This window comes from Brachyistius frenatus, unplaced genomic scaffold, assembly GCF_029030835.1.
Source record: "Brachyistius frenatus isolate BFR_SWC_R1_liver_20210118 unplaced genomic scaffold, ASM2903083v1 Contig_129, whole genome shotgun sequence".
Taxonomy (NCBI): domain Eukaryota; kingdom Metazoa; phylum Chordata; class Actinopteri; family Embiotocidae; genus Brachyistius; species Brachyistius frenatus.
The window spans coordinates 920309-1059177 of NW_027210728.1; the positions used below are offsets into that span (position 1 = coordinate 920309).

Genomic DNA, 138869 nt, shown 5'->3' on the forward strand with positions numbered 1-138869 from the left:
CAGACACTCATCTCTGATTCAGAAGGAGCTGCCACTCTTACTAACACACATGTGTGTGTGTGTGTGTGTGTGTGTGTGTGTGTGTGTGTGTGTGTGTGTGTGTGTGTGTGTGTGTGTGTGCGCGTGCTCGTGTGTGTGTGTGTGTGTGTTTGTTCTTGTATTACTCATGAAGTGAGGCCAGAAGTCTGTTCACACGTGAACACTGTGGGGACTTTACTTCCTCTCGGTGATAAAAACACATCCCCATGAGGTAAATGATGACATTTTAAGACTTATTAAGGTTATAGGAGGTTTCAGGTTGAGGTCAGATTAACTTTAGACAGCCTATTAGATTGACGGTGAGGTGAGATTAAGGTTAGTGTCAGGTTATGTTTTAGATTACAGTACTGCTCTGTTAAGGCAGGGCTAAAATCCTGTTGAGATGAAGTGTAGGTTGGTTTTAGATGTACGATAAATTTAAGGTTGGAGAGATGGTTAAAGTTGTGTTAAATTTATGTTATGGTTAGTTTTAGGTTCAATTTATGTTCAGGATTAGGTTTAAATGAATTTTAAAGTTGGGGTAAGGATTGAAGTTAGGTTAGTTTAAGTTCAAATGAGGTTAAGATTATACTACGGCTAAGGTTAGGTTTAAGTAAGTGCTAGTTTAAGGTTAGGTTTAGGATTCGGATCAAGTTAGTTTTAAGATTAAAGTAAACCTTGAATGTAGGTTAGATTAGCCTTAGTTTTGTGTTAAGGTTAGTTTAAGTTAAAATGGGGTTAAGGATAGGTTAAGGTTATACTAAGGTTAGGTTTAAATAGGTGCTAGTTTAAAGTTAGGTTTAGGGTTAGGATCAAATTTAATTTAAGATTAAAGTAAACCTTGAATGTAGGTTAGATTAGCATTAGTTTTGTGTTTTAGGTTAGTTTTATGTTCAGGTTAGGTTTGATATGTTCCTGTATGTTGGAGTTCTGGTGATATTAGTTTTGGGTTCTGGATAGAATAAAATTACTGGAAGGTTTGAGGTCAAAACTGGTTATGGTTATAGTTTGTCTCCAGCAAAGGAAAGTAAGTCAATGCGACTCTTTGTGAAGTAAAGGTTACACAACTGCGTGTGTGTGTGTGTGTGTGTGTGTGTGTGTGTGTGTGTGCGCGCGCGAGTGTGTGTTTGTCCTCAGGTGTCAGTGTGTGTTGTTCTTCGTGGGGCTGACAGGTGATGACACTCCGCCTCTCTGCTGCTGCTGCACTCACCCCCCCCCCCCAACCCCTCATCCCCCCTCCCCCCCCTCCTACCATCAGCACTGCTGTTTATATTTCTATCCCGCACATTAGTGGCACAATAGGAGGAGAGGGCTCTTAAAAATTCATGAGGACACATCGCATTAAGTTTTCATGAGTTCCTTTCACCGGCTCCCGCAAGACGGTTTTCCTGCCTGCCTGTCCTGCCGCAATAAAGCCGGGAAGTCCGGATGACACGTGGGCGTGAGGGAAGAGGAGCTCCCTGTTTACGGAGGAATGATCCTCGCTGGCGGCAAGATGGAGCCTGCTGCTGTGCAGACGTGGTCCTCCGGTTCGGCACGGCAGGGTGGGGCAACTCAGCATGCCACGCCTGATATGGGGAAAGAGGGATTTTATCTGGTGTTCATTTTTACTTCCGCCTCTCATTGTATACCATGACATGCAAAGGACACCGATAGGCTGTGTTTTTCTGCAGTCTGGGAGGTTTGAACATGTGTGCTGGTGTAATATCTCACGACACTATAAAATATTATTAAATAAAAAAAAAAAATAATGGTAAAATGTGATTTAAAAATAAATAAATTCTAAGGCTTTTATAGTTCATAAATAATTCAGCAGCTGCATCTAATTATTATGATTAAAAAGAAGTTACAGCAGACTGTCGCTTTTTCTATTTTCCTAATGTTTCCTTCACTTTTCCTGACTCTGTTGAGCAGTTATAACAAAGTAATTCCCCTTCAGACATTAATAGTTGTCTGAATCTGATTTTCACAGGGTTTCATTCCTTCTTTCATGTCTATTTTCTCTCTTCAGCTCATCACGCTCCAACATACAGTTTGACCTCTGACCTTTCTACAGAATCTGCTGCATTAAAAATGCTCCTTCACGTTAATAATAAACCAGAATCATAAAATATAGTGAAGAAGCATCGGCGGAGGCCGTCAGGCTCGTGAAATGGGTACTTTTACCTTTTCAAAATCATTTTTTTAATTGCAGCACTTGCAATGTGGCATCATCTTAATGCTTCTTCCAACACTGCATATTAATATATAATGTGCAACTGAGACAGGCAGGATATATATTTCTGTCACTTTGTTTTCACTTAATTCTGACAGCTTCCTGCAAGTGTGACTCAAATGGACACTAGAAGTGTAGAAGGTGTGTTTTAAAGACCTGTTTGGCTGCGCCATTGCAAAAAGCCACAAGTAAATGTCACATCACTTTAGGAACCAAATCCTCCTTAGTTATATTTACACAACAGTTATTTACCTTGGAAAGTACAGATACACATCAGCTGAGCCAAGCACACATGCTCTTTTGCAGCAACGCCCTGTAAGCATTTGCACTAAAGAATATATTAAATAATGTAAGAATAGCAAGCAATAGCAGCGCAGGATACAAAGCAATGGTTTTATAAAGCTACGATAAAACAGCGTGCAGTAAACTGATGCTCATGAGGGGAAGATGGGGGAAGTAAGCTATATCACAAAAGGTCAGGTTAGCAAGTTCACATGGAGCTCAATTTAATGACCAGAGCTGCACAAAAATAATATACTTTTTTAGAAAGGGGATTCATAAAATTTAAAAAACTATTTGCAAATAAATAAAGTTTTATATACAGGTATTGTATAAAATCTACTCGTGTTATCTGTAAAAAAAAAAAAAAGTCTATAGTGGTGTGATTATTGCTTTGGTACAATTTAAATAAACCTTGAGTGAAGGCTGTGATCACACCATACTAGACTGACTGCTGGTCACCTTCAGTCAGTCAGTCAGTCAGTGGACAGGGTAAATATCTCAAGGCTTGTTTACTGGCAAAATAAAAGGCAGGAGCAATGACGTGCAGTCTATTGATCGGTATTCACCGGATCTTATTTCATCACTAACAGTCATCCTAAGTGGCAAAAAATATTGCTCATTAGGAGTTGGAGAACACAAAGCTGTTGAGACACATTCAATACAAAAAAACGAGGAAATCTTAAGATACTTTACTTCAAAGTAAAATTAGAAAGTGAAAATAGAAATATTTTTTATAAAATTAAAAAAGTATACAATAGTAAAAACACTCAGTTACAAGTAAAAGTCCTGCTGTGAAAATGGTACTTTTCAATATAAATATGACAGTTATGTAAGTTATATGTTACATCATTATGTTGATTTTGCTGGTGCATAAATGTGTCAGCAGCATTTTACTGTTGTAGTTGGTTCAAGTGAAACCAAATATAATAACACTCTTGAAAGAAAAAGATTGAATAAAGTATACTGTAGCAGAATTTATTGAATAATAATGCAATTAGAAGTAAATAATAAAAGGAAATACGTGCAATAAAAGACACAAGGAAAAAAAAATTAATAAACAAAAATGAAAAATTAATTGAGCAATAAAGGCAAACCATAAACTTGTCAGAAAATTGTAAAAATGAATATTATAAGACATCGGTCTAAAATATGAACTTTTACACACAAAAAAACAACCAAATACAGACATTTGTCAGAATTGTATAACATTAAAACTCCGGGATATTTTCTGTTTGTGCCGCAACATAAAGCGCTATCCTGATTGGTTGCAGTACGGACCAATGAGAGAGAAGAGCGCGAGGGGGGAAAACATGGAGGAGAGGCTGAACCAAAACATTGAGGCTGCCGGTTGAAAACGTAAAAATGGGCAATTAAAGCAGCATTTAGCCCAATTAACTGTGTAAAAACGTTGCCAACTTTCTCTTAAGGTGCCTTTTAAGTGTTCAGCCGAAGTAAAATGACACTGAATGCGTCGTGTGAGTCGGTCTCTCAGAAACGGACTCTGTCGAGCCTCCTCGGTGAGTTGACACATTTGAAGCATGTAAATAGTCAGAAATTAAAATATGCACTGAAAATGCAGCCAGATTAACCGTTAAATCACAGTCCCTTTTGTAATTGTGAGCGTTTGCCCTGGTATTGACTGACGTTTGTGACGTTTCAGATCAACTATAGTTGTTGGGATGTGTATGTTAAATTACCAGCTTTTTAAGTGGACTCTGGCGTGGCCCTTTACATTTCTTTACAACAACAAAAAATAAGCAGTATATGTAGATTTCTAATCATGGTTTCAGCTTAAGTCCCAGCTAATGACCTTCACAACATTTCCAAAACGAGCGCAGTTTTTGCTCTGATTTAAGTAGAGCAAAGTGGAGACTTTTTTGGCAGACTGTGTTGTTCAATTAATTGTGTTCACAGCTGGTCGTGTGTTGAAGAGGCCGAAGCAGGAGGATGGTCACAAGCTGCAGGAGGCAGCGATCCAGCTGTTGGAGCAGCAGCAGAACCTCTGCAGTCTGTTCAGGGAGGTCGGGGTGAGTTCGAGGAGAGAAAACTACCTGGCTGACTAATCTGTGAACCGGAGGAGTCACGTAACAACAGACCGTGTCACGACTGTCAGCGGTTAAAAAATATATATTATATTGTTGGACTTTTATAGGATGATTCTCTTCTACTGGCTCTTTCACTGAATTTACCAAATGTACCACTTTATTAGCTTCTGTGGAAAGTGTTCTGCGTTGCATTTTAGGTTACCAACAAACCCTAAAAGACTATTTATTGGAATATGTTCTTTCTGGGTGATACACTAGATTTCATATCCCTAATTTCACTAATATGCTGTTAAATGTTTTTCACACTTTTTGTAGAATCCAGATCCGTGCAACATTCTCCGCTCTCAGAATGGAGACCGCAAACAAGCAGCGCGTGAAGGCGTCTCATCGGCCGCTGTGGGGTCGCTGCTGGGTGAGTGTTTGAGTCGTGCCCTCAAAGATGTCCTTTTAAACTGTCCATCACTTGGGCCAAAGTGGCCAAAGGTGAAATGACAGGTCACGTGTCAAAATCTGGCCCAAAGTATATAAAATAAATACAAAATAAATAACATTCACCGTATAGTCATCATCATTATCATCGTCAATCTTCTCAAAGCTTTTGAAGATTTTATTACTTTGTTTGCAGTATGAAGTAAAGTTGCAAATCATCCTAAATAATTGTTTTGCAAAAAACAAAGAGAATGTTTTTGCGTGAGGCCATTTCACTTACAAAACAAGCAGCTGTAAAACTTTACAGAAATGTTCAGGGTTTGTTGTCTGTTCGGTCTCTGATATTTGCTGTTGAATGGCAGAAGAGAAAAACATTCTCTTCACCTTTTCATGACGTCCATCTTTGTCCATTATTTGTCTTCTGGGAAAATATCAGTGTTCAAATGTTGTAATCTCACGTAAGTGCAGCGCCACCTTAGATTAAAGTAAACATTTTGTGTTGCATCATCGTCGGACAGCGTGTGAGCTGAAGCGTCAGGCTGCCCAGCTGGATGTCTCGGTGACGGTGCTGGCGGTGAAGATGGTGCTGGAGAGACTGATGGAGATCACAGAGGGAAGTGATGAAAGGAAGGAGGAAGAGGACAAGAAGAGAGAAATGCTCACTTCCTCTCAGAGAGTGAGTATGTAACAGAAGAAGACGTTGGTATCGAAATTTGGTACTAAATGCCAAAATGTTTTTTGATGTTAGACGTATCAAAACCAATCGGTGCTGCAAAAGTATCGGAAGTTTGTTACCCAGCCCTACAAATAACTGATTGGTGACAAGTTTTTGAATTTACAGGAGCCGTTTGCACACACTGTTCACATCAACGTGTGATAGATTTCTCTACCACAGGCACACTTATTTACTATTTTTGATTGAATGCAGACTACCAACTGAAAAAAACCCAACCTTGAAACCATATTCTTCTTTTGCTTTCAGCGTCTTCAGTTTACAGTTCTGGCTTTCAAAACTCATATCGGTTTTACATTAGGTTCTAAAAAGTTTTGTTTATAAAAGTCTTTGACTGAAGGTGGCGTAGTGTCGCTCATCTCCTCTTTAATTTAAGACCGCTGTTCACCAGACCACAGCTGAATCCCAAATGTAAATTAAACTAATTACACGCAGGGTTTGACTGCAGAGTTTAAACTATAATCAGTCGATTTTTGAGTTTTCTGTTAGTACTAGTACTGAATGTGTGTGTGTCACGGTGACTTAGCGTTTTCTGGTCAACTTCCCCAACGCCACCGCAGTTCAGCATATCGAAAACATCTGCTGCGTCGCATCTGTTGGCAGATCTGTTACTGCCGTGGTTCGGCTACGGCTGCAGACACACCGAGTTCACACGATGACGGCGGGATAGTTATTCAGAGCACATGTCAGATATGAAGTCCCTGCACTACAAGTCCTGTTCTTGTTCCGCTGCAGGTCCAGCTGTGTGTCCTGCTGGAGTCCAGCAGGGAGCTGCTGTCACAGGGAGCCCTCTGCCCCAAACTGCTGTGGCAGGAGTACAGGAGAGATCAGGTGTGCGCCCGTGTCAGAGCTCAGACACTGGATGTAGAGTCTGTGAGTTCAAATCAAAACACATCTGAAGAAGGATGTTTTCCTCATCATTAGCAGCCATGTGTAAAAATAAAAGAAGAATGAACATTTAAAGTGAAGACAAAAAGAGAAAAGTGTCTTCTCTGACACGTATTGATCATATATTTTCACAGGCTTAAAAAAACCCAAAGAAAATCTGTAAACTTGGGGCCTTTTTCTTACACGTAAATCTTTTTATTCTATTCTATTTTAAATTGGATATACTAACACGGTGTCTGTGAACATACATGATATTCAGGGTAACAGAATTAATTTCAGAAGATATTAAATTGAATTTCTTTTTGAAATATTTTCTCTTGCTTTAGTTTTCTCAGTTCAAAACTCAAATATGTGCCATTTACTATTATATTTAGCCAAAACTTCACATTTTCTCACTAACACTGTGAAATATTTAACATATATGGTGTTTTTACAGAGGCTACCCAAACTGGAGGTGGTGTACCATCTTCACTTTTACAACATCATCACTCTGAAGTACATTGTAGAGAAGTAAGAAAGATTGTTTGTTTTTTGTTTTTAGAAAATTCTGTCGGTCAGCTCCTGTTCAGTGTTTGTGGGAATAAAATTCTCTATAGAAGCAAAGAAAGTCTTCAAAAATTTTAATCTTATGAGCAACACGATTGTGAAATTGAATAACTAAAAACTTCAATTTGCCATTTCTATGCTATTAAATTTATAGCACTGATTTGGTGAACCTCATTTTTATGTCCCTCAATTGCGTCATCACCTTTTTACTCCTCTCGTTGTCAGACGACTCCACCTCAGTTTCAATAAACACTCTCAGCCAACTCTGACCTCACGTGACCTCCTCGTTCGTATAGTAATGATCAAACGACACGCGGCTGCCTGAGGAACATTTAGTGGCCAAGTGCCCGACTACTTTTGAAGTAATGCTCGTGTTAAAGACCTTTCAATACTGATGTAAACCCGCTCAAATTAAAGTTGAAACTTTAATGTAACATCTGTTGTTGTGTTTCAAACTGAAGGAGCCTGAAGAACAAAAATCAGTGTGCAACCTGCTGTATGATGCGGACTGCACTTCAGACAAGGGAACTTTATTCTCTCTTGTTCCTTTCCAGCGATGACGGGTTGAGGTCGTGGTTGGTGTCTCGGTTGAAGGCTCTGTGTGGTTGGACGCCTCCGCAGGAAGAAAACGAGACCGAACGACTTCAACAGAAAGTTTTGTCAAGTAGGGACACGGTTTTCTCTGACTCATCTAGTCGTTGTTATCGGCTCTTTAAAGTACTTGAAGCTGCTTTAGTATCTGGAGATTTAATCCTGATCAGTTCATCAGGACACAGTGAGTTTAGTTTAGTTAGACTGAATCATTTTATTGATGCTGTGGAAATGTTTGCTCTTTATAATGCATCTACTCTTCTTATTCCTCTCCTTAAAAAAAAACAACAACAACAAAAAAAAAACAACCATCACCATTCATTTCAGTTCAGGTCTTTGCTGACCCACAAAACACAATTTTTTTTGAAGCATGGCACCTAAAAAACACAAACAACAGAAATATTTTGGGGGGGGGCAGCTGGGATGCCAACTCACAAACATTTTCATTATTGCTCATGACTGACCTCTGGTGGTGGCTGGTGCGCACTACAAGACATCACATCAATAGAGCGTCGCTGCGCCTGTTTAACAGAAAGACAAGAATGTTTTTGGCAGCATTAAACATCAAAACTCAAAAAAGGAAGGATTTAAAAAAATCATGAATTTACTCAAGGATTACTTTTACTTAACTGCTGTAGCTATTTACAATCATGTGAAAAAAAGTAGGTACATCGAATGGAAATAGTTGAATTTTTTTGACAATGTTGACAAGCAAACATTTGATACTTGAACAACAGTAGGAGGAAAATCAATCATCCATCGAACAAAAATATCAACAGATGTCAAATTCTCCTGCGGAAAAAGTAAATACACCCTCGACCTTGGAAGCAAATATTGCCCCCTCTAACGCAAATAATTTTGCAAATACTCCCACGACTTTTCAACGGGATTCAAATCTCTGCTTCGACTCGCCCATTAAATAACATTTAATTTCCTCCGTTCCTTTGTTGATGTGTTTGAGTGCTTAGGATCATTATGCTATGCTATTTTATCAATAAACCTGATCAAATGTTAGGTTCCTTCTTGTAAGGTCATTATCACTGCTAAGGACAATGCTAAGAAGCGGTCTCCTGTATTTCAGCTGTGGTTGGCGTCCTGCTGGGATCCGGTTTTGAGCTGAGTTACGATCCAGCAGCTGCAGACAAGAGGATCTCCCTGCTCTGCTGCTCGGCGCTGGACGACATGCTCTTCTGTGAGTCCACGCGTCCCCGTCCCACTTACCCGGTCCTGTGTGGATGAAATATTTACCAAAGCACTTTGATTCACACCTCAGGATCCCAAAAGCTGTTTTTCTACTTTTTAACTGCCAGGAAGTCCCAGTATAAATACAGTACTTTCTTTTTTTGTCGCGCTTTTTAACATTTTATTGTGTTTCCGTCTTTCAGGGATTTTGGACACTATGGACGAGAGTCTTACGCTGCAGTCTGCTGGAGCTGAGCTATGGTACTTAGATATTCTTTGTTTTTCATTGTTTTATTCACCTTTATATCGTCAGATAGCCTTGGTGAGATTGAGGTCTCTATCTGAAGGGAGAGACCTGAATATATATGTCACTCCAAGATGATATAAATACCAGACTTTTAGGCTTTACAGTGTATTTCTGTGACATGCAGGAATAGTATGCTGGAGAGTAGGTGTGAATATTTACATGAACCTGCAAAGACAAATGCAGTTACTATATATTTAGTTTGACTTCAGTTGTGTTAGAACCTATCTGACTTTTTGACATCTGTATAGAGAAAATATATCACCATAGAAATGTGTAATTTGAGAGAAAACAGCTTTTTCTTTTTTTTTAATGACAAAATGGTGCTAACTACAGCTAAAGTCATGGAAAGCGCTAACTACACAGCTAAACTTATTCAAAGAGTTGACTAAATGACTGAAGTTATAGAAAGACAGTGAATTTTTCCCCATAATTAAATAGCAGATAATTCAGTTGACGATGCAGAAGAAGAACAAACACCTGATAAAGGTAGCGGGCTCAACAGACCACAGTAGCTGCCCTTTAATTTTTTGACTCAAGTGAATTTCATCTGATTTGGTGGTTAAAGCTATTTTTAAATTAAAAATTTTAAAGTACTAAATTGAAACTTGTTAATTCTATAAGATGTGTACTACAAATGGCGTTAATGTGAATTTTCTTGAAGTGAGTTCAAATGGATCAGAGAGAACAAAATCTGTTGGTCGATAGTAACCGCAGAAGATGATCCGGTTTTTAAATATTGTGTCGATTTTTGCAGCTATTAGAAGATAACATTCGTCTCTGCACTGGTAAAAGTTCGTGGCCTTTCTGGTGGCTTCGCCACGTTTCTTTCTGAACATTTTATTCCAGCAGGACTGCAGCTGACTGAATGATTTTTCCGCTCAGCGCTGTTCTCAGTAAACTCCGACGCTGCAGTGTGAAATTTGCCTGACGCTTGTCCGGTCCTGAAGACGCAGCACCTGGCACCTGCGATCACGCTGCTTTCGCTTAAAATCAGTGCAACAGTCTGCGTGCTTCACACACACCGAGTCACAGCTCCCGGGAGCAGCGCCGAGCTGTGCATTTAAACGTCCAAATAACAGCCGTGTGCCCGTCACTTCTCGCGCACGGGGACATTCATGTGAATTAATTAGATCGATATTTTATTAATCCCTCAAAGGGACATTTTTGTATGTTACAGCAGCATATACAGGGCAAAGCAATAAAAAGGACAAGCAAAACTAAAGGTAGTAAAACAATATTAAATATAAAAAAAATTTAAATGCACATTTAACACAAATAAAAATAGAATAATATTAAACTAAACTTAAAACAAACAAACAAACAGCAGTGCGACAGTGTTATTGTTTAAACTCTACGGTCCGTAGCCTGAAATTTAACTCGGCTGTATTTTTAATCGAGATTTCTCGCGTAACTAAATGTTTCTGGTTTTGTTTTGTGACCCGTTCTCTCAGAACTGACTTTGAGTATATTAGATGTCTTTGTTTCTTCCTCCTCTGCCCTGTGTTTCCTGCAGGATTCAGATATTTGATGCTTCTCTGTGTGGAGTTTCAGCATCAGCAGAATCTCTTCGGCGTTTCTTCACACACTCGCTCACTCAGACTCTCACCTACAAGCCTCGATTGACAGGTAAACACCAGTTCATTTCAGCGCCTACATTTATCTGTGTGTTTTCAAATGGAGTCAGAAGGTTGAGGGTTTCAGGAAGACTTTCCTGATGTACAGTACATGTTGTCAATTTCTAAACACCTGACATGAAACTAGGATATCTGCAGGTCCTAAGCCTCAGATGAGACATTAGAAGGTATTAAAAAGTTAAAAATGTAATGTCCAAAGGTCTTGAATGTTTTTGTGTGGTCCTTTTTGTGTATGATTACAGATGTTGTATATCTATAAACTAAAAGACCTGCAGTATAGGCTGCTACTGCCAGTTTCAGTCATCAGGAGTCTTGTTAAATCATAATGAAAAAGTGACGATTGTTGCAAAAACTTGAATTACATAAAAAAAAAGGTGAATACTGCAGAAAATCTGGAACTAACCAAGTCATGTGTCCTCAGTGTCCGACGCCGTCACCCTGCAGAACGAGTGGACCTTTGTGAAAGCCAGCCGCTTGTTGACCTCTCTCTTCCGTAAGGTAAATATTTCATCCACTCGGTTTGTATCTTCAGATTCAGTTTAAGTTTTCCAGGATTGAAATTACTTTGTACATGCACGAGGGTGTTTTTATATTATACTGAAATCCTGTGATCTGAGTCTGTCACTTTAGATTTCACATCCATCTGCGGGGTTTGTGACTAACAGATGACTGATATCTGTGTTATCTTATGCATTTATTTATTTTTACAAAACGATGATAAAATGAAGCGGCATCATTTCGACAGCAACAAGCTTCACCGTTCATGTCACTCCTTCAAGTCCATGAAGGCCTTTTCTGCAGTTTTTATTGCTCAATAACTCGTCACGTAAACACCACAGAACCGAGAAGACACTTGTAACATTAATGTATAAGCATAAATTATATATTTTTTTTTATCTATTTCAAAATAAAGGCTATGAAATACATTTTTGATTTAAAAAAAAAAATGTATTGGCATATATTTTGTCTGACAGTAAATTAATGTTTGTTGGTTAAAGAAAATGATCCTTTAAATGGTCTTTTACAGTTCACATGATGAATTTGTTTGTAATTGCAATAGATGGGGGTTTGGAAGACACTAATATTATTTACACAATGTCACTTAGAAATGTCTAATTTCAAATATTTGGAGCTCATAAATTGCTAATAATGTTCAGTCCTGTGTATATTATCGGCTATGGTCCTTAATTTTGGTTTATAAGCAACTTGTTTCACGTGTAAACAAATTGTGGCCACTGGTGTCCAAACGTCCGGGTATTGATTTATCAGTTATGATGTGTTTAGCAGCGACTTTGTCAGCCTGTCGGTCAACTCCTGTGTCCCAAACTCGCTTTCTTCAGTTTAACGCTTCAGTATTCGCTTTCTCAGAGCTAAAAAGAACCAAATTTCACAAATCTGCGGTTGTCCGAGATCACCGTGTGACCGTCTCTGTGTTTCTGTGAAAGCTGGCTGTGACCTTCAGCGTGGAGCAGCTGCTGTCTCACCTGCAGCAGGTTCTGGAAACCCACGAGGTCAACTGGAAACACGTCCTGTGTTTCCTCTCCACTCTGCTGGTTTACAACCAGAGTGCACAGCCCAGCCTCAGAGGTAAACATGAGGGTTGTACTGGTTCATGCATTAGTGGGGTTTAAGCTGACAGGTGCCAGTAATACGTTTGACCGCTTTGATGGAAGACGAGTCATTTAAATGAATCATCTACTTGATGTTTTGTTGTTTTGCTTAGTTTTTAATTTTAAAACCAGCAAAACAATATGAGAATGACCCACGTTTCTGTTGTAGTAAACTTGCATATTAGACTTGTATATGCATTTACATCCGTTCTGTTTGTGTGTCTGTGCCAGAGCTGCTGTCCAGACTGCTCAGCTCAGCATTCGAGGGCTATGACCTGGAGAACATGATAACCGCCTTCTTGTTGGCTCGGCAGGGTTCACTGGAGGGACCGGCCATCTTCCCCTCCTACAGCGACTGGTTCAAGGTGTCACATCGACTTTTCAGCTCCAGTTGATTGTTTAATGTTACATTTGGATTAGTGTGGGACCTTTACATTTTCTCTGTGCCGTAATCAGCCGATATTTTTACGGTAATCCATATACACCACTGGTTCCCAGCATTTTATTATTATTTTTTTCAGAAGATTTTCAGTTAGTAAAACAGATAATATTACAATATTCTTTTTTTTTTGTCAATGTTTGGGTTCAAATTTGTTTTGCTAGTGGCAGAAGCTTTATTGTTTTAACCATTAATCCTTTATTTAACACAGTAACTAACTATTTCTGCTGTTTATCTGTTATTCTTAGCAGTTTGTTGAAGTATTTTTTGATTACTTTTAATCCATTACATTTTTTTTTTTAAACTTTTACTACCTACCTTTATTTTTTATTTTCTCTGAATAGCACAACCTTTTTCTGCCTTTTCAGATGTCTTTCGGCGGTGGCAGTGGCTTCCACGCTGGCAGTAAGAAGTCTATGGTGTTCCTGCTGAAGTTCCTGTCTGACCTCGTGCCCTTTGAACCCCCACAGTACCTGAAGGTGACATCCTGTCACATACATACTGACCTTGTGACTATATGAACAGGATGCAGAAGGAAATGTAGTAAAATATAGATGAAGGGAAAATCATAACAGTTTATACTCTATATTGTAGTTTGAGTGTTTCGATAAACATGTTTTAGCTTTAGTGAAATTTTACTTCATTTATTTGAGTTATTTCCAGTGTGAGCTGTAAGAAAACACCAGAAGCACAGAGGAATGACTGAGCTCTGATTTCTAACACCTGACTGTGATTTTCACCTCCAGGTTCACATCCTTCACCCTCCGTATGTTCCCGTCAAACACCGCAGCCTCCTCATGGAGTACGTCTCTCTGGCTAAGACCAGACTGTCTGACCTCAAGGTAGGAAGACAAATTAAAGGATGAATGTATACATCTTTTAATTCATTATTACTGTGTTATTTTGAAGTTTCTTATGTTGAAACAGCATAATAATATCACAACATAGTGGCTAGATTGTTAGGGTTTCATGGTGAAGTCTATTTTTTTTAGAAAAAAGTGTGTGTGTGTGTGTGTGTGTGTGTGTGTGTGTGTGTGTGTGTGTGTGTGTGTGTGTGTGTGTGTGTGTGTGTGTGTGTGTGTGTGTGTACTTGCAGGAGTCAGTGGAGGACATGGGTCTATATGAGGATGTTTCCGGTGCTGGTGCTTCAGTGCAGGTAACAGTGACACACAGTGGTATTATGTTATATTACATTACATTTTATTTAATTACATTGATTTATATTATATTAAAAGCAAATAGGTAAAGATAAATGTTTAAAAAAATTAGCACCACAAATTTCTTTTCAAGGAGGTTTTCCAGTGGGATATTCCCAAAGATCCAAAACTATTCCCTCTCCGTACACATCCTGAGGGGTTTGAGGAAAGGATTCATATTTATTTGCGTCAAATCCTGTTAGGTTACATGTAGTTGGGTTCTTGAAAGTTGACCCCCCCAACATACAACATTTGGACCCAAGAAGTATGTAAACTGTGACGAGAAAGAGTAAATAACTTTGACATTAAGGCTCCAAAAAGCCGTATTAGTCATATTTTATTCATTCCTTTAATGTATTGTAATACATATAGATGTACTTACTTCAAAGTACACTGATTAACCATTAAACATTAAAATCACCTTCCTAATATTGTGTAAGCCCCGTGTGCTGCTAAATTAGCTCCGAGCTGTCGAGGCTCAACGAGACCTCTGATGATCTTAAATAAATCGATATTTGCTTCCTGTGGTGTTGCGAGCTAATAACAATATCACACTGTATTTTATCTATATTTTCTATCTCTCAATGGTTGGTGAACACTGGTTTAATAGCGGTGTGATGTTTGTGTGCGTGCAGCCTCAGTGTCAGGCTGTCCAGGACGTGGAGAAGGCCGTTTCTCTGTTCGAGAGCACCGGCAGAATCTCCGCCACCGTCATGGAGGCCAGGTAAACCTTCAGGGTTTTCGGCTCGCTTGCAGCACAGTCACAGAAGGATTACTGGTCATGTCGACCGGGCTCAGGCCCACAGGGTCAAGGGGAACCGGTCCAGAGCCTCTGTTTGAAATGACTGTTCAGATGTTCTCTTAAAACGACCTCAAGTAGACAAAAAGAATCACAGAACAACCATAAAGACAACAAATTGACATTTATGTTTCTTTTAATCTGTGAGTGTTGTTTCAGTGTTGGATGGGTGAGCGGTCTTTTCCATGTCTGTACCCAGGAGCTCCTTGTCTCTTAATCTGTCTGTGGGCTTATTTAATAATTACACCACCACAATGATTCTTAATCAAAATCAGTGTTTCGTGTAGATGTAAAGTTTAATTAGAGTCACACACTTCTCGTCTTCTCGCAGTATTTTCCGGAGGCCGTATTTCTTGACACGATTCCTTCCCGCTCTGCTGACGCCGAGAGTGGTGAGCAGCTTCCTGTTATTCTTTGCTTGGTCTGCACATTCTCAGGTGTGAAGCTGTTTTCTTTCACATCACATGCATAAATTCAAGTTCACCCGTCTTTGAACTGCAGCTCCCTGTGAAGGCCGACACTCGGATGAGTTTCATAGAAGCTCTGAGAAAGTGAGTTATTATCAGAAGCATGTAACTGTCATCACATCTCTGAATTTGAAGTGTATGTTCAACAGTAATCATCAGGTTATTCATGTTTATCTGTAATAATTTTCTGGGATTATTTTGTGTATTTCAATGTATTGTGACTTTTGTTTTTGTATTTAGAGCAGATAAGATCCCTGCAGCACCGTATTCATCATATGTGGAGGCCTGTCAGAAACAGAGGCAGCAGAGCAGTCAGTATTACTAATTCATTTATAACTCATTTATGATATCCTGAAAAAAATAACCATTATTTCTCTCATTCTTTTTTTTTTTTCTTTTTCTTTCGTTGTTGTTGCACTTTCGTGGTTGAAATGAGACTCGTAATGTTGTACGACCATCGCATGTGGTTGATACAGACGACGATGGTGTTGTGTTTTCAGAGAGCGCAGCGTGTTCGGAGACTAACGACGACCCGCTGGAGGTCCTGAAGGTTCAGCTGCAGGAGTTCAGAGAGCTGGTCGTTGATGGAAATGACGGAGGTAGGCAGATATAGATGCAATCACTTTGTGTGACGATTGAAAATGTGTCTTATTTCTAAAAAATTTAAAAACAGGGTTTGCTGTGTGCTCTCCTCCTTCTTCAACCAGTTTTTCATGCGTGTTCTTAAAAGCTGGAGCTCAAGATCAGTGTGCAGGTCTTTTAATGCAAGAAAATAACAAATCTGTAAAATGTGTTGGACGTTGAGTTTCTCTTTGTCTCTTTGTGTTTCCATCCGTCTCACTCTGGTCATGTGTCCTCAGAGATGTCGGCCCAGCTGTCGAGGATCTCTCACACCCTGAGTGTCGTCTTCCCCGGCCGTCCTGATGAGCTGATCGGACAAACGGTCATCAGAGTTGACGTTGACACTCCTCTGTCCTCTGAGCTCCATGTCAAAGTATGCACTGATAACAAAAAAAAAAAAAAGGCTTCCTCCCCCCCTCCATCATCACTTCTGCTGTATCCAGTAGCTGTTTGTATTCTTTAATAATCGTCTCCGTCGTGTTCTCAGGTCGTCAATATGATCCTGAGAAACTTCTGCCAGATCGTGTTAGACGCTTCCCAAGCAAACCCTCCTAATAAGTAAGTAGGAGAATGATTTTTATTGAAAGGCTTACAAACACAATAAAAAATGGAATTTGATTATCGCTACCTGAAAATAAATCACACAAAGATGTGGAGTGACATTTAGCAGCCATTCACATCCATCTATCAAGATACAACATGTGAGCTGAAACAGCCACCAAAGCTTTGATTCAAACTTTGGTGCGTGTTTCAGATTATTTGTTGTATCTCTGTTGGGTTTTTGCCACATTTTTGCTTTTTATTTCAGGAAATAAACAGATTCATGTGATTTATTTTTTTAAAGGGATGGAATTCAATTTCATGATAACTTTCATCATTGGTTAGTCTGCCAATAGGGAAGAATGACTCACATGTTCTGTTTTGTTCAACCAACAATCCAAAACCCCCAAAAATATTAATTAGAATTTCATATATGCCAAAGAAAAGCATCAAATCCTCACAAGAAGCTGAAAGCAGAATTTCTTCCTGAGCCGATGAAAATAGCTGGTGATGAATTTTCTGTCAATTGTTGCCTCTCTAATTGTTAATCTCCACAGACAAAGCCTGTGGGCCTCCAGGTTTGTCAGTGCTCTGCTTGGTAACACACAGCTCCTCTCCAGCCTTCTACACAGACTCTGGGATCTACTTCACAACCAGGTGAATAAATTAAACACACCTCTCTCTCTCTCTGTCTTTGCGTCTGTTGCCTGCTTTGTTTTGATTATTTCACGGTTAAAATCCCTCCACCTCTTCATTCCTCCACGGCTCTCAGATCAGCACGTTCACGCGTCACTTTCACAAACCTCTTCTGTCCGAAGGGGTCGTCGCTGAATGCCGCCCATGTTCTCGGTCTGGCGGCATTCGTGGTCCACCTTCACGCCTCCATGTCCCACCGTCCTCTGGTTCAGCTGCTGCCGTCCATTCGACCACGGCCAGTAGCTGTCGGAGAGGTTCTTGGCTCGGCGCTGGTCTGCAGCACAAACACTAACATGCTCTTCTCTGCCAGGTGAGTTCACTAATGTCTGGACATTTTTAAAGTATCCTATTTATTTTACTACTACCACAATAATTGCAATCAAGCTATGACCTGTTGAATATTTCTCTAATGTTACAAATATTAGTTTGATAAAAAAAGAGAGGATGTCGGCACACTGACATTTGTAAGGTCCCACATAATTTTGCAACGCTTTGATCTGCAAGTTCTTCATCAGGTAAACACACACATGTACAAATATCTAGTAAAAGACAGACAACCCCACCTAGGACACGGCAGAATACAAAATAACACCCCTATCTGTTTATGTGCAGTGAAACATTAACAATATTGCGAATAAAAGACATGTACTGTAGTATATTTTTAAACACTTTTGTTGTTAAAAAGAAAAGTAGATTGTGCAGAATATACATGTGTGGAAACCCCTCTATATTAGGATGTTACTTTGTATTATTTGATCTCCTAATTATACTATCTATATCTCTCTCTATATATAAGATATATATATATATATATAGATATATATCTCTATATATATCTTCCTGAGAGATATATATCTCTATATATATCTATATCTATATATATATATATATATATACTGACAAAGACTAAATATCAGTGAAGTTTCAAATTTCAGTTTGTAGACATTTTTGATGATTTTTTTTTTTTTTTCCCACATCTGTACCCAGCAAGGGTTGGATGAGCACATTATCGCCACGTTATTATATATTCATTGATCGGTATTGTTATCTTGGCATCTGACCTGCTGGAACAGCGACTCACAGCCGTCTCGTCGCTGTCCAGGTTGTGTGTGGCGGCTGTGTGTTATGGGCTCTGCAGAGGCGACTCACTGCCTCAACAACAACAGCAGGACTTGATCCCCAGCAGCCTCTATAAGAAGGTATCAGTCTGTTACTTACAGTGACGGCAGGAGGTTGGTTTATAGTGTCACAATAAGATTCTTCTGACATGTCACTGTTGACTATGTATCGGTAATTTTTCAATTCCTATCGCTTACAATAATACCTGAAAATAGTCATCACAGTCTCAATTAAAGAGCCAATGGATTGTATTACTTGAAACTAAGCCTCATTGTGTGTCCGTGTTTAGCTTCTCTACCTCGTCCCAAGACTGCTGCCTGAAGCCCGAAGGTTTCCTGCTGATGGTGGAACGAGTGAGCAGCAGGAGGAGAAGCTGCCGGTCCTGTGGAGCAGCGTCACCGACACCAACAACACCTGGAGGACGACCGCCTGGCATCTGTGGAGGCACGCTGCCTTCCAGCAGCTGGAGGAGACGCCGCAGTATCAGGTGAGGCGTCTCCTCCGGGTCACATGCTTTTCTTTTGTGGATTAAAGGACAACAGCAGTGATTCTGCACATTTAAGACAAAAGAACTACTGTTAGGAACCGAGTGGTCAAAAGTTGTTTTGACTTTGTGTTTTGTCATTTGGATTTTATTTATGTACGGCGTTTTGGGTTGCATTTGTTTAGTGAACTGTGCAATACAAAAAAAAGTTTAAGCACAGAATTTCCAGATAAAATTGCTGGAATTAAAAATTTTAAGCGACTGTTAAATATTTAGACAGAAAAACCTTCAATTTTGTTGTATTTTTTACTTAAAAATGTTGCACAGATTTTTTTTTTTGTATTAATGACTAAATTAATCATCAATCTTTTTTTTTTATGTTTGTTAAGTTATTGCTTACAGACTGGCTGGATAATGAGCTCAGAGTACAGAGAAGTGAAGACGTCCTGTCGGACGCCGAACGGTGAGGCAGGAAACACTCTGATGCCATTCGACACACAGACTGTATTTTCAACCTTTCACATGTGGCAGATGTGTGTGTCTCCAGATGTTCCACCGCATGTGTGAACAACTGAGAACATTAACCACCCTATAAAACAAGAAAAGAGAAAAAAAAAAGAAAAATGGAAAGATGAAATTAAATAAAACACACAAATCTAAATATATCAACAATAGAAAAAAAAAAACAAGAAAAGTTTTTTTAAGACACATTTGTCTGCCTTGGTCTTCGTCCAGTTGTTTTTCTGCCTTCATCATCAGTATATCGTTGTCTTTGTTAAGTGACTTTGTGTCCTGAGAAAGTGACTGAAGAAAATCTTTTTGGTTCAAATGCTGCACAGCAGTTTCTTAATAAAACACTGCAGGAGTTTGAGGACTTTGCCTTTATCTGCAGAAAAGCTTTCATATGTGTTTTAATTGTTCTTTTATTTTCTGTGTGTAGTCAGGAGTACCAGCAGTGGGCCTGCATGGAGCTCTACCTGCCTCGTCCAGAGGAGGAGGGAGGCTGTGGAGGAGACATGAAGAACCTCTGCTCCCATCTGCTCAATGCCATCATGGACCAGCAGCTAAGGTGCTAATAACACACGTTAACTCACAAAAGACTTCAAAATGTAATCGATTTCTGCCTGACAGCTGCGAGTTGGTTTAACGATGCTACACAGCAGAACATTTTCAAAAGCTGAGGTGTGCTTAAAGGAGAGTGCTGTCAGAGGGAGAGACAACGAGACAAAGTGTTTATGCTGGACTCTGTATGAAAAGCCAGAGGGCTTTTAATTTGAAATGAGGGTTTTTTATATTTGAAATGAGGGCTTTTAATTTGAAATTGGGGCTTTTAACTTGAAATGAGGGCTTTTAACTCTGCTGTGTTGGATGTCAACAGTGATCAGAGTCTGGAAAATCAAAGAGTGTCAGAAAGGGGAACCTGTTTGCCCGACATCCTGTCCAGACTACAGGTGTGTAAACTCCCTATCGTTTCTGTGCTGCGTACAGTCGGGTCTAAAAGTTTTGAGACCACATAGAAAACCTTTTGTGTGTGTGTGTGTGTGTGTGTGTGTGTGTGTGTGTGTGTGTGTGTGTGTGTGTGTGTGTGTGTGTGTGTGTGTGTGTGTGTGTGTGTGTGTGTAGGAGCTTGTCTATGAGATGGAAATGACCGAGCTCTCTGGCAGCCATGGCAGCGGAGCTGATGTGTGTGACTTCCTGTTCGAGGTGGTGTCTCAGAGATGCTCCCCACCAGTGACCTCAGCACCACCGAGCGTCGTCAGCGCCGAGCTCAGCCTGCAGCGCACACTGCACGCATGGAACAGGTGCACAAATATATCACCAAGTATTGTAATGTGATGTGTAATAACTGTTTATTGTCTTTTTAAAATGAAATGAAATGACAAGTTAGTTTGGACTCGAGCCAGTTGGGGTGCAGCTGTTTGGCCGATCAGCGAGTGGAGCCACGCGTACGATGGTTTCACTGCAGTATCTTTTTGCCAGGGCCTATGGGAAATTTTGAAACGAGTTTTTTCCCCCCTCACCTGTGCTGTGCTGTCAGACCGCGAGCAGGACGATAACAGATGATAAGATTAATTAAACCTCCTTTTCGGTCTCAACGGTTCACTACCTGTAAACCTGAAACCCTCCTGCGTGTCTCTCAGAGTGCTGCTGGCTCTCCCGGCCGTGTTGTTCATTAAAGTGAAGGCTGAAGGAGGCAGGACGACTCTGGACTGCAGCAAGCTGATAGAACATGTCAACCAGCATCAGGTGAGCTGCTGAATTCCTCTCTCTTCCACATCGGATCAGTTTTGCGCGACAAATGTACTCAAACTCTTTCTTCGTCTGCATTCATCTCCTTCTGCTGATGCATCAGAGGAACGTGTGCTGTCCAGCCGGCTTACTGCCCTGCCATCTAACCACACACTTCCTGAGAGTGAGAGTCATTTTACAGACATTTTAACATCTTACACTGGATGAAATTGTTGATGTATTTCACAGAGAACATTAAAAGAATAAGTGTGTTCTCTGTGCTTCCTGTTCAGGGTCTGTTGAGTGCCGGTGGACGTTGTGGACGTCCAGAGGAAGAAGTTAACAAAGCCTGGTCTCACATCAGCGTCCGCTGTCCCCTGCTGTTGCTCTCCACAGTGGTACTGTCTATTTTCCATATAGATAAAAGGGATCTTTACATATTGACTCGTACGGACTTCAGACAGATACGGAGTTTTGCAGCTTGAATTTGAAAAAAAACCATCGTAAAATTAGATAATGAAAAGGTGACCAGAGGAGAAAATAAATTGTGAATACATGCCAAGACACACTGTATTTCCACAAAATGTAAAGGCTGAAATGTTCTTAGCCCGTCACATGGGTCTAAAATCGTGTCCGGTACATATCAAACATAATTAGGTGCCACTTTCTCCGATGCTACTGCAACAATCTGCCCTGTGTGTGTGTGTGTGTGTGTGTGTGTGTGTGTGTGCGTGCGTGCGTGTGTGTGCGCGCGCGCAGCGCTGGTGGCAGCGCGCGTCTCCTGCTCTGACGTCACTGTGGCGGCGTCTGCGTGACGGAGAGTTTCTGCCCGAGCAGCTGCAGCTCCTCTCTGACTGTCAGCGCTGGGCCTGCAGGTAATAAACCACCGACTGTTGACTTGAGTCACACCTGGATCCAGGAGGCTTATCCGTACACGGGAAAATACATGCAAAGTCAAATACATTCATTTACTGAGAGAGCATATTTTAAGACAGCACACGTTGACCAAAGTGCTTTACAGAGATGTCAAAAATGATGGGGACTTTTTAAATGATGATTACAATCAAATACTCCGGATACACATTGGCAATCAAAACTTTGGAAACCTACTGATTCAAGTGTTTTTATTTTATTTTCACTATTTTTCTACCTTATAAAACAAATGAAGTTTTTCTTATTTCATCCCTACTTGTTCCTCTTTGTACTTTTCATGCAGAATAGGTATTCCATTATATTCTTTGTGGTATTAAAAGTACTTCAAAAGTCTTAAATGTAACTTTGGTGGACCCCGCAGAAACCCCGTGTTTAAGTGCTTTTTAATTCGGTCTTTTCTGTAGTTTGGTGAAAGGCCAGATGTTGCAGATGCCTCCAGCTGCAGCGCTGCTGTTGGCGGGCAGCCTGCATCGAGCCCGGCGAGGCCGTGAGGGAAACAACCAAAGCTACAGTGCAGCTCTGCGTTCACTGCGACCAGAGAGAGACACGAAATGCAGACAGGTGAGAGTGCAGAAGGATCCGCTGTGTTTGTCTTTTAGAAAACGGATTCTTTTACAGCTGAATGCGAAACTAGAAAATAAAATGTTGATTTTTGAGTTGATAATTTGTTCAACTACTTGATTAATCAAATAATTCATTTCAGTCATTGTTGTGCCTCCACAAACGGAAAATTCAAACGTAGATAATCCAAAGATTTGACACATTAACCTGTTTCTGTCTCACTTCTGCTTCCAGGTGCTTGTTTTTCTGCTCTTCCTGTGTGTGAACGACTACCTGTCAGCTCTCCTGAATGCTCAGGTAACTGACCTTTGACCGTTTGATCTGTCCTGCCTCACTCACAAAGTTCATTAAGAAAAGTAATTGATAAGTGAAACACCCCTTCACTTGCACCACTCACTTGTTCGACCGAGCACCAGACTGTTTTTAATACTTGAAAAATCAGGAAGTCCTTTAAGCTCCAGACAAAGCACGGAAACAATGCGATCAATTCAAAAGAGCAGAGTAGGAGAAAAGATGATCAAATGTGTGGTGTTTATTTATTTATTTTTTTTGCTTTTGTTTTACGGTTTTCCTGGTTGTTCTGTGTGGATGAAGAACGATGAAGAGGAAAGGAATTCGTGCGCAGAGCTCCTGACCGTGTTGGTGGACTCGGCCGACTGGCTGCTCATCTTTAAGTCGAGCGGTACAGCGTTCATCTTCTCTCGCTCACGTAGTCATTATTCTAGCAGACTAAATCGAATGCGATTTGTTGTCAAACTGATGTGCTGTATCTTTTCGTCCAGAGCAAGGTGTTTATCAGTCGGTTGCCATGGTGACGTCAGATGAGTTTACTCGTCTAATGCCCTGGGCTTTCTGCAGGTGAGAGGAACAAACAGGAAAGCAAACTGTGTTTATTATGTCAAACATTTAACTGTCAAACTCGTAGATCTTTTTTTTTTTTAAATTTTTTTTTACATATATTACATATGATAGCACAAACAGCTTGACGAGCACCAGGCAGTTTATAACCAGGATGCACATGATGCATCCAGAATGTATGTATTGATAATACGTGAAAACACATTTTTCCGTCTGACTTCTCGACATATTACTTCTCGTTATTCCTATAGTTGTACTCTTTATGGTGTGTGTGTGTGTGTGTGTGTGTGTGTGTGTATGTATGTGTGTGTGTGTGCGTGTGTGTGTGCGTGTGCGTGTGCGTTTAGCCTGCTGCTCCAGCAGAGCGCCGAGCTGCACCAGAGAGCTGTGCGCTGTCCGGGCTTCCTCCATACCGCCATCGTCTGCTACATGAGTGCGCTGCAGCTCTTCCTGGACGGACACAGACCCACGTCGGCCTCCGAACCCCCCGAGAAGCAGGTGATGACGCGTTAACCTGTTTCTGCATCCGCTCACATCAGACTCGCGCAAACACCGACGCCCCCTATGAACTGTGCCATCAGGTGGAGCCCTCTCAGATCCTGAGTCGCACCCAGAGGTTTCTTCTCGGGGCCTTCTCGCGTACGTCTCCGACAGCGCTCGCCTCCAACCGGCTCAGACAGGTAACCGGGCAACATCATCATCCTTCGCATCCCTCTCGCACTCCTCTGACTTCATCGCTCCCTTCCCGTCCGGTCTCTCGACCCCAGCTGGAGTCCCGGTGTGCAGACCTGGACCCGGAAGTGGCGGCCGCTCTCTCGCTGCACCTCGACCCTCCCGGCCTCAGCCCGGAGATGGACTTCCTCTGAGCAGCTGAGTCTCTTTCACAGTGTCGCTAACAGACTATTAATGGAGGTATTTATTCTAAGAAACGTGTTCGTTCTCAAACAACACTTCACTGTTCAGATTTAAAAAAAACAAAAACAACAGTTGATGTTCAGCAGTTTGTAAAAAAAAAAAAACGTCTACATTTTATTTACATGTCTTTTTGTACATAATACACAGTTTATTACACACATGTACATCTGAAGCCCTTTCACTGCTACAATATGGAGATAAACTCTTAAGAGTACTTAGCATTGTAATAACTTAATAAAAACAGTGACCTAATAAAACTAGACCGCATCTTATTGGAAATCATTCTGCACAACAATATGCTTTACATTTATTAGGCAATAAAAAGTATTGCATCATCGGACTTGCACCGGCATGTTTATAGGTTTACACAGTCTTTAATATGTAGCTGTAACAGGTGTACATCAGCTAGCAAATAGAAATATTTGTAGGATAACAGTGCGGTGGACCTGAGAGCTCGACGCGCTGCCGCAGACATGCAAACAGATGAAACACAAACAAAGGAAACGACTTCAATCACAGATGAGCTTGATTCATTTTTACGTCTTTAACACGTCAGAAAACTATAACATGTCGGTAACAGTCTCCGTAGCACAACGTCAAATCATTAAATATCTTGTTTTGTCTAAAACCTAAAAAATAATAATATTTGATTTACCTTGATGTTTTTTTGTTTGTTTAAAAGACGACTTGCATGATTAACTGATTGCAACATTTTTTTTTTAGATATTGATATAGTTTTTGCTCGACTATTACACTTCTCGGCTAATCACTGTAGCTCTGAAACCCGGTACAGAAACACTGCAGCTGATATGAGGAAACAGATTTTGTTAAATAACAAAATAACCCACATTTCCATCAAGCACCTACAGATGGCCGACTTCTATAATTTAACAACAAGCATGTTCTAGACGTGTTCATCCCTTTCTAGTGTCCCACGGAAACATTTTAATCTGCTGTTATTTGGCAGCTTTATTGGTTGTATTTGGTTTTGTTTTCTGTATTTTTTTTCTTTATCCTGCAAAGAAAACTTGGTGAAGGTGTTTTCTCGGTCTTTGCTTGACTTTTGTCTGTTGGCATGTGTTTTTTGAAACTACCGTGGGGAGCTCTCAGTCGACAGGCAGTTGTAAACTCATCTTCACATCGGCTCTGTAACAGAAGCACCACGAGTGGTTATCATCATTTCAAGTTATAATCCTTAAGATTTTCATGGACTCAAACCAGTTTTCTTTATTGTGATATGTATTGTCACCACTTTTTCAGCAATAGCCAATTGTCGTATTTATATTCTGTAATTATCTTTCTCTACATCCAGCATTACTGTACAAATTTTGCTTCGTTTCGGCTCCGTAAGTTTACATAAACCTAATATTTCCTACTGTTGCTGTTTCACATTAAAACGCATGAGGATTCTTTTATTGTGAAGCAGTCACAGGAAACTCAATGTATTTGTTGGCGCTCAAAAATACATCTACAAAACTAGACAATGGCCATTTTAAGGATTGTTTTAAACAGCTGATCAGCTTTAAAAAAAAATGCAGAGAGAAGTGGAAGAAACTTTTCTCAAAGTCACACTGCACAGAATTAAAGTCAATTGTAGTTATTTTGAATTTTGAATACGCGCATATAGCCCTAATTAGTTTTGTATTTAGTTTATAAAGAGACAAAATACTGATTGAAATCATGATTGGTAAAGGAAAAACTTTCTGGACACATCTCTGAGCCCTAATTGCTCATCTGCGATATTTCTGACTGCTCAGCGAGTTGCTGCTGTGGTGTCACCAGTTAAACTAAAATCTTAAAGGTTACAACTTTCGAACCCAGGAAAACATTTCTTTCTCTTCCGCTGCAAGCTAGAAGAAAGTATCTTACTGTGAAAACAGTATAACAGTGGTTCTTCTTATGGAGGCCATTATTAGTACGCCCCACCTGCTGCTTGTCAGTGAGGGGAAAGTCTCATGAAACCAAAACTTGTGGTCAGAAAATATCTTGACGATTAGATTCATTCTGGAATGAAGATCAGTTCCTGAAGACTTTAAAGAGCTGCTAATATAACGGATGGTAAATATCAGCTGATTGGTCACGTGTCCATTAAATCGAAACATCGTGGTCGGTTGGTGTTTTCTGTGAGCCAGTGGAGCCACAAATCCTCCTCCACCCGTCCCACAGTTTATGTACCTGTGCAGCAGAGCTGGACCGCCTGCCGTCATCTGTCCTGGTCTTGCTGAACCACCTCCCCGGTCAGTGTGATGGTGTGCAGGTTGGAGTACGGCGGCTGCGGCGGCGGCGGCTGCTGTTGATGTTGATGTTGATGTTGCTGCTGCGGCTGCGGCTGCTCGCTGCTGCCTTTCTGAACCTCGGTCTGAGTCAGCGGGTGCACCATGGACATGTGGACGTTCAGGTTGTGGGCCTTCTCGAAACGCTTCCTGCAAATCAGGCACTCGAAGTCCAGGTCGGCCTCGGCCTTGTGTTTGGTCATGTGGTACTTTAGAGACGCTCGCTGGCGACACTGGAAGCCGCACACCTCACATCTGAAGCGGAAGAAGAGACGCATCAGGTACAACTTTAGGACGGTTTTATTCCCAGCTCCGTTAGGGGAGTGCCTCCAGGCTCGGCCCTCGGCCCACTACTATTCTCCATTTATTTGTTGTTGTTTATTTCAGTTTCCATTTTCATGCAATTAACTCCCAGATTTATCCCTCGTTTGACTCCAACACCACAATTCGGCAAAACAAATCTGTTCTTTAAGGTTTGTCAAATCTGGTGGAAACCACAGAACGTTTTTTTATGTAGCAGGTTATCGAGCGTTAAAGTCTGCGTCATCGGGACTTACTGCAGTGGTTTGGCCCCTGAATGCCTCATCTGGTGAACTGACAGGTGTTTCCTCTGTTTGAAGGTTTGACCGCACTGGTCGCAGATGTAGTTCCTCTCCTCTGGAAACACAAAAAAACCAAACACGAGCCAAAATAAACACAAACACACCGACGGCTGCTTTCTTCGACACGACACATCCGTCCAAATTCAGGAGCAAGTTAAGGCTCAGATGACTCAAACTCATCCAACCACTTCAAAACAAGTACAGCAGGTGTTTGCACTTCATTTACAAACAAAAAGTCAAAAAAAAAAAAATTGAAACTCACTTTGAGGGAACATTCAAATATACGCCTAGGCGACAGCCACATTGTCACTTTCAGATAAATAATCGAATGGGTTAAACAATATGCGGTTAGAAAGGTAAGAAGCCACGCTCAACTTTTACACCCTTAAAGCCTAAGAATGCCAGTTGCTAACCAAGGGATGCTAGTGGATGCTGGCTGCAGGCCTAGGGATGCTCTAGACGGGCCTAGAAATGGCAGTTCTTACCCTATAACCAGCTGTTATAAGGCTCGCTTGCAGAAAGATTTTTAAGGAACTTTTAAATATTCACTGTTTGTAACATGTTATATTGTAACTGACCTCAGGACGCTGAACTCCCCTGCAGGAGTCTGTTGTTATTCTTCCTACAGTTTACGTTGTGGTTCAGTAAACACTTGGGAGATTTTTTTTTTTTTTTTTTTACATTTTTAGGCAATGGATTAAAACAGATGCATTTCCCCCTACAAATATAAAATACACCGTCACTCTCAGTAATGTTTTCTAGCAGCGGCCCGTCAGACACCGGAGAGATCAGCGGGTCAGTCAGCTGATGACCATCTCGGTGGATCACTGAGGTCTGTGAAGTAACCCAGGAAAAGGCCGGTGAGGCTGAGCCGCCGACTCTTTCTGCGGACCTCACCTGTGTGGATGAGCTTGACGTGTCTCTGCAGGTAGCGGTCGATCATGAAGACCTTGTTGCAGCCGGGATGAGGGCAGGGTCGCTCCCTCACCTCCTCGTGATGCTCCTTGATGTGTTTCTAAAAAAAACCCACCAAAAATGAAAAAGAAAAAAAAAAAAATGATACACAAACTTTCTTTTGGTCCAACGGTGAGACTGCTTGTCGTGAGTTTCACAGAAAAGTGAGCGGGGTGTTTTGATTCAGACGTGAGATCGAGACGTTAAACTCATTTAACAGGAACGAGCGAACGGCTGAAAGCGGCGAAGTGAAATTGTGACTTCTGACCTTCAAACCATCGGGAGCTCTGTAGACGGCCGTGCAGCCCTGATAGGGACACTTGTAGATGTTCGGCAGCTCCTCTCTTTAAGAAAAAAAAACAAAAAACGTTTTTATTATTACATTATAGCACATCACGTCTTCTGCTGATGGAGGTCGTGTATTTGTGTCAAAACGGCCGTCAGTACGCACGCTTTAGGTTTGAACTTGTTCTTCCAGCCCGGTTTGGGTCCGGGTTTCTTTTTGATCTTGGGCTCTCCGGGGGCCTTCGGGCTTCGTCTTCTCTTGTTGGGGACGTTCACTCTGCGAGCTCTGGGAGGAAGAGAGGCGGCCGTTTTCAAGGGCACTTTTGTTGTTTTTAGCAGGGGGCTGTCGCGCGGGCTAAATTTACATAAACACTGTCAACTCCCTCAGCATTTACGCAGACTTTATCCCTGATAAAAATGCTAAAACGCTCATTCTGTGTTCCCTTGTGTCCAAATGTTGGCATTAGTGTCTCCTGTTAAAAATGTAAAACACCTTCGTGCTGAAGCCAGCAGGACTGTAAACACTGCAGGAGCTGCTTTCTCTCAAGTAATAGTTTAAAGTAAGTAGGTCGTTACGATCCCCGAAGTAACACTGATTTATTTTACATCCCTGTTCAGAAGGAACGACCTTTTCCACCCACCTCTTGTCTGAGTACGGCTCAAACAGCTCCTCGTCCGACACGCCTCCTTTTCTACTCTCCTCAAACTCCTCCTCGGACACGACCCTGGACACAAACACAGAGTTACTGTGGATGCGGTGCACTTTATCAGTCTCACTTTAAACACTGAGAAGACTGGCAGGCACCAAAAAAAACTTGTTGTCGACGTGAGGTAATGTTTGGTGTTTCTACATCAAGAGAAATGACAGAATCGAATGAAACACGTGCAGTCGTGAAAAACAAATAATGCGAAAGTGTCACTTCAAAGTCACTTTCTGACTTTTTACAAACCAAACAGTCGATTAATTAAGAAAATGACCAGCAAATGAATCCTTTAGTTACATTACTTTTGCAAAAAGTAGTTAAAAATGCTGCAATTTCAATCGAGTAATACAACTAATTTATAACAATTGACATTAGTATTCTCAGGGGACACGTTTCTGCACGGATTACATTCTCCTCATGACACTTACATATTTGAATGAATGAATTACTTTTACTTAGATTAAATATTTTCACAGTTGTATTTAAGTGAAGTATCTGAGTTCTTCCTCCACCACTGAACTGACTAACCTGTCAGACAGATCGCTGTCAGCAGTTCTGTCCTCCAGCTGAGCCGGAGCAGGAGACAACGGCTCCTCGTGACCTTCAAACTCTTGAGGAGAAACAAGGAGAGACCACAATTATGTTAAGATACTGCACAGTGGTGAGTTCTGAACATCTGTGTCTGTATCTAAAGTTTGGTAACGCTTTAATTTTACGCTTTACTTTATTTCCCAGAAAAATGCTTCTCATCATTTCCTAAAAACAAATTAGCTGTAAATTCCCCAAAAATGTTCACGTCCCGCTGCACAACGTAAACTCGGATCCATTCATGCAGAAATGGACCCGTGTCAAACGCTGGTTCGACGGGAGGATCAAGCCGAAGCAGTCGGACCCCCGCAGACACTGTGTTGGTTTGAATGTGATCTCATGAACCGTAAACAGTCTCACCTTCAGCGCAGCCGGTCCAGTCCTCCAGCGCCGAGCTCTGCGTCTGAGCCGTGACCGCGGGTCCACCGCGCTGAGCCAGAGTCCTCAGACTTCCTGCTGCGGTCCTTCTGTTCCCTCCGGGCCGCACTTCTTCACCGTCCTCCTGCTCCTCCTCCTCCTCCTCCTCCGACATCGCCACGTCACCATTCCCGCTTCCAAACGCTCCGCTGCTGGAGTTCACCGCGTGGCCCGGATTGGCAGCAGCGGCGCACCGAGTGTCCATGATGTAGCTGTGACCGTCGACGCAGCCCCACACGGCCTTAACGGAGCCCCAGCACTGACCCTGCAGCACCTCCTTCAGGTCGGGGCAGGAGCGGCAGGCCTCTCCGTGGCGGTGAGCCCAGGACACCAGGCTGTGGAGGCACTTCGGGTCTGAGGTAAAGGATGGAGGTGCTGGAAGGAAACAGAAGAATACGTCAGCATGGTCAGTTATCTTTATCTAACTTCTATAAGCAAAGAGGACATGACTTACCTGCTGAACTATGGTTTACTGAGGACTCTTCACACTTTGTTTTCTTCCTAATAAAAAACACACACAAAAAATTGGTAATATTTATATATTTCTGCTAGAGAGACATTCTTTCACACCTTGGGTAGATTTTTTTCCCTTGGACTCACTGGCTTTTGAGGTTCCCCTTCCCAACAGGCGGGAGGTTGACTGTCTGCAGAAACCTGATCAGGATGCTGTGGCACTTGTAGAACTTGGCGTGGCATTTCTTGCAGATAAACTCTGACAGCCGGGGGTCCCGGTCCAGCTGGACGCCGACCAGTCGCTGGAAGTCCGTGTGGAACAAAAGGGGCGAATGGGCCGCGGCGTCCGACTCGTCGTCAACGAAATCGAGGGAATCCCGAGGCCACTTGTTGAAGGCGTTGCGCAGGCTGCGTGGGGAGAACTTCCCATGGCAGAGCCGACACACGGCGGTGGACAGTCGACCTGTTGGCAGAGACGACGGACCTGGAGTTTACGTAGGTTACCTTTACTTTACCCTCCGAGTGTCTCTGCAGTCCTGAAATACTCTGAACTCAAGCGGGAGGGAGACGAGTGTCTGGCAACCGCTTCGAATAAACAGCCACTTTTTTTGTTTTGTTTTTGTTTTTAACTGAGTTTTGTGAACCTCTCACCTGAAGATCTGGACTTGCTCTCCGGCTGTTTCTGCGCGTCGTCAGCCGGCGTCACGCCGCAGTCGGAGTTGGCCGTCTGGTCTGTCGCTACGTCGTCGCGGTAGAAACTGTCGGCGGTTACAGGAGCAGTCTTACGAGGTCTTCCTCTGTTTCCGGGCGGCCTCTTCTCCTCGACGACGTTCGCCGCCGCCGCCGCCGTCGTCGTCCCGCTGGTCTGCCGCGACGCCTCGGATGACCGTGGACGTCTGCTTTTCTTCTTCATGGTTTACGGTGTGGTTGGGACGGCCAGCAGCTGAAGAGGTCAGCAACGTAAGACAGCGAGTTTATTTTGTTTTTATATTTCAGTGTACTGTTACTTCTCTTTGCACAGACTGCGTTTGGAGATCGACACTGCGAGACTTTTTTTTTTTTTTAAATTCTTGTTGTGGACAATCTGAACGCAGCAACTGACAACCGCCTTCCAGAAGTGTAGGAGAGACCTTATATCTGGTAGTTTAAACTTCTAATATGAAAAACAAAATGCTTATTCACAAGAGCTGGTTATGGACTGAGAGAATGAGATGATCGTTTTTTAGATTTTTAAAGAAATCAATTCAAAATTGAATTATTGATTTCTTTAAGTCAAAAGTGTTGCTAAAGTCGTTAAATGTAGAAGAAATTCAAGTTTCCAGACTAAATCCTGAGAAGCATTTTCGTGTAACACCGGTATTAATTTGATGCATCTGAAAGGAAACTAATATATTCTGGACTTTTTTAATCGAAAATAGAGAAATCGGTGCGAATGTTTGATTCATTTTAATTCCAATTTAATTTCATTCTAAATTATTTTACAGGTCCTCATTTCTTTGACATGTTTTCCAGTCTTCCCGTGTGCTAATATTTACTTTATGATTATTTATTTAATTTAATTTAATTTGTTGGAACAAAAAAAAAAACAGAGAAACCTAACCTGAATAAATAGTTGCCTTTACATTCAAAAGCCTGGTTAAATTGTATGATAAACAAAACCTGGTAATGACGTCACCCTTAATTTACAATTCTATAAACAAACATAAAAGAAAATCCGGGATATTTTATTATTGTTTTCTACCGTTAAATTCAACCAGCTAACGTTAGCTGGTTAGCTCGAGCAGCTACCGAGTCACAATACAGCCGGAGTTTACAATTCAATTAGTTCAGCCTGCAAGCGGAGCCTACCGTGAGGGTATTTAAATCCTAGAACCGGGACAACATGTTGGTTTCAACAGAAAAGATGGGTTTCGCGAGCCAGAAGAACAAGCTCCGGGACTTCAGCGCTGCTGCCAGTTGTAAACATTAGAACCCGGAAGCGCTACCGGACGAAACACAGAGGGGAAATATTACAGCGCGCCCCCTGCCGGCCGCCGAGACGTGCCCCCGAGAATAGACTGCGTTCAAAAAGTGGCGTCCCCAAACAAAATATTTAGACCCTATGGTGAGACCATATTCCCCACAGCATTTTCCAAAAATATAACCATCTATTTACCCATTTTTTTTTCATCCTCAAGTTTGTTTCTCAAACAATAAAAATCCATACTTTTTAGAGTTTCTTCTGCCTCTGCTGTTCAACTTGACTTTAAACCATTTTGCAACAACAACATATCACCTTAGAAATCCATTAATTTACCCATTAATTCATCATTTTATTTACGGGGAAAATTAATGGATAGAATCAGTGATTAAAAAAAAAAATTGTCTTTTAAATTGCCTTTTTTTTTTTTGTTCAAAGGGGCAAAAAAAAATAATCATACATTTTTACCTTACATTTTGTTTAATGTAATTTAATTAATGTCCATTGGTCAATTGAAGGTGTCACTTTTAATCAAAAGACTTTCAACTTTTACAGAAACATTAAAGCCCACAAAAAGTAAAGTGAAAAATGTCATTATAAGATAAAAACTGGTAGAATGTGACATTATGAAATGAAAGGTCACATTTTAAAGTAAAACAAGTAACATTATGAAATAAATCACATAAAATGTAAAAAAAAAACAAATATTTGGAAAAATGCCATAATATTAAACTTAACAATAGAATAAAAATGAAGACCTATCATTTTAAATACATTATTTTTTACTTATCTTCCACCATTTATTAATGTGTGTATTTATTCAATATTTCTGTCTACATACATGCTTCATATCGTGTACCCATACTGGGAAAAAAATAAAAAATAAATACATAAATAAATCGAAAAACATGATTAGATGTTTTTAGATTTTTTTTTTTGTTGTTGTTCCTGTTTTGAGGCCGCAAGACACATTTCCGTGTTGCTTTGGCAGCTCATCTACCAATAGATGCAAGTCAAGAACAGATGACAATCAAAAGGAAATTCATGGTTTCTGAGATGCATGATGGAAGAGATTTAAATAGGCCACCGATTGGGGTTTGTGTTTTCATCTGGAAACAGCTGTGATAAGATCTTGTGAACATTACGCTGCTTCTATCACTTCAGTCTGCAATACACAAATTTGAATTAAACAGGGGAACTGACTAATGACGATCGAGTGATGTAGTTTACCCCGGAGGAGGCAGAGTGGGTGGTTTTTGGGTGTGTATTTATAATCCAACCACCATGAATTGTTCTTTCTTAGAAGAACCGATATATTTTTACACATTTTTGTTCCCCTTTCAGGGCTAGTTTCCTGTATGGTTGTGTGCACACCATACAAGGCAGATAACCTGCAACTTACAGCAAAAATACAAAGACAAATTATCTCTATTATCAGCAACTAGATTGACTGGAAAGGTATTTATTAAAAAGTGAGGAATGACACTTGGACAGCCACGCATCCATAAACATATTGATTATGGTCATGTTGTCCTGTAGGCCTGCAGAAACACCTCTTTATAACCTTTTAAAAAACCTTAGAAACACAAGCAAAGATTGGATTGTCATGAATTTTATCTCTGGTATTTTAGATTTTATATATTTTATATCATATGTATTATCATGTTTGTATGTGTGAGTATATATAGGTCTGTACTTGTTACTTTTTTTTTTTTATCCTATTTGTATTGTATTTATTGTTATTCATCTTTTATGCCTGTACTTTCTATCCTTAAGATGCTGTGATGACAAATTTTCCCCCACTGTGGGGAAAAAAATACTTGTCCTGACCTGACCTGTCCTGACCTGTCCTGACCTGTCCTGACCTTCCCTTTTACTGCAACTTCCCTTCATCTGACTGCTGATGAGTTAACTTAATTTTGGATGAAAAAACTGAAATCACAAACGTTTCGGTTCCCCAAAGGACAGTATTTATATTACATTATTACATTTCATTTATCTGACGCTTTTATCCAAAGCGACTTACAATAAGTGCATTTCAACCACGAGGGTACAAAACCCAGAACAACAAGAATCAAGAAAATACAATTTCTTCAAGAAAGCCAAACTACAAAGTGCTATCAGTAAGTGCCATTTTAAGTGCTACTAAAGTGCTACTATTCAAGGTAAAGTCTGAAGAGGTGTGTTTTTAGTTTGCGGCGGAAGATGTTCAGACTTTCTGCTGTCCTGATGTCGGTGGGGAGCTCATTCCACCATTTAGGAGCCAGGACAGCAAACAGTCGTGATTTTGTTGAGAGTTTAGCTCAGTGAGGAGCAACAAGCCGATTGGTGGAAGCAGAGCGGAGGGAGCGGGCTGGGATATAAGGTTGGACCATGTCCTGGATGTAGACTGGACCCGATCTGTTCGCAGCACGGTACGCAAGTACCAATGTTTGGAAACGGATGCGGGCAGCTACTGGTAACCAGTGAAGGGAGGAGGAGGAGGAGGAGGAGCGGAGTAGTGGGAGTGTATTTAGGAGGTTAAAGACCAGTCGAGCTGCTGCATTCTGGATGAGCTGCAGAGGTCGGATGGCACTAACAGGTAGGTAGGTAGGTAGGTAGGTACTTACTTTATTAATCCCCAAGGGGAATTTTTTTTCGCTACAGCAGCATTTATAGATTCAGGACAGCAATAAAATAACAGTAAAAAATATTAAATATAAAAATGCACAGTATATACAGTACATATAGTACAGTATATATATATATATATTATATTTAAACAAACAAGAAACACAGACATGTTATTGTTGTGTGATGGATTTTGCCAGAGGTGAGTTATTGTACAGTCTTATTGCAGTGGGCAGGAATGATCTCCTGTATCTGGAATGATCTCCTGTATCTGGAATGATCTCCTGTATCTGGAATGATCTCCTGTATCTGGAATGATCTCCTGTATCTGGAATGATCTCCTGTATCAGGAATGATCTCCTGTATCTGGAATGATCTCCTGTATCAGGAATGATCTCCTGTATCAGGAATGATCTCCTGTATCTGGAATGATCTCCTGTATCAGGAATGATCTCCTGTATCTGGAATGATCTCCTGTATCTGTCCTTGTGACAGCAGCTGGAGGAGTCTTTTGGAGAACGTCCTCCTCTGTCCCTGCAGCAGGTGGTGGAGAGGGTGGTCAGGATTATCCAATATGGATAATAGTTTGTTCAGCGTCCTCCTCTCCACCACCTTTTCCAGGCTGTCCAGTTTGCAGCCAACGATGGAGCCGACCTTCTGAACCAGTTTGCCAAGTCTGTTGGTGTTGCCGGCTCCAATGCTGCCAATGTAGACCTGCCAGGAGGGAGTTACAGTAGTCCAGACGTGAGATGACCAGAACCTGGACCAGAACCTGGACCAGAACCTGCGCCGCCTTCTGAGTGAGAAGGGGACGTATTCTCCTGACGTTGTGCAGCATGTATCTACAGGAACGTGTTGTTGCAGTGATGTTGGCAGAAAGAGAGTTGACTGTCGAGTGTCACGCCGAGGTTCCTAGCAGTCAGGGTCGGCGATAACAGAGTTGTCCAAGGTAGTAGTCAGGTCGAGGGTGGGAGAGTCTCCCTGGAAGGAAGAGCAGTTCGGTTTTGTCGAGGTTGATTTTCAGGTGGTGTGACGACATCCACTGAGAGATGTCAGTCAGACAGGCAGAGATTCGTGCTGCTACCTGTGTTTCAGATCGGGGAAAAGAGAGGATCAGTTGGGTGTCATCTGCATAGCTGTGGTAGGAAAAGCCATGCGAGTGAATGACAGAGCCGAGAGAGTCGGTGTACAGAGAGAAGAGGAGGGGACCCAGGACGGAGCCTTGAGGGACACCAGTAGTGAGAGGACAAGGTTCAGACACAGATCCTCTCCAAGTTCCCCGGTAGGTGAGGTCGTTGAGGTAGGATGAGAACAGGGAGAGAGCAGAACCTGAGACACCGAGGTCCTGAAGGGAGGAAAGAAGGATCTGGTGGCTCACTGTCAAATGCAGCAGAAGGTCTCGAAGGATCAGGACAGAGGACAGAGAGGCTGCTCTAGCAGTGTGAAGCTGCTCAGAGACAGCAAGGAGGGACGTCTCTGTTGAGTGGTCTGTTGGAACCAGACTGGTGGTCAAGAAGGTTATTATGGTGGAGATAAGAGGAGAGTTGATTGGAGATAGCTCGTTCGAGAGTTTTGGAAAGAAAGGAGAGACGGGTCTGTAGTTGTTTACATCAGACGGGTTGAGGGGGGTTTCTTCAGGAGAGGGTTCAGTCTCGCCTCCTTCAGAGAGTTCAGGAAAGCAGCCAGTTGACAGAAGTGTTGACGAGATGGGTGAGAAAAGGAAGAAGGTCTGGAGCAATAGACTGGAGAATGTGAGATGGGATGGGGTGAAGGGGGCAGGTGGTGGTGGTGGTGGTGGTGGTGGTGGGGGGGGGTTACCAAGGTGAGAACTTGATTGGGAGACGGGGGGGGGGGGGGTTGAAGAGGAAAGCGAAGGGGATGAAGATGAAGATGATGGACATGTAGTTATAGAAGCTGGGTTTGAAAATGAGGAGCATATGTCATCAATCTTTTTAGAGATGAATTGTCCTGACCCGACCCGACCTGACCCGACCCGACTTTTACTGCAACTTCCCTTCATCTGACTGCTGACGAGTTAACTTAATTTTGGATGAAAAAACTGGAATCACAAAGTTTCGGTTCCCCAATGGACAGTATTTATATTGGATGCAGGGTTGAGGTACTGTCACAGCGAGGCAAGAAGAAGAAGAAGATCATCACCTTCACCACCTTTTCACAAACAGCATCATGAAGACTCTCTGCTTCTCTCTGGGGCTGCTGCTGCTCACAGTCTGCTGCTGTAACGCCGAGTGTGAGTGTTCGATCCTCCTCGTATTTTTTCAAAGGATTCTCTCTGACATGTTTTTTTGACTGACTTTTTCCTTCTGCCTTCCCTCACAGCCAAATTTCGGGGGAGCGTAGGCGGTCCTGGAGACTGCTGCTTCTCCTTTATGACACGCCCTTTACCTTTAAAGCGCATATCTGGCATCTCAATCACCCACAGCTCCTGTCCGCGGCCGGCCTTCATGTGAGTTTGGGCTTCATTCTTTCTATTTTTCTTCATGTGACTGGTGATGAAATGATGAACAGAGAGACGGATCATTTTCAATGAATTATACTTCCATGAAAACTCAAAGAAAACAGGGTGAATAAAGTGATTTTCTTAATTTTTTTTTTTGTCTTCAGAGTCAAGACTGTCACAGGAAAAGAGATCTGCTACAGTCAGACTTTCCAGTGGGCTGAAAACGTCTTTCGACTCCACATCATTGAACTCAGCGAGCAGCAGCAGCGAACATCTACTATTGTCTAAAACTGTGATAAATCCTTGTCTGGTTCAACAGGCTCAGATGTGAAGACTTGTTTTTTTGATTTAAATAAAACACGATTGATTTAAAGAGAGTCCTTGGTCGTTATTAGTATTTTTTATGTGTTTTTATTGAGCTCAGAGAATGAATATTTGTAAGAGTTATCAGACAACAGTTGGTCAGTGGTTGACCTCAACAAACGAAATACGATCTGGATATCACTGGGAGGTTCATATCTGTTTCCATTTCGGCTTTGTTGTCGTGGACTCACCTTTAAAAACTGTTAAACCACTTTCTGAGGCTGCTGTCAGATTTTTTTTTTCCAGGTTTATATGTAAATATGACAGATATGATGTGGTTGAATGAAACTGAGTACATTTACTTAAGAACAAATTTGAGGTGTTTGTACTTTACTAGATTATTTCCATTTCATGCAACTTCACTTCTACTCCAATAAATCCCAAGCAAATATTTAACTTTTTACACCACTACATTTGTCTGACACCTTTTGTTACTTTTAAGTGATGGAGAAAAATCCATCTCTTCTCTGTATTTACCATTTTCTATGTGTGAAAAGACGCTTTCAACAAAGGAACTCTGTCTACTGACAACAATCTCTCTTCTTCACCACCTGGCTGTGCTAATCTACTAGGCATAATAATCCCAGAATGTCCCAAGGTGTCTCTCGCCCTTCTGAAGGTTTTTAGGTCCACATGAAGATTAGCAGAGATGCAGTTCTCCCCCAAGGGCGGGGGGAGAGGAGAAGTCATAAAAGGAAACTTAGACGAGAGGTTGTTGTTCACTACTCTGCAGAGCTTACTGAAGTGATGCTTGTGGACCCAAATGCATTTGTTCAAATAAACAGTTGCCTTTGTTGTACCTGAGACTCCGGCTTTGTGTCACAATAATTTACCTGACATACTTTGGGGCTCATCTGGGATCCCAACAACTCATCCAGGAATCTGAGTTACAGAAGTCCGGGCTGCTGAAAACGTGCACGAATGAGTCCAGGACTCCTAAACAAAGTCCTCTGCCCTGAAAATCTGTGGTTTCACTTTGGACAATTGAGAGGCCAGCAGCTTGTGACTGGAAACCTGGAGGAGTGACTGGGATCCCATAAAAGGGAAAAAGAACAACCGGACTTAGGTCAGTAAACGCAACCCAAAATACCAGGAGTATTTTATAAGTCTGGGACATATTTTTTGAAGTATCAGGGATACTCATCAGTTTACAATATATCCAAAAGAAAACGATTCTGTCGACATGGGTAACTGTAAAAGCACAAAGAATGAAGGAGCAGGGGAGAATAAAATATGCACACAAATGAAGGATAAATATGGGCCAGATGTTGCAATAGTTCTGCCCAAATGGCATAAATTGTTCAAATTTCCAAAGGAAGGAAGCAGAAATCAAAGAAGCCCTGGAGGACCTGGAACACCCCTCTCAGACCGGTTTAGAGGGGCTGAGATCGTGGAAGGCCTGACCAGAGTGGTGCAAAATTATAGGCCAACCGATCATGAAATCCAGAGGCTGATATCTGCAAAATTAAAGATGGACTAGCTGGATGTCCAGGGCGACTGGGACCCCAGACAGAATAACGAAGACATGATGCACCAAGAGGGCGCCGCCAGTGAGTACCAGGTCCCCCTGACGGCTCTACTTGATCGCATACGGGACCACTATCGGCAGACAATGGATTGGAAAAAGATACAGGACTGTCTTCAAGGGCCGGGTGAGTCGTCCTCCACGTATTTAAAGAGACTGAAGAAAGTTTTCGACGCTAACTCTGGCATACAAGTGACCGGTACTAACCGGACCAAAAGGACCGACCGGGACCGGGTCGGGAGGAGCAGGCATGACTGACCTCGGACCCACGAGAGACCGCTGACTCAACACCAGCTGATGTAGATGCAACACACACAGAAAAAGGAGACATAGAAACACTGTTGTTGCAAAACCTGGCTGCTATAACATCCCCTGCAGTAATCCCCTGAATATAATCGTAAATGGAAAAGAATACGATATGTTAGTGGATTCAGGGCCATCGAGGAGTGTAATAAGATGTACAGAACATGAAATACGGTCTGGAGAAGATACGGGAGAAGAAAATAATAGGTCAAGGTGCAAATGGTATGCCTAATGTGTTAAGTGCCATGAAATAACCTCTGTTGTGATTTGGCGCTATATAAATAAAATTGAATTGAATTGAATTGAATTGAATTGAATTGAATTGAATTGAATTGAATTGAATTGAATTGAATTGAATTGAATTGAATTAATATTGAACCAATAACAGATGATGTGGAAGTCATAGATCCGGAAACCAACATATGTGTAAAGCATAAAGGGTTGTTATCTAAAGTCTGCCCTGTACATCTCATGGGAAGGAATTTGATGTGTAAATTGGGTATTAGTGTAATTTGTACACCAAAGGGGGTAGAACTAACTCGCCCAAGTGTTTATTTGAAAAAATAAATACTGTTAAGTATATTAAACTTAACAACAATAGAATAAAAATGAAGACCTATCATTTTAAATACATTATTTTTACTTACCTTCCACCATTTATTAATGTGTGTATTTAGTCAATATTTCTGTCTCCATACATGCTTCATGTCGTGTACCCATACTGAGAATATTAAATCATGTTTTTAGAATTTTTGTTTTGTTTTTGTTGTTGTTCCTGTTTTGAGGCCGCAAGACACATTTCCGTGTTGCTTTGGCAGCTCATCTACCAATAGATGCAAGTCAAGAACAGATGACAATCAAAAGGAAATTCATGGTTTCTGAGATGCATGATGGAAGAGATTTAAATAGGCCACCGATTGGGGTTTGTGTTTTCATCTGGAAACAGCTGTGATAAGATCTTGTGAACGTTACGCTGCTTCTATCACTTCAGTCTGCAATTCACAAATTTGCATTAAACAGGGGAACTGATTAATGATGATTGAGTGATGTAGTTTACCCTGGAAGAGGCAGAGTGGGTGGTTTTTGGGTGTGTATTTATAATCCAAACACCGTGAATTGTTCTTTCTTAGAAGAACCGACATATTTTTACACATTTTTGTTCCCTTTTCAGGGCTAGTTTCCTGTATGGTTGTGTGCACACCGTACAAGGCAGATAACCTGCAACTTACAGCAAAAATACACAGACAAATTATCTCCGGTCCGGTCCTGTCCTGTCCTGTCCTGTCCTGTCGTCTTTCATATGTTAGACAAAAGTATCAAGACGAACATACTTTACTGTAGCTGTAAGAGTAAGTTATGGGAGGAATAGATGGACATTTTGGGAAATATTCAGCTTTGTTTCAGTTGGATGAGAAAATCAACACCTCTCTGATGTTTGTGTGGTAAATAAAGCTGCCAGGTTACCTTAGATTTCCCTATTGACTAGAAGCAGGCGTAAACAGCGAAGGTACGACTCCAAACCTGTAAAACTATTTCTTAAAAAAAAAAAAAAAAAATCAGTTTTGTTTGCTTCGTATCCATTTATCAACGTGAAATCATGTTGTTTTCTGCTTCTGTTAAATTTACAAAATGTAATTTTTTTTTTTTAAAAGGAAGACGAGTTCTGTGAGAACCTTTAGAACAAAATATTAATTTAATTTGAATTTTATGAATAAAAAAAACTTGATGACTGGATACAATATGTTTCTGCTGTTTGTGTATGACACGTCAGTAATGACCTTTCCATGTACTCAGATATAGATGAGATAAATGCTGAGAATAATCTTTTGTTTTCTGCGGTAAAGATCATTTTAATCTCTACAACAAATCTGTGGCCTTTCACTTCACTGCAACTTCCCTCTGAGAAATGCTACCGGTGGTCGGAAAGTTTCGGGGGAAATTTTGTTTTGCGGTAGGTTTAATTTTGGATGGACAGTATTTATATTGGATGCAGGGTTGAGGTACTGTCACAGCGAGGCAAGAAGAAGAAGAAGAGCATCACCTTCACCACCTTTTCACAAACAGCATCATGAAGACTCTCTGCTTCTCTCTGGGGCTGCTGCTGCTCACAGTCTGCTGCTGTAACGCCGGGTGTGAGTGTTCGATCCTCCTCGTATTTTTTCAAAGGATTCTCTCTGACGTGTTTTTTTTTTACTGACTTTTTCCTTCTGCCTTCCCTCACAGCCAAAGCGGTGGAGTACAACGCTCCTGGAAGCTGCTGCTTCTCCTTTATGACACGCCCTTTACCTTTAAAGCGCATATCTGGCATCTCAATCACCCACAGCTCCTGTCCGCGGCCGGCCTTCATGTGAGTTTGAGCTTCATTCTTTCTATTTTTCTTCAAGTGACTGGTGATGAAATGATGAACAGAGAGATGGATCATTTTTAATGAATTATACTTCCATGAAAACTCAAAGAAAACAGGGTGAATAAAGTGATTTTCTTAATTTTTTTTGTCTTCAGAATCAAGACTGTCATAGGAAAAGAGTTCTGCTACAGTCAGACTTTCCAGTGGGCTCGAGATGTCTATCGACTCCACAGCACTGAAGGCAGCGGTCAGCAGCAGCGAACATCTACTATTGTCTAAAACTGTGATAAATCCTTGTCTGGTTCAACAGACTCAGATGTGAAGACTTATTTTTGTATTTAATAAAACACGATTGATTTAAAGAGAGTCCTTGGTCGTTATTAGTATTTTTTATGTGTTTTTATTGAGCTCAGAGAACGAATATTTGTAAGAGTTATCAGACAACAGTTGGTCAGTGGTTGACCTCAACAAGCGAAATACGATCTGGATATCACTGGGAGGTTCATATCTGTTTCCATTTCGGCTTTGTTGTCGTGGACTCACCTTTAAAAACTGTTAAACCACTTTCTGAGGCTGCTGTCAGAGCTTATCGGGTTTTCAGATTTTTTTTCCAGGTTTATATGTAAATATGACAGATATGATGTGGTTGAATGAAACTAAGTACATTTACTTAAGAACAAATTTGAGGTGTTTGTACTTTACTAGATTATTTCCATTTCATACAACTTCACTTCTACTCCAATAAATCCCAAGCAAATATTTAACTTTTTACACCACTACATTTGTCTGACACCTTTAGGTACTTTTAATATGACAGTTTTTCATTCCCATTCTGTCCAGTGAAAACCATCTATCCCCAAATCAGGTCATTTTAAATTGAATTTTTTCTAATAAACTAAAAGATTAAATGTTCTTTTAAGGGTTAAAAAAAAAAAGAAAGTATCCTGCTTTTTAAGCTAAATCAACTGTTTTAAAACCTCCTTTGATTAGCTGAAAAAAAATGCATCGTTTTTCTGAGCTTGTTGGCATTTTAAAGCTTCGTGGTTCTTACAGGACAGAAACAATCACGTGATTATCAGGTGGAACAGGATGGATGACTGCACATTAAACCAAACAACAGAACACAAAAGTTGAAATAAGCACATACAGCACTAAAGGGAGAGGGGGAATTTACTGTTGTAAGTACTTACACACTTTTACTTAAGTATGCTTTGAATGCAGGACTTTTACATGTACAGTAATCGAATATTTTCACAATGTCTTATTAATTCTTTCACTTAAGGACCCAAATTCTTTTTCCTCCACTGCAGATTATTAATGTGGTATCAGACTGTATGTTAAATGTGCATGTATCGGTTTTTGACCCTCGAGGGGCAGCGAACAACAAACATAGTCACCACATGTGGCTTATAAAGAAAGAAAAATCGTATTTACAGGTAGAGAGAGAATTAAGAAGATTAAGCCTGATTAATGTAAGTACAATAATAATTCTCTTTCTAGCTTTTTGTTCTCAACCAACTCAAACAGCTGATTGGAAAGTTCAATGACTCACTAGATGACGTCTTCACTATATCTAGCTGCTTTCTAAACTGAAGAAATTATAGCAGAAATGCATGACTTCCTCTCAGAGCACATAACATGTCAAGCCATTGTAGCTTGGTTCTGTTTTCAGTCATAAATAATGTAAAACAAGCAAGACTCATTTAAAAAAAAAAAAATCTTAAAACTGCAAAGAATATACAACATGAAGCCACGGCTTACAGTTTCAATGCTGCAAAGAAAGATTGAGTTGATGGGAAAGTTGGAGGCTGCACACAATGAAACCTGAAGAAGCGTAAACACTGTGATCTGTGATATTAATCTGTGTGAAACCACCAGCTCTGCAAATGCTCAATGCAATACACAGAGCTTGCAGCAGATCCATATCCGTACATTTCCTTATCTAGCTCGACCTGCAGCTATTTTGTCTGAGCGTCCCTGCACCACAAGCTGCTTTCTTGCTCCGATGTCACCCGTGTGATTTTAACGTGACCTTCAAAGTTGTTGCAGAACAGAAATGCTCAAATGTTGTTGATCCCCCACAGTTTTTTCTGTCTGCCTCAACAAAAAGCAACATTAGATGTGGCGACATTGACCTGCAATGCAAAGTGCAACTTTACTGTGATTTAAAATTTTTTTTTTTTTTATCTGAACATTATGATATTTGATTTCATGATAACTTTAGTGATTGTTTCTTTCATTCTTGTTGTTCAGACTTGTTGTTTGGCCCTTGCAGACCTCTGTAGTGCTCCTATGTCACTTATATCATTTCCCGCCGCCTCCCAAAATCCAAGCAGCCCTTAACACCTGGTGAATGATTCGTCGATGAATCAGTTAGTTACACAAAGTTTGATGATGTTTTTTTTGTTGTTTTTTTAAAGCAGAAATGCTAAATCTGCTCCTCAAACGTGAGCATTTGCTATTTTCCTCAGTTTTCTGTGATAGTAAACTCAACATCTCTGAGCTTTTCACTGTTTTCACATGGAACCGGTATTTAGTTCAGGATGAATCCGGTTTCATTTATAAATCTGTTCCTGAAATTGTCGCACATGAATTCAGCCTCCCACGCTCTGATGCAGCAGGGGGCGGTGTGTGCTTTAGTTGGCGGCCCGCGAAGAAGAAGAAGAAGAAGAAGAAAAAAAACAAAAACAAAGAAGGAGGATACGAAGAAGAAGAAGAAGAAGAAGAAGAAGAGTAGTTCCGGACTCACCATGGCTGCGGCTGACAGCGGCGTGAAGCCCCTTCAAAATGCCATGAAAATGGCCAAACTGGCCATACAGCTGGACGGAGGGGACAAACACAAGGTTAGTGAGCTGCACGGCCTCCGGACTGCTGCGATAACCGCCCGGTTTTTAACCCGACAGGAAACGCCGTGTGCAGATGTAAACAAGACGGAGGGGGCGGAGGCTGTCATAGATAACGTTCACCTGTCAGTCAACACACCTGCTGCTGGTTGTTTATATATGGTTTTTTTATTTTTTATTGTCATTTAATTTAATGCGACACACCTTTTACTACAATATGTTTTGTGGTTAATGTTACTAAAAAAAACAAAAAACGTTTAAATACTCTACAAATATATCGAAATAATGAACAATAAACTGTATTTTAGGCTATAAGTGTATATAACTATGAACTAATAGGCTGCGTTTGTTTAAAAAGTTAAATATGACACGACAACCTTTTTTATAACAGTAATGGTCAGAGGCGTCACTGCCCTTTAACTCGAGGGGGGGCAGGTGCCCTTCATATTTTATTTTTTTTTCAGATGAAATGCATGTAGGAATTGTTAAATTCTGTTTTGACAGTACGTGTTTTGAATTAAAGTAATTAAATTCAGGACTCTTTGTGGGGATTTTTTTTTTTTTTTTTTTTTTTTTTCTGTGCTTGCGTGTTTTTTTTTTTTCTTCCTCCCACCGTCCAAAAACATGCAAAGGTTAGGTTAGGGGGTGAGTCTTAATTGGCTGTAGGTGTAAAATGTGTAAATGTAAGCGTGGGTGGTTATCTGTGTCTGTGTTGGCCCCTGTCTTCACCCAAAGTCAGCTGGGGTAGGCTCCAGCAATTCATAACACTCTCTGTGTGTAGGCTGCATTGTTTACTATTTATCTTGATCATAATAGGATCTGACCTGGTTGTGGCCTCTCTGCAGGAAGCCTACTGTGAATACCTCCGGACCATCAACTACATCTCACATGTGCTTTTGGAGGAAGCTGGGCCGCAAAGTAAGATCTGAGTAGTGGCTTGTCTAGTGTACTGTTCATGATATCTTACCTTCTGCTTATTTTCTCTGCTACTTCTTTGTTATGTGTACTTGTTTTTATCTACCGTACGGAGTTATCAAATAGGGTATAACAGTAGCGTGTTAAAAAGTAGGTCATATGTTCAAACTAGCACATTGTTTAACTTAAGTTATGATTGGCAGACACTGCTGCATGACAAGGCACTTCATAATAATATTGATTTTATTTGTATAGCACAACAAAGTTTTATATATGATACAATATAATGTTATAATTATAATATGACATATTATAACTGCAAATCATTTCCCCAAAGGAAAACTTTGTCATCTGTTTTATCCAATAAAATAATATTTTCAGAAATTTCAGAATATTTTTCTCAAAAGTCCTTTTTAGTTTCAACAAAATGGGACTGTCAAGCAGACAGACTGACGAACACTGACTGAAAAACCTGTCATAAATGTGGCATACACCAGAAAAATGTATTGTTACAATACAATAGCACCGAGTCCAGGTCCCGGCGGCGCATGAAGAGTCAACAGCACATTGGTGGTCCTAATGTTTCGGCTCATCAGTTTATTCCCATTTGATGAAATTGGAAATGTGTCGCACTGGAGGCAAACCATGTACAGTGAGTGGCATTAAAGCTGCACAGAGATATATCAGCCCTCCACCAACCTCTAGTGATAAACAATAGGAAATGCAACTTTATGATGACTTACAAACAAATGTACGAGTGTTTACGGTCATTGCTGAATCACAGTATCTTGCTGTCTTTTTGGTTTAATTAAGTTGACTCCCCTTAAGTGTTTTGGAGGAGAGACTCGCACTAAAGACGAGACAGATTACTGTATTAGTGTCACCTTGTTTAAAACCAATCAATACTAATGAGTCGTTGACTTTTACTCTGTACTCAAAGATTGATTTGAACGACTCAATAGTATTGATTTGCTTGTATTCAGTCTGAGAGTGTTGCTAAAATAGGAGCTGATGCAACACAGTGGTAAACATGACCCTGTCCCAACTTTTTTTTAAAGGTTTTTTTGTTGGCATCAAATTCCAAAATCAGCATATATTTTTCATAAAACAATAACATTTCTCAGTTTCAACATTTGATAGCTTGTCTTGGGTCTATTTGTAATTAAATACGGGTTTATGTGATTTGCAGTTCATCACACTCTGTTTTTATTTACATTTTTCACGGCATCCCAACTTTTTTGGAAACGGGGGTTGTATCTCACTATCTATATAACCCCCCCCACCCACAAAACCTCAGAGGTTTGAGGACGTAGCAGCCACTTGATAGCAGCATAGTTAATCATCCCAACCAGACTTGAACTAATCAGCTTGAATACAGTAGTTTATTGTTATTCATGAAATTGAAATCAGATGTCAAAATGCCAAGTGATGACCTTTCTACAGTGGACTGACATTAAATTAATCAGACAGGAGCGCCTGCTCTTAAAATGCATCGCTTCCCCTGACGCGCTGTCTTTCTGTGCGGCCTCAGAGGAGAAGGAGATGGTGGTGGCCGTGGAGGAGGAGCGCATGTTGAGGCTAGCTGAGCAGTGTCTGGAGCGAGCCAAGTCCTTCGTAGGAAAGAACGCTGACCCGCCTGACCTCCCCGCCTCCGCTTCTTCCACTGGTTCTCCCGGCCTAACAGAGCCCCATCACACTGCTGTCCCCCCCACCGCCGGGGCTGCAAACACTGGTGATTACATTACCCTCCAATCAGAGGCATCTCTTTTATAAACACACCGGTCAATCAGTGCTAACTTGGAGCCTGCCGCTAACAAATCAAAACAAAGCCAATGTCTAGCCACATGATCAGCACCTCTTTGTCTTTGTGTTTCAGCTCTGCTGTCACACTCCCCTGCAGGTGATCCTCCTGTTGAGCCTAAAGCCGCCAACCCGACACGGACCGGTCACCGCAGGGTGCTGTCAGAGGGCGGCGGGGAACTATCCCCGTTTCTACCTCCGGAAGTCTTCCACAGACTGCAAACAGTAGCGTTACAGGACATGAGCAAAAAGTAAGAGCTGGTTTCCATCAGTATTGCTGACCCGAAGTCAACAACAGAGCAGAGATAAGAGATTTCCACGCAGCCGTCAGTAGAGCACCGCGTTGTAAACTTTAAACACCAAAACAGTCTTCAGTGTCTCGCAGTAAATTCTGTGATCTAAATTTTAGAAATTGAAATGAAGATGTTTACGTCACTAAATGCTCCCGCCGAAGTCTCTCTGTTCAGTCTCTTTGTGCCTGAGGATCATTTTCACGACGAAGAATAATAAGTTAGAAATATCGGCTTTATCTTCTGCGAGTGTTGTCGGTGCTTGCTTGCGCTATATGTGATAATCAGCCATCACCACTGACAACAGATGTCCGCTAACAATGATCAGCTTCCCAGAGAGACTGGTCTTTGTGCCTTTGAGACAACACTTATGTGATGCTTTGTTTGTTTGCATTTTGTCCGTGCGTGCAGGCAGCTGACGCCCATTGAAGAAGCATCACGTATGAACCAGAAGCTGAGAGCCAATTACGAAGCTCGTCTGGCGAGGCTCAGCCCCGGTCAGGCCTATCAGAAGACGTCTTTGGTGAGTTCGGAGCGTTTGTTGTGAGATAGTGAGAGGAGGAGGAGGAGGAGGAGGAGGAGGAGAGACGGGAGTCCTGGCTCCGTTTTCAGTCTCTTATCGGGTTACTCAAGATTAAAGCCGCCTACAAGATTACTGACCATATCATCAGCTTTACAGTTGAGCAGTGAACAAACTGGGTGGGTTCATTACATTCATGTATGGTGGTGCAAAATGCTGGTTGTTTGGAGGTTTCTTCATGTTTTTGCCTCAGACAGGACCTCTTCCTGTTACTTTACCCACCTGATACACAAATACACTAATTAGCCATAAGAGCAAAACAAACACTGACGTTAATACAGAGAGACGTTTGCTTAATTTTGACAGTCATTTTGGAGACTGTGGTTTGTGTTGCTGTTGAACTCCACTGAGCTATACTATACAGGGTGTTCCTCATTCATTTTAATGGGAGTGATAAAATATTAGAAACGCCTCTTATTATAACTCTTTCGACCAGAGAAGTTAATGTAACATTGCTGCAAAGTGTTATTTAATGTATTCACCAATATGATACTTGAACTGGTTTCTGTGTCATGCATAACCTACAATAAACATGATTATTATTTGGTAAACTCACCACTTAGCATCACAGCCACACACACACACACACACACACACACACACACACACACACACACACACACACACACACACACACACACACACACACACACACACAGCTGCAGGTGTCGGAGGTTTTGCAGTTGATCAATCATTCAAGCGATGTCACTGCAATTATGTCAGACTTTGAACAAGGTTGACAACAACGGCGTTAGTGCGTGTAATGTGTGTAACAATGAATCTATATCAGACGTCATCGGCGTTATTAAAGTCCATCCTGACGTGTTCATCGCTCTCAGTTCACGGTTTTTAAGTGTCGGATTTTAAGATAAGAGGGTAAATGTGCGGTTCAACAAAGCCACACGACGTGTCAATAATATAAGAGTTCACTGTTCACAATGAATGCAATAATCATTACTGAGAGACAAATAGAGTACAGGCTAGCTTTCTTGACGTTCGAGTATATTGTGAAGCTTTAAGTCCAAATAAAAGGAAAATATACAGCAATTTTTAAAATTACGTTTTTTTTTTTTTTCTAAATACAGTGTCTAAAAAGATCATTTTGAAAGTCTGCGTCATGCCTCCATGGATGGACTCTGTTCTGGACAGTAAATCGATTGTTTAAACTAGTGTTCAACCACGGTCTCTTGTTGCAGCGTCCTAACACAGCAAGATCAGACAAGTTACATCAAATAGTAATCCCAAACTCGCTCACCTTTTTCTTATTCCAACATTTCTGATCAAGTTTTTACTTTTTCACTCAACAACCTGAAATTCAGTTCACATGAACTGCGGGAAACCAGGAACTGTAAAATCGAAAGAGTTTCATGGTTAATATTTTAGTAGTTTCACCGGGAAAAAACCCCCACAAAAAAACAAAATCCAATATGAATTGTTATTGTGTATTCGATCTCCTCTATTTTCATGGTGATTAAAAAGTAAGTTATGCTTAATCATTAAAAGTTGCAAACGTTTTCTTCAATTTAATCCTTTAACAATGGATCTGTGATGTTTGCATAATTTATTAAGCATTAAAAAGTAAAAAAAAATGCACGCTACTTCTCGTGCTTTTATTTTGACATTCTGTGGTTCTTCCGGTCCGTTAACCATTAGTCTGACGCGTCTTGTTGGTGATCAGCAGTGAGTACCTGCGCGTAAAGAACTTTTTTTTTTTTTATATGTTGTCGTTAACGATTCTTTGAAAAAAGGATTAAAGGAGGTGAGTGAGATTTAACTTTCATTAAGGTAACTTTTTTTTTTTTTTTTTTTCTTCCTAATTACCACGGTTGAATGCTACCTCCGTTTCCCCTCGATAAACATTGTTTTATCTCGGGACTTTTTTTTTTTTTTTTTTTTTTTTTTTAAAGTAATGTCAACTTGTTATTCAGATACCGAAATGTTTCACCACGAACCCACTTCGGAGCTTCGAGTTTACTGGAGAAAACTAAAAGCGTTTGTCAAGGTAAAGTCACGTCAGCTAACTTTATGAGCCAATTAACGCCACCTACGTTTTTTTTGGTTTTTCTAAATGCTTTATGGGACAAAAAAAAAAAAAATAATCACGAACGAGGCATTGAAATCATGATATTAAAATCGCGATATGTGTTTGAGTAAAGAAAACATTTTTTTCTTTTAAAATATGATAATTTTTTTAAGATATTGACATTTTAATTAAGACATAAAAAAAAACACGTTGAATAAAATGAAGCACTATAAAATAATATAAATTGCCCTTCATTAAGAGTTATATTCAGAGTCTACTAACTTGTACAGTTTTGCATATTTCAGCCATTCATTTGCATAATTTAAATGCATGCACTTCAGGGATTTACAATCTTAATTTTATTATAAAAGCCATTAAACCAATGGGGTTTTCAAAATTTTGGCTTTAGGTGTTTCATGTTTTGCCATAATGACAATTGTGTAAATTAGCACGTACAGAAAGCACTACTCCAACAATGATTCATTGTTATCCAAGATTGATTCACTGTTATCCAACATTTACTGTGAGATTTCACACAAGATAATGGTTTTCAATATACACGCACAGGGTAGCCTATATAAGAGAGATTTTGGGTGCCACAGTCAGCAAGGAGGGAACCGATCTAATTGTTTGTGTTGGTTTCTTTATCACTTAATGTCATCTGGAGGTTTGAAAGTGTCCTTTGTGATGCAAAGTACTTCTTGTCGTCTTTAGGTGTTTGTTGTAAAGGTTAAAACCCTGTAATCCAGACTTTCGGTGTGTGAGTGTTTTTTCATAAGCCTGATGCATGTTTTGATGAGATTTTAGATAGTCTACAACATTGTGACTTCTTCTTTTTCTTTTTTTTTTTCCCATTATTTCGGTCTTTTTTTGGGGGCTACAGAAACAATGCACACCCTCAAGGTTCATATTGTTTTTGATCATATTTAATTGCATCAATGCACATATTTAAAGTAATTTCCTCTCCTTCCCAATGCAGACGCTTTCTCTCCAACGGCAGATGATGGAGAACCTCATCATAGCCAAAGCCAGGGAAGATGCTGTATCCTTTCCTTTCTCAGCTTGTCTTTTGTGTTGTTGGAAGACTCCATTTTTGTTGCTTGACTGGTGAAGGGTAGCTTCAGTATTACAGAGTTTTTCACTAAGGCTGCGTCTGATGCTTTATTCCCGTTTCTTATGTGACTTGATTCTCTGTAATTGATTCAATTTGTCCTGCTTTTCCAATCCCTGGAAAGTGAGTAGTGAGCTTTGTGCAGTAATGGGCCCGACTGCTGTGTCACAGGAAACAAATACTGTAAACTGTTGTCTACTCTGGCGTTTTAGGTATTTCGCAAATTAAATGACGAGCCACTTGCACATTCTTTCAGCAAAGATCACAATCTTAGTGTTACAACTTACAATGTTCAAATCATCATAAAATAGGTGGTTCGTCGCTGAGAAACAGGCCAGGAGAAGAAAGAGGCTCATTAGAACATGGAAAATCGTCTTTTAGCTCATTGGGTGTTGATGTACCTCATTAGGGCTCCTGAGTCTCCACAGTGAAGACATCACTACTTAATGCTGGTCCATGTGAGGTTGTGATGTTTGGAGGTTTCCTGAATGTTAACATTAGCTCCAGCGGAAGATGGAGGAGAGAAGACTAAGGCTACAAGAAGAAGCCAACAGGTACTGTGGTTCTCCATAAACATAACGAATCATGTTAAAACTTTATTCTTTGTTTCTATCGTTTTCTTTTTTTTTTTTTACCAACTTATCATGAGTTGTTTATTAGTTTTATGCATGCCTCTTTACAAACATGATACTCAGAAGACCCAACACTTATTTTGTTGCTACCACAACAATTGAAGTTCTGACTTTGATATTTGTAGACATTTTGAATTAGTAGTCTTTGAATTTTTTTATAAAACATTATAATTTTTCCCGTTAAATTTAGCATAGTTTGTTTTACCTGCCTCAAGTTAGCTTCTTCCAGCATCTCCTCAAGCTTGGAAATTATATCTGTGCTTTCCTGTGGATTTGAAACACTGTCTGTGGTGTCATCTGTTTGTGTCGTTGCCTGCAGCTCTCAAAGTAAAGCTCTCGTGAAATTCTTGGAAAGGGTGTAAATTATTTCGAGCCATTAGGTTCAGGGTCACGTTTACTCTTCCACTAAAATCACAGAGGGTATTGTCAAATTCTGATTCCCATTTTTGTATAAAGTTACATAGGTTGAGATGTACATCTCCTCTTTCATCTCAGTAGAAAGCATAGAGAAGCAATTGTAATTTGGCCGATATTAATTAATAAATTGTCTCTCTGCCCCAATATAAACCACAAACCCACAAGCTTAATGCTGTGCAATGAGGGGGGAAAACAAAAAGATCAGCGACTTTTTGGAGTTGCACTCAAAAGGTTGATTGGTAAAGGGCCAAGATCGGTAAATACGGTTTGCCTGCAAGTATGCCGATGCATAAACAACATCATTACGTGTTTGTCATTCCAGGAGATTTGCAGCATCTGGGGAAATGACTGCAGAAGAACAAGAGCAGCGTGTCCTCTACACCAATGTCTTGGAATATGAGCAAGACCATGTGAGTTTACGCCATAAAAACATAACATAATAATGATGCGCCGCCACATGCCTTATGCAGCTCCCCAAACTTTAATCAGCAGCTTTTATGGCAGCACATAATTATATGATAATGCTGCCAATACACATACTTTCTGAAATGTTGAAAACAGCTACACGGTTAATACTCAGGGTACAAAGAGAGGACCTACCGCACTGCAGCGTTGGTAGTCCTGGCAAACTACCGGTAAACCACAACAGAAACATTGTCTGGTTCATGGCTGCTTTACCATGGAGTTAGTTTTCCATTTCTAAAAGTGTTGTGTATCGTGACTGATGCTCTTCCATCTACACATTATGATCAGAAGCCAAGTACTTGCAATTGTTATGTGTGATTGGAGATGTAGTTGTGACTGTTTTGTTTGTCTCTTTAGGGTTGGCCCAAACAGTGGAAAGCCAACTTGAAGGAGAATCCTGATGTCACATTAGTGTCAGATTTAATCTCCTACCTGCTCAGGTAAAATATTTTAACTCGTGTTTAAGATCATATTCGTGCCTTTAGAGTAGAGAAACAAACAACCGCAAACTGCAAATGTTTAACTACAAATAAACCCCAAAATCTAGGGGAGGGGCAGACCCTTTGCCCTCCTCCTTTTTGTTGTTGTTGTTTTGGTGCTCTCTGAGTGCGCAAGATGTTTTTAAGTTTCATTAAGTGATGCTAAAACTCAGTAGGAATGTTGAGTTAATAAAAAAAAAAAAATCAAATTTCAATCAATCGGAGTTTAAAAGTCTAGATCAGGGATAATCCCAGGTTAGGGAGCGAACAGGATTTGTTTAACTGAAATCTATTGAGATATTCTCTGGGCCGTAAAATCCTTCCCCAGCCCCCCCACAAAGGTCACAACCTAGCTTAAGGTTGGACAAAGGAGGGGGGGGGAGACCACACTATTTGTAACAGGACATTGAGGTTTTCGACTAACATTTGCACTGTGTCCTCAGCCGGTCTGACCACCCAGTGGTGAAGCTGCTGAGGAAACACCAGTACAGAATCTACAACAGGCTCTACCCCATCGTTAGTAAAGGCCTCCCCCAGAGTCCCCCTCTGCCTCTGAGGCCTTCACGCAGCATTCACAACCTGCTTCGTCCAGGTAAGAACCAGAGCCGGGTACGTTTCAGAAAACATTAGGATCACATTTATACTCATTTCCTCAGCTCCGGTTTTTGTTTTGTTGCGGCTGGTTTCATCCTTAATTGAATTAGAGAAATCAAATGGAGTTTGTGAAAGCCAGCCAGTAGATGAAAAGATAATGTATAATGCATTTACATGTCAGAAAATAAACTGCATATCCAACAGAAGTGTTATTTTTGGTTTGTGTTATCCATTAATGTTCATTGCATATCGAGGTTCTAACCACCTGATGTGCATTTATTTGGACTAAATGGAGGAAATTATGACTCTTTGGACGTGTATATGAGAAACAAATCAATACATTAAGTAATGGCGATGCAGCCAAGCTATAGCCATGTATAGTAATGTCTTTTAAAAAAAAAAAACATTTATGTGATGAAAACATTATGTTTTACTACAAATGTTTATGTCGCAACACAGAGACTCAGAGCAAGCCAATCAAGATTGCAGGCAGTAACGTCGTCGGCCAGAGTCTCGGCACCAACCCCTCGCTTTCCCCCTCGCCGTCTCACGAACTCTACGACGACGAGGACGCGGAGGAGCCTCGCGCGCAGGTGTCGATAGACCGGGAGAACTCGTTTGAAGACCTGGAGCAGTTCCTGACCCGGCTGGACTGGGCACTGCCACACGGCAGCACCGACGGCACCGGCTTGGATTCGGAGCTGGCCTGCGATCCCTCGGCTCAGTCGGAGCAGGGCGGGGGCCACGTCGAGGAGCTGGAGATGAGAGCGGTTAAGGAACACCTGAAAGCTATCGTGAAGGACATTCATATTGCAATTGGTGAGCACAGTGACATATGGATGTGGCGATTATTAACAGCAACAGCTTCGTCTTGGTGTAACATTCACATTCAATCGAAAAGTTGTTGGATTAGAAATGATGTGGCTTTTTTTTTTTTTTTTCATATATATTTCAGATCAGCTTCTGTCACTGTGTTTGCTGTCCTTTGAGTGTCTGAACACAGCCAGCTGGAAGGACCTGTGTCTCGCCAGCATAGAGGAAGCCTTCTTCACGCCCCTGTGGAGCGCCCTGGTGGCTCTTTTCAGGTATTGCACCTTTAAATTCTTGTGCTCTAAAACATATGGTGCAAACAATACTGTAAGTTTTTTTGTTGTTTTGTTTTGTTGTTTTTTTTTATTCAAGTCAAACCACAACTGCTGTGTTGTTGGTGGACTTGAATGAGGCTCGAAGGTCGAGGTACATTTTAAGTCTGTAATTATACTGCACTTAAAGCAAATGGGTATTAGAGTTTGACATGAATTGTTTCCTGTGGGTTGAGGTTTCTGATTGACCAGCATGTGGCAGTGCTGCTCTTTCTATGCCAGCCTCTTCCCAGCTTGTACTTCAGGTAATTCTCGTTACCCTCAAATCAAAGTCTGTAAAATGATCAGTTGCGTTGCAGTTAATAGTACGAGTCTTATTTATTTTCTGTATTTGTTACCTCTTGGGTTTGACAGAGTTTGGACATAAATGAAGGAGAAATTTGACGTGTTGGGTGGCTGGTGAAGTCACATCACGGACAAATGACAGAAACTGACAAGTTTACTTCAGTACCATCAAACAAACTTTCTTTTCTTTTCCTTTCGTAGTGATGTTGACACACTCTGACCTCCAGAAAGACTTAAAGTGGAAAAAAGTGTTTCTTTTTTAATGAAAATAAGTTCTTCAGGGCAGATTTGTGTTTTTAAGAAATATAGGTAAGATAGTATAGAACTGTGTTTGCAGATTTTTCTGCTGGTATTCTTCGCATTGAATTGAAGATGTTTTAATCAGATTTCAGCACGTTCACTGCAGGTTTGAGATTTGATGATGTGCTGTGGTTCATGTCACTGCCATGCCATTGTTGTCTGCTTCTTTGTGCGTGACCCCCGGTACAGCCTAACACAGCGGTTTCCAAACTTGTCACGCATACGCAGCATTATTGTTATTAACGGCTAACAATTTCGAAGGAAACTTTTAACAACGGCAGTGAAATTTAATCATTGAGTCATCAAGAAATGGGAGAAACAAGTTCTTGGTCTGCAAAGTCAAACTTTGTCCAAACTGTGGATGTATACGGTTACTGTTTACGCTCGTTGTATAAATTAATTACGTGAGCTCGGGCTTCAGTGCCATGTCAGTACTCTGTTTAGTCTCATATGTGATTCATTACATCAGCTTTGTTTATCCATAAATGTTTTACAGTGGCAAGTAAACAATTCCTTTTCTTGGTGTTTTGATTTTCAGAAGAAAAAAAACCCACCACTGTGTATCTGTGCTGCAAACAACCATCTGGAGTCATGTTAATGTCCCCTTTCTACAGTTGAGCCTCATTTGGTGACTGTGTGCTCGCTGATACGAGTTTTGTGGTTGTCAATATAAATTATTCAGCTGGTTGTATAGTTTGGAAAATCCAACAACCAGAAATTTGGTATCCGGTGCCTCTACCGTTGAAATTCCACGAGTCATGAAATCGGATTTGGTAATAAACTGATCAAATGTATTTGAACATGAAGGCACAATGTTATATTTTTTACAGATTGAACAATAATGACCGGAGCTGCTGACCGTATGAGCACCCCCCCCCCCCCCCCCCGAGCTATCGCTGCATTACCCTAAACAAGCAAACGTTAGCATTCTTTAACATCACATGTCCAACAACTACAGTAACATTTCAGGATGTAAACATTAGATTCACACCTGAAACTCTCCGTTTGTCTTTGAGCCGCTTTCACAGGTTTGAGTTGTTTCTTCATTTCGTTACTAATACCCTGTGACACCGTTTGCATTCTGGTTTGTAGTCATTAGTCATTGAATATCTGCTTACGTGACACTCTCTGGCTTTTGTTCCCACAAGTCTCCGTGGACCTGTTGCTGCAGCTGCACATGCTGTTGCTATTGTTCATACAGCATCTATGTTGCAACCCCATTTCTGAAAAAGTTGGGACGCTGTGTAAAATGGAAATAAAAACAGAATGCAAGGATTTTGCAAATCACATAAACCCATATTTAAATGAAAATAGACCAAAGACAATGTAGAAAAAGTTGAAACTGAGAAGTTATATTGTTTTATGAAGAATGTATGCTTATTTTGAATTTGAGGCCTATCAAACGTCTCCAAAAAGTGGGGACAAGGGCAACAAAAGACTGGAAAAGTTGTTTTAAAAAAACACCTAACCAGTAGGGGTTGCTAGTTAAGCCACAATGAGTCTGTGAATAAGGAAAGGGATTTTGCTAGTTTACCCTCTGAGGCTTTCCACCCACAAACACACCCAGTTATTGAGGTGGGAATGACTCATGGTTTTTAAATCACTGTTGAGTCATCTGCTCCCATGAAATTTGTCAAATTAATAATTAACTAATGTTCATGGGTTTTCAGTCTGTTGACTTTTGTCTTTCTTTTTCAGGAAGGTGCACCGAGAAAGGGAGCAGTCCTTTGAAGCGGTTATGACGCTGTACCGGGATGTTTCACCTGGAGATGTCGGCGTGCCCTTTAAACTGTTTCCCCCAGAGCCTGGTTCACTGGAAGGTTCCTACCCCTATGAGTCGGCAGTTCAGGAGCTTCACCTTCTCATTCAAGACTGCTGTCCACAGAGGAAGCTGGAATGTATTGGTGAGTCAGTTTGTATTGTTTTTATTCACAAAAAGGAGGAATTTCACAACAGATAGCTTCTCTTAGTGCGCTTTAATTAACCTTGAAAGAGGCGGTCCACCCTCTTCTGGCAGAGGCTCCTGACCACAGGCTCAGTGCTGACTCTCATCTTGGCCTCTTAAGAGGGTTTTTTTTTATTATTTTTTTTTTAAATTATTCTAAGTATTTGCAAGTCTTAAAAAGTAATAAAAAAAATAATTCAATTTTGCCTCCTCCGCCTAAGAAAGTATTAAAAAGTTTTATATTCATTACACACAAATCACTTATTTCAAGTTTGTTTATAAGTGTCTCAGGTTTCAGGACAGCCCACAATTTGCTACACAAAAATGTTATAATTAAAATTGGGATTCTTTCACCAGATCATCATTTTTTTTTTTCTTATCTGCATTATCAGCATAATCACTCCTGCTGCAAATGTAGCAAAAGGTGAAAAAACTCAAACCTGAACGGTGCAGCGGCGGTGAACTTCTTGTAGTAATCTCAGAAATGTGGGACAAGGAGTCCCTGAACTCATCTCTTTCTTTCTTTATTTATATTGCACTTTTCAAAACCAATGTTACAAAGCTCTTTACAGTAAAATGTGCAATGATAACAAATGACCTGGAATTTAGGACATCAACAAAAGTTAGGAAAAAGCATTTTTGATAAGTGTATTTTGAGAAGAGGTTTAAAGGAGGATACTGAGTTTGCCCGTCTGAGTTTCCCCGAGTTCGGACAGCAAAGACTGAGTCACCTTTAGTTGACAAGTCAGGAATTAGGAACCATTAGTACGACCGTGCCAGAAGATCTGAAGCGTCGATCAGGCTCATTTGGAAGTTAGCAGATTGGGGATGTTAGTCGGGATGCTTTAAGCTTCAGAAATAAACAGTTACATTTTCTTTTATTAGAAAGCATGTTAAGCTTTAGTGTCTGTGAGGCTGGACGGTCTCATTTAGAGCAGAAGAGTTTGTTCTTCCAGCTAACCTGCAGCCTTTTGAAAGCTACACCTGCAAGGTCTGTGATTATTTGTCTTTCTGAAGGTGGTGCTTATTTCTTTTTGGTGGCTCGTATTTACAAATATTGGTTAAAATAATCCACGACAGCCTCTAAATCTGATATTTAATTTGACAATTTACCTGAAACGCTTTCCTCTACTTTTGAATGAAGCCGAATAATGGAGCAAAATCGCTTAAAAACCAGCAGTGCTCTGTATCTCCGTATACAGTAATTGTAAATTTGGTCCAAGTCCAAGAGTTTTATGAATTGCTTTCTGTATGTTTTGTTACAGTCAGGACGTTACGCCTGATCTGTGCCTGCGCTGAGAATTACAGGTGTCTTCACGAGTCGGACTCTTCTCCCAAAACAGCTGCCATGTGAGTACATTTTACTGGAAATCTCAAGTGAGAGAAAACGCAGCGCAAGTCTGTGTGTGGGGCAGGCGTTGTTCCTTTAACGTACTTCTCATTAACCTTCAAAATAAAAGTCCTTTCCTCATTCACTCCATGCTCATGGTAAGGACGGAAAGACTGCCCCAAAGTCCAGTAGAAGGACCGAAACATCCTTTCAGGGCTCTCTGCCTTGGTAGCTGCTCTGTCAGGTCTCATCAGTGCTCATTTAGGTCTGGCACAGTGGGCGCTGTCCTGGCGTCTATTGCCCCCCTATAGAGTGCCTGTTCTTGGCCAGGCCCAAAAGTGGGTCATCCTGTCTGAGTTTGGAACAAACCCAAGGTCCAGCGAGGAGCTTTGGAGATCAGAAGAAAAGAGATGGAGGTTTGTGGAATCTCTGATGATTCCCAGCCAGTCGGACAAAGGCTCAGTGGGTTGTAGCAGCCGTAATCTAGAACATGCAGTGCTCTATAGACTTTAAATTGTTGTGTGTTGATAGAGTTTGACTGAAATGCAGAGTTTTTAAATCTGTTTTTTTCTCACTGTGGCTGCCTGTTATCCCCTGTAACACATTCACGCGAGAACGCAGCGATGCGCCTATAATCAGGAACATCACCGCCTAGTTTAACACTCTGCCATACATTAGTGGACTGAGTATATTTTGGGAATAATATTGTACAAGCGGAGGCCTCTAGTTGAACACACTAGTATACAAACAGATGGCCAGCATGTCTTCTCCAAAGTGGGCGGGGAACGTGGTCCTAGAAGAGGAGCATTTACTGGGTTGTTTGGAGAACCAGGCTTAAGTTAACGTTTGACACTTTTTAATAGGGCTTAAAACAGTCGACATCAAACCCATGGGATATGTCACCAGCTTTTAAAGGGTTTTATTTGTTCCTACCATTGATGCTTGTAAAAAGTTTTTAATAGAGCCCAGAAACGAGCAGCGTCAGGAAAAAAAAAAGAAAAAAGCATGTAAATGAAATCCAAGGAGTTATCTGATATCTTGTCTTTTTTTTTTTCATACACTCTTGTCCTCGTCCCTTTTTCTCTTTCGGTGGATCCACTAATGTTTTTGGAGAAAGGCTGAGGCTATGTCTGCCGCTCCATATCTGTCTGCTTGTGTTGGAGTCTGTGTGAAGTGATCAGAGACGGCGGAGTAGAAGAGATGACCGTGCACAGCACTTCTCAGAGCTTTTTAATCCAGAAAAGTTGTGACGTTGAGGGATTATTTTGTTTGGACTCTCGGTACATACAACTTCTTGGTAACAAAATGTCACTCTGACAAAAGAAAACTGAATCACGCCGAGGGGAGTTGGTTTTGTTACCTGGAAACGTACGCCAAACACGGGCAAACCGGGGGAGTGGGAAATTACATATTTTAGAGGCCGATCATCTCTGACAGCTCATCGTCTTTTGGTGAAAGTGAGCAGCTTGGCAGAAAGAAAAATCTCTTTAACCTCAGGTCTTTAACTGCTTTTGACGGGCAAACTCTGGCACTTCCAGCTCATCACAGATCCATTTTGTTTTTACAACGTCAGACTCTAGCCAGTGGGCACCGGCAGCTATAATTCAGAGATCCGAAGTGAGTTAAAGTTTTGCCTCTAAATTTGATTCCAAGCTCATTGAAGAGGGTGAATTTGGATCACGTACTGCCTCCAATCTGCCAGCGCTGACATGTTTTTCTGTCCTGTTTGCAGCTCACTTCTGGCTTTTCTTAGGCCACGTAAATACAGGTTGCATTTCTGTGTGCCGCTGTGACTCAGAGAAAGTGTTTTTGATCAAGGCCTCGGACTCGGATAAGAATTTGGAAGTGGATTTGCGGCTAATCAAGACGTCGTGCTGACAGAGGAGTTGCGTGTACCCTTTTCGTTTCTAACGTACAATCACACAGACGCACTTTATTGAACGTGTTGCCCTCTCTTTTAGTCTTTGAAAAGCGTTCCCATTTACGTCAGCTCTTTGTCCGTGACCACCCGGGAGCTCATTTGTTGTCTCGAGTGCTTTTTTGTCTACCTCCCTTTATTGTCACTCTTCTATTGTGCTGCTCACTTGGTCACCAGTTTTTCCTCTGTATCTTGTTAGTTAAGAAATGTTCCCTTCTGCCCGTTTCTGGTGTGTTTGGTTTAATCAGCTCTCTAAAGCGCAGAGCAGCGCAAAACCCACAATGAAGCCTAATCCTCTGACTGAAATCAGTATTTCTGCTCGTGGCCGGGCTGCATTGTATCCTTGGAATGCAGAGACGCCAGTTTTCGCGTGAGGGATCGATGTGCGTGTTTACGGTCGTGAAGACGATGGTACGAGGTTGCAATTGTGCGAGTGTGTGAGGTCCGGCTCTCTCGGCGGTTACGTGAGCCCGTCCACACCTTCCAGGACCTTCGCAGGAGGAGAGTATCCAGTTGCATGCGGCTGGGTCAGCCGAGGGCCAGCGAGACCTACCTTCTCACGCAAGCAGTTAGCCCCTGCGTGCGATTCCTGATAAACAAACGGTCACTGTCTGCACACAGGGAAAATGCTATCAGGCTGTCATCGTCTCCCCGGCTGCAATTTGTCCTCCCAACAAATCTCGGGGAGAGAGAGAGAGAAAAAAAAAAGAAGCTTTATCATTTCCATCCCTGAACATTAAGAGCTACATTTGATTTAGTTTCCATTCAGTCCCCCCGGGAGCACAAACCAAAATACTCTTGTGTATGTCACTCTATCCCCCCTCCTCCTCCTCCCCCCACCCCCCACCACACACCCTCCTGCTCTGTTTATTTACTGTTGTTGTCCTGTTTTAATCCGTCTTTCGTCGACAGTGGTGCCGATGACCTGTTGCCCATCCTGTCCTTCGTGGCTCTGCGGTGTCAGTGTCCTCAGCTGGTGTCTGAATGTGCTGCTTTGGAGGAGTTTATTCATGAAGGGTGAGTTGTGTAACAGTACTTAAGATTCATGGTCCTGGTATGTAACTTGGTTTTATGAGTTATGGTTTGGTACATTTTCAGCACACAAAAAAAAAAAGCAAAATTATTTTATTTTTATGTAAAATTCAAAAGTTCTTAATTGGCCGTAATTCTTTTGGCAAAAGTTTAGGCACAATCCATAAGAAAAGACTCTGAGCTTTCTACTCTTAACTATCAAATAGATCAAATAAAACTTTTTCATAGTGCAGTATATTCATAATGATGTTAAATTGAAGCCAGCAGAGTAGTTTCACCATTAGAACTGCTCAAAGTGCCTTTTTTTCTCTCATTGTCAATGTTGACGATGCCTCACTGCAGACAAACAAATACATATTCCCCCGTTACATCCCTTGTGGAGCAAATTAATACAAATTTATCATAAAGTAATGTACTTCTCATCATCCCTCCCCCGTGCCAAAATAATGTAATTGTAGTTTTAGCAGCTTTCAGCTCATTTGTTTTGGTTTACGACCGTTGAACTCTTCATTCCTTCAACCTTATTTTCAACATTCGCAACTGGGAGCTGTTTGCCGTGGAATAAAAAGATCAGATAAAACCGCTGTACATTAACATCCCAGCACCAAACGGCACTCAGACAAAGCCAGAGATACTGAAGAGCCAGATGTTCTTTCAGGAGTTGGTGGAGATCCAAACGGAGCTAAAAGGAGACGGAATATCGGACTCAAATCAAACAGGTGGCCACAAACACGACTCGAATGAAAGCCAATGTCACGCTACGTCTGTTGGATGTGTAAAACAGACGATTGTTTGCTTTCACCACAACAATTTCATAAGGTATGTAACATGCCAATGTTACATATGTAAATAAAGACCAAAAAAAAAACCAATACTCCAAGTTTAGATATTTGCAGGCTGAGTCCGAGTCATTAGTCGGGCCTTAGTACCTTCTTACTCTTTTCTGACGTTGATCGGGGCCCAATAGTAAGGCTGAAATTATATTGCCAAAAAACGAATACAGCAGTGAAGGAGGACAGTCGTGGAGGGCTGGTGATCTCGAGTTGCCGTTCATCATACTTATTATGGTAGCGTGTCAGTTCAGACCACACCCGAAAGGTCTACTCGTGGCCATAAAAACAGTGTGGTTGTAAAAGCCAGCTGGTTGGCCATGGCCAAGGAATGTCGGGATATTTGGGATTTGGTTTTTCCTCTCCATAAAAATGCAACTAAAGTCCCACTTTATGTTTATGTAGTTCGGTGGGTTGGAAGTGTTCAAGTGAAGGAAGAAATGGAGCCAACATGGGCCGTCCAGGCTGCGAGAGGACTGAGGCATCAGCTGTCAGTCATTCATTGAGATTTCATAGTCCAGAGTATAAATTTATATGAATCAGATGAGGTATGAAGCTTCTTTTTAGAAGGTCAGATGGGACAAAATGTTATTGCAATTAAAAAAAAGTAACTAAACATGGTGAGATGTGAGGTACATTTCATTTTACCCTAAACTTATTTGGTACTTTTATTGTGTCTAAATAAAAAAAAAAAAAACACTTGAACCAACATAATCTTAGCTTTTATTCTTCTTGATGTCATTTCTGCTTTGGTCAACAAGACGTTGTCAGGAGGGACATTTGTAGTAGATGCAGTTTAGCGGCAGAGCTTCTAACACCGCTGTTGTTGTTGTTGTTACAGCACAATGTAGTGGAGACTCACACGGAGCTGAAAAGAAACCAGTACTCAGAAACTAACCAAGTAGACAACATAATATTTAGTTTCTTTCAGGGGGAGGGGAGGGGGGGGGGGCAAAACAATAGCAGGGGAAACACTGTCTACTGTAAATGATTAACTCTGGCTGTTTGAATGAGCCTCTCGCTTCAGGCGCTTTCAGATTTCCACAAATAAATGGCGGCAGATCTGCTCCCGCTTGAACAGATTAAAAAAAAAAAAAAAAAACGACCAGTAAAGTAACAAATGACCTTTCTTCATATAATAGTTCCAGTGAATGTTAAATAGTATTTTTGCAGAAATACCCATTTCAAGTTATAATGGCATAATCCAATTGTCTTTGACATTTGGTCTTTGATGAAAATTACAACATATTTTCACTTTTTTGTTTATGTTTTAATTTTTTTTTTTTTTTTTTTTTTTAATTTTTGAAAGGGTTACTTCAGGTTTGTCAACGTTTTTTTTTTTTTTTTTTTTTTTTTTTGTAAATTAAATCAAATGTGGTGATAGCCGGTTGCTTGTTCGGGTTTGTTGAGATGCTTTTTTTTTTTTTTTTTTTTTTAATATACACACGCTCGATGAACATTGAGGTATTGTGCCAAACTAACTACATCAGCTATATTTAATTCACAATGTACAGATCACAGTGGAGTGATAGGCGTCTTATCTTCTTTCCTCTCTTGGTCTTCCCACACACCCCCACACACACCCCCACCCACACACACACACCCACACACACACACACACACACCCCCACACCAGCGTCCTGCCTGCGGTCGCTCTCGTGTCTTGCTCCAGTTAGTCCGAGGTCAGCCAGGATTGACTCATTCTCCAGCGCTGCTCGGCCTCTCGTCTGCCATCTCTGGGAAAAGTTCTCCTCGCTGGTCCGTTGCTCTTCTCGCCTATCAGCCCCTCCGTCCATCACTTCCCTTCCCTCACGCCGCCCACCCGTCTAATACGCGGAGAACGTCTCCAGAGCGGGCGAAGGTGGAGCGGACACTCGCCGTGGGAAAATGCCGATGCGTCGATTAAAGTGAAATGAATAAATTGGATTTTGTCCCGTGCTGGGATGTTTGGCATTCTTGTGGGCAGTCATGCCTCGTTGTGTTTGTGTCCTTCCTTGACCTCTTTCGGTTTTCTTTGACCTCAAACAGTTGAAATAAATGGGGTGTTGATCACTTTCATGAACTAATGCCCACTTCTGTCTTTCAGCTATTTGATAGGAGAGGAAGGCTACTGTCTGACCTCCATGCAGAGTGCTTTGGCCTACATTGAGTCGCTGCACCCGGGAGGAGCTCAACTGCCTGCAGAGAAGCTCATGTGAAAAAGGTAAATAAATGTCTGCACTGAACGACCTGATGAACAAGAACTTTTTCTTAAAATTTATTCACCTTTCTCGCAAAGTCAGCTGAAAGCTTATAATGAGCTTTTCATGAAGATGAAAATAGTAGAATGAGGATGTCACTGATAAAATCTTTGATTTAAAAAAATATTGGTGGTTTGATCTGCACCTCAGTTTTGGGTCACGGTCCGCTACGTTTTTACCAAACATACCTCAAAACGTTTCCGTTCAGTCGTCTCTACAGTACAGATTTTAAACAGTGGCGTCTTTTAGTATCACCAAACAAACCTTTGAACTTTACCAAACATTTTGTACAGTGTAATTTCGACTGATCTTTGCAGAACGGTTTGACCCGTGGGTGACTGGTAGACCTGATCATTAGCTGTGGAGCGCACGCCGTTCTTTTTTTTTTTTTTTTTTTTCCCCTTTGCCAGCACTCATGAGCAGAGATGGAGGGACTGATGGAGTGAAGTAGACTGAGGGACGAGTGTGCCCGGCGCCCAAGGTGATGTTAGCACACTGCAGCTCGGAGGGGACGGGGGCCGCGACGACACTGCGCGTTATGAAATGTGACGTCCTCAACCCGCGTTCCCCAAAACTCCCAGTGACACAATGATTCCACGACGGACAAAAATTGAACTCTTGGTACATGTATGACTTTGTACGCCTTCCCCGCTGCGGTTTTGACAGCAGTCATGTCCGACATAGATGTACTTGACTTCAAGACAGAACTTTTAAAAGTCCTCGCTGGCATCTAAGCGTGGAAAAACGAGCCTTAATTCAGATTTTGATTCATTTTATTTCATGTTTGAACAGAGCTGACGGATGAAGAAAAATACAGACCATTGCTGCCTGAAGCTTTAACGAAAGATCAAACGCAGCCTCACCTTTTTATTTTAAATGTACTCCAAATGAAATACTGTCTTCTGTGTCGTAGGCTGCTGCGCATCCTCCCGACAGCTCTTCTCGCGTTCTCTGCTGCGCTGCAGAGAAGCAACGGCCGAACCTGCAGCTGCCTGCATGTTGTGGTGACGCATGTTAACTTGCCCACGCAGATATGCTTTAGATTTAACAGAAGGACTTCCTTGAACTCTTTTTCCAACAGAGGGACTAAACCAGTGCCTATGAATCATTTCTAACCAGATCAGACCCTGCGTGGGACCAAACTGGGCTTCGCCGTAGGTGACGTGTGAAGCGTCGCTGCGTTTACGAGCGCTGGACTTTGGGTCGAGACTGGAGCCGTTTTAAACCGGTTTTATCCTCCGTCCAGACGATGGGCAAGACGGGTCAAAACATTTCTGTAACCTCCTGGAAACTGATGAACCGACTGATGATTCGCTTCCTCTTCACGCAGTGATTGATCAGCTGAGCAACACCGTGAAAACCTCCCTGCAGAGACTGGTTGATGTTTTTTTGTTGTTGTTGTTTCTCCTCCATGTCTGTGACGGCCGAGTCGTCGCTCTGCCCACGAACGTCGAGGTTTGGAACGACAAAAGCGATACGAGAGTTGTTAACCAGCTCGTAAGGAACCTTTAGAAGGGAGGCTATTGAGTTTATGAACGCTTAGGCTCGAGCGGCTCCTGGCAGTTCGTCGTTCCAGACGGGATTTTAAGACGCAGGATTATGACGGACACAGAAATCAAGAAAACGTCGATGACCGTGCTTCGAAGAAAACAAAAAAAACAACAACTGCAGAATTGTCACATTTTTAGGTTTATTTCGGTGTCACAGTAATCCGCCGATAATCGTCTGTTCGTCCACGGATTCATTAGAAACAGCTAATCCTGCGTCTTTTAATGGTGACAGCCCTACATGTTGGGTGTTTCCATCAGATTGTTTTTAAATTTCTCAGGAGAAAGAACTTGAAAATACAAATGTGGATCCGGACGGGGGTTTCGGTTACAGGAGGAGCAGCCAGTTCGCTTTACTACTGGGAAGGGACTCAAAAAAAAAAAAAAAATCCATACTGTAAGCTCTCTATCCCAAATTTAAAACACTAACCTTTTCTGAATATGTCTTCACAGAGGAAAAACCTGCAACATGTGCTCGTTTACTAATGAGGGAACGCGTCCGTCAAACAATATTTCAAGTCGCATCTGAGGGAGCCGTGAAAAACTGAAGTTGTGAACGAGCTAACTTTGTGTTCTGATATTTGTCTACTTTACCGTGCGATCGGAGCAGTTCGTCGTTTTCGGGAAATCTTCTGGAATGCCTCATTTAACTTCTTATTTTTTAACTTGTAAAACAAAGCACATTTATAAATCAGTTTGCGTTCGTGCGTGTGTGCGCGCGTGTTTGAGACCGTTGGTGACGTTCATCCATAAACTATGAATTGAAATGATTAATATTATGCACTCTGGGTGTCGAGGCGTTCGACAAGCTCCACCGGACGATGGTGTCGGGTTCAGACAGTAGATCTGCTTGCAGACAGACTTGCTGATTGATCGTCGCCGTCGGAAACCGGAGCGGCGCCTGCTGAGAGCTGCAAAGTCTGTGCAGCGTCTGACTGTCTGGAACAGCAGGTCGGGTTGAGCAACACTGCAGGTAGGAGGACCGCTGCACTTTGGTAGTTCCTTCGTTCCCCCTTTCTTTAATCTTTTTCTTTTAGTTTTTGTAACACGAGTTTTCAAGTCAAGCCACTATGGACTGCAGGCGCACGTGAACTTTTTGATAGTTGTTTTTGCTATGCAACAGTTAAAGAACTCGTTTTTGCTCTCGTATCTGCGTGCATACGGTTTTTCGATTTTACCGCCATTAGGATTTATCTTCTTTTTTTTTTTTAATGCCGAGCATCAAAGTCGACTCATCTCTTGACGTCTAGTTACCTGCAAAGCAAAATGTTAACTATATAAGATGTATGGTATTAAAGGGATCGGGTTGTTTTTATGCTTTTCTGTTGAAGCGGTTTAGTTTTAAATACACAGACACTGAAGCGAGCGTTTACCTTAAAGAGTCCTGTTTTTGTTTTTTTTCTTTCTTTTTAAGCCAAGTACCTGCAAATAATGTTTACTTATTGACTTATTTTGTTTCGCTCTGTTGGTCTTCCCGTCAGCCGTTGGTTTGCACAGAATTTAACCACCATCGACTTATAAATCGTGGTATCTTGCTTTGTCGTTCCCCGTGTTGTGTTACGGCTGCAGATGTTCTGCTGAAACCTCAAACTGAATTTAAATTGTGCCCCCTGTGGTGCATTCTTGCGGTGGAATTAAACTGCGACATCTGAGACTTGCAGCAGGGTGAAGATGAAGTGATTACCAGCTTAATGTCGAGCAGGTTTTCAAGGCGAATTAGTGAAAACCAGTAGTTCCTGGATTCAAATATCTTTAACCACGGAGATCTGAACGTGTTTTCAACACAAACTTGAAGCAGACTCGCCTCCACTTACACTGAAAAACCGCAGTTTTATTTCTTATCATTTTTATTTGGTTGGTTTGTTTGCTCGAAGTTAGTATTTAACATACATTTTTAAATTTGTTAGGTCCAAAAGATGTCAAAAGATCTTAAGAGCTTTTTTTGATTTGTTACCACTACCTTCATTTTGTGACATTAATACCAAAAACAGATTGATGTCAATGTAATAAATGTCTGTAATGAATAACAATACAAAAAACAAAAAACAAAGTCAGGATGCTGTGATATTATGCAAAGTGGATTAAACCACTATGTTCATGTAAATTATTTGTTGTACATTTTGCGTTGTTTTTGAAAACTGAAGGTGTCATTTCATTATTAAACTGTCGGACTGAGTGCTTGAGAAGGGCGAATGTGTGTCGACGAGACCAGGCAATAAAGAGAAGAGAGAGATGTTTAAATCATTTCCTGTGTGCTTTCGTTCAGCGTTCTCTGGCTCTCTTTACTAAACATTACATTACATTTACTAAACCCAACACGGATGAACGTGGATTCTCATCGGATTACACAGCTGGTTACGAATTGCCTCTGTTGACTCTGAGAGACTTTTTGGACACGACCCCTAGCGGCCCTCGGTGGTATTGCAGTTAAAGGTACTTTACTTCCCCCATTGGCCTCGTTTTTTTCAGACCTGGAAGCTACGTCTACTTTTATATACAGTCTATGGTATGATTTATTTATATTATGATTAGCTTCATCTGTCCCTCATTGTCCTCCCCTCCCAAGTTTGTTTAGTTTGTGTGTTTTCCACCTCTTCCGTGTCAGTTCATCGTTTCTACCTCTCGTCTTTGTTTTCCGTGTCTTTTTGTGCTTTTTTTTTGTTCTAAAGGAGGATTCCCAGTTCATCGTTTCTGTTGGGACAAGTTTCTACTTCCGGTTTCCTCCAGGCCTGTTGACCCGATCTTTTCAGATACCACTCCAGCCAACTCTCCTGCTTTTTAGTTGCCTCTTTGTGTGACAGTGCTGGAGTCCTTGTGGTTTCGCGCCGATGATGATCGAGCGATTTAAACTTTTAAATACTTTTCGAGAAGACTGTAGCTTCCCGCTACTCCACAACAACGCTGCAACGACGTTTTCGTCATTCTTCAAACCGATCACAAACATCTTCGTCTCAGGGTGCAACGATGATGGTGGTGTGGAGAAACTTGTTTTGGTGGAATATTTACACGTGGCCATTGAAATGGCTGATTTGCTGCAAAAGAGCAAAAATGAACTGAACGGGCGTGATCCATGTCTTCATCAAAACAATTTCACTGTTTAGGTCGCTGCTCGGAGGATGTTGTTGCTTTCTGCTGCAATGGAGATTTTGAAAACGGTTGCGTGAAATGGTCGACCAATTGCAGGTTTACACCAAAGATCTTCATCTGGTGAATCGGACTGCCTTCATTGTGTCTTACAAAAGTACGACGGCTGAAATCTCACAAATAGACTAATCAGACCAACGTCCGGACTTCCGCGAGTCTTGTGTTCATTCCTTGCGTTTCACGGTCCAAACACTTCTCTTCTTCTATTTCCTGGTCCCGTTCAGTTGGGTTTTTTTTTTTTTTCTTTGCAACAGTTCGACCATGAAGGTCTGATTCGCACAGTCTTCTGCCAACAGGTCATGTTGAGATCTGTCGGCTGTTTTTACTGTGAAACGGAGATGTGGGCTCTAATGAGATGCTGGTGTTGCTGATTTTTGAAGCTGCTTACTGATAAACTTCTCTGCAGCAGAGGGAACTCTTGTTCTTCCTTTCATGTGGTGGTCCTCATGAGAAACAGTTTCATCACTGAGTTTGATGGGTTTTTAAATTTTTTTTTTTTTTATTTAGCTTCAATTTCTGGACTGACTGAAATTGACATCCTCAAGTAATGGACTGTTGTTTCTCTTAGTTGACTGGTTCTTTCCGTAATATGGATCCCTTCAGCAGCGAATAACGGCTGTGACACGTCAAAAATAGCATTTTGAAAAAGCGCTATGGCAATAAATGATTTTTATAGCGACACTTCAAGGATAAAATCGTATAAAATGTCGCTTCTTTACCGAGAGAAGAGGAAAAACAAAACCTGGAGAAACAGTCTCCCGGTGCTAACGGGAGCTGATGTGACAAGTTTTTCTTAGATTTTTTTTTTTTTGTGGCTGTCAGTTGCCGGGGCGTCTGTGTGAGGGGTGATATGCCTGGAGGGGGCAGGAGGCCGTGATGGGCACATGGCTGAAAAGCAGCAGAGGCCTGTGAACTCGGAAGAAAAAACAACATGCCACTCCGAATCCGTCAGAAGTCCACCGGCAGCCCGCGCAGCGCCCAGCATGTCCTCCATCCGCCGCTCGCTCTTCCTCTGAATGTCCCTCTTTCTCCGTCTCACTGTGGGTGTTTGTCCCTTTTTCCGGTTCATTTGCCGGGTCGACCTCCTCCTCCTCCTCCTCCTGCGCTCATGTCAGTGGGGTCATCGTCAGGTTCGAGCAGCCCGCGTGCAGCACAACACTTGCAGCTTCACTTTTATGTAATCACAGGCAGCTTAAACAAAACCAAATTATAATTATTCTAAACTTGTTGTACTTTCATGCCAGCAGGTAGAACGCTGGTTTGACTTTTTTTTTTTTTTATTCACTTTTCCCCTCGAGCATAACATCGATACCCTCCTCACGTCTCGCTCTTAAATACGAAGCTCGAGCCAGAAGATGACGAGCTCAGCTCAGCATAAAGATAAAGGCTTGAAGAGATAGATAAAGGCTAGAAGCTCATTTAACCAGCACGTTATATTGAGTTTGTTTGCACCTTCGCAAGGCAACATGGACGCCAAAAGACTCCTCGTTGACAGCTTCCGCCTTACTCATGAAGATGACATGATTATGGACTGAAACAGTTCTTACTGTTTAATGTGACTCGTGGTCCAATTCCATGATTTTCTGTCCGTTGAGCAGATCATTAAAAAAAAAAAAAAATCTAATCTGAAAATAGTTTTTTTTTTTTTTTAAAGTATTTAATGGACTTTAACCTCGTTTTTTTTTTGGGTTTTTTTTTTTCAACTCTTCTGTCCGGATACAAATGCGCGTCTCGGCGAGAGGACCGAGCGCTCCACCAAACACGGCCGCCGTGGTGAAATGTCTCTCACCCGGCTGTCCCACTGTGTCCTTAGACCACTTTACATGAACCCACATTTTGAACCAATTAGTTAATAATTGAGTAACTCCGTGTGACATGCCGGCGCACATCGTTGTTTTACGAGCGCCGCCTGTGCGTGTGCCGTCGGCGTGGAGGGACACACCCCGGCGGAGGTAGCGTGACTCCGTTTGCCTGACCTCGAAGCTGGCCGCCGACATGACGCGAGCCTCTGGAGTGTGCAAAGCCCTTATCAATCATTTCCAAAGCAGCAAGCATCTAGGCAGCTGTTGTTAAATAGATACAGCGTTTATGGGCTGACGACGACTTCTCTTGTTTTCCACCAGACCTACGACTCCGACCGACGCTCCACACAAGGGAAAGATGATCTACCACGAGGGACCACACACACACACACACACACACACACACACACACACACACACACACACGAGACCTCCGTAGCCGCCCTGCCTCTCTTAAATTAAACTTCCGTCCTGTGGTGTCGCCCCGAAGTGCCAACGTGTGGTTTGTTGGTTTTTCAGCAACTAAAATGCTTCGACGCCGCTTTGGTTGAAGTCTCGCTGCTCTCTCACGAAAGGCGCTGCGACGCGACGCGCTGCTAAGATTTCAGCTTTTTTTTTTTTTCCTGCAGTTTTTTATTGTTTTGTCTTTTTTCCATCTGGTTTAAAATTTGAATCCCTCTCGTTTCAGCCACTCCAATGTTTTAATCAAAAGCAGAGAAGTAATTTGACACGCGCCTCTGGACTGTTGAAGCGCTCGTCCTCCCCTTCGTTACCGTCACCTCCGACATTACAAACATCTGGTTTGTTATCAGATGCGATAGATCGAAAGATGCTCCCTCCTTTTTTTTTTTACCTTCTGGATGTGTGTGTGTCTGTGCAATTATCCTCATTACTGCCAATTATAATGATTAAAAACGGTGTCCGAGCGTTATTGATAACCTGAAGGGCTGCGTGCCACTTCCTTTATCCTGCCCGGAGACGAATTTGTCGGCCGCTATCTGTGTTGGACTCACAAACCTCCATTGCTGCTGTGGAAGAGAGGAAATGAACACATTTCCAGTGACGGCGAAAGCCGAGAACTTTGGGTTGATGGTCCCTCCGACAGCTGGCGGTCGTCTGTCCACTGAATACCTTTCAAATTCACACGAACGCTTATCTGAGACCGGTTCTGGCTTTAGATGGGTAAAAACATGGCATGAAGGCAGCTTCTGATAAATCTCCACAATCTAGACCATCTTCGACGGAACAGCAATGGATATCTTCATCAAGTTTCACGACAGTACATCAAATAGTTGTCAACCTGCCAAAACTCCTTCTTTTTTTTCCCAGGGTTTTAAGGCCGTCCCATTTTATATTTTCTACCGGGAAACTGCAGTGTCCTCAAACTTTACCATCATGCACAAATCCATAAGTTTCCTATGTTTGTCTGATGTTATCCAAGTTGCCAGTGGTTTGTCGAGACAAAGATATTCTGTCGCTTCAAACTTTTTCGCATGTACGTATTGTGGACAGTACAGCACACAGATGTTGTGTTTTCGAGTACCGTAATTTTTGTTAGGTCACGTCGCGGCAAAAGACAACAGAAAAACATGTAAATGAAAATGGCTTTTTTGGGAATTCTGCGGTAACGAAACACGTGAAAGTAGGAAAGAAGCAACCCGATGGCTGACGATGTCGGTAGGAAACCCCCCAGAAGAAAAACCTTCTGTATTTTGAGATGTGATTGTTGGCCGGTAGGAGAGCCAGAGTTCAGGAAATATTTGAGATATTTTACGCTGGACCAGAGGGGTGACCAGAGCTCTTTGTCTTCTGCTCCCGCTACGGCATCAAAGTCGATGTTTCACCCACATTTCCTCTCATTTCATTCACTCCTTTCACCCACATTTCCACGCCGTGGCCCCTCGTTCTCTCTTAAACAAAAGCCAGTTTTCTTTTCCCATTACAATGAGATGAGACCGTCCTCCGCGGAGGGCGAACGTAGACATTTGTGCCGGTAGATTTGAACCGTTTTTGTCCTTTTCGGGAGTGGGGCCCATTGGGTTCTCCTTTGCGGTTTAATTATAATTTGGCCTAATTGAGCTTTCAGCCGACGAGTTCAAAACAAAAACTGTGGCTGAATCACGCTAGGCTGGATGTAAATGTGACAAATCAACCTATTTGCTCTGTATTGTTCGTACTAGTTTTATTCTTACGCTGTAGTTTCCCAACCTGACGCGCTTCACCGTTTGGAAAAGAGTCCTTTCAAATAAATACCCGGCACCGTGATTGGATGCTGTCTGCTATCATTGGCTAACTTCAACCAATCAGATCATCGTTGTAAAAAGTTCTTGCATGTATCGCCTTTTCACTGGTCTCAAAGCGCTTTGCAATTTGCCTCCCATTCACCCATTCACACACCATCGGTGACGGAGATGCTCTTTCGACGTTGTGGTCAACTTAGGGTTCAACCGCCAACCTTGCGGTTAGTTGGCGACCTGCTCTGCCGTGCGAGCCTCAGCTACCCCTGTAAATGTCGTTTTCAAATCCACAGCTGCTGATTGGTCAGAACCATTTCTACTTTGGACACAAATGCCCAACTTGAAGCCCGACAAGATGGATTGTGTAACCTTGTGATCACATGATGATATCTTGAATCAAGCCGCGTTGCAAGGTCAGCAATGTCCCTTTGCTCCTGATGTTGCTAAAGAGACGCGTCCAGGCCAATACGTGAAAGAACACACAAGATCGATAGAGTCAAATATTTCATGTTTATTGGTGTTTGAATGCAAAATGCGGTATTTTTAAGCTTTAACGTGAACCTATTCGAAGCTCTACGAGGTGGCTGTAATATACCAAGCTGTTGTAATCAGGCTGGTTCTGACATCATGCCATGCCGCTAACGCCTCAGAGCCCTTTGCCTTAATTCCATAAAAATGGTAAGCGTCAATCAAAGTCCTTGTTGGATCTTCTAAAGCCGCTTTCCCACTGCATGCTCGACCTGACTCGACTCTACCCGCTCTTTGGTACCAGGTAGTTTATTTTTCCGCTACACATCGGACCCCTCGGAGAGGAGCTTGTTGTTATTGCGACGTTGCATGAAACTACTGTGATGTCATCTGCAGTGCAACACACACTAGCTGGATCCCAACCAACCAGAGGAATGTCCTCAATGTGGTTTTGTGGGTTGTCCTTCAACGAATGGTCCAGTGAGTAAAAAAAAAAACAACAACAATGCCGCCACCGTAGTAGATTGGCTAGTAAACAATGGTGGGTTTGGACACAAATGCCCAAACATTGATGACGCAATGATGACGCAATGATAATTCTGATTGCGATTCTCTTTGACTGTAGTGTTCTTGCGTCTTCTTTTAGTATCGGATTAGCTCGTATTGAACATAGACGGTGGTGATGCTAAAAAAAAAAAAAAAAAAGGTACCAGGTGCTATCCACAATCTTTTTCCTAATGGAAACCAAAAAAGGTGAGTAGAGTCAAGCCAAGTAGAGTTGGGTAGAAAAGCGGCATAACAGTTTCTGAAATCTCCTTCTCCTACACCAATCTGACATCACAATCTGGGAAGTGTTCGACATGTTGCAGGAACTTGTTCTTTTGGAGCATAACGAGGCCTTTAAGGAGTCGGTGTGCTTCAAACCAAGCGCTTGTCTGATGGTCTAAAAGAATCCGAAACTCCGTATAGATAACAAGATGTGAAATTAATTCACCTCTCCTTTTCCTTTTCAGCAATATTTCAGTTTCTTAACGTCGAAGGTCGTAAATGTTTGTTTTCTAATTCGTCAAGTCTCTGTTTTACTGCCTTCACTCATTAAACCATGTCAACAAATACATTGAAGGCCATTTATTTCTTCATGTCAAATTGATTATTGTCAATTTTGCATTATTTACAAGGGTGGATCAGAAAGTTCTGAGACCTCTGTGAGTAATTACTCCCAAGTTTCGTCACATGATCAAAACCAGCACCTGGTTTACACGTGCTTTTGTGAGCAGTGATCAGTGATTCTTTACACACCTGAAACTTGAGCAAGTTTCAAGCAAACCCAGCTGGTTGCACCTGTCACTCGAAACTCCTCTCCAGAGTAATTGCTTCATCATCTTAGACTTTCTGAAGCAGTTTTAAGGGTCTGCGTTGAAAAGTTTCAGAGTTTGACATAAAATTTGATGTGCGCCCTCTCGTCATATCCACGGAGGGATCGACGACGCACCGGGACCACCGCTCACAAAAAACGTCTGTAACTCAGGTGCTGATTTTGATCGAGCAGCAAAATTTGGAGTACTTGCTCACGAAGGTTACAGCTTCTCCGTGCACGTCACGATGCTGAGCGACGTTCACGCTCAGCGGGAACAGTCTCTGACCTTTTTGATCCAGCCTCGTAGTCTTTGTCTTTTGCTTGGGCGTTGATGCTTTTCTTGGCAGTTAAAGCGACTTGTCAATCAGTGCAATGGCTTGTTCATGTGCGTGCTCATTTAAACATTATTCCACAGTGGATCTACTGGTCAAATACTCCGTAGGGTATCTTTTATCCCAGGTCGACAGATACATGGTCTGACCAGTCGTGTCGTCAACCTCAACCTGCTCTTGAGAGGGCTGCTTTTTACCAAACATTATTAACAGATCGTTGGCGAAATCGCAATGTTAAATTGGTTATAATGTCTTCCACTGATGTGGATGCCAGAACGGAACTGTGTGATCAAACAGACAACAATGAAAAGGTGAGTATTACAAATGCTGTGAGTGTTTTTACAGACATATCACACAACGGTCCATGCAGTGAAAACAGTTGCTCATCATCCGATGACAGGCACAAGAAAATACAACGATGTTGTACAAAATCGTGGGAAAAGAAATCAAAGGAACCGAAGACTCGGTAAATGTGTGTCTGGAGAGTGCAGGAGCAGAAGCAGTATTTCATTGTGACAACAAGGCAGAGCTGGAGGCTGGAGGGTTTTTTTCAAGTCTAAAGGTTCCTCTCCAGAAAGACAGTCTTTAAGTCCGCGGGGCTGTTGACGGTGAAAACAGTGTGGGAGGTGATTCGTGTTTCCATGAGGGCGGCGACGGCCTCGCCCAGGTCCAGGTGATTCAGGAAGCCTGGTGCCATTCGTTCTGGAGGGGCTACGCCGGTGTTGATCTTCACCTGTCAGGAGGGAAGGTTTGAGAGAAATAAGACAACTGGATGAATGTTGTGACCACCGTGGGGAGTACAGTGGGTCCTCCACTAATTGCATGGTTGATGCCCTATCTTAATTCTGAAATTATTTTCATATGGACCACTAGAACACCGATCAGAGGGAGTGGAGTCTATTGGAGCAAATAGTTTTCTGGCGACAGCCCCTAGTGGACACCAGTGGTATCGCACTTTAAAGCACTTGTGCTTCACTTTATAGGACCCGGAGACGACCCGTCCGTTTTCATAGACGGCCGGTCGTTAAGGTTCATGTCCAGTCGCAAGTTGACTCGATTTTGTCTTCAGTCAAAGTCCACGTGACTCCACTCCACTCCACTGTGTGCTTTGTTAACTGGAGTCCTGCTGCGCAATCCCTTTAGTGTCTCACCTGGTTGAGTTTGCAAGGCACCTCGGGGTACTCCTCTCGCAGCACCTGGCAGAAGGCCAGAGTGCTGGCAGCTCCCACCGTCAGGAAGCCCGTGCCAGGCATCAGCAGCTTCTCTCCAGCACCTCCTGTGGCACAGAGGAGCAAAACACTCCATTAACACACATCAATGGACTTTTATTAGGGCCCGAGCGCCAATGGTGCGAAAGCCCTACTGTTATTCAAGCGATTCTTATTATTCTCCGTAAGCAACTGCATTTTTGGGGGCTTTATCATATTCAAAAACTCATGAAAGTTGGTACACATCTCTCCCGGCGAAAGTTTTTGTAAGGGTAAGCCACATGGTTCACGGAGAGCGAATCCCTCTAAGGGTAAACCACACAGGTTCGGGTTTGTACATGCGGTCATACTAATACCAAACCAAAGGTCAACAACAATACAAAACTCAAACAAAAATAAAAATCAGTATGATACAGTGGTGTTAGAGCAGTTGCCTCACAGTGAGAAGTAACTTGAGGCATGTCGGTTCAGAAAAAGGTCATACTCCGAAAAGTGATATAAAAAAAATCATTAAAAAAATGAACGCTGATACGGATCAATTGAGTTCTTATCATTTAAAAGGAGTCTTTGTTATGATGAACCTATCAGTAATTGAAGCATGTCATGTGAAGAAAAATTACTCATGGAAGTACTTTACTAAAGTATATTTTTGAGGTACTTACACTTAACATACATACTTGAGTATTTTTTTGTTATATTCTTTTTTATACTTCACCATATACGTTGTACTACTGCACTCGTCAGTAGGAAATCTTGTATTTTTTTTTATTTTTTATAACTGCTGCATCATCTTTAGTTACTTTACAATATAAAAGATTTTAAGAGCTCATAAAATCTAATGCTTTTTCAAATAAATGTAACTTCTCAACAGTAAATGTAAGTAGAGCTGAAACATTTTACTTAATTGACAACTTTGATAATCATGCAAACTACTTTTCTTGCAAAAAATACCCCAAATTTCATGACTGCAACTTCTGAAATGTGAAGATTTGCTTCTTTTCCTTTAAATTGTTTTAATAGTTTTAATTTGGTTGTTACGAGTTTTGAGGTTTAAACTGCTGGTTTAACAAAACAAGCATTGTGAAGGTGTCACTTTGGGCTCCGAGCAGCTGGCAGTGTTTCGTACGATTATCAGATTGTTTTACAAACTGAGCAACCTATCAAATAAATGCTGCTGTGTGTCGGCTCTTTGTGGAAATATGCAGTTTGATAACGTGCTCAACTTTGATGGGGAATGTTAAAAAAAATGGTGTGGCAGTTATTTTGCTGAACACAAACAAAAGAAAAAGACATTTTTGTTTTTGGCTTCAGGATGAATAAAAATCAAACAGCAGTCGAGTTCACGAGAGGAAACGGCTCTTCTTCAGCACGCTACAGTTAAAAATAGTGAAAAACATCTCGTGCTTCGATCTGTTTGGTGAATGTTTTCGGGATTAAAACGCCGACAAATCTGTTTTGTCATAAAGTTTTCCTCAAGGCTCAATTTATCTTCTGTACGCAGAAAAAACAAGCAGTGGTTCATTTGGGTATCGATATTGAGCTGTCAGTGGACTGAAATGGCTGCAGGACTCACCGGTGATGAAGGTGTATGTGCCGTCCGAGTCGTCTCTCACCAGCGGGAAGAAGGCCTTCCATGAGACAAACGTGCTGAAAAGCAACGTCTCCATTACCTGCGGAGTTGACGGGAGAGGAGATGAATCATCTGCACTGACATTCAGACGTGACGTGAACGTGGTTACTGCTACTAAGATGAACAACCACCAGTAAAAAACAACAACAACAACAACAAAGTAATAAATACTTGAAGGCAAAGAAAATTCCATATTTAATCAGTAACCATCTGTCTCGTGTGTTGGAGTCGCAGGTGTCTGTTGTGTGTCTGTTGTGTGTGCTGACCCAGTTCAGGTCTTTGAGGGTCTGGGTGTGTGGGGGTCCTCCCTGCCACCAGCTGAAGCCCAGAGAGGAAACGATGTCGGTCACCCTCCCCACCTCCTTCAGCAGGGCCTGCTTGGCCTGCTCCGCCTCCCCCTCCGACCCTGAAACAGTCGCAGGCACTCGGGTGAGAGTGAGATTGGACTCGTACGGTTTATTGAAGGATCTCATTGACAGTTTTTGATGGAAGCTGATATTTTTTGGTCTAGATGTACCAAATGATCGTACATCCACAGGTTAATAGGTTTACTGCAGTGAGCTCAGATTAAATATTTTTTTGTACAATAAATCAAACTTAACTTCAGGATATCAACACATCATAGGAGAGCTGTGTTTTATGGAATATATTACTGACATGTCATCAGAAAAAAAAAAGCTAAAACTATGATGTTAAAACATCACAGAAAAGGCTAGAAATTGCTTTTATAGTCTATAAATTATGTTGATACAGTGATTAACGAGAGCTTATGTAATGGCAGTCCAATAAACTAAAAAGTGAATTTGCTTATTGTTATTTAGGGGTGGAAACTTTTGTGATGTTTAATGGAGGTCAAACGAATCCGTTTACGAGTTTTTTTTCTGCCTTTCTGGTGCCTAAACATGAAAACTGACCCGGTGTTTCATGTATACTGTTTTGCTCACAGATTATTTAGATGTCTCAGTGGGAAAGTTGTTTTTCAAATTTATCCAGTTTTTTCAAATTAAATTGTTAGACACTCGGATACGGGTATTCAGCCGATAATAGGCTCACCACGTACGTTTGCACACCGTACGATGCTTCAGGAGAGAATCTGTCTTCCTCAGTTCAACTTTAACCCGCAACAGGCCACGTGATATACTTAGAATACAAAGCTGGGGAACATCTTTTTCAGGTTCCTATTATGGGGGCTATATAAGAGCAGGAACCTGACAACATAGGAATTATTTTTATGCCTTCTTTTATTTTCTTTCTACGTGTTGCCTATATTTGTCTACTATGCATTTTGTTGTCCAGAGTGTGCCTTTAATACAAATGTTATTATTATCATTTTAAAATTGCCTCTGAAAGTAATCCAGTTAGTGATTAAATTGCACCTCACCTAACTGTTGCATGGGATTTCTTGAAGTAGCGTGCTGATGTCAGCATTTAATTCAAAGCACTGCTCTGCCAAAGTCCAGCACCTCAGAACTGCTTATGCTTGTTTTACTCTTACTAAAACTAATTAAGTCAAATCTGTATTTGTGGCATGAACTTTGCAGCCCCCAGGGACTTTTAGAGATTATTTTCCTTGCAGCCATGATGTTGTATGTTGCCATGAGAATGATACAAACTCCTATCACACACAATGTAAATCTCTATTAGCAGAACTTGAGAAGTCTCTGGATCTTCAAATACCAGGAGACTTTCAGGGAGGAATCTGTAATTATAATGTCAAACAATGTGGTGACATGCCTGCACATGTGGTGTGTTCAGTAGTTTGATAGAAAGACAGATGATGGACAGCCTTCTCGATGAACGGAGGGATGTTTGACCCAACTTACCCACATTCCCCACTATAGTGATGAGGTTATCCTTCGTGTTGGGGGAGACAAACGATTTGAGTCTCTCCAGTCGGCTGTTGTCCCTGGAGATCACCGCGACTCTAAAACCTCCACACACACACACACACACACACACACTCGCATTAATCTGTAACGTCGACAGACAAAAGCAGCACCTTTAATACAGAAACAGCATCTCTAATCCCTCTCACGTGAAAGTGAGCGTTCTCCAATAGACCTGCATCAATCCTTAATCTGTTTATCAGGGTCATCAGAGGGATAAAAAAGTGGCCGATCAGCAGATGGTAACTTTCTGCTCAGTTCAAACAACGAAGCTTTGGACATGCAACCAGTAAACTGTCATCAGGACGTCGTCCTTCCCAGCAGCGGAGGAACAATAAATTACCCAAAACAGAGTTCAGCTCAGACCAAAACAGCCTTCAAACCGGGATGAAGATCTGACCAAAACCTGAAATTACACTCATCTACCTCTGACCGTAAACTGTAATTTTGTTGATTATGATGATGGGAAGTGCTGCAGAATCTGAATCCAGAGTTCAGATTGATTTATGTCAGAGTTTATGGGATGTTGGGAATCTCAATTATTATAAACCCCCCCCCCAAAAAAAGTTGTCTAAAGGATTATTCTAAGAAACATCATGCTCATATTGGGAAAGATACATTTTTATTATTACTTAAAGGTCAGAATATAAATTCTTGATATTTTACACATATTTTTTACATATTTACTCTTGTGATTCATCATAAAAATGTTAAATTTTTGCAAACTTTATCATTTAAAATGAATTTATCTGGACATGAACAGAGTCTTGCCTCTAAAATATATTTGTAATTATAACTTTGCCACAATATGTTGGCATATTTAATTGACATGGTTAATTGACTATAAATGTGTGTTGTGAACCGCATGGTTTTATTTTATTCAAAGCCAAAACCTATTTCTGACTCGGCAGATTAATTGGCACATTAAGCACCCAAATGTTGGCGCAGTTTGTGCGATTTACCGGCTTCGTCGGTCTGTGAAGCACGTAGATGAGGTCCGAAAACAGGGGCTTTTGCCAGTTTTACGCACGCAGACGCACCTTTAACATCTGATTGATAACTAATTGTTTGACAAATCAAAACCAGAAAGACTTGTGAAGTATACAAACACATACAAAATACCTAGAAAGTGTCTATAATTCAGTTTATTTTGATGGAATTCCTTCATGCGTAAAATCCATGTCACGGACACCCGTGCGTAAAACTGACTGTCCATATTTATTTAGATGTAACGAGTAAACAGAAAATCCAGCATCGTCCTTCTGATTCAAACAGTAACCAATATTTTCCCGGTGAATGTCCTCATAGCGGTGGAGGCGGTTTTCATTGTATCTCCAAGAGGCAGCTTACCTTTATCCAGCAGACCTTTAACAATCCCAGAGCCAACCGTCCCCGCTCCTCCCAGAACTAACACAACCCTGTCCGAGTTTGACATTCCGACGGCAGCTGCACAGACCTGCTAGAGGATGAAGGATGGAGGATGTTACTCTGAGTGCACTGAAAGTGAAGCCGCAGACTTCTGCAGAGCATCTTGGGCGAACCAGTGCGCTTTAAACTAAAATCAAGGGCCAGAGTTCCGCCCTTCTCCCGGTGTCACTGAGGCCACGCCCGCAGGTCAACAAAAGAGGCTCCCAGCTGTCTTCACCCGGGGTCTAAAAAAAAAAACAGAGGCAGAGTGGGTGGGTGTATACTTGTCTGGCTATCTCGGTAGGGACCGGTTTGAGTTTTAGACCTGAGGATTGAGGACTTTTTGGGAATGTTTAGACATTTTGTCCGTTTCTTCAAGGAGCTGTATTCTGATTAAAAATCAGGTTTATGTTAAAGTCAGGGTTGAGAGTGGACATTTAGTTGTAAGGACATGGCCGATTAAGCTCCAATTAAAAAAATAAATAAATAAAGCAAAACAAAAATCTTTAAATAAATTAAATATGATCTTTTTTCTCCATAATAGGCTTTGACTGTTGCTCAAACGTTATGTTTACTTCATCTTTAATGAACAATCATAAGCATTTGAACTACTTTACTATTCTAACACTAAACAACGAAGATCATTTTCAGAGGAAATGAAAAGTATTGAAAATGAAAATAAGAGCTGTTTTCAACCTTACATTTCTCTTTCGAAGGACTAAAACCACCTCGCTTGAGCTCATCTGTATGGTAAATCCTTGACGTACATAAAAAAAAAAGTAAAGAAATTTGACAAAACACAACTTTCCAAGAAATAAACTCAGCATTTGACACAGAAATTATGGTGTGAACCGGAGGATCCTGGTTCATCGAGGGGGTCTCGGGTCTTGACTGTTTTTTTATTGCTAATACAGCCTTGAAAATGCAGTACTGTACATCACAGGTGGGTAAATATCAGATTTGTCCTTCAAGCTAAAACATTTGGCTTTGTTACACATCGTGCAGATTTTTCTCAGAAATCTACTGCAGATAGAAAAGGAGCAAAAACAAAGAAAAGACATTTGACATGCCTTCAGGTACAATCACAGAACAACAAGCTTCATTAAATCAGTTTTATTCTTAAATTAATTATAAAAAAAAAAAAGAAACCAGACCTGGAAAACTATTAAAGCATGCTGAAGAGGAAGCATTATGTCAGTGAGTGTCGTCACAAAGGTGAAGCGTGTCAAGTCCTCATGCAGAGGTGTTGGAAACCGGTGAAATGCTGCCATCTAGTGGAGGAAATACCACCCAGCCAATTCGGTGATTTTTATCGATTAATTTCTTAACACAATTAATTTCTCGCCTATTTTCCCCCCCTTTTTTTTTTTTTTTTTTTTTTTCCCAAGATATCAGTTAATTTTTCTATCCAGCGTTTTAATTTCCAAGTCATCTCGTCACCACAGGAGAGAGCTCTCCTCCCCCGCGGCCCGTCCCGACGTCACAAACCAAGCGCACCCCCACCCCTTTCCTCCCCTCCTCCCCCCCCCCCCGTCGAGAGCTGGGAAAACCCGGTGCCACGTGACAATGTTTACTTTAACCCGGACAATCGAGCGAAGACGCCCGTGTGGCCGGAAATGTTTGATGTTTATTAGTCAGTTATCTGAACAGGTAACCAGCCGCAGGTGAGTCCGCGTGTGTCTCCGATGCGTGTCCACCGAAGTTGACGTTTTTAGTCCAAAATCAGGGCTGTTATACACCTTATAAACGAGGTTTAACGTTAGCTTAGCTCCGCCGGTCCCCCCTTTTTTTTTTTTTTTTTTTTTCTCGGACCGAGACTTCCGTTCAAAAATCTTTAAATCGTGCGTCGTCGCGTGTCGGCGCGACACCACCACCCTCTTTAACCCAAAACACAACGTTTTCTATGTCAACGTGGACATGCTTTTTAATTCGGCGTATGTCCAGAGCAAAACGAAAGCGGTCTTCGTATGAAAATTACAACTTTATTTATTTTATTTTTTTTGAGGTAATTTCCATTTTCTTCCCGGGTACTTCCTTCCTCGTGTATTTCTTACAGTAAGTTTGGCCCTCGAGTAAAACTGCATCCTAAAAGTTCACTTTGTAGATCGGCCGAAGTGAAAAACGACTTCCACATTTCTGAAATAGTTTTGAGTGACATTTCAAGAATGACTCGTTCAAGGCAGAAAAGCGAGTTTTAAATTCGCTCAATATTGAGGAAGGATTTGGTTTGTAATTTATCGACGTTAAAAAAAACAAAAACGTTAGTTACTTTTAAAACAGCCTAAAATAATACTAATGTCAGCATGTTATTGATGACTAATTTTTTTTTTCTGACTGATGTTCATTAACTTCATGACCATTAGCGGTCATTACTTTACAATTTACATATTTCGAAAGTAACATTTTTACATCCATGTCAAGGTTTCGTTTTCGGTTGTAAACGTGTTTGAGGAGAAGCTTTTCTAGTGCTGTTTGTAATATTTAATGCTGCTAAAAGTATTAATATTTAATATTAACAGTGACCACAGTTTCTTCAGTGTGTTTGCAGCCATATGAGAAACTCCCAATACACAGACACTATAATTTATTGGTGTATTTGTAATGTGTATTTATTTTTTTATTGATCTAAACTCTGTTGGTGCTCACACAGTGAAGGGTGCACAAGCTGATGAACTATTACACACTCAGAGATTAAGAACATAAATATGGTTAATTAATTCAAAAGCAATAGAAGAAATGAAGTGAAATAAATTGAGTTATTATCAGGATTGTTGTGGATTTCTTTGAATGTTTATAGTTTCTTTTCCAAATGTCTGTGCTGCTTTAAAGCTCGCAAAGCAGTCAACAGTCTTTACCGCACTGTTAAATGTGTGAAAATGATCATGGAGTCTGGTTGGAGTGCATTCCTTATTAAATTGTAGTGAACCAGATTTTCAACTCCTTTCGACATTTCCGGTAGAAAAGAGTCGAAAAGGTGAATAAAATGTGTAAAACCCCAAAATGTCCGGATTCAACAAATCAGTTGATTTCTGAAGCAGTTCTGTTACAAAACATGTCATCCATTAGATCCGTTACAAACTACAAATCCTGAAAAATCCCAGTGAAATTGGAGCTATTGCTTTAATTTTGTGCGACTAAAAACGTAAGAGAGAGAGAGAAAAAAAAAATCACCGTTAATGATAAATTGAAGTTGTTATTGTTCACATCAATTGATTAAAATCATGAAAATAGAGACACATTCTACAAATAAACCGTATTTGATAGACGTCTGCATGTTTTTGGTGGGTCCTGCCAGGCTTTACGTTAAACGGTAGAAGTGTGCGGTACACTTTTAGTGTTATGACTCAGGAAGTGATGCCGATCAAAGGGGATTTCCGTTATTGAATTGAATGATTTGAAACTTTTTTTTGAGGAAGCTGACACTATATTTTACTAGAAAAAAATGAAATGATTGTAAATCAAAAAAAAAAGTGTTTGCAATGCCTGTTTGGTAAGCCCTGATAGAAAGATGTGCGTATACATATAAATTACTGGAAACCGGTAGTTATTATTATTCTCTTACTGAATCTCATCTGGCTTTCCATTTAAAACTTGATTTTTTTTTTTTTTTTAAACAGTTTGATCTTCATTGACACATTTTTCTTTTTCTTCTTTTAATGAATGAAAAGAGATGAGCGTCTCCTGGCAGAGAACCAGAGATCTAGTGAACGCCTACGACTACAGTTTGGAGCAACAGATTGTGGGGCGGGGCTCCTGCCTGGCGTGCACAGACGAGGAGCTGTGGAAGCAGGTGGAGGAGCTCCTGACGGACGGAGACGCTGGGGAGACGCACCGCCTCGGTCTGGATCCACTGAGGGTGATGGAGGAGTCGCTAAAGGCTGCAGCAGCAGCAGCAGGCGCAGCAGGAGCAGCAGCAGGAGCAGACTGCAGGAGGCGAGGCACAGCCAGAGGAGGGCTGAAGGGCCTGGCGAAAGCCTTTGAGGTCCTGGAGCAAGCGGCACTGAACCTGTACCTGGGTCCCTGGAGGGAGGAGTACAAAGTCATCAAGGTGGGTGAAAAAAAAGCAAAAAAAGCCGGAATGATCAAATCTGGTTCCATTTCTGTCCAGAAAGTAAAACGATTCTCTCCTTTTGTGTCCCAGGTGTACTCCGGTACGTTCACCCACTACATCACCCCGGCCCTGTCGACGCCGCAGATCGAGAGCCTGTTCAGCCTGCTGGGGTACAAGCCCAGCCCGTCCCGGCCCGAGCAGCTTCGCCTGCAGTCGGCCGGAGTCGGTCCCGCCTCCCTGGACGACCTCCTCCGCTTGTCGTGTGCCTTCTTCGCGGCCCGCTGCGAGTGTCGCCTGCTTCTGACGGCTCTGGGGAAGCACGCCGGGGACGCCCCGTGGGAGCTGAGCGTGGTGAGGGAGAGGCGGGACGGGAGCAGCCTGCAGGTAGGTGTGACGGGTGTCGAGCAGTCCTTCGTGGGGTGAGTTGTGTATTTTGTCTGTTGTTGACGATGGGGTGCTTTCTGCTTTTGCGATGACATGACTGGAAGCTGCCAGTGATTGCGCAAAGCTTTTAAATATACTTTACCATCGTCGCTGAGATCGTAACGTGGCTGATGGCACGCCTCTTGACATACGTGATGACAGTGAAGTGAATTCTGATTCTGACTCGGAATAAAAGTATCGGCTCTGCTCATGTGGAACCTTGATGGAGGTGATCCCAGAAATAGTACCGGGTACCATCCACAACTTTTTGCACAATAGAAAACAACAACAACAAAAAAGCGAGTAGAGTCCGATCCAGTTGAGCCGGAACCAGCAGTCGAAAAGATTACTACCCAGATCGAAGTTTGGAGAAATGTGCATAAACTTAATGTTCCAGACATGTTAGATATTTACATCTGATTAGTTCTGCAGCAGAAAACAAGAGTTTTGTGCTCAAATATTTTCACTCAGCAAGATTTTTTTGTATTCTAATCCAACATTTTCTTTCTGTCGGGCTCTTTCACACAAAAGTGTCGAGTCAGATTCACCAAACTTAGACGGCAATGTTTTTATCTGTGATTTTCAGATGCCGAAGGAAGGATGGAGTCGTGCAGATTTACTGAGCGAAGCGCGTAAATAGCCGCGTGTCCTTTTGAAAAAGAAATCCTGTTTACTTTGGATTTATTTCACAGAAATCTGACCGAACCACTTATGAGTCATTGAGGTTTGAGGATCTCAAATAACACGCAGACATAAATAACTCCCATTGCTGGGTTTAGTTACTCGTCTTATTTAAGGGCCCTGAACTTTGTTATTGGTTTCTAAAGTTTACGCGTTTTATTTTTGTTTTCGTTTGGAACAAAGACAAAAAAAAAAAAGACAAAAAAAAAATGGTGGTGTTCTCAGAGCAGATCAAATCTGAAATTTCAGAATGCGTTTCCCCTCAAACAGGATTTTTTTTTCCAGCTGTTGAACCTCGAACTTCATTCAGACCTTTGTTCCTTCAGTTCCTCCTCTAAATGTTCTGCTGGGAAAGTTGCAGCAGAAACTTGGCATTTCAGTCTTTAACAAAAAAACAAAAAAAAAGGATTGTGATTCGATCTCAGATAAACCTGAAACACAGCAGCAGAAGTTTGCAGTGATTGTTCCTGCGTCCCGACAGGTCGCCCTGGACAACACCAAGAAATCCCTGGGAGCCGACCAGCCGCTGATGGAGCCGTTCGACGGAGAAGTGGATCTGTACGGAGACGAGCGTCTCTACGGAGACGAGCAGGTAAACGGGGGCCAGAGGGAGGCGGCGGTCTGCGATGACGAGAGCCCCCGCTCTTTATCCTGGGCGGCTCAAAGCAGAGCGTCGCCCCCTGCTGCCGTCAAGACGCACGGCAACGGCGCGGCGTCCCCGTCCTCCCCGCCGGAGCCGGAAACCGGCGGGGGCTCCTCGGCCGGCCGGCGGTGCGGCCGGCGTCCCTGCGGAGAGTCCAGGTCCGAGAACACGGACTCGCAGTCGCGCAGTCTGCAGGCGGAAGCGGCGGCGATGTGCCAGAGCGAGCCGGAGGCCGATCGCTTCTGCGGCTGCCTCCGCTCGTCTAATCTCAGCCTGAGGCGCTGCATCAACTGCAACGCCGTGCACAACATCAACTGCGACGCCTTCGACCTCTGCCTCACGCGGGGTCACAGGGTGGAGTTCGGCACGAGCGAGAAGAAAACGGAGTCGCCGCGGAAGGTCAGGGTCGACGCGTCCTCGTCTCTCGGCGGCGGCGGCGGCAGCAGCAGCGCAGCCATGTTCTCCCTAACGCTGCGTGACGCCGCCGCCGTCCCCGCCGACGTGCCCCCCAAATCGACGAGTCCGTCGCTTCATCCGATCAAATTCCACGAGTGCTGCGACCTCACCAGGCTCGACCCGCGGGTCCTGTGCTTCAGCTGCGGCGTCTTCCACTCCGGCTCCTGCAGTCACGCCGACTTCTGCCAAAGAAACCATGACATCAGACCGCTGGGCGTGTGCTCCTGCGGGAAGCGGTGCTCCAGAAAGCCTCTGGTTCTCTGCAGATATTGCGGGAAAGAGTATTGCATCGACTGCTGGTACAGAAATCCCGTCACGTGCGGCTGCGGCCAAACGTTCGACCAGTCGTCGTCCGTGTGATTTGTTTTGTTTGTTTTTGTATTGGGAAGAGTTTTGCACTAAATGAGGCACATTTAGTAAAATCCCAGTGCCTTAAATCTGCAAACTGAAAACAATACTTTTTATTATTTTTTTTTTTGGGGGGGGGGGATACAGAAATTCAAACGCTGCCTTGACTGAACTGGAGGATTAAATGAGCTCTAATTCTTCTGTTTAGGTCAGAGTCTCTTTTCATGGTGCCATCTGTTGATTCCCTCTAAGTGGCCATATTACTCACCACTTTTAAAAATACTTTGCACCGCTGACATTCGGCTGTGATCACAGTTTGTGATCCTGGTTCACGGCTCTGTAAATCTTTTGTGAAGCACATTGTTGATTGTTGTCTGCACACAAACGACAGTATAAAGGGTCATTACACAACTTATCTTTGGTAAATGTGTGTTTTATGATGCATGAGCTTTAATTAGTTTGGTCAGTGGAGTTACGGGGTAGAATTTATAATGTGCGGAGGACTAGTCGACACATTTGATATTTTATTGCTTCACGTCAAATCTATTCATTCCCCCTTTTTTTTGAAAAAAAAAAAAAAAGTATTTTAAACGTTTTTTAGCCGAGTTGGTGCTTTTATTTATGTTTTCTTTACTAATCCAATTCATTGTTTGGTAGATAAATTGGATTTTCATCGAAGTCGAGTTGACATTTTTTTGAAAGCTTAAAATTTTCAGTGCTTTGACTTTTCAACAAAATGACTAACAATCATTTCGGCCTCAAAACAAAGTAGTTTCACGTATTTGTTTGAGTTTTTATTTGACATTGAGAGGGAGAGAATCTCGAGTCAAAGTTTATCTGCAAAATGAAAAATAAGTCTCGGGACTTTTTTTTTTTTTTTCCCATTTTCGATGTGAAGACGGCGTAGGTGTCCCGTTTGTCATCAGCAGTAAAATCGGTGATCAAAATCTCTCGTGTATACGAATTAACATTCAAATGATCTGCTGGGGAGCGGCAACATCGAGATGCGTGACATCATGATGTATGAAATCAGGATGCGCGTAATCCAACACACCCATCAAGTTAACCCGAGAACCGGAGCAGTGCGCTCCAGCTGAGATGTACGAAGTCTCTCAAGGCTGCGAAATGTTTTAACTGCCGAGGTTTCCTTCAAAAACGAGCGCGACAAAGTATGTACGTTTATTTGTTGTAATATTTAACATGAAAACTCAAACGAAACACGCGTTACATTAATATTAATGGCTTCCGTCCGTTTTGATTTATTTCAGAAAATTCCAGTTCCAATAATTTAACCCACATCCGCGTTCCAGCTGTTGGAGCCACCTGTCGGGTCTCGTCATGTCCCGGACGTCTTCACCGGGACAGCGGCAGACAAATTCCCCTCTTTATGTGTCAAGCGTAGATCAGCCGCCACCTCAAAAGACATAATTTAGGGGTTTTAACATTCAGTTGACTCGGTTCTCGATGGTCCCGAAACTGAGCTCTTACTTTAACCAGAACCACAAACGGCTTCTTTCATAACAGGAAAGTTTCTCACGGGAAGGATTCGGCAAGCGTAAGGAGCGTTCAACCGCACAGCGGTGCTTAAATCATCTCGTAGCACCAGCGTCGCGGTTTTGTGGTCGGCAGTGAGGATCCTCTATTCGTTGTGCGCTTGCCAGTCGATGTTGATGAAGGTCTTGCTGTCCATGCGGTCGATGTACAAGACGCCGTCCAGGTGGTCCATCTCGTGCTGGAGGATCCGAGCTGGCCAGCCGCTGGCCTCCCATGTGACCGCTTGCCCCTTTTCATTCAGACCTGCAGGATTAAAAAAAAAACAACAACAACAACAACACAGAAATGCCCTTTTTAAAAAAAACAACAACCTAAAATCATGTTTTGAGTCAATCACAAAGTCGAATTTTACCGTCATACGAACAGGATATTTAGGATTAAGCCGTAAACAAGCGTACCGGAAACTTCCACGGACAGGAAGCGGGGGACCGTGGCGGAGAAGCCCGAGATGCTCTCGCAGGCCTCCTGAAAGAGCAGCGTCCGTCCGTCCAGCACCCTCAGCCGGGGGTTGATGAAGATCCTCAGGGGCTGGACGGAGAGGCCGCGGGCCTCCCTGGACGCCGGCGACGCCTCGTCCAACATCTTCTGCGGATATTCCAGCGCCAGGATGCGGAGCGGCACCCCGACCTGGGGCGCGCTGAGCCCCACGCACTCCATCTTCCGCATCACTTTCACCATAGTCTCGATGACCCGCCGGATCTCGAGGCCCGTCACGGCCGCGGGGTCGACGGCGGCGGCGTGCGAACGCAGCACCGGGTCCCCCACCTGGCACACGTGGCCGTACGGGGGGCTGGGAGGGGCTATGACCTTGCGTTTCACGAACTGAAGGTAGGAGCGCACTTTGACGCCGCTGGAGTGACGGCGGATGTGCGGAAGACGGGTGGGGGACGCTGTCGCAGAGGTCAAAGCGAGGACGCCGGAGCGACGGCCCGCCGATGCACAAAGTCTGAACCCCCTCCAGGAGAGCCGGAGCAGAGACGCCGATGAGGTCATGGTGCAGCTGCAGCTGGGAGGAGGCCGGCAGGGACGTCAGGCAGAACAGAACAGAACAGGGAGAACATTTAGTTCATTTGGTTAGACATTTCAATGAATCATCTGGATAACACACAAAAAAAAATAAAAAGATTTCAAACTCATTTCCCAAGTTGCACTTCGGTTTCCGAATCAAAACAAAGATGGCGGTAATCGGCTGTCAGCAATTTGAATTATTATTATTATTTTTTATCATTTAGTCGATTTTTTTTTATTATTATTATTTTTTTTTCATATTAGCAGCAGAGTCCTTTCATTTGTTTATGTTACTGGATGAATCATAGTCATGCAGTTATGTTCAATATTCTTCCCGCTCCCCCATTTTTTTTTTTTTTTTTTTTTTTAAAAAGAATAGGCACGCGGTACGTCAAACAAACACCGCCCCGCCGGGGTATCGCGGTGAGCCGAAACATGCGCGCCCACTCGACGGCTACCGCAAGCTACGAAGCTAAATCGTTAGCACGTTGAATTTAAAAATGTGCCGCGACTACCAAGACGTAGTATTTGCATTTTTTTTTTTTTTTTAATGACATAATATTTTCCGTTACCTGACAGTAATGGGCCCGTGCTAACTGAAAAGGGACCGCATATCGAGGAAGGTGAGGTCAGGCGAAGAAAGGTTCACGGTGACGTACAACCACTTCCAGGGTAACAACGTCACGTGACAGTCAATTTCAAAATAAAAGTTAAAAAAAAAAAAAAAAATTCAGCGTTCAGCGCCGCACGTCTTCCAACTTGCTGGTACATGTCCAGCTGGGCGGACCGGTGGTTGGTTTCGGTCCCGTTCATGATCGAGGCGGGTTCAAAGGGGGGTCCGGCGGGCTGATTCCCGGCTGAGCGTCACCGAGCACCTGATGGACGGTGGAGAGCTGCAGGATGGATGTTTGCAGAGCTTTCCAAAAGTTACCGGTGTGGATCATTGAGCATGTTTGGGCTCACAAGATGATGGATATACAAGAAGGTTGGTTCTCGGTTGATAGTAAACGCAATAACTTTTAGATATCGGGTAGAAAATATTTTTAATATTGTGATTTGTAAACAAAGAACATATTTGGCAGGTCACTGCACAACATGTTAGATCTTGCCTTTTTTAAAAAAAAAAAAATTATTTACAGCTGTGGTCAAATTAAACAGAGACGAGGCGGTTTCATTATGTCATCATGTTGTCTCTTCACAGTGGTGGACCCCTCCAACTGGCCAGATGTGGACTCCCAGCCTCTGAACCTCCAAGACTCCTGGAGGCTGCGAGTCGCCTCCGCCCAGGTCTTCTCCATCGTGAAGACCCGGGACATGGAGCACTTTGAGAGAGTGATGGACTTTCTGCAAGCGACTTATCAGCTTCAGCCCAGACTGGTGGCTGCCATCAAACACATGAAGATCGTGTTTGGCCTCAAGACCATGGTACTGCTTTCAATGATTTAACAAACGTGTGCAATCATGTAAAATCTGTGTGACGTGCATGTTTTGTTCTTGTATTTTTTTTTTTATAATTTAGATTTCCTCTTCCACGTGGTTATTGTCTTTCCCTACAGGTTATTATGTGGATGCTCAAAGAGGGTCGAGGAATGATTGACACGGTGTCTAAAATCGTCCAGTTCTTCCCAAGTAAACTACCTCAGTACCAAGATCAGTGTGTAAGTGTCCAACACTGCAACTCTGCTTATTTTTAGTTATAAATGCTCCTATGCACTTCACCATTTATATATAAAGGGAACAAATGACTTTGTGATATCTTTGAAAGCATATAGCACAAATTAGTCCCTTTTTAGCTCGTTGTTTTGGTTTTACAATCCACAACGTTCCTGTTTTGGTTCATTCTCATCAATCTAGTTTTAAAAAGCAGTATTTTTTATTATTATTATTATTATTTTGTTGTACCTGCTCTGCACCTGACAGGCAAAGCTAGTAGCCAGCTGGTAAATATATATTTCCCTCAGCAACTTGGTGGAGACTAAAACAGAGCTAAAAGGAGAGCCAATGTTGTATTTATGTTCAGCACTTGGACACAAGCACAGCTTCAAAATGAAAGCTCATGTTTCTCCATGTCTGCTGGATTTAGAAGTAGTCAGCTGTTTGCTAATATTAGCCGTATCAGATTCATGAAACGGTTATGTGTGCAGTTGTAGCAGCTCCAGGAAAGTCCAAGCGAATTAAGGGAGCATCATTTGATATTAAAAGCAGACCAGCATTTAAATACGGTGTACATGCATTGATTCCTTTAAAAACAAAAACAAAACAAAAAAACCACCTGCTGTGTTTTAAATGTCAACTGCAAAGCCTCACGATTCAGAAAGTGTAAACTCTCCGTATATATTTTTTTTGAATTCTTCCACAGAGCCAACGTGAAATGTTCCTCATGAGGAAGAACCACGTGGACTTTAAGGGTCTGGCGCAAGCACTCGCTATCGACAAGGACAAATTTCAAGATTATATCAAGGTTAGTTTACTCCACCTCACTGGCTCATAACGGTGGGAATATCTTGCTTAAGATGACTTGCAACACAGTAAATAGCACCTTAAAGTAAAGAGGAAATGACGAGTAATAAAACTGCAAAGATATAAAGTAAATGGAAATTTTACCCAATTACTAACTATATATTTGACTAATAATCAAATATTTTCAGGAGAATTTTGAATAGTATTTTTGCTTGAAATACCTCAGTTAACATAAAGAGTACAGAGCGCTAGTTTCTCCTCCAGCTCACCATTGTGAGTCCCTTTCTGTCCAGCAGGATGCACTACAGATCTACATTTAAAACCTTATTTATGGCATACAAATGTTGAGCTGCCCACAAACATCCAAAACAAGGATTTAATTTGGGGTAATAAAGACTTTGAATTGTTGTTTCTTCCTTTGACCCACCACATCTTGTGAACTCGTTAACCCTGAGAGGAAGCTTATGCTGAAATGTAGTATTTCTATGTTCTGCTACTTTTTTACATCTGGTTACACTTCAATTTAGAGGGAAATATTGTACTTACAATATTTATGTTACAGCTTTGTTACTTATCCAATTCAAATGTATACTATAATTTATTATAGGTCATGAATGTATTCCAATGTCACCCAGCTGTAAAAAAACAAAACAAACTTAAAACCAGCTCCACCGTGAAAGGACTTATCAATGCAATAATACTTACGATCCAATAACATGTCTTTCAGAATCAGATGGAGGAGCAGTACGGTGAACGTTACGGCCAGAAAGTGGAGGAGAGGCTGCTGCACTATCTGTGTGAGCTGGAGACCGTGTTACCAGGAGATACCCACATTGATAAGGTGTGTGTGACATGTTAGTGTGTGTTTTAATCTAGTTTGGTGTCCCCTTGTGTAAAAAAAAAAAAAAAGAAGAAAACTTTACAGCGTTTAAAAATGTTTTTTTCTTTAATATGAGCGTTTTAAAGTTACACTGGAGAGTTTTTAGTTTTTTTTGTTGTTGTAGGTAAATAGTTGTGTTTACTTTCCCCTTGAAGCCCACTCATCAAAAAAAATTGTCGAAAAGCCCACCGGCTGCCTTTAAGTCTTCCCACAAGAGAACGTGAAGGACTGTATAAATGACCGTCGTTGCCTTTTTTGAATGTGTGTCCCAGATACTGAAGAAACAAAGTCCCGTGACTGAAGAAGAGAAGCTGCTTCTGGAGGTAATCACCTCTGACTCCACGACCATAGCAACAACTCTGAAGAAACTGCTGCACTGTGGTAAGAAACCTTTCCCCAAAATGAGCAAAGGGCAGATGAGGAGTATAATGGGGGGAAAAAAATGTCATGAATCAAGCAAAAACAGTATTTTCTGCTTTTAATCTCACTCTATGAGCTCTGATTAAAACAACCAGGCTTAAAATGGCTGCAGGATTTCACTCATTTGGAACTGGTTTCAATTGAACACCAGGTTTTTTTTCGGCTCATTCCTTCTCTCTGATGATGCCTTTGCTAATCAGACTGTGATGCTTTTCTGTCCCTTTAGATGTTGCTTCTTGTCGTCCAGCCGAGATTTCTCAGTCGCCCCAAGTTGGGAAAAAAGACGTGGAAATCTCTCAGCTCCCAAACTCTGCTCCGTGTGGCAGCTCGTCGAAGCTTCTCGAGTCAGTGGAAGGCGAAACTCTCCCAGAGATTTTTAGAGGAGAGGAGGCGGTTGGGCAAAATGTGTCGGAGGAGAGCCCGCTGTTGTTGGAGAATCGCAGCGATTCAGATGTCGGAGGACATCAGCAATCGGAGGGCGACGGTGAGCTCGTCAAGAGGGCGGAAGAAGAGCGCAGCGACCAGACAAAGGCCAGTCAGAGAAGCAGCGAGTGTGTTCAGGAGGCTGCCTGCGGGCCTCAGTTCTGCTCCAGACACCGGCGCTGGGTGAAGAGCATCCTGCGGGAGTGTCCCAACGAGTGCTCGGAGGAGCTGCTGCTTCAGGCCAATGTTTCTTCATCTCCCCTGCTGTTCCTGTCGTCCTCATCGACCTCCTCATCGCAGGACCTCACTCCCTCTAACCTCGTCCCCGGTCCCCCTGATCAACCACCTCCACAGACCTCCACCCGTCTTCAGACTGCAGCCCGGGGATCTGAACCGGCGAACCCGGAAGATGAACTGAGCTCTGGCTCTTCTGGATCAACAAGCGATGCCTCTCAAACCGAACGTCTGTGTCGGCTTCGGTCAACCAAAGAAACTCCGCTGCCTGCTCTGCTGTCGCCGGTGGTCCGACTGGTAGACATCGCCTCCTTCATTGGGAGTTACCCCATCTTTGAACCCCATCAAGCATCTCCGAGGTGTTTTACCATATCTAGTAATAAACATGCGGTCTCTGCTTCCAGTCCACACAATTCTCCTTCTTCTACTTCTCAGTCAAAGGATTTGTCTTCAGTTTCTACTGCTAACCAAATCCCTTCCTCTGCCAAATCATCTCAACAAGTTGTCCACCAGAACTCCTTTAAAACTCGTCGTCAAACACGCAACGCCAGTTCCTTGCAGTCAAAACCCGTCCGTCCCGCCGCCACGTCTTCTTCCCGCTCCGATCGTCCGGCCACCAGGTCTCAGACCAGCCGAGCCCGGCTGACGATATCTCTGCAGAGTCAGGCTGTGCTGCTGCAGTCCAAGCTGCTGCATCCCTACGTGAGTCTCAGCAGGCTGAGCGCTGAGGAGTGTTACCGAGTGACCAAAGGGAGAAACTCAACCGGGACAGAAGAGCCTGCGGCGCAAGGCAGCGGTGACGAGGACATGAGGGAGGAGGACGAGGAAGAAGATGCCGATTCCTCCTTCGATCCGAACGCTCTTTACACCAGTAATTCTTCAAGCAGTGACAGCGAGGACTCGCTGCCTTGCGATCCCGAATACAAACCTTGCATCAAGAAGAAAACGCTTCTCTTGGAGTATGAGAGCGCACGGGTGCTGAATCCAGTATAAGAGCATTTAAACGAACGGGTTGTTGCCTGAACAATACGGGAGATCTGAGACCAGAACTGTTGGCTAAAATCAGGAAACAATCTCTTGGCCAAGAGTACGTTTTTAACATGGAAGACGTTGATGTACAAACATTAGAAATGTATTTTAAGAAAATATTTATACCTCGTGTAAAACCAAGTTTTTGTTACTTATCAACCAACAAATACCCCTGTGGGCATATTTCTGCATCGACTTGGAGGGTTTTTCAGTCGAGCTCTGCTACAGAAGCGTTTATTGTTGGTGGATTCAGATTTTAGAAGTTGAAATGACGTCTCATGTAATGTTACTTGGGTTGATTCATCCTCTCAAACAATTGTTCGATCGAGTCGGCCACCAGACTTTTAAAAACAAACCAACTTGAATTTGCAATTAATATGCTAAATCTGCACTAATACACGTTTTCTATGAACAATTGGTCAAATGACTGTATTTTATGTGCAAGGGGCGAGAATCATCACCCGACATTTCCCCTCTGTTCTTTGGAGCCTTTGTGTTGTTTTGGTTTTACGCTCCACAGCTTTTACTGTTTTGACTCGGTTCACCTCATTTGCAGCTGCAGCAGGCAGCTGATCTAATTCAAATGTTTAATAAAACTACAGTTGGTGCCAGCAAGTAGCCAGAAAATGGCTAAATGTAGCTTTTGATAGTCTGTGGACCAGATTTGCTGTTTGATTGTTGGAGATGAGAGCTCCATATTGAAGGGTACTGACTGCACTGTTGAGCAAAAAGGGGTTAATGTTTGTGAGGTGCTAATTATTTTATTGTTCCGTAGCAGGTGTGTCTTGAAGGTTTGAGTGCTCTGTAACCACAGAAAATGGCTTCACAGTGTATATTTATGGAAGTGTCAATGACGAATGAGAATAAAAAATTTAAAAAAAACACAGCGGGGCTCCGACCAGACCTTGTGGTGTGTTTTTCTGTTACGTTGGTCTCAAAATATCTGCACAACTGTTGAATGGAGGGGCCACGAAACTGACATGCATAGTCTACCAGAGGATGAAGTTGCGAATGCCACAAATTCTCTCCGATTTAGAAGAAAATCTCTTGCATCTTGCAAAGAATCTGATAGTCTTGTTCTTAAAGGGATCCACTGGAGAACCATATGTGAATGACACGACACGCATTCAAAGCATCAAAAACAAGTCCTTCAGTAAAAGTCTATTTTATGGCACCAAATCGTCCCAAGAATAAGAAATGAATGCTTTCAACGGTCTCAACAAATGGACGTAGTGTGTGAATGGAGCTGAAGGGTGGACTAGCTTGTGTCCGCCGTATCAGCAGAGTCGGACATGGACTTATGCTCCAAATGGGAGGGGTCATGTCTACTTCTTTTTAGCCCGATACGAGTCTGTCCTCTGACTCAGCCAACCAGCGCAGTGGCACGACACCAGCTGTGTGCAGGCCGGTGAAATACGTGTAGAGAACTGAGTGGAAAATCACTAAGGGTCATCGCTGAAGTCAAAAAGGCCTCCCCTGTATTTGTGTACGGGTATTTACACAGTTCTACTGGAGGGAATGTGGTTGGGGTAAAACGAGGACACCCTGTTACCTGGCTTTTAGCACGTAGGATTAGGAAATGTTCCTCTTGACTGATACAGCCCGGACAGAAAGTTAAAAACGGGACAAGTGTAGGAAATCTGCTGCTTCCGGTGTTGCCTGCACCTGAAGCTTTTAATGTGGCCATTCGATCATTCAAAGCATTTTGTTCTTTTGTTTTTCTCATTGAGTCAATAACCCAGAGATCCCGCAATGCTGCCGTTTAAAAGACTCTCTAATTGCACTGTTTTTTTTTCTTCTTCACACTGAACCTAAATAAGCTGAGAGAGGAACTTCAAATTAGCCAAGGCTCTAAATGCTGTTTAGAACCGGCTCAAGCTTTGACGTGCTTGTCACAATACAAATAAACATTATATAAGTACTGTCAATAGTGACATCTCTGTGAGATATTACACCCAAAAACTTTTGTTAGATTTTTATCATAAAATGCTTCTGATTAATTCAAATGTGACCGAAAACAAAATAATTCTGTTTTTGGGTGTATTTTCCATTGAAGGCTTGTGTTTATTTAATCTTTTGTGTGCCATCAGTGAATGCTTTTGCCAAAACAGTCATGGATTAAGTGACCTTCAAGGTTTTTTGTGTGTATTTGAAACGAGGATTTCTTTATGTAATCATTGCAGCTTTTAGAACATTCTACGTGTTTACGCATTGCTGTTATCGGGCGGCTTTGATTTGTATCGTTGATTTTTTTTTAATCCACCGTAAATTACTTAGTAATATAATACGTTTTTTCTTTCACATTGGTCCAAATCAGAATATCTCAAAAAACACCAGATAGATTGCCATGAAGTTTTATATAACATTGTCCTGTAGTTCTTTCAAAATAAAAGTCATAGTTGGAATAGAAACATCACATGAAAATAAAACAACATAGTTCAAGAAAAAGAAAACAGCAAAAATAGTAGTTGTGTGGAAAAAAAAAAAGTTATACAACTACTTGATAAATTCTAACTCACACCAATGGAGAATAAACATTTTTTTTAAAAAGTCAATATTTGGCTTTTTCCTTTAGCTCTTTAACCCTTTCTTTCCACTGTTTTACGTTTGGGGGTTGCAGCTGCGGCCGTAGGATTGTAATAATTTGTTGAATTTGTAAAATCCTTAAATATTTGTTGTTTTGAGTAATTTATTTACCCTGGTGGTGTCGAGCTCAAAGTTGAAATAAAAAAATTCTCTCATCCCTCCCAACTCTAGAGTCAAAGCCATAACTATTTACTCAGAATACATGTTGTCTCCCCCACCGAGCTAATTTATGGCACCGAGTGTTCCCCCCCCCTGATGGAGTACCGCACGATGACTCTGCAGTTTTGGTTGTAATTGTAAAATGGACTGCAGTGTTAAGTTAATCGACAAGATTAAGTCACATGTTTTGATTCGATGTGGGGTTAGACTCACTATTATTTATTCTCCAATTTACAGCTTTGATCAGTTGGAAGCAACGTTTGCTGGAGTTTTTGATGATGTGAACAATTTATCCCAGGTGTCACTGATCCTTTGAGCCTTATGTTGTTTATTTTGGCCTCGCAGACGTGGAGTTTGTTTTTTAAGGTGGGGTTTACCACCTGGATGCCATCGATGAATTAATCCTTCTAAAAGGCTATTTGCGTGCAGTCTAAACCAGTTAAAAGCTGAATTATAACATATTGTGCATCATCGCTGGTTGTGGTCCTTTTGTGGGATTTGTCCATTTTGAAAAATAGAATAATGACTTGGCCCCATTACTATTTATATGGCTCCATTTCCCTCATATATTCACATAACTGTGAGGACTCCCTGCACCCTCAGAGACTGTGTTTCAAACAGACTGTAAGATGAAACCCCCCAGTAAAGAAAAAAAAAAAACAGCGTGACACACTGGCGATTGTGCCTGGAGTCATTTTCTACAGATGTTGTTTAAGTTTGACCCGCCTTTTTTTTTCCCCCCTTTTTTTCCCCCCCTCACTGCTCATTGTACTCACTTCAAGCTGCCGTTCACTGATTCACTGACTGAAGGTAGCTGGACACATCCGATGAAGATGACCCAGATGCTTTCAGCATCATCAGCGTCTGGTTTGTCCGTTGCACATATTGATTTAACACAACGTGACCGAACATAAAGTCACAACATGTTTTTTTGTTGACTCGAGCCTTACTATGTTGTACCTACCATGAATAAGTAGCTCATTTTGTTTTGGGCATGGAACATCGAGAGGATAATGGCTAACAGTGATTGTATAAACTGTTAATCAGTTTTAAGTTTTGTCAATTTAGAAATATAAGTTCTCCTTTTACCTTTAAAAGATGATGTAATTGAGATTAGATTGAATAATTGAGTTGAATTAACAAGAAATCAACAAAAGTCCTATATGATTCCACGACATTCCTGATGGAGACGTCGTCTCAATACGCGAGACACAGGAGCAGAGAGAAAACAAGCCGTGCAGTGTTACATCAGCTTTTTCTTCTTTGTCTCTTCTTCTTCTTCTTCTCGTGTCTCACCCGTCTGGGAGAACAACCCCTGCTGGGAGGTAGGAAACTGTAAGATGCTCGTGATTTGTCCCGGAAATGTTGCTTCCGACACCCATGTTGTTCAAATTATAATACTGCAAATCCAAAGGCTTTCATCAGTGAGACATAAGGTCAGTCAGCAATGTGTTGCCTTATCGCTGTTCAATAAGCTGTTCCTTAGTTTAGTTTAGCTCAGCATAAAAACCTGGAAACGGGAAGAAGCAACTAGCCTGGTTCTGTCCGAAAGTAACAAACCTTCTCATGAGTCAGCACTTCTAAAACTCTCTAATTAACACGTTGTACGTCTTTTGACTGATGCTCACAAAAATTGAAGTGTAAAGACGACACGCTGTGGGTTTATGACGGGGGTACGTGCGGAGCTGGTTCTTGGCGGGATGCAGTGACTTCCTGGAGACAAGGTGCAGTTCACAGGCAACCAGCTGTAGTTGAAGTTGAGACGTTAAAGTTGAGTCTTTTTGGATTGTGGAGTCGAGTCGGATTCAGTAATTATGTTGGGAGCCAGCATTAAGCGGCCGTCAGTGGCATTGCATGTTCAGTGTACTTTTGCATTGGTGTTAGCCTCAAGTCGTGATACAGCAGATACGAGAGGGCCGTCAATCAAAGTCATGTAGCCTAAAAATCAATATCAACATATCCGTTGTTCCTTCCTGCCACACAAAACTTGAATTGCCAGAGTAGCAGCATTTTTACAGCAATTAATGCTTTGAAGTTCAAAAGTTCACAAAGTTCAGGAGGTCATATCAAAAAAGCATAAAAACTAGCAAATGTAAATAAATGTAAACTGTCGCACAGCTGTTAATACATTTAACAATAAAAATGTGAAACTTTAAAGTTTAAAACAAAATTAAAAGTGCAAAGAGAACACAGAGAAATGATTAACATATGCACCAGAATACCAGAATTCATTTTATTTTTCACACCTGTTCTTTTGTTTTTCTGTCAAAAGTTGTTATTCATCCCAAACATGTGCGATTGTCTGGACATATCTCCGGCTGCGTCAACCATTATTCAACATCTGTGGTTCATGGCACGAAGCTCCACAGCCAGCGGAAGAGTTTGATCAAATCCTGAAAGTTTCTGATGAAGAACGTGGAGCCTGCAACCCCTAAAAGTGTGAAAAAGAGACTCAAGTTCAGTTTTCACGAAGAATAGATGAGATTGAATATGATTATAACAAAAGATTTACGGTAATTTATATGTATTTCATTCAAAAGATGTGAGAAAAACTCTACATTCAGGTGGTATTGTGGGTTTGAAGGGATCTGCCTAAAAACATTTGGATGTTTGTTGTGTTTCTTTGATCATTAGAGGATTGGAAACAGATCAGATGCTGGAAAGTGGTGAAATGTTTCATTTCCAGGAGCGCATGGGTGGGGGAGGAGGGGCTGATGTTGCATAGGAATTTGGAGGCTTTCCTTACTGAATTGAAAGCAGTATGAAAGTGTCCAGCTTTAAAATGTCTCTTTTTATTGTTACTAATTGTATGCACTGCCCAAACTACTGTTTAAACTATGAACAAGTTCAACAAAATAAAATAATATATATATTTATTTTTTTTAAATCGTGATTTTTGCCATTTCTGTTTCCTCCCATAACTAAAATATTTCCAATTATTAACTTTACTTAAGTGTTATTAAGTAAAGCAAAGGTACGTGCACGAGTTGAACCTTTAAATGTTGTTCTGTTTCATCCCTGCTGCTCCGCCGACGGACCTGTACTTTGTGCCTCCGCTGTTTTGACGCGCAGACCGCACTGAGGTGCCCTGTCCTGTCCTGTCCCGGTGCACGAGACCGGCCCCCACCTCCACCCTCCATTCCTGTCAGTAATTGATGCCGTTAAGGGTTTTGAGGTGCATGTATGGTTCTGGTTAGTGATGTAAGGGGGGGGGGGGGGGTGTAATGGCACAGCCCTCAGCCTCCACCAATGGAAATATAGGCAGGGCTCAACACCCATTTTCGGGGATAATGCTATAAAACCTGCTTAATGTACACCCTTCAGCCTTCACTGTTAATTGTGCGTAAGAGTGATTAACCTGCGCTGCTGCTTTCTGGAGACTTTGTGTTCAATAAATAATAAGGTAAGTAAAAAAAACAAAACAACTTGTTCTCCCTAAAGGTTTATTATTTAAATTAATGCTCGGACTTCAAACAAAGGACGTAGGAATAGAGTTGCGTAATGAGTAAATGTATCTTTACAAAGACTTTTAATGCGCCTTACCTGACTTTAATTAGTGATGCACGACTAAATGGAATATAAAAACACTATTGCAACCACCCAGCTTCTTCACGGTCATGTTATATAGTAAGGGTTTTGCATTGCTTTTTTTTTTTTTTTTTTTCGGAGGGACATATACATTCATGCTCGTGAGATTATTTTCTCCACTAAAATTTTTGCATGACGAGAAATGAATTATTCATTTATGAAGAGAATGTAGCTTCCGTGCCAGTTCAGTGAAGTTTGAATGGAATAACTTTTGAATGAGTGACACATAAAAATGGAGTTTAGCGAGAAGATCTGATCAAATATGCACAATGATGATCAGTGGCGCATTTTGATGACAAAATAGTTTTAATATTTTGAAAAAATAAAATAAAATAATAATAATTTTTTTTTTTTTTAAATCGCTTTTTTTCTTTTCTTCTTTTCTTTCTTTCACAATACATCAGTTTTGATGCAGTTTTATTGCAACAGGTTTCCTTCAGCTCTGCCTTATTATCAGTGCTGGAAGAAGTAAAAAAGTTTTGTGCTAAATGACCTCTTTATTTTCTCTTTTATAGCCTCTTATTAGATTTTTACAGGCATATCAAAGTTGTACCTGGTCAGAGCAGATTTTGAGCATTTCATGGTGTTGGGAAATTTAATCTGTAACAAATTGTTACAGTTAATATGATAAAATAATCACATAATTGTATATCAAAAGTACCTGTCAAATAAAATATAGTGGATATATTAAATCCACTTTATATCCCTCTGAATTCTTGCTGAGAAAAAATGTAAAGTATCATACAGTGACATTAAACTAGAAATATCTCTGTGGTATTTTGCTGCTGAATCACTCACTGTCCATCATCCCTTTTCAGTTCCAGGATGGATAACAAGTCGTACTTGGTTCAGATGAATGGGAACGGAGTCCACGGCAAAACGACGGTAAATGCCAAAAGCCTGAATGGGAGCGGAGTCAATGGGAAGGCGGTGCACGGGAACGGCATCCACCACGTCAGCGTGAATGGCAGCTTGTATCCTGCCAAAACCAAGAGCCGCAGGCAGAGATGGGAGGTGAAGCCCTCAGAGATGGCCAACAACACCCTCAACCCCATCAGGGCCATCGTGGACGGGATGAAGCTCACCCCGAACCCGGACAAACCCATGATCGCACTGTCAATAGGTGGGAAGCTTTCTGCATGACTAAAGTGGGGGTTTAAAGATTTGTTGAGATAGCATGTTATATAGAACATGAATTTTCAGCTCTTAATCATTGAATTCAATATGTTGTCTTCAGATCAATGCCGTGATGTTTGTCTAAAATCAAAAACATACACCAATAAATTTGAATAATTTATTACCAATGCATGTGCAATGACATCCTGTCCAGTTCTGCCAGCTATTTGTCTTTAGAGGTGTATGTTTTCTGACACATTTTTGTGCTCTCCATCCACAACCTTTTGTATTTACTTTCTTTCATCGGCTCCTCAGGGGATCCTACAGTGTTCGGAAACCTGCCTACAGACGATGCGGTGCGTCAGGCCATTATAAACGCCGTGGACTCCCAAAAATACAACGGCTACGCTCCTTCTGTCGGTCAGTCACACATTTCAATTTTAAATGCACAAAATGTTGTTTGAAATGAGTCCTGAAAGCAGAAATGCAGATGCATAAATTGTTGCTTCGTCCACCCAGAGTTATGCTTCTTTGCTTGCATGTGCTGTGCTGAGTATTTTCTCTGCGTGTCACCTGCAGGTTACCTGAAGAGTCGGCAGGCGGTGGCCAACTTTTACAGCTGTCCCGAGGCTCCACTAGAGGCAGAGGTGCTCACTCCTCATACAGCTCACACTTTTTTTTGTGCATGTTTGCTTTGCAATGCTTTGCCTTTGAATCTGAATAGCAGTACAGCATACCTTATGTGCCTCAGTGAAGAGACATGCCAGTGCACGTCTCAAATATATATCTGCTTGTTATAGTGACTTTATTCATGTCCAAACGATAGCAGGACGTATGGCTTTGATGTTCTCAAAAGTGACGTGCACCCACCCTCCCTTGCAGGATGTGATTCTGACCAGCGGCTGCAGTCAGGCCATTGACCTGGCTATCAGTGTCCTGTGTAACCCGGGGGACAACATCCTTGTCCCATGCCCAGGCTTCTCCTTATATAAGACTCTCGCTGTTTCCATGGGCATCGAGGTCAAACTCTACAACCTGCTGGTGAGGAAGAGGTCGGGGTCGAAGGGGTCTTTATGGTGGAGGGACGGTTACATATGGAACATATTCCCATGAAAGTCTGCAGATTATATCTATACAGCTCTATTGCATTGGGCTTTTTCATAGCAAAGGAAATTTCTGCCACACCTTTACAAAAAACACCTGATACCACAAAAGATTGTTTGGAAAACCTTAGTGATGATTTTGGTGACTTTTTTAAAAAGCTTTGGAGGAATAATTTCATCTCCACAAAACACAATAGCACCCCAAATATTTAAAGTACATTTAAAAAAAAAAAAAGAAGTCCTGTTTGTACTGTTAACAGAATCTTTTTTTTTTTAGCTGAAATAATGATTTTCTAAACATTGTATGTGTCGAAGGATAATTGATCTAACTAAGATAAATTATGCTACAATTTAATGTGTTTTCGTTGCTTCTATTATTAGAGCTCACATCGGTGTATGTGAAGGCCTCCATATCATTACTACAAATACTGTAAGGCAGCTAAACTCAAAAAATTAAAAAAAAAAAAAAAAGATCTTTGTTATAATAAACAAGATAGAAAACATATTCTTGATTTTCCAGCATAAAACTGACCGACTTTCATTTGCAAATAAAAATACTTACAGCTGTGATGGAGGTTGTCCTCAGAACAGCCGCTACGTAAAAAATGCTCTGACTGTTTGACTGATTATTCCTGCTTCACTCTATCAATGAAGCCTCCCTGTAACTTGTTGCTTATTCAATAAGCACTTGAACATTATCAGTGTTTTATCATTGCATTGTCATCGTGAATGGCATCTTTGGTTTGCAGCCAGAGAAGTCGTGGGAGATCGACCTGAAGCACATGGAGAGCCTGATTGACGAGAGGACGTCGTGTCTGATTGTCACCAACCCGTCCAACCCGTGCGGCTCCGTCTTCACCAAGGAACACCTGCAGAAGATCCTCCAAGGTTGGCTGCACTCCTGCTCCTCTCTGCTTCATTACGAAAGGGTTTAAATTCTGCAAAAGCTTTTAATTGGCAAAACAGCCAGAGGACATCTCACATAGTTCTTGTTTTTGTTTTTTTTGCCAGTGGCCTCCAAACACTGTGTTCCCATTCTGGCTGATGAAATCTACAGTGATATGGTGAGTGCAACACCGCGCCAAAACACGAGTCACATCTCAGTACAGGTTGGCAGGTGGGCTTGGCTCTGTGTAACACCAGCGAGGCACATTTTTCACCATAGTGACAGCAGAGATTGCGTTTCATTTGGTGGTATTTGCCCTGGCTCTGGATGGTGAGTTGACAACTCCACATCAGCACAGGGGGGATTAGGGGCCAAGTGGTGGATGAGCTGGTGACAGGAAGGTCGGCAAGGGCACGCAGGGCGGGCCGGGGTGGTAGTGTGTTAGACCGAGGCTGGGTGCACGGACAGGTTCAAAAATGTAATTCACTTAGTGTATAATACTTAATCACAGGAGAGTTTTTAAGAGTTACATTTAAATGAAAATGTAGATATCCTGTCCTGCCAGGTCATTCTTTATATGTTTTCAAGCTATAATTTGTCATGCTGATTGTCCATATTGCAAATCTACCATGTAGCTTTTCTATACACGACATCCACTGCAAATCGATCCGTCAGTTGCTCCTCTGGAGGTTTTTTTCCCTCATCCGACTCAAAAGTCTAAAACAGTCTCAATAATATTACATAAGAAAACCCTCAAAAATAGTATGAGCAACAAACCTTGCTAACAAGCCTCTTGTGATAAATGTGGTTCAAACTCCAGCAGCAGTCGCTCTGTCTGCCCTTTCGGTTATTCACCCACTCTGCTAGTTTGATATTGTGTGTCTGTTTTGGCTTGCTGCCACAGCAACATGATGATGCAGCACCTGGGCGGCAGGTTTGGTGCAGAACAGCATTTGATATTTGATATCAGAGGATATTGACGCTGACACCTCTGAAGATGAAGATCAACCTGAGGCTGCTGATAATGAGAAACTAGTTTATGTTTTACTCATGAATCTGATTACTTAAAAGCAGAAGTACAGCATGTAAATGGCAGAGACTGCCTTGACCCCGCTGCTAGAAACTCACAAGTAGTTTTCCAGGACAGATTTCCAGCTTGTGAAACCAGATCTCACAAATTTTCAGAGAAATGTTAACTTTCAGCGGATGTGGCCTCGGCTTCAAACAATGAAAAGAGGATCTTTGAATTGCAAAAGCTAATTTAAACTCTAAAACTCTTTACTTTCTCCAAAATAAGAACCACGTCAGCTGAAAAACTCCCCCTTAAAATGCACGCGATGCTTCATCTGTACATCCACGGTCAACCGCAGAACAATAGCTCAGTGCAGTTTACTGTAGCCAGGCTGCAATAACCACAATCATGTCGAGATTACTGTGATTTAGTGATTTGGGTTTGGTTGATCAGCTGGGTGCGTAACAGGACAGTAGAAATCAAAAAATGTTATACAGTAAGTTGAAAAGGTGACAGACGATATGATTTTGAATATGGCTTCATCCACCTTATAAAAGTGCCGGGTAACTTGCAACGAATTATGTAATTGTTTTAAAAAAAACAGCTTACGTATTCAAGGGTTACTTGTGAAGCAAACTGATATGTTGACTACTAGAAAACATTATCAGCACATCGGGTCCAAAGCATTGCCATCACTGTTAGCCTTGAAAAGTCTATACGGTTCGGTTTTTAATCAAAGGTTATGCAAACATGTTTACACACACACACACACACACACACACACACACACACACACACACACACACACACACACACACACACACACACACACACACACACACACACACACACACACACACACACACACACACACACGCTCTGAAGCAGGTTGTGGGTTGCTTGTTAGCTCAGTAAAAGGTTGGAGTCAAATTGTTCAGTGCAGTAATTTTCCACTAACAAACACAACACAAATTCACGATTTTATTAATTAATGACAACCTCATTGTTGGGTCTTTAATCAGTTATGACTTTTTAAAAGTCAGCGACGTCCAGACGAACATCCAGAGGTAAAGCTCGGCGCTCAGAAGTGCACACAAAGTTAAACGTAAAAGACCTTATGTCACACTGTTTCTTCTGGAAGAAGGATCTCTCTCCAGTTGCTCTTCCTGAGGTTTTCTTTTATTTATATTCTTTTAAAGAGGTTTTTTTTTCTCATCCAAAGAGAGTTTCTAAAGACATCTATCTCTAGTGAGGGGTAGAAATAGAAGTTAAGGTGTTTCGAGAAGACACTGAAGTCGTTGCCACAGTGTTTGCTAATTTTGATCTTCGGTTTTTAGAGAGCAGCAGGACTCTGATAAAACTTAAAATCCTACTTTTCATGTTGTTATTCAGAGCAGTTATTAAAAACACGACATGATTGCGAAAACTGTAGTTTTGCTCACTCATATTGTTCACTGTCTCGGATGAGATAATCCGATTTTGTAGCTCATGTGGTTGCAATGCTGTTTCTCTCCTGTTTGATGTAATGTAGTGTTTACCCTCAGTATGTTTGCCATTAGTGACACCGTGAGGCACGAACAGCAAGGTGAAAATGTTTGATCACCATCAGCTCCGATTGCAGCGGCCATCGCGTTTGTGTTGAAAACAGTTGAGTTGGAGCAGCAGGCGCTTTTCTACTTAAAAACCTGGTAGTTCATCTTGAGTACAGTGTGCATACTGCATCGACATGGATGTTTCCCAAAAAACAAATAGTCCTGTGAAGAAATTCTTCAACCTCGACATTATTTATACATCTCTGATGAAAAATGGGCTCTTACATCAGGATTTAACGCTGTTTCATTCATTTGAAGAGACCCTGGAAGCTGAGTTTAAGTATTGCTGACTGTCGCAACATGACAAAAAACAGGTTTGGTGTGTTAATTTTTCGAGGAGTGAGCTTCATTAAGTCTAACAGGTTTGTGTCTGAGCTGCCTCTGCAGGCTGTCTGTCAGTGAAGATGACAGAAATGTACGTAAAGTAGTCGAAGAAGTTGCACACCAGAAATGAATCTTGGTCTTACAGCTGTATTAGAAAAGCGCTTTTTGCCTCCAGAACAACTTTTCAAAGGCCAGTTTTGTTGTTGTTGTTGTTGTTGTTGTTGTTGTTGTTGTTGGAGATGTTGTGAGTGGAAAATTTTCGAGTTTGGGTCGTCGGGTGCATCCACAAACCCAAATCAGCACCATCTGACCATTTCAAATTGAACACACGCTGATCAGAATGACTCTGCACTTTCTTTGGCTGCATGTGTTTGCAATTAATGCAGATTGTCTGGTTTTGGCAGAGACAGAAACTTTGAAGGAATCCAAGGGGCCATGTGGTGGGCGGAGAGCTGAGCTGGGGGTGTGGTGGTGGGCCCTTTTTCTTTTATGGCTTGACTGTTTGGAGGTCAAGGGTGTCTGGGGACCACACCAACAAAGTCAGCAGGTCATCATGACCCCGTTCCTCTCCTCTGTGAGCCGATAAATTATGTTTGTGCAAGGCATGTCTGCAAAGTCAACGTGTTCTTTGTGCAGATGTATGGCCTGTATATGAACCGTAAAGTCAGTCAGCGTTAAGTCACACGTTTGCATCATGCTTGCTCCATTTAAAAAAAAAAAAAAAAAAAAAAAATTACATCCAGCTTTTTCATCGCAGATCACAACGTTTTAACATCATTCGACTGTTACATAACTCATACTCGATAGAAGTGAGGGGGGCGGAGGGGCGGGGGGGTGAGGGAGGGGTGGTTTCAGACAGCGCCAAGCCAAAGATTGCTTTAAAATTGTTCATTAAAATTGTGCATATGTGCTGTTATGTTATTCATCTGAGCCTGGCCAATAGGACGCGGGGCCGTGTCTCCCTCCACGTCACTCTTACTTTAATGTAATGCTTTAATGAGAACCAGCTTTCCGTGGGTGAAGCGGAGCTCTCTGTGGTTACCCTCATACATAACACCCCCTCTGGACTGTTTTACTCTCTGCTTTTGGCTTCTCGCTCAACTACAGAATAAATATATAAATTATCAATACTCAAAACAATATTTGCAATAATCTACACTTTGAGCTACAGCAAAAGTATTGTCATTTATAATGTGGCTTATTTACCTTCTGGATAAATAAACAGGCGAGATTCAAATATTTTAAAACATTAGTTTTTAAATTACATGCAGTGTTCTCCAAAAAACATAATAACTGTACCGTTGACGTACTTTTGGAAGGTACAGTACAAATATATCAATAAATCACACACACACACACACACACACACACACACACACACACACACACACACACACACACACACACACACACACACACACACTGCGTCTCTGATACCGGTGTCATCCGCACAAATCTAACAAGAAACAAAATAAACTGAAACAATACTGAAAAACAAAGTAACTTCATGTCAAAGTTTACTACAGGAATGAGAACAGGTGAGATAAACAAGCCAACTCATCTCAAAGTCTTGAAAGAAATGAATAAATCTGAGTGTTTAAAGCTGGTGAAGAAATTACAGTTTAAGTAGCCATAGCAACCAATGGAAATGTCTCCTCAATTTAGAAATGTCCAACGTGTAATTCATGTTGCTGCTCTTCCTCAGATTTTCCCGGGATGCAGTTCTCCCTCGGTGGCCTCTCTCAGCGGCGACGTTCCCGTCCTTTCCTGCGGAGGCTTGGCCAAACGCTGGCTGGTCCCCGGCTGGAGGATGGGATGGATTCTCATCCATGACAGGAATGACATATTTGGCTCTGAAGTACGACTTCTTTGTGCATTGTTTTTAAAATTAGAATCGTAATTTACAAAACCTAAAAAAATATTTGGGCAGGTAGCGATCCAAGGTCTGTAATAATTGAAGAGGAATGTGGATGAAAATTTTAGAGGGCGTTTCTGTAATTTGTTTTGTTTGACCTGATTGACTCATGTCTCCGCTGCAGATTCGAAAGGGTCTGGTGAAACTGAGCCAACGTATTCTGGGAGCCTGCAGCATCGTCCAGGGTGCTCTGGAGAGCATCCTCAACAACACACCTCAAAGCTTCTTCAACAGCACCATCAGCTTCCTCAAGGTAAAGCAGGGACATCTTTTTTGATCTACTCTTACCAGCTCTATATTTTACTGGGATCCAAATACCATCTAAATAACATCCTGGACACACAGGTCGGTCAGCTGACCCAGACCAGGAGAATAATTCGACCTAGCGGAAACTGATCAATGTTGTTATGCAGAGGTATTATTTATACGAATACGAATTAGACGGTTTCTTTTTCTCTTCCTCAGTCCAACTCACAGATTTGTTTCAGCGAGCTGTCCACCGTCCCCGGCCTGAACCCCATCATGCCTTCAGGAGCCATGTACCTCATGGTCAGTATGAAATGTGTGCGTGGGGTTTGTTTTGAATTTGGACACGCAGCTTTTTTTTGTCATGATGACGTTGAAGTTAAAGGTCCACTTCACAGATTTTTTTTTTTCAGTTTTCAAATTTTTTTCATCATTATTCTGTGTCAGGTTCATCTCTTTTTACATTTCTGAGGTTGCATTGTGGGAATCGTAGGATCCTGTGTTTTGAGGTTTAATCCCGAAAAATTAACAGATATGTTTATAAAGTAAATAAATAAACACAATGGGATTCAGCGCTGGGCGTGAATTTTTACCTTTTTTTTTTAATCATGCAGATGTTTTAGAACAGTATTAAGCTATCATAGTTTGGCAAGAAAAAAAACACGAGTGACTAATGAGCCAAACGTAATGATCTCATATTTTATGTTCAGATGAATCTGACCTGTTTTTGCATTTGAATCTTTGTCATTCGGCAGTTGTTGTTGTTGTTGTTTTTTCTCTGGATGGAGGTTTGAATTGGATTTTCTTAATAGAGGAAACTGTGTGTGTGCTCATTTGTCCAGGTTGGGATTAAGATGGATCACTTTCCAGACTTTAAGAACGACGTGGACTTCACTGAGCGGATGGTGACAGAGCAGTCTGTCTTCTGTCTGCCTGCAACGGTGAGACAACATCCCCTCTCCTCTCACGGTTCATCATTTTGTCCCAACATTAAAATAAAACTAAAACAAATGTCTGCTCTGTCTTCTCCCAGGCGTTCGAGTATCCCAACTACTTCCGCATTGTGGTGACGGTGCCGGAGGAGATGATGGTGGAGGCTTGTGCTCGGATCAGGGAGTTTTGCCAGCGTTACTATCGACCCCGCAGCTGCGACAGCAATGACCTGGACCAGTGATGCAGCAGAGCTGTGCCGGTCTGACGGCTGTCCTCCGGTCACGTATACTGAGCTGGAATCAGCTTTTAAAATCCCGCCATACTCGGAAGTAAGAAATGTAAAAATCTGGTGTCATGTTGTTGCTAAAGCCGTCACCCCAATGTGGGCAACAAAAAGCTTGAACGCAGCATATTTGATGGTGTAATTTTTTTATGTAAACCGTATGCAATGAGCAGACCCAATATTTATATTTTATACAGGCAACTTATATTAACCTCTACTTGTTTTGGTGTATTTATATAATTTGTGTATCGCGTTTTATGCCTGTTTGATGTCAACTGTAGGATTATAGACCAGAGCATACTTCACACACCAGCCGACTTCTTCATGCCTGTTGTTTACTTTCTGATCCACAAAAAGAGGAAGTGAATACATCTTTTAAAAATCAATTTTTATAAGCATAAGGTACTGATAATCCTCTGCCTACATTGCTAGTGTTAGACTGCGTAGGCATTCTCTCTATCAGAACTTTCTCTGTATATTGTTTGTGTGTTAATTGTGTTAAATTGCATATATCTGTACATATATCATATTTTGTTTTGTTTTTCAGACACGACATTTTGTGTTTATTTTGTAGTTTTGTTAATAGTTACCAAATAAAAACATATTGACAAATGGTGTTGATTGATATAATAATAATAATAATAATAATAATAATAATAATAAACTTTATTTGTATAAAGTCCAGTCATCTCCACAGTCTTGAGTTCAGCTCCAGGTGGTTCTGACTGCACCAGAGGACCAGCTACTCAACCTCCTGTCTATATTCAGAGTCATAGCGCCTTTCATACAAGAAGTGCTGCTCAAAGTGCTTTACGGCAAGACAATTACATACAGTGTTTCAGAGACAAAGCCACTTCAATCAGAGCTAGTGTTGCTGCTTATGTTAACACAGATGAACTCCCAAAAGATAGTTTCAGTGGAAATAAACTCCTTACTTACTAAAATAATCAGCGACCTCTGATTAAACTCTGATGAAAATAAGGTCTAATCTATCCAGAATTCAAGTTAACACTTAACCTGCAGTCCTACCACAAGATCCTGCAATAACACACCAGCATCCTTTTTTTTTTTATGCTCAGTGTGTTTTTCTGTGGGACATTAAGCCAAAAACACACCTCCAGGCAAAGATTTTGCTTTGTTTACACATTTCGCTTGCTATATAATTTAATTCTTTAAGTTGTAGTTTTGCTGTCTTCCGTTTTGTTATATAATGTAAAAAATAGTAAAACAAAAACGTTTCCCCAGTATTGATTTTTTTTTTTAAAGTTATTTTTTGCTTTGATGTCTGAAATGGAAACCCTTTATAAATATTTTTCGTAAATTAATTAAATAATAAAAAAAAGTGGCACAATTTTAGTACTTCCCCACTCGCGCTACCTTTCCGCCAATAGAAATGATGATAGCCCGTTGACACGTCACGTGATTATTATTATTATTATTATTTTTTTTTTGCTACGGCTGTTGCCAATCAATTATAGCTCGGACAGGTAAAGTCTTTAGCTCAGGTTACATTTTCTTAATTTTGACGGGTAAACACTCATGTTTACAACTCATGTTGTGATAATTATGGCTTTTTTTTTTTTTTTTTTTGTACCATTCAGGAGTTTTACAGCTCTCAGCTATATTCCAGGGGGTTTCCAGGTGTGTGCAGCTGTTCTGAAAACAGTTAATTCGCTGCTTATCAACAACATCGGCAAAGAAGCATCTCGAGGTAAACTAATGTAAAACGCTTTCCGCCGTTGCCGCTATTTGTGCCTAAAATAGGACTCAGTCCAACCTCAAACAGACATGATGCAAGTCCTTTTGGTCGATCCTACTTCTTCACTCCTGGTAGCAGCACCAACACCTCTTCTTCTGTGTACAATACCAGTGTTTACTTTATTAGCTGTATATGTGGAAGAGAATGATATTATTATTTGTTTATGTGTAAGGCAACATCAGGCTTGATTTAATTTTTCCTGACTACAAACAAAACGTAACGAATGAAAACATAGATTCACTGAATTATTCAAGTAATAATTGTGCACCAACAACCTGGTTTTTTTTTAAACTTTTTTTTTAAATTTATAGAATGAATAAAAATTGATGTTAATTCTTTAGTGCAGAAAACTGTAGGTGTCCAGATTTCTCACTTTCAAACCAAAACATTCTGAAATGCTCTGTTTGCTGTTTTTTGTTGAACTGCTGGGATCATGTGCCAAACTAGCTGATAGGTAAACGAGGGGAGAAGAACCTAGAAACGGATTCTGCGCCAATCTTCACATCTTTTGGACCAAAATGGCAACGGACGACCTTGAGGAGGAATACAAAAATACCGTGGAGGATAAGCTCCGATATCAGCAGCTCATTGTTCAACAGAAGGACCAGTTGGTGTCTCTGAACAAGGAGGTAAACAAGACGGATACAGTGGTGTGAAAGAGTGTTTAAACCCACTCCTGATTTCTTCTGTCTTTGTGTTTATCTCATACCAAACTCTGTCAGATCTTTAACGTAAAACAAAGGAAACATGAAATAGTTTTAAATGTTAATAGTAATGGTGCAAAAAAGATGATTTAATACCAACGGGGCTTGTTTTCAGAAGTATTTGCCTCCTTTTTTTTTTTTTTTTTTTTTACCAAATCCTGAAAGCCTCGAGGCCTAACTGCTACCAGCCCTGTTTGATCACATTGTCACTTAAATAGACCAGAAGCATGAAATTGGCTAAAAGGTCTTGGCAGTAATGCTGCTCTTAAAGAACAGTGGGCCAAAATTCCTGCACATCCACGTCAGACACAGATCTGCAGTGAACTCAGTCTCTGGTTGCAGATTGTGCTCTTAAAGGTCGACTACGCTGACAGACTTTTTCTTCATTAAATACAATTATCATTTAAAAAGATCAGATATTGTGTGTATTTTATCATTCCTCAGGTTGCCTTCGTTTTACGCTAAATGTTTACAATTGTAAATATTGTGTTTTCTTTCCTCTGTGGCTCCAGATATTTGCGGCAGAGTGTAAGAATCAAGAGAGGTCCGCAGTCGTCCGTCATCGAGGAAAATACAGACGCTACAAGAAAGAAGTCCGTGTGTTGGACAATCTGTTTAAACAGGTACTAAAGTTAATGAAAATAATCTTTACCTGGATTTTAAACCACAAGCTTATTTATCTGCTCAATTTATTTCATTAATAGATTAGTAATTACGTTTTGATTAAGGTCATATCTTCCCTGGGCAATTTAAAGGCAAACAATGTGTCCCAGTGATAGATAGCTCTTCATCATAATATATGTATATATTGAACTATTAGTCTTATACTATTATAGTATCATAAAATTACCAGATAAAGACAATTCAATTGTTAATCACACTTATTTGTATTAATCGTCAACTAAACTTTCATGATAGCGACAGGATTACTTGTCATAAACTGCCTTTTTGTTGAATTATTCAGAAAGACGGCAGGTCAAACAACTTTGTCCATAACTTCGCTCTGCAAAATTCATTCCCTAAAACTGTGACTTGTCTCGGAGTCTAACCTCAACGTAATCATGTCTTTGCCTCCCGAAGGGAACTGTTAGGTTGAACGAGCTGATGTGCAGCAACATGGACTGCCGTAAAGACATTGATTATCTGCTGCAACAAAAAGTCATAGCGCACCACATTAACCAGAAACTGAACCGACTTCTGGCCGCGAACAAAAACATGCTGGAGAAACTGCAGGCGAACTTCGCCGTCTTTTCGCAGCACAGGTAAAGTCCCGTTTGTCCGTGTGCGTTGTGCGTGTGGTGCCGAGCCAAGATATCAAAGTGTGTTGTGTTGTGTTGTGTTGCTCTAAAGGTCAAATGCCGAGACTCATATGCAGAAGATGACAAAGAACATCGAGGAGGAGACCGTCGAGTTCGTCGCGCAAAAGATGAAGCTGGAGACGGTCATCCAACATGACGCCAAACTGTGCACTTTCATGGATAGGAAGTTGAAGGAAATTATTCTGTTAGAAGACGAGGAAGCCGCAAAGAAGAGAAGTATAATGTTTCCACAGTCATTCTCTACATTTAAAAGCATCTTAACCTTCCCAGGTCGAAGCCACTTCTTCAAATGTGTAGCAAGTAACAAAGAATATATCAGCTGGTCAAAAGGAAACCCTGAATCAAAAGAAAAGACTCCATGCCTTCACAAATCACCAGCAACTATCACTTTCAGCCTCTTTAAATTTTGCACTATTTTTTTGCATTTTGTTTTGTTTTGTTGGCGAACATGTCATCTTGGTAACTGATGCTGTTAACTTATTCATGGTTTTGTGTGAGAGGTGATTGTGTTGAGGACATTCACAGTAGAAGTGCTGCCAAACTCAGCGGAGTTAAAAAGACGGTGGAGAAGTTGCAGGAGGTCGAAAACTCTTCTGTCTTTGTTTGGGAGTTGACCAATCAGAGCAGACTGGGCTTTTCTGGGAGCCTTAATGATTCCAGGGACTGAAAAGCGGTGCTGTAGAAAATGGACAACATGAGAAAAATGTGTTGCTTTATGAATATTAAAGAATGTAAATAGTTACTAGTAGAACAATACCAGCTGGTTTAAGATGAAGATAATTCTAGTTGCTACAAGTTAGGTGAAGCACATAGTGACTTGGTGGCCAATGGACCAGTTAAAGTGAAGCTTTGGAAGCCACCAATCAGCTCCTGTGAAGCTTTTGCTTTGATTTGCGGTCTCAAACCAATCAGAAGGACTCACCTGCAGCACAGAGCCACACGGGTGGAGATCCACAGACACACACACACAAACCAAATATTATGGTCCTGAGATGGTTTGGACCCCCGAGGGCTGATTTGTCACTCCTGTACAGGGAAGCCGGATCAGGTGGAGATTTACAGGCAGTGGTCCAGTTCACTGGAGGAGACCACTGGAGAAAGTGACCCGAGTCAGATCGGCATCATGTTTATGGAGAATAAACGGACAACTTTTTCTCTGATGAACTACATCACTGAGCTGAGCTACAGAAGGAACATGTTGAAGAACCGCACAGACAAGATGAAGGCATGTGGACGTCCCCTTCAACATGCTTACAGGCCTTTTATAACCTACCGCCAGTTTCATGATTATGTGAACGTGTTTTTAATCTGCAGAGTGACATAATGTTCTTGGAGCGAAAAGACGAGCAGAGCACGAACCTGATGAAAGATCTAGAGGTGAGTCTCACTGTCTGACCCGTGCACACAATGCGGTAAAACTAAACATGTCCACGATAAAAACAACCGAATATTCGTTGAAGCAAAAATATTTTCTTGAAAAAAAAATTATTTATTGTATGTGCCGTGCACCTTCAACATCTGGCCAGTGGTTCCCAAACTTGGTGCTGGGCCACGCTAAGGTTTGTCAATTGAGGTGAAAGAAAAAAGCAATAATAATGAAAAAAAAAAAGTCTTTAATATGCAGGTTTGCTGCAGCTGCTAACGCAACAACACGCAGTCACCAGATTCCCACATCGGCAGTTTTTGTAGGAGCTCAACTGCTGATGGAAAGACGGAAAGAGTCCTCAACACAGTCTGAGACGAATTCTGACTTCTTTCTGTTCCTCAAAGATTTGACGAAAAAGTTGATGTGCTTTTTGCTTTAGTTTCAGGTCCATGGTGTCGCCGTTATGCTCACATACCAGTGGCCACACAAAAATTTGTGGAACTCGGGTGCTTCTCTGGTACCATTACAGCTCCAGTGACTCCCCTTGATGACAAAGCTTTTTTCAACATGTGTTTTTAGTTTTCCGGTTGTTGTCTTTTCTGTTCTGTAGCTTGATTTGGAGAACTCGAGCCGCCTGGCCGACTCTCTGGAAGAGCAGGTCTCCGTGGCTCAGACGACTCTGGACCAGCTGAAGGTGGCCATCAGCGGCCTTTTGGACGAGATTCAAGAAAACGTCACGGTCACTTCCGACAACATGACACACTTCATTTGTAGGTGGAACAGATAAAGCCCTGACCTCCCGAACCGGCACCCGAGCGCACGTTTCACCGCTGTTCTCACCGTCTCTCTTCAGGCTTCCTCGAGAATATTCGTAACGGCATAGTGGAAGAGCAGCAGGAACTGCAGTTGGCCAACTTTGACCTGCTGCCAGCTATAAAATGCTCGAATCGAAACTCGGCAGTCAAAGGTGCGTAAAAGCAGCAAGCAAGTATGACACTCGTCTTTAGGACTCGTAATATGCAGCCATTTTCTGAAGGCCTTTACATTCATAAACATCATACTGTATGTGCATTTACATTTACAGTGTCAGACAGTGAATCCTCTGTGGAAAAAGAACGCAGCAAGTCGTCTTCTGCTGCTTCATCCTGATGATGATGATGATGATGATGATGATGATGCAGCAGCAGCCACATCCTTCATCTTTTCCCTGCAGTAAAACCTGCCTCTGATGGCAATAAAAAGAGCACAATGCAACATCCTTTGGTCCTTGGTTGCATGTAGCAAACAGGGTGGGCTTTTATTTTATTCAGAATTACATGCAGTTAACTGGCATTCATTGTTTTTATATCAGACATTTAAAAAAAAAATATATATATATTTTTAATGTCAGTTTTGTGTTTGACGTGTAAGAACTTTTTAAAACAAGAAAAGTATTTTGTAAAATAATTATTTATATTATTAGTATTATTGTTATCAATCATCAATATCCATTTATTACTTATTTATTGGAAGATGTTTGTATGATGAATGAAATTGCAAATCCACAGCCGTTGAGCAGCTGATGATGCAGTATCACCATCTAATGTTGAAGTGGGAACATTACAGCAGATTTTTCTTACTGTGTGTGTGTGTGTGTGTGTGTGTGTGTGTGTGTGTGTGTGTGTGTGTGTGTGTGTGTGTGTGTGTGTGTGTGTGTGTGTGTGTGTGTGTGTGTGTGTGTGTGTGCGCGCTGCCACCATGAGAAGAGTGACCTTTGCATATGCTCCTCCTCACTGAGTATTTACACATAAATACTTCATGGTAGTGAAGTATTTTGCACGTTGTCTAATAATTAACTTCCGGGCTCGATAAGGCAAAAGGAGAAAAGAAACTAGTGAGCGGGGGAAGACAGTGGAGGCGGTCAGGGACAGAAACATTTCAGATAAAGTACAATCAGCAAAGAGAGGGGAAGGACGTTGACTCAGCAGAAACAGTTTGAGGGTAAAAAGAGGAAGAGGAAGGCTCTGACAGCTTAGTGACAGTTTGAGCGGAGCTCCTCACTTCATTGTCTCTCTGCTGCCGTGGTTAAATGCTCTCCACGGACGACACACAGGTGGCCCGGACCATAGAGCTGAATGACGGCACACGGATGCCGGTTCTTGGTCTGGGAACATGGAAGGTACACCCACTTATGCATTCATCAATCTTTAGTTGTCGTCATACTGTTTTCTTGCATATTTTTTTGGAGTAATGTTTTGTGATGCTTTGTAAATGCATGCAGTTTCAATACAGTGAATGACGTTTGCCTGTCGGAGAAGGGATAGATTGAGGACTGAACTCTGGATGGCAGATTGTCATAGGACAAAATAAAGGAGAGAGGAAGGACAGTTTTTGTTGTTCAGCTCAGTCAGTATGAAATAAAATAGATAATTGATGCAAATTGGTACAAAGTCTCCACTTTAATTTCAGTACATCAATACAGAAATAACCATTTTGGAAATAAATCACTTTTAATGCACAGAGCCCAAATGGCAAGAGTTCAAAAGTAGTTTGGCACTTGGCTGTTATGTAAATGTTTCTTGGGCGGCTGTGTGCTGTTTAAAAAGAGCTGACTGAGAGTTGCATTTTAGACTGAGGTGAAGATGTCTGTCGGTGTGAGGAGTGAAGAGGTGACCATGCAGGTGAAGAAGACAGTAATGAGACTTTTGGAGTAAAGAAACGAATTGGTTGCTGAAATCAACAATTTATTCTAAGAAAAAGAAAACTAGAAATCAACGTGGAAGGTACGAAGCAGACTTCAGACAGTTACTGAGGATTTAGTTTGACTTCAAGCGTATTTATCCAATTACGTTAGATCCCCCTAAACATGAGGCACTATGTGTTAAAAGGTCTTTATCTCCCTCACAGTTCTCTCTATATTGACAAACTTGTCCAAATTCCTTTTAAGGACCAAGAACTGACCGACTCCACCGACCTCTTTTAACCTCCTCTACTTGTTGCAGTCCTCTCATCTGCCGCGGACTTCAGTCCAGGGAGCAGTGGAAGCTGCCATTGCAGCCGGCTACCGACACGTCGACACGGCCCACAGCTACCTCAACGAGGTGGACATCGGCAAGGCTCTGCGCTCCAAGATGCAGCAGGGCATCATCCGGCGGGAGGACATGTTCATCGTCAGCAAGGTGAGGTGATGAGATGGTGTTAGAGCAGCGGGCCAGCATGATGCACCACTGATGCATTTGACTTTTTTGTTTTAACCAGAAAGAACAATGAAAAATTACAAAAACTGAATCGTTCTTCAATAAAAATGTTGTTTGATCATATTTTGGGATAATTTATGCATTAAAAGTGCTTGTATTGGTTACCATCTATATTTGATTTCAGGTGTTATCTTTCTGTCCCGTACCTGTTTCTTCTTAGCTGTGGTGTACCTATCACGCCCCAGAGGACATCCCCGTGTGCCTCAATAAGTCCCTGAAAGACCTGCAGTTGGACTACCTGGATCTTTACCTCGTGCATTTCCCAGTTGGCCTGAAGGTTGAGCAAAACATCCAACAATGTGACAGAGTTACATTTTTACTGCCCTTCATTCTGCGCTCATTCCAGAGATCCTCAATTCAAGCCTGGAAAAAAAAAAAAGGCTTTGATTGGACCTGCTATCATTATTTGTAGGGGTGAATCATATAAGACGTGTAACTTAAATAGAAATATAATATAATGTGTGTTTATAATCATTCAAATGTGTCACTGTTCTGCCATTTCTCTATTTCAAATGTCACTTAAAGCAAGTGAAGAGGCATATCTGGCTCTGTATATATTTTTTTAATTTGCCAAATATCCTTTGAAAGAAGTAAGAAATTGTTAAGATTGAGAAAAGTTTGTATGCTGTATATGTTTGACTGTTACCTTTTGTTTTCTCTGCAGAAAACGGGCGATGAGCTTTTCCCTAAGAAGGATGGAAAGATCGTGACCTCTGACATTGACTACGTAGATGTATGGAGGGTAAGAACACCCATTTCCTAACTATGTTTTTATTTTATTTTTTATAATTTAACAGTAAACACTGTGGAACTCCTTATTTATTTGTCCACCCCTGATCTGTTCTGTCACTGTGGGTGTTGTGTTTGCAGGGGATGGAAGCCCTGCAGGCCTCCGGGAAGGTGAAGAGAATCGGCGTGTCCAACTTCAGCATCCTGCAGCTGGAGAGACTTCTTGCTCTGTGCAGGGTTCCTCCTGCTGTCAACCAGGTGCTGCATATCTAATCTTTTATTGGGAGTCCGGATGTCACATTCAGTCTCATTTAGCATTTATTTCATAGTTCTTTGTGCAAAGATGAAGCGTGTTCCTGTTTTGTTTTGACTTTTAAATATATTCCAAGACATCCACTTAGAAAACGGACTTTCAGAAACTGAAATCTTTGTAATTTTGTGAACACAGAGAAAACGATGAGCACTAACGTTATCCTAACTTGGTTTTGTCCATATTTGTAAAACTAACCAATAACCTCTGATTAAGTTATTCTCTAATGTGAAGTATAAAACCTTCAGGGGTGACCTGATAGCCTGAAATGCCCTGAGCAGCGAGCAGCAGGGGAAGAACATGCAGTAAAGGTCCGGCCGCAGCTTCTGTCTCACCTTTTGCTCGGTGTTATGTCATCCGTAGGTGGAGCTCCATCCCTACCTGGTTCAGACAGAGATGATGGACTTCTGTAAGTCCAAGAACATCGCGCTGACGGCCTACAGCCCCTTCGGCTCGCCTGCGAGACCCTCAGAACTGTAAGACACTGCAGCACTCAAACTCTTGACTCACCGACTTGTGTTGGTTCATGCTGCACGCTGACATACTTTTGCGTCTCTCTGCAGATGTTTTGCATCCATTTGTATTTGTTTTGTCTCTTTATTGTTGATTTGTATCTGTGTAACCCTTGTGTGCATCTTTGCTGTCCTTTTGCATCCATTTTTTTTTTTTAACACTATCAGCATCTCTTTTGGATAATTTTGCATCCCTTTCTGGTCATTACGCATCTTTTATTGGTCCTTTTGTTTCTCTTTGCTGTCGTTGTGGGTTTGTTTTTTTTGTTTTGTTTTCTTTGCAGATGTTTTACATTTAATTGTGTTAATTTTTGGTTCCTTATATATTGTTTTGGTTGGCTTTGTGGGCCTTTTGCGCCTCATGCTGGTTGTTTTGACTCTATTTGTAGTCTTTTTGTGAGTCGCTGTAGTTTTATTGAACCGTTTTGAATTTCTTCATGATACATTGATTAATTTTCCAACAAGAAATGGCAGGAGTCACTTCCCGTTCAGTTCACTTGCCTGTTCAGTGATGCTTTCTCATCGCTCCTGCTGGTTTAAGTGAATGAAAACAGACTCTGGTCCTTTTGCCTGTTGTAGGTTCAGAGAAGACACTGATCCTCATAAGCTCCTGGAGGACCCCGTCGTTGCAGATATAGCCACGAGGCACAGATGCAGCCCGGCACAGGTCGGTGTGTGTGTGTGTGTGTGTGTGTGTGTGTGTGTGTGTGTGTGTGTGTGTGTGTGTGTGTGTGTCTCGGTGTGTTCCTTTGTTGGCAACAGTGATGTTTTCCCAGGTGTTGCTGAGATACCACGTGCAGCAGGGAGTAGCTGTGATCCCCAAGAGTGACAAACCTCATCACATCCTTCAAAACACAAAGGTAAAAACTCTCCTCTCACTGTTTCTGCCTCAGTCCTTCACTTTGAGACGGCTGTGTGTTTGTAGACGGTGTTTGATTCATTCTGTTGGACCTGTTGATTTCCGGGACAAATAACTGTGCCATTACACCCCCTTTTAAAACACAAGACATCGTGATAGTTTTCTCCGTGGATGTACGATCAGATCGCCTCATTCTATATTTGTGTGATGGTTCATCACTAAGTGTTAGCATGGACTAAGAAGCCTCCTCTAAAGCCCTGTTATGTCTGTTTCAATGCTGCTGCCTGCAGATCTTTGACTTCAGTCTGAATGAGGAAGACATGAGAGCGCTGAGAGGTCTGGACCGAGGCTGGAGGGCTATGGTGCTCGACGAGTAAGTCACCACCGAGCGGTCGTAGCGACGGTCTCCTGCAAGTGTGCCGCAGTTTTCAAAGTGACGATTGTCGTTTTGTTTCTCAGAATCAAGTCTCACCCGTACTACCCCTTCGCATGAGGCTGCCGGTGGAGAGAAGACGCCGCAGTTGATCCACCCGTACCGAAACAACAACAACAACAACAACACAGTTTACAAATAACGATGACTAACGTGAACGACCCTGATAAGCTCTCTTAGATAAACTCTCGAGTTTTTAATTCGAGGTAAAACCTGCAAATGCACAGTTCAACCAATAATTCTGCAGCTTTATTACAATGATCAGTACTGAGCACATTAAGATGTGTTAAAGTTGTAAAAAAAAAAAAACACTTGAACAATTTCTCAGCAAGAGATTGTGCTTTGGTGTGCGGCAGTACAGACGAGGCTGTTTTCGGTCTGCAGGTCACTTCTAATCTGTCTATGTACTTCTAAAATAACAAATAAATAACATAAATGTATATAACTGTACTTTAGTAGCAGTGGATACAAAGTCTTTGATAAGCAGGGACAGATCATAAGACAGCGGGCGTCCGGGCACAGACTTGGAAACGAACCCCAGTTCTGCTGCAGGCGCTGATTTGTGTCTCTGTGTTTGGTGTTTTTTTTTTGCACCTCCTTGTTGTCACTTCGCGTCTCCTTTCAGTCGTTTTGCGCCTTTGTGGTGGTTTAGCTTCTTATTTTTCTTTGTTTTTTTGCATGTGGGGCCATTCGCCCCTGGACTTGTGCCCAGTTGGCCCGTTGAGAAATCAATCCATGGCTTCAAGGCAGAAATGAGGTTATAAATGACACCTCGCTGAAAAGACGTGCTTGGATACAGTTGCTAAGCTGTGATTGGACAAATGTTAAAGTTCTGGGGTTCTACCCATAATGCACCACTTCACTTTTTTTTTTTGTCTCTGGAACACAGTTTTGACCCGGTTTTAATATGCAACAATTAAAGGGCCAATCAAGATGTTGGCTGGTTAACAGATGGTTGACTGTTGTTCCATGTCCTGCTGTCTCATTATGCTGAGCCCACATTTCAGTGACACTGTCGTGAACTCAGGTTGTTGTTTTTCAGCGCTGTATAAAAGAATGCGGACGTACTGTATATCCAGGTTTAAGTAAACTTCTCGGATGGCTTTCTAGTCTACATGATGTAGATTTGTCCGCTGCGCAGACTGGACTGAATCTACATAATACTGGCTTACCAGTTGCCCTTTTGAGTTGCGACTAACTCTCATTTCTTGATTTTACAAAGACAGACAGGCACCTGAATGCTGAAGCGTACTTTTTACAGAGACAAAATGATCAGGAGTCCGTTTAAGACCGAAGTCCTTCATCCCGGTTGTTACGTGGGGTGTGACCTTCCCTTCACACCCCGCCCCATCTTCTTCTTCTTCTCCGGAGAGGCTGATAACGGTGAGGGCTTCACGATGCACACGCATGCCGAGGCCCCTGCGATGCGCTTGGGCAGGTCGGGCCCTCTGGACCACGAGCCCTTGTCGGCATCGTACACCTGCGTGGCCCTGGAGAACGCCATGCTCTCCCAGCTGTAGCCCCCGAGTACATAGATCCTCCCCGCCCAGACGGCGAGCCCCGCCTCGCTGTTGGGCAGCAGCAGCGGCGCAATCTGCGTCCACTGGCCGCTGCGAGGGTCGTAGGACTCCACCGGCAGGATGTCGAAGCGCTCTGTGGTGTCCTCGTGGTCGTCGCTGCCTCCCACGGCGTAGATGAGGTGGTCGAGGGAGGCCATGCAGTGCCAGCCGCGGGCCAGAGACATGGCCTGCCGTTCCACCCAGACGTCGCCGTCCCGTGACGGATCGTAGCTCAGGACGTCGCGGCGGTACGGGCCGATCTGGTAGTCGTGACCGCCTGAGATGTAGACGACGCCGCGGTGCACCGTCCCAGCATGGCCGTAAGTGAACCTGCAACAGACAGAATTCATGAAGGCCAAATGTAAGATAGGAGATATCTGACACGCGTTGAAACCTCCCAGCATGTGAAAATTGACTTTCTGTAACAAGGACGCCATCAAAACCGCTCGCTCAAGAGCCCCACCATGATCTCGTACTATTAAGGAGAACATTTCTCTTCGTTTTCTCGTTTTCCGTAAATACTTATACCGATGGTCACCATACTGCATCCATCAGAGAAGTACCTCCATGAAAACAGCAGCAGAGCCGGCGGTAACGCGGTCCTACCTGGGCAGTCCTGCCACGTAGGACCAGCAGTCCTCAGCGGGACAGTAGATCTCAACAGTGGACAAAGCTCCGGTGTCATTCCTCCCTCCAACGGCGATCAGGGACTCTCCCACCGCCCCGAGGTAGAAGTCCACCCGCCGCTGGTTCATCGGAGCACCCTGGAGAAACACCACGCCGTCACTAAAGACAACGACGACAAACCGGGAAGGGAAATGAACAGACGGTGAACATAGACTCTACCCTGGTCCACTGGTTGTGGCGGGGGTCGTATCGGTACAGGAGGTTACAGGCGGCGTCTCCGCCGTTGTCCCTGGACGAGCTCCCGCCGGCGGCGAAGATGAAGTCCCCGAGCACCGCCAGGCAGTGGTGGCTGCGCTTGGCCGGCAGCTCCGTCTCCACCTCCCAGCTTCCCGTTTCACCGTCCAGCCGGCAAACGTTGGCGCTCAGCTCCTCCCCCCACTCCGACACCTTGACAGGCAGAACGAGGACAAAGTGAGCTTTCGATCCAGCTGAGTTAGAAGAGTTTCTGTCGCTCCAGTTTGTAAAAAAAAAAAAAAAAAAAAAGTGTTATCTCAATCGTTTGAGCTCAAATCTTACAGGTGCGAGTCTCACAATTTCCTGCCAAAATCATAATTGTCAAAACCCGACAAACAGACAAAAAACTTTTATAAATAAATCCCTAAGATTCATGAACAAACACTGTGGTTTGCAAATACAAAACACATCAATGAAACAAATACAACACATATTTCTAATATATCGGCATGTTTAATATGACTCATTGTGCCACCTGCTGCCAAAAGTCATGATATTTCTGTACTTGTAAGAAGTGAAGTATTTGTTTCTGAAGCAAAATGTAATAGAAATATTGTATTTGTTTGTTCATTGTGTTTTGTATTTGGTAAATCCCACGCTGTCTGTTAGTGGATCGTGGGTCATTTCTAAATCATGTTTTCGTTTGTTGGGTTTTGGCAGGACAAGCTCTGCAAGCAAGTCTGAAATATTACAACACAAACTCTCACGTCTCGTAATCTCAAGCTAAAACGACGCAAACGGTAAAACCGAACGCCGTCATCATGAGAAATGAAATCGTCCGTCGGTACCTCTCCTCCGATGAGCAGCAGCCGCTCCACTCCTCCCCTCAGCGTGGTGCGTCCGGTTTGCAGGAGCGGCTGAGCGCTGGGCCGGGCGTGGTACCCCAGCGCCTCCTCCACCAGGGCCTCGCAGCCGGCCTCCCCCGGCAGCAGGGCCCGCACCGCCGGCAGCACCCGGCCCACCAGGTCCCCCGTCGGCATCAGAGGGAAGCGGATGTGGGAGAGGAGCTGCCTGGCGTGGGACGTCCGCTCGGGCGTCTGGCTGAGCCACTGCAGGGAGGCCTGGAGGAGCGCCTGCTCGCCGTCGTGCTGAACCTCACGGAGGGGGAAAGGGAGCTCGGAGATTAGTGATGGGGGGGCGGGGGGGGGGCTCCTTGCTCGGCTCCTCTCGTCGCGAGAGTGCTTCGTTAGCTGTCGACGTGCGGCGAGGACTCACCTGGCCGCTGGACAGGTAGGAGGTGAGCTTGTGTAGAGGGATGTTGCGGAGGAAGTCGGGGGTGAAGGAGAGCGTGGCGAAGCGTGCGAGGATGAAGCGGTCGATGAAGGCGTCGAGCCGCTCCAGGCTGTAGAGCAGCGACAGCTCCTGCAGGTACAAGTAGTTGTCCTCGCTCACCTCCCGCTCCAGGTACTGGCAGCAGAAATCCACCGCTCGACACACCTGAACATCATATATTTAGATATTTATCATATGCCAGTGAGACTCATCTTCATTCTTAACTGGACTGAGAGAGAGATAAATAAGGAATGTTTTGTTTCCACCATTGATGACGCAGTTTTTTGTGTTTTTTTTAGCAATTAAAAGGCAACATAACTTTTCTAACCACGATACAAACAATGCTTCTTATTGATTGATCGAGAAAGTATTCCGTTTTTCTTAAATACTAACATCACACTGTAAAAACAGTCAGAAGTAGAACGTACTTAAAAGTATTGAAAGTAAAAGTAATCAATATAGAAAAATATCCAAAAGAAATCTTAAATTTAATCCAATTTATATTAAATTTAATGGACTTCTTAAAATGACGATTAACATGACGAGTTATTAAAGCTGCTGCAGGAACAGGTTAATAACGGGGCCAGTTTATTTTAATAAACGTGAGAAGGTGATGAATTCTCATTGCTGAGTTTCGGCCTTTCTTACCTGCAGGAGGTGAGACGCTTCCAGCACGTAGTCAATGTTTCCTCCATCCAGTGGCAGCTCGCCGCTGTACAGGAAGTCCACCACGGCCTTCAGACCGATGAAGGACATCCCGACCAGCTCCACCTGCAGACAGGAGGAGGACGAGTCTGTCGGGTACCGTGTTTAATATAATATTCTGTATCCAACGACACATTCATCACAGCCTGACTTCACTATTAATAATTTACTTTGAAACTAAGGCAGAAAAAAGATAAGAGGAAAGGAATGCAAGAAAAATGGTGTAAAGACAAAGAAACAAAGGCTCCCGCAAATGATCTACTCTGCAGAGGCAGACGCTTCAACCCTACTGGGTCTTCATTAACAGTTCAGAGCAGTGCCTGAGGAAAATCCCATACAGACCCAGTTCCCTCACACAGCTTCATAATTAATCCATCATGTTTGTGTGAAATGTAACGAGAGAAAGGATGCAGCAAAATGTACACGCAAACATTCGCAGCATCCAATAGAAAAATAGACGATAATAAGTTTCAAATGAAGAAGAAGGTTTATATGAGATCGCACCAGTGTTTTCCATTTGTTTCTGGACCGTTATTGTTACAATATTTATATATCTGCTCACTGGTGAAGTAAGCTGCGCCTCTCTTGTAGTTATATGGAAAACCCTGCATCTACGAGGTGCGATCAAAATATTAAGAGACTTTCCCTGTTGCATTCAAACTTCAAACCCTTTTTCTTCACTGTCTGTGTAGTTTTTACACCGAAATCTCCCTCTTTTCCCTGGCGGTGTTCTCCTGTGTTTTTACCTCCTGCTGGTGCTCCTCCCTCATACCCAGGGTGAACATGGCGTTGAAGTACGGGCTGGAGACGGCCAGGAGGGCCCGGTGAGCGGGGACCCGCTGGTCGTCGGCCACCAGCACCACGTCGCAGAACCGGCTGTGCTGCCGCTGCTCGTTGAGGCCCTGCAGCAGCTCCGCGGCCTGATCCGCCCAGCGGAAGACCTGACCGACAGCGAGTCCGTTAAAGGTCTTAAAAAAAAAACCAACCTCACTCTCAATGGGTTCAAAGGATAATTCATGTTGACGTTACTCTCCTTCACTTGTTGTAGAGATTAAGGGAAGCAAAGAGTCGCGCAACTGTGATGGAAAAAAAAAAACCCGAGTCATCCCGGCATGCGTTTGAAAATTTGGTTTGTTGCAAAGCTGTTAAACATTGTTTTATTTTAATCTCTGCAACAGAGGTGGAGAGTGCAATGTTAAAATCAGAGAGTCTCCGTAGACACATTAACGGGCTCAGTTTTACTGTTTCAGTTTGATTCAGTCACTAAAACACCATTTAACTACGTCCAACTGTCAAAATCCAGATGGAAGTTCTTCATGGATCAAAGTGTTCGGTTATTGCTGGCTGCTGATGATGTTTAAGCTTCATAAACAGCAGAAGGGTATTTGACAGTGGGGTTTTTTTTGCTCCAGATTTCGACTTGCAGCTTAGTGGAGACACTATTCAGGGCTGAAAACAGTCCGAGCGGAGCTATAAAATGGAGTCGATTGATCTGAAACAATTTTATTTGATATTTTTAGGTAAAAACTGACATATTTTTTGTTTCTTGCTTCTGAAATACGAGGAATTAATGCTTTTCTTTGTCACTCGACAGTAAACACACACACACACACACACACACACTGACCTTGGACGATTCACTGATCCGCTGGGGCCGACACACCCTGCTCGGTTTGTCCATTATGTCCCCTCAGACAGGCATCATCTAAAGGACACAAACACACACTGGTGTTACTGTTAAAGCTAAAACAAATAACTGATGCACAGAAAAAAAATAAAAAAAAATAATCATCCACACCTACATTCCCACTGCTGTAAAAACCGAATAATTGCTTGAGTCATTTTTATAGATAAAATGGTAAAACAAAGGGCTGAAATATTTGCTACCTAAAGGAAGTTTTGCTTCTGAATATTTGGGGGATTTAAACTAATCGATAATGAAAGCAATCTTTTTCTTTTTTTTTTTTTTACCTTAATAAACTACTTATTATTGTGGGTTTTGTACAAAGGTAACCACAAGAGCTTATGCAAATACAACAATGACGTTGTTGTTGTTTTTTTTAGACCAGGAACAAACTGCGCAGTCGAAACTAGAGAACTTGACTCGTGTTTGTTTCTCATCCAAACAAATGTCAAGAGTCACTTTCTGCTTGGACGTCGTTTGTTATAAACTAAACGGTGCTCACATCTGGACGTTTGATGGATCAAAACACAGCTGGTTACTCTTGTGATTCCGTCAACAGCATCTCTCGCTACCGCAGTTTTAGCACAAGAAAGAGAAACAGCCGCATTGTTTGTGAGAAAAACGATCAAAATGCGATTTTTTTTTTTTTTTTAATTTTTTTAATTTTTTATAACGACGTCACAAACTGCACCGCCTCCTGCAAAGTCCTCTTTTAACTCATTTTCTTCTTACTGACACATATTACCGTTAACACGCTGTTTATTAGGCCGCGGAAACAGCTGGACCATGTAGCATATCGTCAGCTAACTCGGTTGCTGACCAAACATAGGCACATCCGGTTTTGGTTTTCAAAATAAAGTGTACATTTGATGACTATTGAGACATCTTTAGAGAAGGAAAGGAGACGTTTTAACTTAAAAGTCATAATTATTTGATCATGAAGTTTCAATTAGTTGTCAAATGTACCCGTGTACACCTCACAACTTGAATCATTTGTGATATTTTTTTAACGTCTTGTTTTGTTCTACAATATATCCAAATATCCCAAAGTATTTAATTTACCATCATAAATGACAAAATCTTTCATTTGATGGCTGGAATTTGGCTTTGATTGCTAATTCTGATTGAAAAATCCAACAATAATTTGATTATCAAAATATATATACTTTTTTTTTTTTTTTAATTAGTTAAGTCTATCAGAAAATTCTCACCAAAAAAAGCCCATCGCATCTTAAAGTCAAAAGTCCAATTACCAATAATGTTTAGTGTGAAATCATAAATGACTAAAGAAAAAAAGAAATACTTTCATAGGAATTTCAAATGAAATTGAACTTCATTATATTAGGAATAATTTCATCAAATATTTAACAAATAAGTTGTTACTTATTTGTATACTGACCGACTAATTGTTACATCTCTAATCAATTTTCAATAAAAAAAAAAAAAAATTTAAAAGTACAAAGAAAAAGCTAAGCATCCGATCAAATTAGAGGTTTTATTGGGTCCAAAGAAAACAGTGGTTTGTCACCAAAAATGTCTAATTAAAAAAAAAAAAAAAAAAAAAAAGCCCTCTCAATTTACCATTTTATTTTGAAGTCAAAACCTTTCAACCGGAAATTGTCATTGACATCAGCTGTCTTAACGATGCTGACCAATCACAACGAGCTGTTCGAGAGCACATTCAAGACTCGAAATGTCACCGAATTATTCTCCGATCAATGCTGGTAATTAGGTGATAATGAACTCGGACGTCGGAGCTCATTTCTGTCAAAAAGGATGCAGTGTGTGAACGTAAACAAGATGACGACACACTTTACAGACTAATATAAACAAGATCCTCATAAAAGGATCTAACAGCTGAAACACTGAAGGTGGAAGTAATAGATACACAGTTGAATTGGTTGCTTAATAATTATTAGATGCTAAAAATACACGACTTTAAAGTAAAAACATCTTGAATGGCCTAACTCTAAAATAGTGTCGATAAATTATACAGTAAAGAGCAAAGTAGTGGTAAATTATTAAAACTGCTAATAATAATAATAATCAAATAATTACTCAGGTTTGAAATACATGGCTAAAAGTATTACCGGATGAAACAAATCTGTTAGTCAATTTTCATGCATGCAGACAAAACTGAAGTTATTGAATTTGGTCCTTAACCCCTTATAACATCTTTATACAACCATATTGTTTACTTCGGATGACATTGCCTTGGCCTCCAGCACCACTGGGAGGAATCATTTTATTTTACAGAGGATATGTATTTAACTCGCACGTAAAGCAATGCTCTAGAAAAAGCCTTCTTTAATTTGTGCCAGTATCAGGAACACCCTGTGTCGCAGCAATGCTGGGAAATTAACCCAAGTATTTGTTACTTCCTGGCTGTACTGCTGTAAGTCTTTGTTGTCAGGATGTCTTGGTGGCTCTCTGAAAAGCCTCCAGCTGACTCAGAGCGCTGCTGCAGGAGTGCTGATGGGGATTTGACAAGAGAGAGAACATTTCCCCCCCACCCCATTTCATCTTCCCCCTCACTGGCCTCCTATAATATGGAGGATAAAAATGACTATTGGCCAAATCCCCTTCATAATCATGCTCCATCTTGTATTAAAGATTTCCCAGGAGTCAAATGAGACGCAAAGACTTTAGTTTTCAGACCCTTCTTCTGTGAAACCAGCTCCCAGTTTGGGTTCCCGGGGTCAGACATGCTCTTTATATTCAACACGAAACTTAAAACTTTCCTGTTTTGATAAAGTTCAAGCAAGCTAAAAAAAAAAAAGAAGAAAAAGACCCTTATCTGCGGTCTCCCTTTGCACATGTTTCAAAATGTCCTTCAACGTTGATATCCAAACACGTTTGTAGTATGTGGGTTTTAATATTTCCTTGCAGAGTGTCACCAAGACGTCGATGTGCACAGTCAGGTGTGAAAGGCCGTCTGTGGACCAGCAGGTGGCAGGATGACGCAGCACCAGACAATGTAGATGAAGGAGGAGGTGGTGGTGGTGGTGGTGGTGGTCGCTCCTCAGTCCACATCAGTGTCGGTGATTTGAGAGCTGGTGGAGCTGATGGACTCCCAGGAGGGAGGGAGGTGACCTTTGACCTTTTGTGCACTCTTGACACCACATCACTGAATTTCATATGCAGCTTACATGCACATGAAACCTCGCCCCTGGCCGACAAACACTACGCTGCACTTTTGTGTTTACGTGCAGTTTGTACTGTATTGAAGTTATTAAAGCGGCCACACTGGCTTTGCGTCGCAACAGCATCCTTTGTTCTGTATAACCTCGTGCGTCTGAGAGCGTGTTTTTCATTTTAATTGGCATTCATGGACAAGTATATTATTTATTCAAATCAACTGAAATAAAACAAATAAAAGGAAATGAATGGTAATACAGTTTGCTGTATAAAGCGGCACTGCTCAGCGAAAGAAAAGCCGGAAGTTAGTTGTTTTGCCTTCAGAATAAAAGAAAACCAATCGCTGACGAAAGAGTGATGACGTCTGATGAGTCTGAAGGCCTTTTGCATCTTCTGAGGTATAAAAGCAAAACAGCTGTAATTCCTTACAGCATGTCTCAGTTATACACATTATTATTCACATCATTATATGCATTTTACAATTTATCTTCTTTGTCCTGGGTGGCAAGGTTTTTTTTTTTGTATGTTTACTTCCATATATTGCCCATGCTCCTCTGGTTTAGTTTTTTGGCTTATTTTCCCCCTTTTTTGTCGAATGTTATTATAGCAGCAGTTTGGTTTCCAATGTAAACAAATAGATAACCTGCATAAATAAGTATTCAGTGTAAGGACTAGTAAAATGAATATCAAATCCCATGCTCCTCAAGTACATCCTGTTTTTGCGTGGGGTAATTTCTGTTCGGAGTAAGATTGTTTTGGGACGTGTATTCATGTAAAAAAAAAAAAAAAAGGGATCGAGACATACCTTAAAAATATATTTCTCCACTGCTGCTTTCATTTCCATAACAGTTCTCACATAGCCTATAACTGAAGCGAAATCTCAAAAGAGAAAAATACACATTTCTATGGTAAAATGTTTTCTTAAAAGAAATGTGTGATCTTGGGTCTAATTTCTAACTCAGTTTTGAATATTTGAAGCACGTAAAGTGCACAACGCAGTATCTAAAACGAGTTGTTTCTTTATCAGCTCTCCTTTCTAATTGACTCGTGAAATAAAAACAATAAAATATGTGATTTAAAGGCAGTTCATCACATGAAATCCACTATAGTTGGAGGCTACTCTGCTAAGCGAGACTACTTGGCTCTTAGCTGGTTAGCTTTTTAGATTGATTTTATGGCTTCTTTTATTTACAGTATGATTTGCTTTGCTTTAAAAAAAAAAAAAAAAGTGGATAACCTTTACATAACAAGTCATTCTCTTTTCCAGTACTAGTTTCTCTGGAAAAAAAAACGTACTAATTTCCATAATATAGGGTTTTGTGGTAAGTTAAGATGTCTTAAAAGTCTGAAACTGGTGCAAAACTGAATTTCAAATCACATTTGGGCGTCGGATGCTCTCTACTGCGTTTAAAAAAAAAAAAAAAAAAAAAAAAAAAAAATGTGTGGTTTATTTTGAAAGTCCTCGCCGGAAGTTGTAGCTGCAACTACTTGTCTGTCTTGACAAGTAGCCCTTCACAAGACGATCATTGACCAGGAGGAGGTGAATGCACAAGCGTCTGGAGGACTTCTCTGTCTGTCTGCCGGCAAACCTGATTGACTAACACCACCAACGCCCATAAAAAGCGGTGATATCCAGGAAATGAACCGAGCTGCCAGAAGAGGAGCCGTCTTTTCCCATTAAGTCTCCACCCGGCTCGTTTCGTTTGCAGCGCAAAAGTGGTCGTGATTTTCTTCTGGAAGCCTTGTTTTGCGTAACGTCATCAGTTTGTAGTTGTCTGACGTGCTGCATCAACCGTGCAAGTCAGCTGCTGTAAATCGCCGCGTTGCTCGCTCTCCCCGGTTTGGACCGATTCAAACGCCGACTTCGACTCCTGTTCACATCCCCCCCCCCCCAAAAAAAAAAAAAAAGAAAAATGGCAACCCAGATCGATAAAGAGGCTTGCAGAGAGGCTTACAACCAAGTCAGAGACGATAACACGGACACTAATTGGTGAGTGTGCGGACACGGTTGCGTTATCCATACTCCGTTGGAGAATGAGGCTATTTTTGTGTTGGCGCTTAAATACGCAAAATTATTGCGTCAAAAATGTAAAACAGTCCTAACCGGGAGTTTTTTTTTTAACCTATATATACTTCGGCAGCTAAATAATACTCAAAAAAAAAGAAGCTCGTAATTTAATCTAATCTTGGTTTAAAGTGTAATTCACACAAACGTGTTACCGCCCACTGCGCCGACTTTTCGTTTGGAGATGGGTGAAAGAAAAAAAACCCCAAAAAACAAGAGGCGGACCTTCTTTTAAGTTAACATTTTATTCAAATGAGCGCAGTTTTGCTCGCTAGATACATGCCGAATTGAAAATAGATCACTAAAGATCGATAAAATACCATCTACTTGCATTTTATGACCCGTGATCTCATGCATTTAGGCATGGCGACTTTAAATCGCCTTGTATTTCAAATGCAGGTTACACCTGCTTTCGCCGAAAAAAAAAAAAAAATGCGCAAGAATGAATGGCACGTTGTGAATTGTTTTCGCACTCGATAACTTCCAGAGCCTGTGCTTTACTGCAGTATTGTCTCAAATACGCGCCGGCTTTCGGTTACCCCCGTCCCTCAGATGTGGCTGATCTGTATTCTGGCTGCTTAGCGGTCACACACTGCACAGTTATCAGGCCCAACGGGGCAGAAGTAATTTCCTTTGTCCTGTATTCAGTGAGGATATATAGTGGTGACACTCACACATGGCTGATGCACAGCTGCCACCTTGCAATGGGCGTTTTGTGCATTGCTCCTGCTTGCAAAATGGTTTCTTGTGTGCACAGAATGGAAATGACTGAATCAACAGATCATGAGACGTGTAGTAATAACACCACTGTGTATGTTGCAGGGCTGTGTTTAAATATGAGGGCCCTATGATCGTGCCTGGAGGACAAGGGACCGACTATGAGGACTTCAAGAGGATGTGCACAGGTAAAGAGCATTTTTTTTTCTTCTTCTTTTTATAATTATTTTTAAATGTACCATTGTAATTGTGTAACACCTGGTGTAGATTTGCTTCTCTGGACGGGTTGAAGCCTATATGCTCCACAGCTCGACTTGGCAGGGCACTAATCTCTTAAGACTCTGCTCTGTCACCCATTGGCCTTGAGCCCTGTCAAAGCACTTTCAGGACAGTATGCATTGCATAATCTTGTTGTACAATATCTTTTTTTTTTTATTAGGTGTAACACTTCAAGTAAACATTTTGTATATCGGTGTGAACGTGTCAACTTTAAGTTTTCTCCTCTTACTTGTTGACGTTCATGAATTTTTCACACACACAAAAAAAAGCCTACACACACACAGCTTGATGAAAGAAATACAGAGGTTTTCCCCTCTTATCTCAGTATGTACGTGCTTTTTTACCACCAGATCAGTGATTTTTAAGTATTTTATGTATAGATGAAATAAAAGTCACTCTCGGATGGAAGTTCTCCTCTCGAGGGAGTGAAGCATCTGCTCAGATGTTGGGTGTGGCAGTTTCTGACGCTTGCTCTTGTTGGCTTTTAAAGCTCGCTGCCTCAGGGCTGTACTCCTGTGCTTTTTTTTTTTTCTTCTTCTTTCTCCCCCCCTCCTCCTTCCCTTCTGATATTTCAGAGCCCGCATTCCTATGTCGAAATCGCCCCCTTTTTATTGTTGCGCTTAACGTACGAAACAGCTCGGCTGAAGCGGTTGTCATTGGTTCCTGTCCGTAGATGACTGACGCACGTCTCGCGTTTGTGAGCTCGTTTTCCTTATTTAGCAGTGAAGTTGTAACTCTGCAGAAACCCCCACCCCCCCCCACCCCCTTCACCCCCCTGTGAATGTAGGAGGAGCTGATGCATACTGATAATTCATATGAGTTCAAGTAAAGAGAACTCCTGTAACATATTGATCCTTAACTTCAGGGGCAGGAAGTAAAAATGGAAAGATGGTGCATGCGGAGGGTGGGGTGGGGGATTGTTCCCATTTCCTTGTTCTATCTAATTTCAGAAATTTAAACCTGATTTCTTCAGACAAAATGTTGCATCAGCCAGTGACTTAGTTACTGAGTCATTTATTATTCATTGTAGGTCACCAAACTACAAGCTTAAGTAAACTCGGTCCTGAATGTCCCTCGATGGGAAGGTGATTCTCAGGTTTTCGGTCTTCCAGTTACATTTCAAATGTTTTTTGTTTTGTTTTTAAACCACGTTCGTCCAGTTCATTCAACACTTTTGTCCAGTCTGAAATTGTTTGATTAGTATTAAATGGATTACCATTAATCTTTGACGGACTTTGACTTGTCCTTAAGCGTCACCTGCTGGTCAACGTTTTCATGTTACGAATTGAATACCTCAAGAGCTACTGGATGGATTGGGCAAAAAGGTTAGACGTTAATGATCCCCAGAGGATAAATCATGTCTTCAACGAGTTTTTTTTTTTTTTTTAACTTTCCATCTATGACTACAGTTAATGTCTTTTGGTTTAAACGACTGTTTGATGGCTTGCTGTGAAATTCGGTTCAGGTATTTCAGATCCCCAGAGGATGAATCCTTATTGACTTAAGTAATCCCCAGATTAATTTTTTTGTAGTACCACCAGCTTTGGGATTTAGACTGACATATTACAAAAACTATTCCGCGGATTAACATGAAATTTGGTTCCAACATTCATGTCCCTCTCAGGATAAACTGTAAACATCGGTTCGTCCGTCCACCAGTCCATCCAGATTAACTTTCATTGTCAAATATCAAATCAATTGCCATTTAATTTAGTGCAATCCTCTTTACGGTTGACCTTTTATTTTCATGTATCGCCAACATAAAGTTATTGTTTTTGGTTTAAACAAGTCTTGTTACGACTGTCGTGAAATTGGGTTCAAATATGCAAGATCCTCAGAGGATAAATCATAACTGTCAGTGGGTGAATTCACCACCTTTGTCCAGACTGGAATTGCTTGCGCAAAATGGGATGGGTTGACATTAAATTTGTCTCGGAGAGGCTTATGTGGTGTTCAAAGTAAAAACCATCCATCCTCTGGGGAGCGTAAAAAGGCTCAGTAGATTTAACAGTAATCTGTTTGTTGGAGGTTTGTATTTGCTGTGTTTAAGTGAAAATCTTGGCCTCGGTTCGCTCTAAAGTTCATAGGTTGATCCAACACATCCTCTGGGGACACCAGCAGATGTCAAAGAAATGTAGCTTTAAGATATATTGTAACGGGGCTGAACGGCTCAATATAAAAAAGGTGGATAAGATCATTTAAGACTCATCCTTCGGGGATCCAACCGACTGTCATCATTGTCCTCGTCCTCCCCGTCAGCCAGTTTAGATAAAAGCGAGACCAAATTCGGGACACAGTTACCCCGTTGGTAACACCATTCCTCGCCAAACCCACCTGACACCGTCCACAGTAGACGTCTCTGGTTTCCGAGCTGCTCTCGGAGGGACCTGAGCGCGTGCTAATGAAGCGTCCACAGGAAGGCGCGGTGTCACCCGACAACCTTTTTTCTTTCTTTTTTTTTTTTTTTTTTTTGGTTGTCCGCTGAAACGAAGTCGGTTTACGCAGAACAACGACTCTCCTGGCCAGTCTTTAATTTGCCGTGTCATCACTGTGGTAGTTTCAGAGTAGTTTTCTCTGC

The 138869-nt window shown here is 41.8% G+C and overlaps 11 protein-coding genes and 1 long non-coding RNA gene across 24 annotated transcripts in view; 7 read left to right on the forward strand and 5 right to left on the reverse strand.

Moving 5' to 3' along the window:
- Window positions 1-3851: 3851 nt before the first annotated feature.
- On the forward strand, window positions 3852-24436 carry LOC138630154 (Fanconi anemia group A protein homolog). The gene is made up of 42 exons (XM_069714321.1): window positions 3852-4032; window positions 4430-4542; window positions 4876-4972; window positions 5508-5665; window positions 6458-6553; window positions 7047-7120; window positions 7711-7820; window positions 8829-8939; window positions 9133-9190; window positions 10750-10862; window positions 11292-11368; window positions 12316-12457; window positions 12712-12845; window positions 13288-13398; window positions 13666-13761; window positions 14016-14075; window positions 14751-14839; window positions 15246-15306; window positions 15416-15465; window positions 15622-15692; window positions 15882-15980; window positions 16242-16375; window positions 16490-16560; window positions 17100-17199; window positions 17361-17548; window positions 18341-18437; window positions 18647-18844; window positions 19231-19304; window positions 19782-19910; window positions 20220-20292; window positions 20465-20643; window positions 20983-21088; window positions 21195-21254; window positions 21364-21468; window positions 21830-21945; window positions 22408-22564; window positions 22799-22861; window positions 23159-23246; window positions 23347-23422; window positions 23770-23920; window positions 24004-24102; window positions 24190-24436. Exons 1-42 carry the CDS (start codon window positions 3972-3974, stop codon window positions 24286-24288), a joined length of 4344 nt encoding a protein of 1447 aa, XP_069570422.1. The 5' UTR covers window positions 3852-3971; the 3' UTR covers window positions 24289-24436.
- znf276 (zinc finger protein 276) lies at window positions 24430-32572 on the reverse strand. 2 transcript variants are annotated; one of them, XM_069714322.1, is made up of 12 exons: window positions 32462-32572; window positions 31265-31556; window positions 30761-31076; window positions 30615-30661; window positions 30104-30535; window positions 29684-29765; window positions 29093-29176; window positions 28618-28737; window positions 28435-28510; window positions 28110-28227; window positions 27168-27267; window positions 24430-26865 (listed from the first exon to the last, which is right to left on the reverse strand). In XM_069714322.1, exons 2-12 carry the CDS (start codon window positions 31524-31526, stop codon window positions 26541-26543), a joined length of 1962 nt encoding a protein of 653 aa, XP_069570423.1. In that variant the 5' UTR covers window positions 31527-31556; window positions 32462-32572; the 3' UTR covers window positions 24430-26540. The 2 variants fall into 2 exon arrangements, with proteins under 2 accessions (XP_069570423.1, XP_069570424.1); XM_069714323.1 differs by lacking the exon at window positions 29093-29176.
- A 12260-nt stretch (window positions 32573-44832) lies between these two features.
- vps9d1 (VPS9 domain containing 1) lies at window positions 44833-72186 on the forward strand. Of its 6 annotated transcripts, none has more exons than XM_069714304.1 (17): window positions 44833-45025; window positions 45871-45943; window positions 47472-47672; window positions 47817-47991; window positions 48442-48553; window positions 51613-51675; window positions 52246-52298; window positions 53116-53203; window positions 53616-53698; window positions 54181-54329; window positions 54791-55150; window positions 55287-55416; window positions 57757-57962; window positions 59269-59353; window positions 62164-62268; window positions 65200-65316; window positions 72168-72186. In XM_069714304.1, the coding sequence occupies exons 1-16, from the start codon at window positions 44933-44935 to the stop codon at window positions 65309-65311; spliced, it is 2088 nt and encodes a 695-aa protein (XP_069570405.1). In that variant the 5' UTR covers window positions 44833-44932; the 3' UTR covers window positions 65312-65316; window positions 72168-72186. The 6 variants fall into 6 exon arrangements, with proteins under 6 accessions (XP_069570405.1, XP_069570403.1, XP_069570402.1 ...); XM_069714302.1 differs by lacking the exon at window positions 72168-72186 and adding an exon at window positions 65764-67174; XM_069714301.1 differs by lacking the exon at window positions 72168-72186 and adding an exon at window positions 66267-67174.
- A 3469-nt stretch (window positions 72187-75655) lies between these two features.
- Window positions 75656-82448, reverse strand: LOC138630176 (uncharacterized). The gene is made up of 6 exons (XM_069714346.1): window positions 82315-82448; window positions 80902-81009; window positions 79345-79484; window positions 79022-79118; window positions 77392-77516; window positions 75656-76973 (listed from the first exon to the last, which is right to left on the reverse strand). Exons 1-6 carry the CDS (start codon window positions 82397-82399, stop codon window positions 76797-76799), a joined length of 732 nt encoding a protein of 243 aa, XP_069570447.1. The 5' UTR covers window positions 82400-82448; the 3' UTR covers window positions 75656-76796.
- A 1515-nt stretch (window positions 82449-83963) lies between these two features.
- spata2l (spermatogenesis associated 2-like) lies at window positions 83964-89388 on the forward strand. 2 transcript variants are annotated; one of them, XM_069714334.1, is made up of 4 exons: window positions 83964-84035; window positions 86040-86419; window positions 86513-86806; window positions 88008-89388. In XM_069714334.1, exons 2-4 carry the CDS (start codon window positions 86042-86044, stop codon window positions 88983-88985), a joined length of 1650 nt encoding a protein of 549 aa, XP_069570435.1. In that variant the 5' UTR covers window positions 83964-84035; window positions 86040-86041; the 3' UTR covers window positions 88986-89388. The 2 variants fall into 2 exon arrangements, with proteins under 2 accessions (XP_069570435.1, XP_069570436.1); XM_069714335.1 differs by having other exon boundaries at window positions 83973-84021.
- A 749-nt stretch (window positions 89389-90137) lies between these two features.
- Window positions 90138-92201, reverse strand: pdf (peptide deformylase, mitochondrial). Of its 2 annotated transcripts, XM_069714317.1 has the most exons (3): window positions 92108-92201; window positions 90926-91533; window positions 90138-90770 (listed from the first exon to the last, which is right to left on the reverse strand). In XM_069714317.1, the coding sequence occupies exons 2-3, from the start codon at window positions 91518-91520 to the stop codon at window positions 90613-90615; spliced, it is 753 nt and encodes a 250-aa protein (XP_069570418.1). In that variant the 5' UTR covers window positions 91521-91533; window positions 92108-92201; the 3' UTR covers window positions 90138-90612. The 2 variants fall into 2 exon arrangements, with proteins under 2 accessions (XP_069570418.1, XP_069570419.1); XM_069714318.1 differs by lacking the exon at window positions 92108-92201 and having other exon boundaries at window positions 90926-91737.
- A 9726-nt stretch (window positions 92202-101927) lies between these two features.
- On the reverse strand, window positions 101928-102797 carry LOC138630174 (uncharacterized). Its single transcript, XR_011311623.1, has 2 exons — window positions 102720-102797; window positions 101928-102157 (listed from the first exon to the last, which is right to left on the reverse strand). It is a non-coding gene; the product is annotated as an uncharacterized lncRNA (long non-coding RNA).
- A 242-nt stretch (window positions 102798-103039) lies between these two features.
- tat (tyrosine aminotransferase) lies at window positions 103040-113336 on the forward strand. Its single transcript, XM_069714345.1, has 12 exons — window positions 103040-103129; window positions 104133-104437; window positions 104746-104850; window positions 105010-105077; window positions 105313-105471; window positions 106283-106421; window positions 106545-106597; window positions 111053-111205; window positions 111387-111515; window positions 111728-111811; window positions 112351-112449; window positions 112542-113336. The coding sequence occupies exons 2-12, from the start codon at window positions 104140-104142 to the stop codon at window positions 112680-112682; spliced, it is 1428 nt and encodes a 475-aa protein (XP_069570446.1). The 5' UTR covers window positions 103040-103129; window positions 104133-104139; the 3' UTR covers window positions 112683-113336.
- A 3828-nt stretch (window positions 113337-117164) lies between these two features.
- Window positions 117165-119217, forward strand: LOC138630150 (coiled-coil domain-containing protein 63-like). The gene is made up of 5 exons (XM_069714313.1): window positions 117165-117731; window positions 117821-117883; window positions 118483-118642; window positions 118726-118839; window positions 118957-119217. Exons 1-5 carry the CDS (start codon window positions 117630-117632, stop codon window positions 119019-119021), a joined length of 504 nt encoding a protein of 167 aa, XP_069570414.1. The 5' UTR covers window positions 117165-117629; the 3' UTR covers window positions 119022-119217.
- Window positions 119218-119662: 445 nt separating this feature from the next.
- Window positions 119663-124067, forward strand: LOC138630149 (aldo-keto reductase family 1 member B1). Its single transcript, XM_069714312.1, has 10 exons — window positions 119663-120030; window positions 120854-121030; window positions 121269-121385; window positions 121773-121850; window positions 121979-122095; window positions 122511-122623; window positions 123239-123326; window positions 123436-123519; window positions 123809-123891; window positions 123978-124067. Exons 1-10 carry the CDS (start codon window positions 119941-119943, stop codon window positions 124009-124011), a joined length of 981 nt encoding a protein of 326 aa, XP_069570413.1. The 5' UTR covers window positions 119663-119940; the 3' UTR covers window positions 124012-124067.
- A 111-nt stretch (window positions 124068-124178) lies between these two features.
- On the reverse strand, window positions 124179-130904 carry klhl36 (kelch-like family member 36). Of its 5 annotated transcripts, none has more exons than XM_069714308.1 (9): window positions 130838-130904; window positions 130036-130113; window positions 129155-129376; window positions 128352-128474; window positions 127647-127868; window positions 127220-127525; window positions 126357-126584; window positions 126117-126274; window positions 124179-125840 (listed from the first exon to the last, which is right to left on the reverse strand). In XM_069714308.1, exons 2-9 carry the CDS (start codon window positions 130087-130089, stop codon window positions 125264-125266), a joined length of 1890 nt encoding a protein of 629 aa, XP_069570409.1. In that variant the 5' UTR covers window positions 130090-130113; window positions 130838-130904; the 3' UTR covers window positions 124179-125263. The 5 variants fall into 5 exon arrangements, with proteins under 5 accessions (XP_069570409.1, XP_069570412.1, XP_069570408.1 ...); XM_069714311.1 differs by having other exon boundaries at window positions 129155-129349; window positions 130595-130901; XM_069714307.1 differs by having other exon boundaries at window positions 130595-130901.
- Window positions 130905-134738: 3834 nt separating this feature from the next.
- The window catches only part of cotl1 (coactosin-like F-actin binding protein 1), a 10790-nt gene continuing 6659 nt past the window's right edge, over window positions 134739-138869 (forward strand). Inside the window, exons 1-2 of the mRNA XM_069714336.1 lie at window positions 134739-135220; window positions 136118-136200. Coding sequence (XP_069570437.1) covers window positions 135144-135220; window positions 136118-136200 — 160 coding nt within the window. The 5' untranslated portion in view covers window positions 134739-135143. The remainder of the gene's footprint in view (window positions 135221-136117; window positions 136201-138869) is intronic.

What these genes read in the sequence shown, in the direction of transcription:
- LOC138630154 (XM_069714321.1), top strand. Translation starts at nt 3,972, where the DNA reads ATGACACTGAATGCGTCGTGTGAGTCGGTCTCTCAGAAACGGACTCTG. An exon ending in GACTCTGTCGAGCCTCCTCG is followed by an intron (nt 4,033 to 4,429) that starts GTGAGTTGACAC and finishes TTGTGTTCACAG; the next exon opens with CTGGTCGTGTGTTGAAGAGG. An exon ending in TGACCTCTCTCTTCCGTAAG is followed by an intron (nt 11,369 to 12,315) that starts GTAAATATTTCA and finishes TTTCTGTGAAAG; the next exon opens with CTGGCTGTGACCTTCAGCGT.
- znf276 (XM_069714322.1), bottom strand. Translation starts at nt 31,526, where the DNA reads ATGAAGAAGAAAAGCAGACGTCCACGGTCATCCGAGGCGTCGCGGCAG. An exon ending in GACAGCGATCTGTCTGACAG is followed by an intron (nt 29,177 to 29,683) that starts GTTAGTCAGTTC and finishes GTTTGTGTCCAG; the next exon opens with GGTCGTGTCCGAGGAGGAGT. An exon ending in CGTCAAGCTCATCCACACAG is followed by an intron (nt 27,268 to 28,109) that starts GTGAGGTCCGCA and finishes TTGTGTTTCCAG; the next exon opens with AGGAGAGGAACTACATCTGC.
- vps9d1 (XM_069714304.1), top strand. Translation starts at nt 44,933, where the DNA reads ATGGCTGCGGCTGACAGCGGCGTGAAGCCCCTTCAAAATGCCATGAAA. An exon ending in GGAGGAAGCTGGGCCGCAAA is followed by an intron (nt 45,944 to 47,471) that starts GTAAGATCTGAG and finishes GTGCGGCCTCAG; the next exon opens with AGGAGAAGGAGATGGTGGTG. An exon ending in GCCCTGGTGGCTCTTTTCAG is followed by an intron (nt 55,417 to 57,756) that starts GTATTGCACCTT and finishes TTTCTTTTTCAG; the next exon opens with GAAGGTGCACCGAGAAAGGG.
- LOC138630176 (XM_069714346.1), bottom strand. Translation starts at nt 82,399, where the DNA reads ATGTCAAACTCGGACAGGGTTGTGTTAGTTCTGGGAGGAGCGGGGACG. An exon ending in CACATACACCTTCATCACCG is followed by an intron (nt 77,517 to 79,021) that starts GTGAGTCCTGCA and finishes TCTGTGCCACAG; the next exon opens with GAGGTGCTGGAGAGAAGCTG. An exon ending in TGCCTTGCAAACTCAACCAG is followed by an intron (nt 76,974 to 77,391) that starts GTGAGACACTAA and finishes CCCTCCTGACAG; the next exon opens with GTGAAGATCAACACCGGCGT.
- spata2l (XM_069714334.1), top strand. Translation starts at nt 86,042, where the DNA reads ATGAGCGTCTCCTGGCAGAGAACCAGAGATCTAGTGAACGCCTACGAC. An exon ending in AGGAGTACAAAGTCATCAAG is followed by an intron (nt 86,420 to 86,512) that starts GTGGGTGAAAAA and finishes TTTGTGTCCCAG; the next exon opens with GTGTACTCCGGTACGTTCAC. An exon ending in GGGACGGGAGCAGCCTGCAG is followed by an intron (nt 86,807 to 88,007) that starts GTAGGTGTGACG and finishes GCGTCCCGACAG; the next exon opens with GTCGCCCTGGACAACACCAA.
- pdf (XM_069714317.1), bottom strand. Translation starts at nt 91,520, where the DNA reads ATGACCTCATCGGCGTCTCTGCTCCGGCTCTCCTGGAGGGGGTTCAGA. An exon ending in CCTGTCCGTGGAAGTTTCCG is followed by an intron (nt 90,771 to 90,925) that starts GTACGCTTGTTT and finishes TTAATCCTGCAG; the next exon opens with GTCTGAATGAAAAGGGGCAA.
- tat (XM_069714345.1), top strand. Translation starts at nt 104,140, where the DNA reads ATGGATAACAAGTCGTACTTGGTTCAGATGAATGGGAACGGAGTCCAC. An exon ending in TCAAACTCTACAACCTGCTG is followed by an intron (nt 105,472 to 106,282) that starts GTGAGGAAGAGG and finishes TTTGGTTTGCAG; the next exon opens with CCAGAGAAGTCGTGGGAGAT. An exon ending in GCACCATCAGCTTCCTCAAG is followed by an intron (nt 111,516 to 111,727) that starts GTAAAGCAGGGA and finishes TCTCTTCCTCAG; the next exon opens with TCCAACTCACAGATTTGTTT.
- LOC138630150 (XM_069714313.1), top strand. Translation starts at nt 117,630, where the DNA reads ATGTTTATGGAGAATAAACGGACAACTTTTTCTCTGATGAACTACATC. An exon ending in ACCTGATGAAAGATCTAGAG is followed by an intron (nt 117,884 to 118,482) that starts GTGAGTCTCACT and finishes TCTGTTCTGTAG; the next exon opens with CTTGATTTGGAGAACTCGAG. An exon ending in TCGAAACTCGGCAGTCAAAG is followed by an intron (nt 118,840 to 118,956) that starts GTGCGTAAAAGC and finishes TTACATTTACAG; the next exon opens with TGTCAGACAGTGAATCCTCT.
- LOC138630149 (XM_069714312.1), top strand. Translation starts at nt 119,941, where the DNA reads ATGCTCTCCACGGACGACACACAGGTGGCCCGGACCATAGAGCTGAAT. An exon ending in ATTTCCCAGTTGGCCTGAAG is followed by an intron (nt 121,386 to 121,772) that starts GTTGAGCAAAAC and finishes TTTTCTCTGCAG; the next exon opens with AAAACGGGCGATGAGCTTTT. An exon ending in ACTACGTAGATGTATGGAGG is followed by an intron (nt 121,851 to 121,978) that starts GTAAGAACACCC and finishes TTGTGTTTGCAG; the next exon opens with GGGATGGAAGCCCTGCAGGC.
- klhl36 (XM_069714308.1), bottom strand. Translation starts at nt 130,089, where the DNA reads ATGGACAAACCGAGCAGGGTGTGTCGGCCCCAGCGGATCAGTGAATCG. An exon ending in GGATCAGTGAATCGTCCAAG is followed by an intron (nt 129,377 to 130,035) that starts GTCAGTGTGTGT and finishes TTTTTTTTTAAG; the next exon opens with ACCTTTAACGGACTCGCTGT. An exon ending in AAGCGTCTCACCTCCTGCAG is followed by an intron (nt 127,869 to 128,351) that starts GTAAGAAAGGCC and finishes TATGATGTTCAG; the next exon opens with GTGTGTCGAGCGGTGGATTT.